Below are 144,179 nucleotides of genomic sequence, written 5' to 3'. Positions count from 1 at the left end.
AGTGGGTCTGGCGACGAATATGTAGTGAGGGCCAGCTGACTAGAGCATACATGTCGCAGTGGTGGGTGGTATAATGCGCTTTGGTTATAAAAAAAACTGATGGCGCTGTGATAGACTGCATCCAATTTGCTGAGTAGAGTATTGGAAGCTATTTTGTAGATGATATTGCCAAAGTCGAAGATCGGTAGCATAGTCAGTTTTACTAGGGTAAGTTTGGCGGCGTAAGTGAATGAGGCTTTGTTGCGAAATAGAAAGCCGATTCTTGATTGGATTTTGGATTAGAGATGTTTGATATGAGTCTGGAAGGAGAGTTTACAGTCTAGCCAGACGCCTAGGTATTTGTAGTTGTCCACGTATTCTAGGTAAGAACCGTCCAGAGTAGTGACCATCCAGAGTAGTGATACTAGTCGGGCGGGTGTGGCAGCGAACAGTTGAAAAGCATGCATTTATTTTTGCTAGTGTTTAAGAGCAGTTGGAGACCACGGAAGGAGAGTTGTATTGCATTGAAGCTCGTCTGGAGGTTAGTTAACACAGTGTCCAAAGAGGGGCCAGAAGTATACAGAATGGTGTTGTCTGCGTAGAGGTGGATCAGGGAATCACCCGCAGCAAGAGTGACATCGTTGATATATACAGAGAAAAGAGTCTGCCCAAGAATTGAACCCTGTGGTACCCCCATAGACTGCCAGAGGTCTGGACAACAGGCCCTCCGATTTTACACACTGAACTCTATCTGCAAAGTAGTTGGTGAACCAGGCAAGGCAGTTATTTGAGAAACCAAGGCTATTGAGTGTGCCAATAAGAAGTGATTGACAGAGTCGAAAGCCTTGGCAAGGTCGGTGAAGACTGCTGCACAGTACTGTCTTTTATCGATGTCAGTTATAATATCGTTTAGTACCTTGAGCGTGGCTGAGGTGCACCCGTGACCAGCTTGGAAACCGGATTGCACAGCGGAGAAGGTACAGTGGGATTCAAAATGGTCAGTGATCTGTTTATTAACTTGGCTTTGAAAGACTTTAGAAAGGCAGGAAGGATGGATATAGGTCTGTAACAGTTTGGGTCTAGAGTGTCTCCCCCTTTGAAGAGGGGGATGACCGTGGCAGCTTTCCAATCTTTAGGGATCTCGGACGAAATAAGAGGTTGAACAGACTGGTAATAGGGGTTGCAACAATGGCGGCAGATAATTATAGAGAGGGTACAAATTGTCTAGCCCAGCTGATTTGTACGGGTCCGGGTTTTGCAGCTCTTTCAGAACATCTGTGATCTGGATATGGGTGAAGGGGAAGCTGGGGAGGCTCGGGCAAGTACAGTGGGGAGAACAAGTGATACACTGCCGATTTTGCAGGTTTTCCTACTTACAAAGCATGTAGAGGTCTGTAATTTTTATCATAGGTACACTTCAAATGTGAGAGATGGAATCTAAAACAAAAATCCAGAAAATCACATTGTATGATTTTAAAGTAATTAATTTGCATTTTATTGTATGACATAAGTATTTGATCACCTACCAACCAGTAAGAATTCCGGCTCTCACAGACCTTAGTTTTTAGTTAGTTTTTTATTTAGTTTTTCTTTAAGAAGCCCTCCTGTTCTCCACTCATTACCTGTATTAACTGCACCTGTTTGAACTCATTACCTGTATAAAAGACACCTGTCCACACACTCAATCAAACAGACTCCAACCTCTCCACAATGACCAAGACCAGAGAGGGTGTAAGGAAATCTGCCATAAATTGTAGGCCTGCACAAGGCTGGGATGGGCTACAGGACAATAGGCGCAGCAGCAGCTTGGTGAGACAGCAACAACTGTTGGCACAATTATTCGAAAATGGAAGAAGTTCAAGATGATGGTCAATCACCCTCGGTCCGGGGCTCCATGCATGATCTCACCTCGTGGGGCATCAATGATCATGAGGAAGGTGAGGGATCAGCCCAGAGCTACACGACAGGACCTGGTCAATGACCTGAAGAGAGCTGGGTCCACAGTTTGAAAAATGTATGATCTCTGTAATTGCAAACACAGGTTTCTGTACCAAATATTAAGTTCTGCTTTTCTGATGTATCAAATACATATGTCATGCAATAAAATGCAAATTAATTACTTAAAAATCATACAATGTGATTTTCTGGATTTTTGATTTAGATTCCATCTCTCACAGTTGAACTGTACCTATGATTAAAAATTACAGACCTCTACATGCTTTGTAAGTTGGACAACCTGCAAAATTGGCAGTGTATCAAATACTTGTTCTCCCACTGTAGCTGCGAGGGGTGCGGTGCTGTTTGTTGGCCGGGGTTGGGGTAGCCAGGAGGAAAGCATGGCCAGCTGTAGAGAAATGCTTGAAATTTTCGATAAGCATGGATTTATTGGTGATGACATACCCTAGTCTTTGCTTACCGCCGTACACACTGCCCCCTCTCTCCAGAAACTGACAGAGCAACGCGTGCCTGTGTTCAGCCATGAGATTGTGCCGGATCACCTGCGCACCAAGCCTGATCCTGAGGTGGAGGAGCAGGAGAAACAGCTGAGTGCGGAAGCTGCCCGGATAGGACCTGAGGTGGCACAGGTAAACCGACTTGGTCTTCATCTAATCATACCGCAGTTTGAGAGGAAAGCAGCTCCCTGGTTCACATAAGGAGACCTGTATCATTTTCATACTACTGAGGGAAATTATACATCCACCTGTTGCTGAAAAGGATAATAAAATATTGAAGCCACTTCAAGCCAGCGTGACGGACGTCACTGTGTTTTTTTAGCAGGTGAGCTTCCTCCATTTTTCGCCACACTGGCCGTACTACGCCTCAGATCAGGGTCATCTGCCTCTCAAACACATGTAACTGTTTGCGAACGTTTGTGCGTACATTTCAAGCTGTGGAATGAGGTTACGGTACTATAACAGTTAGTTACATATGCCCAAATGAACACGAACTCATGTTGTGTGGTGGGAAGACACAAAGTAAAATGGTGCTTGTCATGTAATGCACCCATGTACATTGTAGTCTATCTATCCAACAACTCAAGTTGGAGTAACAAAATAATGCCTTGTTTTTCTCCCAACAGAAACAAATCCAGACACTGAACAAACTCTGTTCAAATCTACTGGAGAAACTGAACAATCCTCGCGATGACAGGGATGCAGACAGTGCAGGTACACTGATTGAACCAAGATTCCCTTTTTACCTGGGAACATTTACATATATGCTAACGTAAGAACTGTTATGGAGTTTATTGATTCTTATGTACTCAAGATGTACAGGTGGTCTAACCTAAAATCCATGGTATGTAGTTTATACCTATGCACTCTCCTCTCTGTTTTAGCTATACGGCAGAACAAACCATCTTTCAACCCTGCTGACACCAATGCTCTGGTGGCAGCGGTGGGATTTGGGAAGGGGCTTTCGAAGTGCAGGCCCCCTGGTCCTGTGGCCCCTGGACACACAGGACAAGGGCCCATGATGAGCGGAGGTCCCACCTTACAGCAGGTCACCATCGGTGGGGGTTCAGGCCAGCAGCAAGGCATGGGGCCTGGTGCTCCTCAGCAGCAAGGACAGCCAGGTATGAAGATCCTGAATGACATATAGACCTGAGTCTTGCTTTGCTACACTTAAGTGTTTTATTCACTTTAAGGCCATAACTAAAGGTTCTATAGACCTGAATAATAAGGGCAGTTGGTTTTTCAGACACAGATTATTCCTAGTCCTGGACAAAAAAATAACTTAAAATGTACCAGACCATTCAGGTATTGAGAAAAAGACTGCTCTGTAACTGATTTGTTTATTTTATTTTTCAGGGAAAATGCCATGCAACATCAAGACAAACATCAAGGCTGCCTCCTCAATGCACCCGTACAACCGATAAGATCCGCTCTCTATCCCATACTGATAGGAAGCCTACAGAGTGAGCCATGTAAAGTAATGCAAGTATTCATATGATATATGTATGCTATGTTATCTTTTGATTAAATACATACTTTTTCGAAGAAAGTATCATACTGTGAAAGTGCAGAAGTTTGTCAGATGTGCTTCCATTTGTGAACACTAGATAGCACTGTCTTTCCATTTATATTCAAGGGACAAGACAGTTTGAGAACTTGGTCATTGTTGCAGAAAAGGTCACTGGTTCGAATCCTCGAGCCGGCTAGGTGAAAATCTCTTTGTGCACTTGAGCAAGGCACTTAGCCCTAATACCTCATGTAAGTCGCTCTGGATAAGAGTGTCTGCTAAATAACAAACATGTAAACAAGTGTGCATTATGTTATGTCTTTCAGAAATGTATAATACAATTGTGGGGTTTAGTGTCAGTCAAAAGGAATATATTCAAAACCTACTTCAACTGCTTCACCATGTCTCTCCAGTTGTGTACCCTAGTACTGCCTCCTATCCCTTCACCATGTTGTTTCTCCAGTCATCTGAACCCTAGTACTGCCTCCTATCCCTTCACCATGTTGTCTCTCCAGTCATCTGAACCCTAGTACTGCCTCCTATCCCTTCACCATGTTGTCATCTGAACCCTAGTACTGCCTCCTATCCCTTCATCATATTGTTTCTCCAGTCATCTGAACCCTAGTACTGCCTCCTATCCCTTCACCATGTTGTCATCTGAACCCTAGTACTGCCTCCTATCCCTTCACCATGTTGTCATCTGAACCCTAGTACTGCCTCCTATCCCTTCACCATGTTGTCTCTCCAGTCATCTGAACCCTAGTACTGCCTCCTATCCCTTCACCATGTCGTCTCTCCAGTCATCTGAACCCTAGTACTGCCTCCTATCCCTTCACCATGTCGTCTCTCCAGTCATCTGAACCCTAGTTCTGCCTCCTATCCCTTCACCATGTTGTCTCTCCAGTCATCTGAACCCTAGTACTGCCTCCTATCCCTTCATCATGTTGTCATCTGAACCCTAGTACTGCCTCCTATCCCTTCACCATGTTGTCATCTGAACCCTAGTACTGCCTCCTATCCCTTCACCATGTCGTCTCTCCAGTCATCTGAACCCTAGTACTGCCTCCTATCCCTTCACCATGTTGTCTCTCCAGTCATCTGAACCCTAGTACTGCCTCCTATCCCTTCACCATGTTGTCATCTGAACCCTAGTACTGCCTCCTATCCCTTCACCATGTTGTCTCTCCAGTCATCTGAACCCTAGTACTGCTTCCTATCCCTTCACCATGTCGTCTCTCCAGTCATCTGAACCCTAGTACTGCCTCCTATCCCTTCACCATGTTGTCTCTCCAGTCATCTGAACCCTAGTTCTGCCTCCTATCCCTTCACCATGTTGTCTCTCCAGTCATCTGAACCCTAGTACTGCCTCCTATCCCTTCACCATGTTGTCTCTCCAGTCATCTGAACCCTAGTACTGCCTCCTATCCCTTCACCATGTTGTTTCTCCAGTCATCTGAACCCTAGTACTGCCTCCTATCCCTTCACCATGTTGTCTCTCCAGTCATCTGAACCCTAGTACTGCCTCCTATCCCTTCACCATGTTGTCTCTCCAGTCATCTGAACCCTAGTTCTGCCTCCTATCCCTTCACCATGTTGTCTCTCCAGTCATCTGAACCCTAGTACTGCCTCCTATCCCTTCACCATGTTGTCATCTGAACCCTAGTTCTGCCTCCTATCCCTTCACCATGTTGTTTCTCCAGTCATCTGAACCCTAGTACTGCCTCCTATCCCTTCACCATGTTGTCTCTCCAGTCATCTGAACCCTAGTACTGCCTCCTATCCCTTCACCATGTTGTCTCTCCAGTCATCTGAACCCTAGTACTGCCTCCTATCCCTTCACCATGTTGTCATCTGAACCCTAGTTCTGCCTCCTATCCCTTCACCATGTTGTCTCTCCAGTCATCTGAACCCTAGTACTGCCTCCTATCCCTTCACCATGTTGTCATCTGAACCCTAGTTCTGCCTCCTATCCCTTCACCATGTTGTTTCTCCAGTCATCTGAACCCTAGTACTGCCTCCTATCCCTTCACCATGTTGTCTCTCCAGTCATCTGAACCCTAGTACTGCCTCCTATCCCTTCACCATGTTGTCATCTGAACCCTAGTTCTGCCTCCTATCCCTTCACCATGTTGTCTCTCCAGTCATCTGAACCCTAGTACTGCCTCCTATCCCTTCACCATGTTGTCTCTCCAGTCATCTGAACCCTAGTACTGCCTCCTATCCCTTCACCATGTTGTCATCTGAACCCTAGTACTGCCTCCTATCCCTTCACCATGTTGTCTCTCCAGTCATCTGAACCCTAGTACTGCCTCCTATCCCTTCACCATGTTGTCATCTGAACCCTAGTTCTGCCTCCTATCCCTTCACCATGTTGTCTCTCCAGTCATCTGAACCCTAGTACTGCCTCCTATCCCTTCACCATGTTGTCATCTGAACCCTAGTACTGCCTCCTATCCCTTCACCATGTTGTTTCTCCAGTCATCTGAACCCTAGTACTGCCTCCTATCCCTTCACCATGTTGTTTCTCCAGTCATCTGAACCCTAGTACTGCCTCCTATCCCTTCACCATGTTGTTTCTCCAGTCATCTGAACCCTAGTACTGCCTCCTATCCCTTCACCATGTTGTTTCTCCAGTCATCTGAACCCTAGTACTGCCTCCTATCCCTTCACCATGTTGTCTCTCCAGTCATCTGAACCCTAGTACTGCCTCCTATCCCTTCACCATGTTGTCTCTCCAGTCATCTGAACCCTAGTTCTGCCTCCTATCCCTTCACCATGTTGTTTCTCCAGTCATCTGAACCCTAGTACTGCCTCCTATCCCTTCACCATGTTGTCTCTCCAGTCATCTGAACCCTAGTACTGCCTCCTATCCCTTCACCATGTTGTCTCTCCAGTCATCTGAACCCTAGTTCTGCCTCCTATCCCTTCACCATGTTGTCTCTCCAGTCATCTGAACCCTAGTACTGCCTCCTATCCCTTCACCATGTTGTTTCTCCAGTCATCTGAACCCTAGTACTGCCTCCTATCCCTTCACCATGTTGTCATCTGAACCCTAGTTCTGCCTCTATCCCTTCACCATGTTGTCTCTCCAGTCATCTGAACCCTAGTACTGCCTCCTATCCCTTCACCATGTTGTCTCTCCAGTCATCTGAACCCTAGTACTGCCTCCTATCCCTTCACCATGTTGTCTCTCCAGTCATCTGAACCCTAGTACTGCCTCCTATCCCTTCACCATGTTGTCTCTCCAGTCATCTGAACCCTAGTACTGCCTCCTATCCCTTCACCATGTTGTTTCTCCAGTCATCTGAACCCTAGTACTGCCTCCTATCCCTTCACCATGTTGTCATCTGAACCCTAGTACTGCCTCCTATCCCTTCACCATGTTGTCTCTCCAGTCATCTGAACCCTAGTACTGCCTCCTATCCCTTCACCATGTTGTCTCTCCAGTCATCTGAACCCTAGTACTGCCTCCTATCCCTTCACCATGTTGTCTCTCCAGTCATCTGAACCCTAGTACTGCCTCCTATCCCTTCACCATGTTGTTTCTCCAGTCATCTGAACCCTAGTACTGCCTCCTATCCCTTCACCATGTTGTCATCTGAACCCTAGTACTGCCTCCTATCCCTTCACCATGTTGTCTCTCCAGTCATCTGAACCCTAGTTCTGCCTCCTATCCCTTCACCATGTTGTCTCTCCAGTCATCTGAACCCTAGTACTGCCTCCTATCCCTTCACCATGTTGTCATCTGAACCCTAGTACTGCCTCCTATCCCTTCACCATGTTGTTTCTCCAGTCATCTGAACCCTAGTACTGCCTCCTATCCCTTCACCATGTTGTCTCTCCAGTCATCTGAACCCTAGTACTACCTCCTATCCCTTCACCATGTTGTCTCTCCAGTCATCTGAACCCTAGTACTGCCTCCTATCCCTTCACCATGTTGTTTCTCCAGTCATCTGAACCCTAGTACTGCCTCCTATCCCTTCACCATGTTGTCTCTCCAGTCATCTGAACCCTAGTACTGCCTCCTATCCCTTCACCATGTTGTCTCTCCAGTCATCTGAACCCTAGTACTGCCTCCTATCCCTTCACCATGTTGTTTCTCCAGTCATCTGAACCCTAGTACTGCCTCCTATCCCTTCACCATGTTGTCTCTCCAGTCATCTGAACCCTAGTACTGCCTCCTATCCCTTCACCATGTTGTCTCTCCAGTCATCTGAACCCTAGTACTGCCTCCTATCCCTTCACCATGTTGTCTCTCCAGTCATCTGAACCCTAGTACTGCCTCCTATCCCTTCACCATGTTGTTTCTCCAGTCATCTGAACCCTAGTACTGCCTCCTATCCCTTCACCATGTTGTCTCTCCAGTCATCTGAACCCTAGTACTGCCTCCTATCCCTTCACCATGTTGTTTCTCCAGTCATCTGAACCCTAGTACTGCCTCCTATCCCTTCACCATGTTGTTTCTCCAGTCATCTGAACCCTAGTACTGCCTCCTATCCCTTCACCATGTTGTCTCTCCAGTCATCTGAACCCTAGTACTGCCTCCTATCCCTTCACCATGTTGTCATCTGAACCCTAGTACTGCCTCCTATCCCTTCACCATGTTCTCCAGTCATCTGAACCCTAGTACTGCCTCCTATCCCTTCACCATGTTGTCTCTCCAGTCATCTGAACCCTAGTACTGCCTCCTATCCCTTCACCATGTTGTTTCTCCAGTCATCTGAACCCTAGTTCTGCCTCCTATCCCTTCACCATGTCGTCTCTCCAGTCATCTGAACCCTAGTTCTGCCTCCTATCCCTTCACCATGTTGTCTCTCCAGTCATCTGAACCCTAGTACTGCCTCCTATCCCTTCACCATGTTGTCATCTGAACCCTAGTTCTGCCTCCTATCCCTTCATCATGTTGTCTCTCCAGTCATCTGAACCCTAGTACTGCCTCCTATCCCTTCACCATGTTCCAGTCATCTGAACCTAGTTCTGCCTCCTATCCCTTCACCATGTTGTTTCTCCAGTCATCTGAACCCTAGTACTGCCTCCTATCCCTTCACCATGTTGTTTCTCCAGTCATCTGAACCCTAGTACTGCCTCCTATCCCTTCACCATGTTGTCTCTCCAGTCATCTGAACCCTAGTACTGCCTCCTATCCCTTCACCATGTTGTCATCTGAACCCTAGTACTGCCTCCTATCCCTTCACCATGTTGTCTCTCCAGTCATCTGAACCCTAGTACTGCCTCCTATCCCTTCACCATGTTGTCATCTGAACCCTAGTACTGCCTCCTATCCCTTCACCATGTTGTCTCTCCAGTCATCTGAACCCTAGTACTGCTTCCTATCCCTTCACCATGTCGTCTCCAGTCATCTGAACCCTAGTACTGCCTCCTATCCCTTCACCATGTTGTCTCTCCAGTCATCTGAACCCTAGTACTGCCTCCTATCCCTTCACCATGTTGTCATCTGAACCCTAGTACTGCCTCCTATCCCTTCACCATGTTGTCTCTCCAGTCATCTGAACCCTAGTACTGCCTCCTATCCCTTCACCATGTTGTCTCTCCAGTCATCTGAACCCTAGTACTGCCTCCTATCCCTTCACCATGTTGTCATCTGAACCCTAGTTCTGCCTCCTATCCCTTCACCATGTTGTTTCTCCAGTCATCTGAACCCTAGTACTGCCTCCTATCCCTTCACCATGTTGTTTCTCCAGTCATCTGAACCCTAGTACTGCCTCCTATCCCTTCACCATGTTGTCTCTCCAGTCATCTGAACCCTAGTACTGCCTCCTATCCCTTCACCATGTTGTCTCTCCAGTCATCTGAACCCTAGTACTGCCTCCTATCCCTTCACCATGTTGTCATCTGAACCCTAGTACTGCCTCCTATCCCTTCACCATGTTGTCATCTGAACCCTAGTACTGCCTCCTATCCCTTCACCATGTTGTCTCTCCAGTCATCTGAACCCTAGTACTGCCTCCTATCCCTTCACCATGTTGTCATCTGAACCCTAGTACTGCCTCCTATCCCTTCACCATGTTGTCATCTGAACCCTAGTACTGCCTCCTATCCCTTCACCATGTTGTCTCTCCAGTCATCTGAACCCTAGTACTGCCTCCTATCCCTTCACCATGTTGTCATCTGAACCCTAGTACTGCCTCCTATCCCTTCACCATGTTGTTTCTCCAGTCATCTGAACCCTAGTACTGCCTCCTATCCCTTCACCATGTTGTCATCTGAACCCTAGTACTGCCTCCTATCCCTTCACCATGTTGTCTCTCCAGTCATCTGAACCCTAGTACTGCCTCCTATCCCTTCACCATGTTGTCTCTCCAGTCATCTGAACCCTAGTACTGCCTCCTATCCCTTCACCATGTTGTCTCTCCAGTCATCTGAACCCTAGTACTGCCTCCTATCCCTTCACCATGTTGTCTCTCCAGTCATCTGAACCCTAGTACTGCCTCCTATCCCTTCACCATGTTGTCATCTGAACCCTAGTACTGCCTCCTATCCCTTCACCATGTTGTTTCTCCAGTCATCTGAACCCTAGTACTGCCTCCTATCCCTTCACCATGTTGTCTCTCCAGTCATCTGAACCCTAGTACTGCCTCCTATCCCTTCACCATGTTGTCTCTCCAGTCATCTGAACCCTAGTACTGCCTCCTATCCCTTCACCATGTTGTCTCTCCAGTCATCTGAACCCTAGTACTGCCTCCTATCCCTTCACCATGTTGTCATCTGAACCCTAGTACTGCCTCCTATCCCTTCACCATGTTGTTTCTCCAGTCATCTGAACCCTAGTACTGCCTCCTATCCCTTCACCATGTTGTTTCTCCAGTCATCTGAACCCTAGTACTGCCTCCTATCCCTTCACCATGTTGTCTCTCCAGTCATCTGAACCCTAGTACTGCCTCCTATCCCTTCACCATGTTGTCATCTGAACCCTAGTACTGCCTCCTATCCCTTCACCATGTTCCAGTCATCTGAACCCTAGTACTGCCTCCTATCCCTTCACCATGTTGTCATCTGAACCTAGTACTGCCTCCTATCCCTTCACCATGTTGTCATCTGAACCCTAGTACTGCCTCCTATCCCTTCACCATGTTGTTTCTCCAGTCATCTGAACCCTAGTACTGCCTCCTATCCCTTCACCATGTTGTTTCTCCAGTCATCTGAACCCTAGTACTGCCTCCTATCCCTTCACCATGTTGTCTCTCCAGTCATCTGAACCCTAGTACTGCCTCCTATCCCTTCACCATGTTGTCTCTCCAGTCATCTGAACCCTAGTACTGCCTCCTATCCCTTCACCATGTTGTCATCTGAACCCTAGTTCTGCCTCCTATCCCTTCACCATGTTGTTTCTCCAGTCATCTGAACCCTAGTACTGCCTCCTATCCCTTCACCATGTTGTCATCTGAACCCTAGTACTGCCTCCTATCCCTTCACCATGTTGTTTCTCCAGTCATCTGAACCCTAGTACTGCCTCCTATCCCTTCACCATGTTGTTTCTCCAGTCATCTGAACCCTAGTACTGCCTCCTATCCCTTCACCATGTTGTCATCTGAACCCTAGTACTGCCTCCTATCCCTTCACCATGTTGTCATCTGAACCCTAGTACTGCCTCCTATCCCTTCACCATGTTGTCTCTCCAGTCATCTGAACCCTAGTACTGCCTCCTATCCCTTCACCATGTTGTCATCTGAACCCTAGTTCTGCCTCCTATCCCTTCACCATGTTGTCTCTCCAGTCATCTGAACCCTAGTACTGCCTCCTATCCCTTCACCATGTTGTCATCTGAACCCTAGTTCTGCCTCCTATCCCTTCACCATGTTGTCTCTCCAGTCATCTGAACCCTAGTACTGCCTCCTATCCCTTCACCATGTTGTCTCTCCAGTCATCTGAACCCTAGTACTGCCTCCTATCCCTTCACCATGTTGTCTCTCCAGTCATCTGAACCCTAGTACTGCCTCCTATCCCTTCACCATGTTGTCATCTGAACCCTAGTTCTGCCTCCTATCCCTTCACCATGTCGTCTCTCCAGTCATCTGAACCCTAGTACTGCCTCCTATCCCTTCACCATGTTGTCTCTCCAGTCATCTGAACCCTAGTACTGCCTCCTATCCCTTCACCATGTTGTCTCTCCAGTCATCTGAACCCTAGTACTGCCTCCTATCCCTTCACCATGTTGTCTCTCCAGTCATCTGAACCCTAGTACTGCCTCCTATCCCTTCACCATGTTGTCATCTGAACCCTAGTTCTGCCTCCTATCCCTTCACCATGTTGTCTCTCCAGTCATCTGAACCCTAGTACTACCTCCTATCCCTTCACCATGTTGTCTCTCCAGTCATCTGAACCCTAGTACTACCTCCTATCCCTTCACCATGTTGTTTCTCCAGTCATCTGAACCCTAGTACTGCCTCCTATCCCTTCACCATGTTGTTTCTCCAGTCATCTGAACCCTAGTACTGCCTCCTATCCCTTCACCATGTTGTCTCTCCAGTCATCTGAACCCTAGTACTACCTCCTATCCCTTCACCATGTTGTCTCTCCAGTCATCTGAACCCTAGTACTGCCTCCTATCCCTTCACCATGTTGTCATCTGAACCCTAGTACTGCCTCCTATCCCTTCACCATGTTGTTTCTCCAGTCATCTGAACCCTAGTACTGCCTCTTACAGTATCCCTTCACCATTCCGGCCATTCTGAATAATGTAAGCCCGGTGAGAGTAATGCGGCTGGACATTGCACTGCCTGGCCTGATAATGTCAAAGTCGTTAAGGGAGGAAATGAGAAAGTTCATGCTGACGTGTTGGGGGCCTCTGTGCTCAGCCCCACCGTGGTCTGTCCACTCTAATCCCTATCCCACCTCCCGCTGGGCGGCCGGCACTACAGCACAGGGACAATGACCGCTGTGGCTGTCACACGATACGACACAGGTCGCTGGGTGACCTACATACACAATGTCCTCTGCCGGCCTGATGTCTCGCTGTGTCAGCCTCAATGCCCTGGTAAGAAAGGAGAGTCTGCTGAGACAGCTAGAAGATGCACAGGGTCAGACTTTCTATAGATGTCTTATAAACAGTGGACTATAGGCAGATGGACATTGTGTCCATTTGGGCTAACTGAGCGAGACTCCTGAATGGGCTGTTACTGCTTTGTTTTGACCCTACTGCAGCTACCTCTATGTGAAAGAAATGTAGGACTACAACTCTTTATACAATAAAAATCTGTTTCCCGGAGATGTGAGTCCTTTGTCAAATGACGTATTTTGTACTTTCCCTTTTTTTGTTTGTCCCAGTAGAGCATGAGAAGTGTTGTGATAATGAAGTGGGTTTGAGGGTTGGGCTGACCTCTACCCACATTCAATTAGCACGTACTGGAGGATAATATGTGGAAAGATGAATTCTCCTGTTAAATATTTCAGTAATAATGTGTATGGAACATTTGTCACAAGATTAATTGCGTGGTGCACCAGAAGTGCCTTCGTGTGGAAAATAAGCCATGAAATGGTCGTGGTGAATTTAGAGGGTGCATTGTTCTTGTCATTCTCCTATTGATTGTTTTTTAGATTCATAATTTGCTCTTGTTTCCTCAATCACATGCTCAATCTGATTCGGATTCATCCTCCAATAATTGATTCTTATCTTTTAATGATAGGGTCAAATCTGCTATTTCCATTTAAGAGAAAGTGTTTAATCTTTTCTAGGATGCAATGAGCTTCAGGATGTCATTGAATGCCACCGAACATAAAGCCATTATCTCTAGGTAGTGGCGTGTAGCATAACGGTTAATAGTGTTGGAGTATCACCGATCCGTTGTGCCCTTGAGCAAGACAGTTCATCCTAATTGCTCCTGTAAAACGCTCTGGATAAGCGCGTCTACTAAATTACTAATATGTAAATGTATGTGGCGTTGCTGGTGTGTCAGTCAGGCCATCTTCCTTTGGATTAGTCGTCATAGACATGGTGTTGAACTTTGAACTGACCATGAGGGGTCAGCAGTGTTTCACAGCTGAGTCTTTTGTGAAAATATTCCACAATCTACAGTAAATCCTTCAGTCTTTAGGATGAAAGTTCATGGTCCAAACATACACTGATATTTTAGAGATTTGTTGCCTTTTTCTCTGACAATTATCATGATACTTACATATGTTACATGATAATTACACATTTCTTCTCCCTGAGAGTTTTGGATGAATACTTAACATGACAGCTTCCTCCATATCCATGATCCTCTCTGAAAATCCCATATTCCCCCTGAAAACACCTCTGTAGATACAAAGGTCATTTTTGTGAATGTATGTAGCTAGCCCAGCAAGATAGTCTCGCAATGCTCACTTTGTTCTGGCTTTGTCTGCGAGGTGCTTGCAATGCCAGTATATCTATGTCCTTGATCATCTAGAGAGGAGAATGTTTAGCATTTCTCAGTTCGGTTTGGATTTATGTTCCAGAGAAGATTGATGGTTTTTCTTATGGGTTGGATTTGAATTTTGGCTTTGTAATAATTGATTTTGGCACAGTTTGAGGGAAATAGACTCTACATTCTTTGAAGAAGGGATAAGGTCCATATCTGGCTCATCAAGAAAGCTTTGGGCTAGCATCATAAAGCAACATTATATCCTACAGTACAACATCAAACTCCCACACCAAAAAATGGGCCAAAAGTACAAGGTTTAAGTCACATGAAAGACCATGATGACACACTGATCTGTGAAATCTGATTAAAACGCTTGCAAACATGTCTCCTTTATGAAACTTTGAGTACCAGAGGAATCAGAAAAATGTATTACAGATATGTGGGAGGCAAAGGAAAGACAAGACGCAGGCATTCCTTCAAACAACAATTAGTGCCTTTGCCAAACTGAACAGTTTCCAAAAATGAAAACTGTAGACCTACACCAATTTGAATATACAAAAACTTAGACCAGAGTTTAATCAATTTCAGTCCAGTTGGAGTTGGAAGTTTACATATACTTAGGTTGGAGTCACAAAAGTAGTTTTTCAATCATTCCACAAATTTCTTGTTAACAAACTATAGTTTTGGCAAGTTGGTTAGGATATCTACTTTGTGCATGACACAAGTAATTTTTCCAACAATTGTTTAAAGACAGATTATTTCACTTATTCACTGTATCACAATTCCAGTGGGTCAGAAGTTTACATACACTAAGTTGACTGTTCCTTTAAACAGCTTGGAAAATTCCAGAAAACCATGTCATGGCTTTAGAAGTTTCTGATAGGCTAGTTGACATAATTTGAGTCAATTCGAGGTGTACCTGTGGATGTATTTCAAGGCCTACCTTCAAACTCAGTGCCTCTTTGCTTGACATCATGGGAAAATCCAAAGAAATCAGCCAAGACCTCAGAAAAACAATTGTAGACCGCCACAAGTCTGGTTCTTCCTTGGGAGCAATTTCCAAATGCCTGAAGGTACCGCGTTCATCTGTACAAACAATAGTATGCAAGTTTAAACACCATGGGACCACGCAGCCGTCATACCACTCAGGAAGGAGACACAGTCTGTCTCCTAGAGATGAATGTACTTTGGTGCGAAAAGTGCAAATCAATCCCAGAACAGCAGCAAAGGACCTTGTGAACACACATACAAAAGTATATATATCCACAGTAAAACGAGTCCTATATCAACATAACCTGAAAGGCCGCTCAGCAAGGAAGAAGCCACTGCTCCAAAACTGACATAAAAAAGCCAGACTACGGTTTGCAACTGCACATGGAAACAAAGATCATACTTTTTGGAGAAATGTCCTCTGGTCTGATGAAACAAAAATAGAACTGTTTTGCCATAATGACCATCTTAATGTTTAGAGGAAAAAGGGGGAGGCTTGCAAGCCGAAGAACACGATCCCAACCGTGAAGCACGGGGGTGGTAGCATCATGTTGTGGGGGTGCTTTGCTTGCAGGAGGGACTAGTGCACTTCACAAAATAGATGGCATCATGAGGAGGGAAAATCATGTGGATATATTGAAGCAACATCTCAAGACATTAGTCAGGAAGTTAAAGCTTGGTCGCAAATGGGTCTTCCAAATGGACAATGACCCCAAGCATACTTCCAAAGTTTTGGCAAAATGGCTTAAGGACAGCAAAGTCAAGGTATTGGAGTGGCCATCACAAAGCCCTGACTGCAATCCTATAGAAAATGTGCGGGCAGAACTGAAAAAGCGTGTAAGGAGGCCTACAAACCTGACTCAGTAACACCAGCTTTGTCAGGAGGAATGGACCAAAATTCACCCAACTTATTGTGGGAAGCTTGTGGAAGGCTACCCGAAACGCTTGACACAAGTTAAACAATTTATAGACAATGCCACCAAATACTAATTGAGTGTATGTAAACTTCTGACCCACTGGGAATGTGATGAAATAAATAAAAGCTGAAATAAATAATTCTCTCTACTATTATTCTGACATTTCACATTCTTAAAATAAAGTGGTGATACTAACTTACCTAAAATGGAATTTTTACTAGGATTAAATGTCAGGAATTGTGAAAAACTGTGTTTAAATGTATTTGGCGAAGGTGTATGTAAACTTCTGACTTCAACTCATTCAGCAGGATAAAAAAAAAAAAAATCAGTTCATTTCTAAATTGACTGAATTAAAATGGCATTGACCCCAACCCTGGTCAACACTGCAGTATCTCCCTCACAATGATGTGTCCATCTCCAACTGCCCATCATCATATCAACTCCTTCCCAGCAGGACCCAGAGAGCGGCCCTTCCCTTACCGATCTCTTCTCCTAGAAGAGGCTCTATTATCTCCTGCCTTCCAGGACCACAACCCTTCAGCACCTCAGTCCCTGTAATCAGACCGCAGCCCCTCAGAGCTTGCCATGTCTCTGCTTCCTCAGCCATTCCCTCAGGCTTTCATTGCAGCCCTTCAAACGGTGTATTGTATTCATACAGTGTATGTCAATTGTGCGGGCAGGCATTGGTTTTGTTAACACACAATATGCACTCTGAATAACACTAACCTTGATATGAGGAGTGTGCATTGTTTATTGTTTTGCCATTGAGACAGTCAATGTGGGCATTGGCAAGGGATATTTGTGTGCATCATGCATTATACTATGTTGGAAGTATTCAGACCCCTTTTCCACATTTTGTTACGTTACAGCATTATTCTGAAATGGATTCAATAGTTTTTTTCTCCTCTTCATTCTTCCCACAATACCACATAATGACAAAGCAAAAAATGTTTGCCAATTTTACAGTTGACCGGGGCAGCTCTAGCAGGGCAGAAATTTGATGAAATGACTTGTTGGAAAGGTGGCATCCTATGATGGTGCCATGTTGAAAGTCACTGAGATCTTCAGAAAGGCCATTCTACTGCCAATGTTTGTCTATGGAGATTGCATGGCTGTATGCTCGATTTTATATACCTGTCAACAATGGGTGTGGCTGAAATAGCCGAATCCACTAGATGAATGGGTGTCCACATACGTTAGTATATATAGTGTATGTCTTCTTGAGAGTCTCACCTTCCCACACGGGTCATATTAGTGTGTATCACAAACTGTTCGGACGCTACAGACAGAAGTTGGCGGAGAGGATGTATCGACTTCAGAGGACACCATCGTGTTCATGAGAGTCTCCTCTTTCCAGAGAGGGGTCATAATTTGTAGTCCAAACCTTTTGGACACTACAGATGATTTAGTGAGAAGCCCGATTTTCGAGATGTCTCTGACATCTGTGGTCTGACAATACACAGCTCTAGCTCTGTCACCTTTCACTACAATTGCAGAAGTTTTTAGGCGGATGCGGTGGACATATCTCGAGTTTAAATTGACAGATTTTTATGGGGATTTTTATTTGTATTATGCTAGTTAATTTCAAGGGGGTGCGGACATCGACCTTAGTGGGTGCCATGTTTTGTTTTGAATTTTTAAAATTAAAAATCTACTAAAAGATACTATGTCTTTATTTTGTCCAGACGTATAAATAAAAATGCAGAATTTCGACCAACTGTAAAAAATAAAACGTGTAAAAATGGACTGTTCAACTTTTTTTTTAAATGCACCTGATACCATTCCTATTTTAAGACGCTTGATATGGTCTCCTGCTTAATTATCGTGATCTGAAAAGCAAAAATGATAATGATGATCCTTGCTCAGCACTCATAGTCTTGGATACGTTGTAAATATGGGCCCAGAAGTACTCAGTATATGAAGAGGATGGTGAATAACCCAGTTACCAGGCTAAAGACTAAAAAGGAATCCTGGAATTCCTTATTGACCATACTGCCATGTGGCTACTTATATATAAAATAAAAATATATGCAAGAAAGCTTCCCTGGTGGCGCAGAGGATAAAAGACCTGGCTTGGGACCCAAACATTGCAAATTCTAAACCCCACATGTGCAGACTCAACATATGAAGCATAAAATACAGTATATGGTTGTATTTGTGTGAGTAAATGCTGTTCAAATATCCTATAAATGAAAGTAAAATGGCATGTGTCTCGAAATCACCTACAATGCAGTCCTCAAATAAGAATTGCCATTAAATCTGGAGAGAAATAATGGGGATGTATTCCAATCTGCTTTAATTTGCTATGCTGAGAATGTTGTGGTAATATTAGGTGAAACTTAAATATATATATTTTTTAAATGTTCTGAAGACCTCCAAGACAAGGTCAAATGTATACTGCGTGAACATCAATGGAATGTTATGTTAAACCTAAAACAAATAAGCTATGAAATTGAACATCATATAAACGTACTTATTTCATTATTACAAAATTAAAGAAATGTTCGGTGCAACTTAACTTAAGCATTGCATAAAAGCCATCACAACTGAGCATATTTTGTGTTTTGGGAACCTATCTCTTCTAATGTACCCACACTGTTCCCACAACCTAAGTACATGTTCTGGTATCCTTTAAATATATTTGAATGGCTGTTCTGTAAACATTCTTGCAACATAAAAGGAATGTTTTGTGGACACTGAGACAAACATTATTTGAATGTCAGCACAACTGGACAGTTTCTGTGTTTTGCCAAAATATTTATTGTCATGTCCCCACAATGTTACCAAAACCTAATGAAACATTCTGGAAACCTTTAAAGAACAGTGTTCTGGGAACATTCCTGTAACATCAGGTGAATGTTTTTTGCACTCTAAAAGGCACATTGTAGAATCATTCGCACAACTGGACAGTTTTAGTGTTTTGGGAACATCTTTTGTGATGTCACCACAATGTTCTCACCAGACTGAGGCTCGTCACAACATCAGCTCTCTTGGTGTTGGTATAGAACATGTTTAGAGTCCTAGGCGGTGTGGAAATACTGATCATCTATTAGTGAGAAGAGAATTGCATTGGAATTACCGTTTGTCTGCCATGTCTCCTAAAGATCTGAATCAAGAGTTTGATATCAAACCATTTCTTACGTGATTATGGTACGTTTATTTGCCTTGCCATCCAGGTCTCCACTTGGTGATTATGGTACGTTTATTTGCCTTGCCATCCAGGTCTCCACTTGGTGATTATGTTACGTTTATTTGCCTTGCCATCCAGGTCTCCACTTGGTGATTATGGTACGTTTATTTGCCTTGCCATCCAGGTCTCCACTTGGTGATTATGGTACGTTTATTTGCCTTGCCATCCAGGTCTCCACTTGGTGATTATGTTACGTTTATTTGCCTTGCCATCCAGGTCTCCACTTGGTGATTATGCCATCCAGGTCTACGTTTATTTGCCTTGCCATCCAGGTCTCCACTTGGTGATTATGTTACGTTTATTTGCCTTGCCATCCAGGTCTCCACTTGGTGATTATGTTACGTTTATTTGCCTTGCCATCCAGTCCACTTGGTGATTATGTTACGTTTATTTGCCTTGCCATCCAGGTCTCCACTTGGTCATTATGTTACGTTTATTATGTTGTCATTTATATGTTTTATTTGCCTTGCCATCCAGGTTCCACTTGGTGATTATGTTACGTTTATTTGCCTTGCCATCCAGGTCTCCACTTGGTGATTATGTTACGTTTATTTGCCTTGCCATCCAGGTCTCCACTTGGTGATTATGTTACGTTTATTTGCCTTGCCATCCAGGTCTCCACTTGGTGATTATGTTACGTTTATTTGCCTTGCCATCCAGGTCTCCACTTGGTGATTATGTTACGTTTATTTGCCTTGCCATCCAGGTCTCCACTTGGTGATTATGTTACGTTTATTTGCCTTGCCATCCAGGTCTCCACTTGGTGATTATGTTACGTTTATTTGCCTTGCCATCCAGGTCTCCACTTGGTGATTATGTTACGTTTATTTGCCTTGCCATCCAGGTCTCCACTTGGTGATTATGTTACGTTTATTTGCCTTGCCATCCAGGTCTCCACTTGGTGATTATGTTACGTTTATTTGCCTTGCCATCCAGGTCTCCACTTGGTGATTTTGTACGTATGTATTAGATTTTCTGTAGCTGCTCATTGATATCAAATTATTTGAGGTTTTTTAAGTAGGTCACTGTAATTATGTCTACGGCCACCGTGAATCCTGTACGTAATGGTCAAATGGGTGGGTATTCCAACAGTTTTCAAGGTCATCTTTTTTATTTTATTATTTTTATTGTTACCTAGATTTGTATGTATATAATCCTTTATGATGATATGTACATCTGTGGTTAATTATGATTGACTATTCACAAAAGTGAATTGAATTGTTTCCACACCCACCATGGGTCATGTGCATAATGGTCATGTGAGGTGAAATGTGTATATTTTAGTCTGTTTGACCTGATTTTAGTCTGTTTGACCTGACGAAGATCTGATTCGGATCAAAACGTTGTCAGTAAAGTGGTGAATTGGGAGCTTAAACAGCCTTCCTGTTCCTCACCAGACTGTTCCCACAACCTAATGAAGCATTCTGTGAACCTTTAAAGAACAGGCAAAATGTCTTGCTGGAATGTTCTTGCAACAACAGTCAAATGTTTTATACAAACATTCTATAATCACCGCCACGAATGGAGAGTTTTTGTGTTATGAGAACATTGGCCGCGACCTAACGAATGTTCTGGGAACTTTCACAGAATCAATTTTGGTTTGCTGGGAAAATATTACTGGCACATTGTGTTATTACATTACCTGTAAACCTAATGAGATTCTTTGGGGAATGTTCTGTGGTGGTTGTTAAAAATGTTGTGCACAACATTTTAGTGAATGTCAGGAGAACATTCTAAGGATATTTAATTTAAAACATTTTTGGAAAATTATTAATTATTAATTTTGTTATCTCTGAATTGCTGTGATGGACCGTGAGGGATTCTAAATACTGGCCAGCAATTAACAGCAGACCTTTGATTTGCATTGTTCTTCTTCCTAACTTAATATGTTTCCCAGACACCAGTCCCTTGGCTGCTGACCTTCCAGAAAAACAGCCAATATGGCGGAAACAGTTTGTGTTTGAGAAGGAATTTATTCATGAAGTGCAGCTGGTAATAGCAGTATATACAGTATTGACAGAACTAGAGAAAGTACATGCTTTTTCCACTATATGTCCCTTCAGTTTGCCCATGATACCCGAACAAGCGTCTGCCACCTCAAAACCAAGTGATCTTCAAGGGGATTACGCTACTGAATATTTATAAGAAGTGTTACTCTTACTAGAATAAAGAATATTGATAAGAAATTGTAAAGGCACCCACCATATACCACCCACCACTGCGACCTGTATGCTCTAGTCGGCTGGCCCTCGCTACATATTCATCGCCAGACCCACTGGCTCCAGGTCATCTATAAGTCTATGTTAGGTAAAACTCCACCTTATCTCAGTTAACTGGTCACGATAACAACACCCACCTGTAGCACACGTTCCAGCAGATATATCTCACTGATCATCCCCAAAGCCAACACCTAATTTGGCTGCCTTTCCTTCCAGTTCTCTGCTGGCAGTGACTGGAACGAATTGCAAAAATCGCTGAAGTGGGAGACTTTTATTTCCCTCACCAACTTTAAACATCAGCTATCTGAGCAGCTAACCGATCGCTGCAGCTGTACATAGTCCATCTGTAAATAGCCCACCCAATCTACCTACCTCATCCCCATACTGTTTTTATTTTATTTTCTGCTCTTTTGCACACCAGTATTTCTACTTGCACATCATCATCTGCTCATTTATCACTCCAGTGTTAATCTGCTAAATTGTAATTATTTGCTCCTATGGCCTATTTATTGCCTACCTCCTCATGCCTTTTGCACACACTGTATATAGACTTTCTTTTTTCTACTGTGTCATTGACTTGTTTGTGTTATTAGCTTGTTTATTGTTTACTCCATGTGTAACTCTGTGTTGTTGTCTGTGTCACACTGCTTTGCTTTATCTTGGCCAGGTCGCAGTTGCAAATGAGAACTTGTTCTCAACTAGCCTACCTGGTTAAATAAAGGTGAAATAAAAAAAATTAAAACCTAGTGTTTAGAGCGTTGGGCCAGTAACCGAAAGATTACTAGATCGAATCCCTGAGCTGACAAGGTAAAAATCTGTTGTTCTGCCCCTGAACAAGGCAGTTAACCCACTGTTCCTAGGCCGTCATTGTAAATAAGAATTTGTTCTTAACTGACTTGACCAGTTAAATAAAGGAACATGTAAAAACATATATGGATGGCTTAGTACAGGTGTAAACCATTAACCAGGCTATTTGCTCATGATTCAATAGAAAGGGCAACCGATTTGCTGCTCTGTATGGGATTTATGCCTTTTCAAGAGGTTGCTGAGAACCTACAGTAATTACTTAAACTCACAATGCCTTTTAGGTTTGTAAAGCCATGGTGAATATATTAAAGCATACAGTACACGTCCAACAGTTCCTCTCTTTCATCCTGCTAACAGAGCCTAACAAGAAACCCTTTGATAGAAGCAAGGAGACATCCACATGTAATTATATTTGATCATGTTTGCATATGTCACTCCCACAGTCTCTGTCACGCTCTGCGATTTGGCTGCTCTCTCTGATCCTTTTGGAGACCCTTCCTAGCTCCTAATCCAAAAGTTGATTTCAACCCCTTTTCTCTCTCTTTCCTTTTTTCAGTATGTAGAAGAAGAAACAGATGCATTGGAAGAGTAGAATCAGACATCCTGTCTCATTTATCTGGAAGAGAGAGATAAGTGAGCACCCCGCCTCTCTCAGGGAACGCACATTAACCGTGCCTTGAAGGCTCCCTCTGCTATGTGTGGAGGGGGGAGAGAAGGGAGCGGGGGAAGGGAGTGAGTGTCTGTCTGTTGGCCGTAAGCACACAGATTTTTAGAAAACTCACTTAGAAAACGGAGAAAATGTCCCCATCGCATGCTCTCTAGCTCACCCCAGCTCTGACGCTATGTCAATAGTGAGACAACGCCTGATGCTTTACCATGTTTTTCAAGTGTGATGTGCGATGCTATCCAGAGGTGAAGGACTGACAAGTCTGAGACGTGTAAACTTGTGTCCGACAGTAACTCATGACCCTGTTACTGAAGTCTGGCGGAGATACTACACAAAAACATAATAAAAAGACAGTTCACTTTTTTCTTGGCATGTCTTACATGACTAAAATCAACCATCCTTGATTTGTTTCTCGGTTAACTGCCGCCCCACGACTTGGTTCTGCTATAAAGCTGAGGGATGGGGCTGGATAAATTAATTAAGGATTGTGCCTTTAATGTATGGACATCTTCATAGTATCTGTGTGACAAGGAAAATCAATGAGGACAATACAAAAGTATGCAGCAAAAGAAACAATTTATTTGGAATATGCATTACTAGTACAAAGAAAGAGACGATAAAAACTACACCTTGTTAGCTAATTTTTTCTCCACAGAAAAACGGGTTTAAATAGGAATTAAAAAGACAATAGTTTTGCGGTTTCCATTTTTATACCTTCTTTACATTTGTAGAGATCTTAAAAGTTCAAACCTGTCAAGTAAAAGGCTCCACGATTTCACTCTGAAATCTTTATAAAAAAATAACATTCAAAAACACTGCAGTACGGTATTTTATTAAAGAACAAAATACATGCAACAAAGAAAACATTTGATGTTGACAAAATGTTACAGTTTCTTATTTCTTTTTATAGTAATTTTTTCCTTTTATATTCAGAAACGTAAAGCATCATTACATGACGCTTTCAATAATACGGAGATATTGGACAGGCAATGTGAAAAGTAGAGTAATGTTTTTTTTTAGGGGCACTGCATCACAAAAGCTATTGTTCTGCTGGCCACATGGCTAAAATGATCAACAACTAAAAACAAACATCTGGATGGAAAGGCCAGGGAACACCACTCCAACATAGTCCACTCATAAGGTACACATGTCTGTCAACTGAAAAGATATTCTGCTTCACTCATCATAGTACACATCCACGTCTTCAAAAATGATATCAAATATAAAATGTACTGTTTCTGAAAGAAGGACTATGGTGGATTCAGCTGTGTGGTATTGTAGTTACACTGTATCATGTATATCTGTTACCATGGTATACGGATTTGGTTGGACACTAACCTTTCACATCACCCTTAATTAACAGACAGTAAACATTTTAGAAGCAAGCTTGTGTGTCAATGCTTTAGACTGAAAGTACAAAATGAATTGTGTGTGGATTATATCTGTAATGTGAGAGGACCTCTTTCCTACTATCTGTCTGTGTCTGTCAAACATGACTTTTTCATTTCATTTAACCTTTATTTAACTAGGCAAGTCAGTAAAGAACAAATTCTTATTTACAATGACGGCCTACTGTAGCTGCTTTGTTTTATAATGGATACCGTCCACATCTACTTATACTCTATAGAGCAATCTTTAGCAAATTCACATTATGCTAGCAAGACAATAAAATGTAACGTACTGTAAATCCTGTAACCACGCAAAATAAAAGCAAAACGATAAAGATAAAAATGATGACGCAAGTTATTCACAACATGAGGACATAAAAATATATCCCAACATCTTCTGTATCTGTCTGTGTGCTATCAGGGTTAGTCTTTTCCATGTCATATCTATAAACAAACACTAGTGTATTTTTGGTTTTGTAGTACAGAGAGAGTACCTGAACATTTCTATGAGATGAATACTTCAGATAATACACCATTATACAAAACAAACAAAGCTAAATTGGTTAAGCTGAATCTAATCTATAGAGATGAAGCTTCTGCAGTTATTTTTGGTATCAAGGGAATGGTAGGGTGGATATGTTGAATTGCACAAGAAGGCAATGTGTAATTGTGTGTAAGCAAATACTGTAGCTACAACAAAATGAATAAATCTAATATCACATTTAGGATTTTTTTTGCGTAATTTAGACTCAAGTCAAATGTTAGGAGAAAGCTGTAATATAAGAGTGAGTAGAGACCAACCTTGATAACCAAAATGTAAAAACAGAATGATATGACAGATGTTCAAACTCAGTGACAATAATAAATGGACAGAAATAAACTATTCAACAAAAAAAATGAAACAAACTAGAACCAATAACATGAAATTATGAGGGAAAACAGTAACTTTGAGAAAGATTTCAGAATTGTGTTTAGTTTGATTCCAGAATTGTATTCCATGACTACCACCTGGTTACACAACATCAGAATGAACATTTACATTAAAATGCCTTTTTTGCACTTACACAAGTGGTTTTGGTTACCAGCAGTATTTGGCTATTTTGATAACACTGATGTACAGTGATAATGGTAGTGTGTGTGTGTGTGTGTGTGTGTGTGTGTGTGTGTGTGTGTGTGTGTGTGTGTGTGTGTGTGTGTGTGTGTGTGTGTGTGTGTGTGTGTGTGTGTGTGTGTGTGTGTGTGTGTGTGTGTGTGTGTGTGTGTGTGTGTGTGTGTGTGTGTGTATGTATGTATGTATGTATGTATGTATGTATGTATGTATGTATGTATATATATATGTATATATGTATGTATATGTATATATGTATGTATGTATATATATGTATGTATATATGTATGTATGTATATATATGTATGTATGTATATATGTATGTATATGTATATATGTATGTATGTATATGTATGTATGTATGTATGTATATGTATATATGTATGTATGTATATGTATATATGTATGTATATGTATGTATGTATATATGTATGTATGTATATGTATATGTATATATGTATGTATATATGTATATATGTATGTATATATGTATATATGTATGTATATATGTATGTATATATGTATATATGTATGTATGTGTATGTATATGTATATATGTATGTATATATGTATATATGTATATATGTATATATGTATGTATGTATGTATATATGTATATGTATATATGTATGTATATATGTATATATGTATGTATGTATGTATGTATGTATGTATATGTATGTATGTATATATATGTATATATGTATGTATATATGTATATGTATATATGTATGTATATATATATGTATGTATGTATGTATGTGTATGTACACACACCATATGTTCAACATATGAAAATGATACAAGCATTATTAATGTGTGTTCTCTGTACTGTGTTCTTCTCTTTGACAAATACATATGTTACCCTTCATAGGGTAATCACTGGAAGTGACTGTGCTTAAAGACATTATATTGGCTTATTTTAATTGATGCTAATATACTCACTGATTAAGTGTTCCGGATACTGATACTCAGTCCACACTACAAACAATACGTCAAGTGCAGGAAATGCATTAGAATTCCAGTAGATAGAATCACCATGAAGTTAGAATCACCATGAAGTTAGAATCACCATGAAGTTAGAATCACCATGAAGTTAGAATCACCATGAAGCTAGATTCACCATGAAGCTTTAAGCTTCTTGCTCTGTTTGTAGTGTGGACTGAGTATCAGTTTAAAAAATGTATCTGGAATCACCATGAAGCTAGAATCACCATGATCCATTTCTTTATAACCTCCCAAACAATCCCTTCCATTAATTCTGGAGTATATACCGTTACTATTTTGTGTTTTGCTTATGCATTGTTGACCACTCATTCAGTATGAACAGAACACACGCCATTGTTGCAGTAAAAATGTGTCATGTTTTATTTTGACCATTGTAGAAGCTCTGAAACAGAATGCCTAAAATGAGGAGGAACATTTGAATCTCAAGGTTCTCCTTTCAAATCATCCCATTGTTAGCTACTAACAAGAAATATCATTAAGCTACGGTATGTGATGTGAATAGTCAGATGGATATGTATTCTTCCACAAGCACAATATCATATTATAAGAATTCACCTCCTGTGTTGAACTTTGGCACTATGGACAAAACAAATGTTGGGAATTAAGTAATTATATCGGGTAAAACTTGTCACAAAGGCAAAACTGTCCTCAAAACAAGCCTTGAGACAGGACAAGGGAGATTGGGAGCTGCTGTCAATGTCAGTTATTACAAAGGAAAAAAAACGATGCTTTTTTAGAAGTTGTTGTTATTTTCAATAGAGGTAGTGAGAAAAGCATTTCAATCTACAAGATACGGGCAATACTGTGTATACGTGTTGTAACTATTTGCCTACTGTGTTATAAGTCAGATCACACAGAGGCAACAAGGATATCTGGTGAAGAAAACTGTACAGACAGACAGTGAATGAGGTCGTAGATAAATGGGAGAACAGAGCCCTACACAGGCTACTGACTGATTGGTTGTAGAGACGGGACAGAAGACATGAAGAACTGTCTGTGGTGGTGATGATGGCGATTCATCCTGTAGTCCCCACCTGTAGAGAGAGGTCTCTTGCTTTGTGACCAGTCTAGTGATACCTCCAGTTCTGAAGGGGAGCTGACTGGGGGCTGGCTGATCGAGGTTGGGGGTGTCTGGATAGTGGTGGAGGGTGGAGGGATCAGTTGGACGTGTCAGAGTGAACACTTCCAGGTCCTTCTGTGGGTGATGTCACTGATGAGGGGGTGGTTGCATCCTGCCAGCCTCCGTTTGCCTGAGAGAGACCAAAGAGACAGAAGGAGAGAGGAAAGATGAGTACAGGCAAAGGACACAGGCATATACCCATAACATAGATTTTCTCTGGCTACGCGTTAAGAGAGCAATGTGTCAAGAAGCAGTGCGGCTTGGCAGGATCGTGTTTCGGGGGACACATGGCTCTCGACCTTTGCCTCTCCCGAGTCCGTAGCAGAGTTTCAGCGATGGGACAAGTTCAAAGATATAAAAAAGGTTTTCTATGCTTTTTTTCTCTCTTTTCTTTCAGAGTACATATTCATTATGCAGTTCAATAAGATTATTATATCATCTCATCTGCAGCATTGAATGCTGTATCTGTGAAGTCCTGGGGGCACATGTAGTAACAACAGTATGAGCTTTTGTCCTTATGCTAGAACAACTCCTAAACTACTCAACCTTTAATCCCCTACAGCCTCAAGCCAAATCTGCATTGGATGAACAACTAATTCACTCAAATGACAGTAAACTAGACCTCATATTTCAGAACGAAATTGTCATAACAATTGTACTTGTTTGAAGCAACTGAAAATTCTGTAATTCACAAATATCACTGTCAGATCACATACAGTGTGCTAAAATGATTAGTATGAAAACATTTAGTCTTCACTTCAAAACCAATATGATTGCAATCTTGTATAACTGGGATTGATAGAAACCCCTGCCACATTTAATGACACACAATAACAGTGACAACATCTTAAAAGGACCTTAAAACAAAAGTCACAAAACAGTCCTAAGAGGAATCAATGGTAGAAAATGATGACATTGGGGGATTGAATGAAAACACAATGAAATACTTGTAGGCCATTTCCAGTCCTGGAGACGAGCTGCTAAAGAGCATTTGGGATATGAATAGCAAATTTCATGCCATCAGAAAAAATGGAAATGGTCCTCGACAGCCTTTAATTTCAAAGCCCGTTATTTCAGGCAGAAGAAAGTCTGTAATAAAAAATTGAGCAAAATAAATGTCTTAAAATGTATGAATTTGGTGAGACTCTGTCTATTTCCTAACTGTAATTACTGCTCTAGTCTACCATAAATCACATTATGCATCTGCTCAGTCATTATCAACAGAGAGGGGAGGCTTTTCATCGTAAAACAGGTAGATAGGACATATTCCCGACCTCTCTTTCTCGTGTCTTTCTCTCTCTCTCTCTTCTCCGTCTGTAAAGCTGGACGAGCACAAAGGTCATTCACTGTTTCTAAGCTGACAGCTTTCCTGCGCTTTGCTTTGTGAATGGGTTTGATACTGAGGTAAATCTGTCATTTTTAACACAAATACTATTGAAGTATATTGCTTCAGAGAGACAAAAGAAATAAACTACATAGTAATCAAACCCACTCCAGAATACTAAAATATATAAATAATTTATTATATCTCCCCAAATCCTATATTGGATAACGAGGAACCATATTTTATGTGCTATTTTATTATCATCCAGATAAGATGATATCCTTCTCTTTACCATCCAGATAAGATGATAGATATCCTTCTCTTATCATACAGATAAGATGATATCCTTCTCTTTACCATCCAGATAAGATGATAGATATCCTTCTCTTATCATACAGATAAGATAATATTCTTCTCTTGTTATGCAGTAAGAGGCTCTTTTAAGGCTATGCACATGTGTGGAAAATAACATATTGTAACATTTTAGGATACAGTGGAGCAAGCAGGCCCCCAAGGATAACGATATCCATGAGGTCAGAGTGCTGTCTGAGAACAGCGCTTGAAAACTTTAGTACTGCTCTCTCAGGGTTATCACAGCCTGTTCTGTGGGAGGGAGACGAGCGGAGAGCGAGCCAGGGAGGGGGATTTGAATACACTACATACATGTTTTTTTTTCACAGGAGACATTTCATCTCATTATCATTCGGCCATTGAGGCACGACTAGTGAGGCTTAGGGACGGGAGAGGAAGCCAGCAGCCGAGCTGCGTGGCTGTGTGTGACTGTGACCGTCCTCTCTCGTCCTCGTCGTAGCTTTCACCACAGCACGCCGCCGCAGCTTGCTGTCAGGGCCATTAGAGTGGTGGGAACATGATCTGAGCAATTCGCTTGGATTGCTGTCCTAAGTCCACACTCCGCTCTCTTGTGTCTGTCTTATCGATTTCCCCTTTTACGACACGGCTTGTCGCTGTGAATTTCCCTGCTGTTTGCAGCCGCCAGCTAACCTCCCCCTTCTTCCCCTCCTCTTCCCCCACCCTCAACCAAACACACACACACACACACACACACACACACACACACACACACACACACACACACACACACACACACACACACACACACACTCTCCTTCCCAATCTCCTAAAAAATACAAATGAAATATAACATGATGGAAATATGCCCCCATGTTACGCCCCAGGGCTTTGTGTCGGGGTTAGCAGTTTGTTTATTTTTATTTGTGTGACTACTCTGGGGTTGTTCTGATAGGATTTTAACCGGGCCTCTGGACCTGCAGTGATAATCAGGGTCAGGTGGTCGGCGGGAGCGTTGGGGGGGAGGGGCCGCCCCGAGCCTCGCGTCGCAGGAGGTGTCACCTGCGTGTGCCGTCCCTGCACGGCTACATGGCCGTGAGTGGCTGCAGGTGCTGCGAGAGAGCTGATTGAACGTGACAGGCTCAGGCGGCTGTGCCGTGTGTGTGTGGCCAGCCCAACGCCGTTCTGCCGGCCAGCGCATGGCTCGTGGCATGACCGATACAGAAGCAATCAACTAGGTGACTGTGGTGGAGCTGAGACAAATCCAACTAAGTGTCATTCTGAGCCCTATGGCTTTGAAATAATTGGTAGGGAAGAGAGATGTTTTCTACTGACATTGATGCTCTGTTGACTGTACATCTGGCTGGCTGTGAGGCCCTCACTGTATCCGCCTGTCTGACTGATAACATGGCGAAGGGTATCCACCTGAAACACAACACAGGAACACAGACAAAGCAAGGTCAGAGCAGACCAACAGAAAGACCAGAAGGAAAGTAGTATTATAATACAGTCCAGGCAGACAAAACGCACATGAACTACATCCAGCTATTGACAAGAAAAAGCAAGATAACCGAAACATGTTATTATGTATTTAGAAGAATGTAGAAAGGATGAACTTGTGGCATATAAAAAGAGCTGCAGAGAGTATTACATTGTTTTCATCACTACACTCACTGTAAGCATGTTTTAGTAACAATGGTCGATAACAATACCTTGAAAACCCTATGTAGTGGTGGTATTAGGAGCCCAAAGTGATCCAGACACTAGAGCAGTACTGAGATTCCTGTGGTGCGATTAAGATAGATTACAAGGCCTGTTCTTCGGGAAGTGGGTCTGGGTCTGTTTCTATAGTAGTGTCTTCTGTACTGCTTAGTTATAGGGCCCTACCTGTGACTGCACGTTGGCTCCAACCTGAGCACCTTGGTACGAGTCCCCATTGAGAGACTGCACGCTCATGAACAAGTCGCCGGAGTTTGACATGTTAAAAGAGCCAGCAGAACCTGGAAGAGGAGAGAGGGAGGGAGCACTGGAATCACAGAGCAGAGTGAAAGAGGAGCAAGCAGAGCAGGATTCAGCCACTTGGCCCCGTCCAGGGTTAGACCCGGAGAAGCACTATGCAAAGAGTTAATAGAGCTAAAGCTGGAGTTGGAATATAGAGCTAGAGTTAGAATACAGAGCTAGAGTTAGAATATAGAGCTAGAGTTAAAATATAGAGCTAAAGTTAGAATATAGAGCTAGAGTTAGAATATAGAGCTAGAGTTAGAATATAGAGCTATAGTTAGAATATAGAACTAAAGTTAGAATATAGAGCTAGAGTTAGAATATAGAGCTAGAGTTAGAATATAGAACTAAAGTTGGAATATAGAGCTAGAGTTAGAATATATAACTAAAGTTAGAATATAGAGCTAGAGTTAGAAAATAGAGCTAGAGTTAGAATATAGAACTAAAGTTAGAATATAGAGCTAGTGTTAGAATATAGAGCTAGAGTTAGAATATAGAGCTAGAGTTAGAATATAGAGCTAAAGTTAGAATATAGAGTTAGGGCTAGGGCCAAAGTGAGCAGACAGATTAGAGAGTGGCAGCATAAAGCTGAGGGAAAGGTGAGTCAAGCACCGACATCAGGGGCGAGTCAAAGGTGAGTCAAGCACCGACATCAGGGGCGAGTCAAAGGTGAGTCAAGCACCGACATCAGTGGTGAGTCAAACACCGACATCAGGGGTGAGTCAAAGGTGAGTCAAACAACGACATCAGGGGCGAGTCAAAAGTGAGTCAAACACCGACATCAGGGGCGAGTCAAAGGTGAGTCAAACACCGACATCAGGGGCGAGTCAAAGGTGAGTCAAACACCGACATCGGGGGCGAGTCAAAGGTGAGTCAAGCACCGACATCAGGGGTGAGTCAAAGGTGAGTCAAGCACCGACATCAGGGGTGAGTCAAAGGTGAGTCAAACACCGACATCAGGGGTGAGTCAAAGGTGAGTCAATCACCGACATCAGGGGTGAGTCAAAGGTGAGTCAAACACCGACATCAGGGGTGAGTCAAAGGTGAGTCAAGCACCGACATCAGGGGTGAGTCAAAGGTGAGTCAAGCACCGACATCAGGGGTGAGTCAAAGGTGAGTCAAACACCGACATCAGGGGTGAGTCAAAGGTGAGTCAAGCACCGACATCAGGGGTGAGTCAAAGGTGAGTCAAACACCGACATCAGGGGCGCTTGTTGTTGTTGTGCTTATTTGTCAATATGAAAGTAGAATGATAGTATGTTTCTACAGTCAAAATGATTAGCATCATGATATGTTATGTGTTTCTGTACAAATGTTATTCATGGTCAACAAGAATAATTAATTCATTCAATTTGTAAATGAAAATGGTACAACAAAAATGTAATGTTCTGACAGTGTAAAAGAATAAGTATTGAGATAAAATAGGAGAAAAGCTGTGTTAATTGAAAGGAAAAACAACAGGGGCAGAAAGCATTGATATGGGGCCCAGGTATCCTACTCTTGGACAAAGCCTTTTTTATCCTTGTCTGATATAGAGAGTTTATTCAGAGCCTTCCAAATATTGTAGCCTATCTGTAAAAAGGGTAACCCATTGGTATTGTTCTTTACCTGCAGAATTTGGGGTGGAGGGCGAATTAGCCTGGCTTCCATGTGAGGATACGTTGGTCGCGTTGACTGCAGTTTTGGCAGCGTACATATTGGCTTCTTCCTGGAACTTTCCAATGTTTTTCTTGTATCTGATTCTTTTGTTTCCAAACCAGTTGGAAACCTGTACAAACAATGTGCAATTGTAAATTATTTTGTTACACAAATCATTTCCCACATTTCTAATGAGCAAATTGTGAGCGTGAAATAAGAATCCGAATGAGTTCCGCAGCGTGGCCTTCCACTGTCTGGCATATCATATATACTGTATATATGTAGTGGTGGACCGTCAGGGCCAGCGTGGCCTTCCACTGTCTGGCATATCATATATACTGTATATATGTAGTGGTGGACCGTCAGGGCCAGCGTGGCCTTCCACTGTCTGGCATATCATATATACTGTATATATGTAGTGGTGGGCCGTCAGGGCCAGCGTGGCCTTCCACTGTCTGGCATATCATATATACTGTATATATGTAGTGGTGGGCCGTCAGGGCCAGCGTGGCCTTCCACTGTCTGGCATATTATATATACTGTATATATGTAGTGGTGGACCGTCAGGGCCAGCGTGGCCTTCCACTGTCTGGCATATTATATATACTGTATATATGTAGTGGTGGACCGTCAGGGCCAGCGTGGCCTTCCACTGTCTGGCATATCATATATACTGTATATATGTAGTGGTGGGCCGTCAGGGCCAGCGTGGCCTTCCACTGTCTGGCATATCATATATACTGTATATATGTAGTGGTGGGCCGTCAGGGCCAGCGTGGCCTTCCACTGTCTGGCATATCATATATACTGTATATATGTAGTGGTGGGCCGTCAGGGCCAGCGTGGCCTTCCACTGTCTGGCATATCATATATACTGTATATATGTAGTGGTGGACCGTCAGGGCCAGCGTGGCCTTCCACTGTCTGGCATATCATATATACTGTATATATGTAGTGGTGGGCCGTCAGGGCCAGCGTGGCCTTCCACTGTCTGGCATATCATATATACTGTATATATGTAGTGGTGGGCCGTCAGGGCCAGCGTGGCCTTCCACTGTCTGGCATATCATATATACTATATATATGTAGTGGTGGACCGTCAGGGCCAGCGTGGCCTTCCACTGTCTGGCATATTATATATATGTAGTGGTGGACCGTCAGGGCCAGCGTGGCCTTCCACTGTCTGGCATATCATATATACTGTATATATGTAGTGGTGGGCCGTCAGGGCCAGCGTGGCCTTCCACTGTCTGGCATATCATATATATGTAGTGGTGGGCCGTCAGGGCCAGCGTGGCCTTCCACTGTCTGGCATATCATATATATGTAGTGGTGGACCGTCAGGGCCAGCGTGGCCTTCCACTGTCTGGCATATTATATATATGTAGTGGTGGGCCGTCAGGGCCAGCGTGGCCTTCCACTGTCTGGCATATCATATATATGTAGTGGTGGACCGTCAGGGCCAGCGTGGCCTTCCACTGTCTGGCATATTATATATATGTAGTGGTGGGCCGTCAGGGCCAGCGTGGCCTTCCACTGTCTGGCATATCATATATACTGTATATATGTAGTGGTGGGCCGTCAGGGCCAGCGTGGCCTTCCACTGTCTGGCATATTATATATATGTAGTGGTGGACCGTCAGGGCCAGCGTGGCCTTCCACTGTCTGGCATATTATATATATGTAGTGGTGGACCGTCAGGGCCAGCGTGGCCTTCCACTGTCTGGCATATCATATATACTGTATATATGTAGTGGTGGACCGTCAGGGCCAGCGTGGCCTTCCACTGTCTGGCATATCATATATACTGTATATATGTAGTGGTGGACCGTCAGGGCCAGCGTGGCCTTCCACTGTCTGGCATATCATATATACTGTATACATGTAGTGGTGGACCGTCAGGGCCAGCGTGGCCTTCCACTGTCTGGCATATTATATATATGTAGTGGTGGGCCGTCAGGGCCAGCGTGGCCTTCCACTGTCTGGCATATCATATATATGTAGTGGTGGGCCGTCAGGGCCAGCGTGGCCTTCCACTGTCTGGCATATTATATATATGTAGTGGTGGACCGTCAGGGCCAGCGTGGCCTTCCACTGTCTGGCATATTATATATATGTAGTGGTGGGCCGTCAGGGCCAGCGTGGCCTTCCACTGTCTGGCATATCATATATACTGTATATATGTAGTGGTGGGCTGTCAGGGCCAGCGTGGCCTTCCACTGTCTGGCATATCATATATACTGTATATATGTAGTGGTGGGCCTTCAGGGCCAGCGTGGCCTTCCACTGTCTGGCATATCATATATACTGTATATATGTAGTGGTGGGCCGTCAGGGCCAGCGTGGCCTTCCACTGTCTGGCATATCATATATACTGTATATATGTAGTGGTGGGCCGTCAGGGCCAGCGTGGCCTTCCACTGTCTGGCATATTATATATATGTAGTGGTGGACTGTCAGGGCCAGCGTGGCCTTCCACTGTCTGGCATATCATATATATGTAGTGGTGGGCCGTCAGGGCCAGCGTGGCCTTCCACTGTCTGGCATATCATATATATGTAGTGGTGGACCGTCAGGGCCAGCGTGGCCTTCCACTGTCTGGCATATCATATATACTGTATATATGTAGTGGTGGCCCGTCAGGGCCAGCGTGGCCTTCCACTGTCTGGCATATCATATATACTGTATATATGTAGTGGTGGGCCGTCAGGGCCAGCGTGGCCTTCCACTGTCTGGCATATATATATACTGTATATATGTAGTGGTGGACCGTCAGGGCCAGCGTGGCCTTCCACTGTCTGGCATATTATATATACTGTATATATGTAGTGGTGGGCCGTCAGGGCCAGCGTGGCCTTCCACTGTCTGGCATATCATATATACTGTATATATGTAGTGGTGGGCCGTCAGGGCCAGCGTGGCCTTCCACTGTCTGGCATATCATATATACTGTATACATGTAGTGGTGGACCGTCAGGGCCAGCGTGGCCTTCCACTGTCTGGCATATTATATATATGTAGTGGTGGGCCGTCAGGGCCAGCGTGGCCTTCCACTGTCTGGCATATCATATATATGTAGTGGTGGACCGTCAGGGCCAGCGTGGCCTTCCACTGTCTGGCATATTATATATATGTAGTGGTGGGCCGTCAGGGCCAGCGTGGCCTTCCACTGTCTGGCATATCATATATACTGTATATATGTAGTGGTGGGCCGTCAGGGCCAGCGTGGCCTTCCACTGTCTGGCATATTATATATATGTAGTGGTGGACCGTCAGGGCCAGCGTGGCCTTCCACTGTCTGGCATATTATATATATGTAGTGGTGGACCGTCAGGGCCAGCGTGGCCTTCCACTGTCTGGCATATCATATATACTGTATATATGTAGTGGTGGACCGTCAGGGCCAGCGTGGCCTTCCATTGTCTGGCATATCATATATACTGTATATATGTAGTGGTGGACCGTCAGGGCCAGCGTGGCCTTCCACTGTCTGGCATATGATATATATGTAGTGGTGGACCGTCAGGGCCAGCGTGGCCTTCCACTGTCTGGCATATCATATAGATGTAGTGGTGGGCCGTCAGGGCCAGCGTGGCCTTCCACTGTCTGGCATATCATATATATGTAGTGGTGGGCCGTCAGGGCCAGCGTGGCCTTCCACTGTCTGGCATATTATATATATGTAGTGGTGGACCGTCAGGGCCAGCGTGGCCTTCCACTGTCTGGCATATCATATATATGTAGTGGTGGGCCGTCAGGGCCAGCGTGGCCTTCCACTGTCTGGCATATCATATATACTGTATATATGTAGTGGTGGGCCGTCAGGGCCAGCGTGGCCTTCCACTGTCTGGCATATCATATATACTGTATATATGTAGTGGTGGGCCTTCAGGGCCAGCGTGGCCTTCCACTGTCTGGCATATCATATATACTGTATATATGTAGTGGTGGGCCGTCAGGGCCAGCGTGGCCTTCCACTGTCTGGCATATTATATATATGTAGTGGTGGACCGTCAGGGCCAGCGTGGCCTTCCACTGTCTGGCATATTATATATATGTAGTGGTGGACTGTCAGGGCCAGCGTGGCCTTCCACTGTCTGGCATAACATATATATGTAGTGGTGGGCCGTCAGGGCCAGCGTGGCCTTCCACTGTCTGGCATATCATATATTTGTAGTGGTGGGCCGTCAGGGCCAGCGTGGCCTTCCACTGTCTGGCATATGATATATATGTAGTGGTGGACCGTCAGGGCCAGCGTGGCCTTCCACTGTCTGGCATATCATATATATGTAGTGGTGGGCCGTCAGGGCCAGCGTGGCCTTCCACTGTCTGGCATATCATATATATGTAGTGGTGGGTCGTCAGGGCCAGCGTGGCCTTCCACTGTCTGGCATATCATATATACTGTATATATGTAGTGGTGGACCGTCAGGGCCAGCGTGGCCTTCCACTGTCTGGCATATCATATATACTGTATATATGTAGTGGTGGACCGTCAGGGCCAGCGTGGCCTTCCACTGTCTGGCATATCATATATACTGTATATATGTAGTGGTGGGCCGTCAGGGCCAGCGTGGCCTTCCACTGTCTGGCATATCATATATACTGTATATATGTAGTGGTGGGCCGTCAGGGCCAGCGTGGCCTTCCACTGTCTGGCATATTATATATACATATATATGTAGTGGTGGACCGTCAGGGCCAGCGTGGCCTTCCACTGTCTGGCATATTATATATACTGTATATATGTAGTGGTGGACCGTCAGGGCCAGCGTGGCCTTCCACTGTCTGGCATATCATATATACTGTATATATGTAGTGGTGGGCCGTCAGGGCCAGCGTGGCCTTCCACTGTCTGGCATATCATATATACTGTATATATGTAGTGGTGGGCCGTCAGGGCCAGCGTGGCCTTCCACTGTCTGGCATATCATATATACTGTATATATGTAGTGGTGGGCCGTCAGGGCCAGCGTGGCCTTCCACTGTCTGGCATATCATATATACTGTATATATGTAGTGGTGGACCGTCAGGGCCAGCGTGGCCTTCCACTGTCTGGCATATTATATATATGTAGTGGTGGGCCGTCAGGGCCAGCGTGGCCTTCCACTGTCTGGCATATATATATATATATATGTAGTGGTGGGCCGTCAGGGCCAGCGTGGCCTTCCACTGTCTGGCATATTATATATACTGTATATATGTAGTGGTGGACCGTCAGGGCCAGCGTGGCCTTCCACTGTCTGGCATATTATATATACTGTATATATGTAGTGGTGGGCCGTCAGGGCCAGCGTGGCCTTCCACTGTCTGGCATATCATATATACTGTATATATGTAGTGGTGGGCCGTCAGGGCCAGCGTGGCCTTCCACTGTCTGGCATATTATATATACTGTATATATGTAGTGGTGGGCCGTCAGGGCCAGCGTGGCCTTCCACTGTCTGGCATATCATATATACTGTATATATGTAGTGGTGGGCCGTCAGGGCCAGCGTGGCCTTCCACTGTCTGGCATATCATATATACTGTATATATGTAGTGGTGGGCCGTCAGGGCCAGCGTGGCCTTCCACTGTCTGGCATATCATATATACTGTATATATGTAGTGGTGGACCGTCAGGGCCAGCGTGGCCTTCCACTGTCTGGCATATCATATATACTGTATATATGTAGTGGTGGACCGTCAGGGCCAGCGTGGCCTTCCACTGTCTGGCATATATACTGTATATATGTAGTGGTGGGCCGTCAGGGCCAGCGTGGCCTTCCACTGTCTGGCATATCATATATATGTATGTGGTGGACCGTCAGGGCCAGCGTGGCCTTCCACTGTCTGGCATATTATATATATGTAGTGGTGGGACCGTCAGGGCCAGCGTGGCCTTCCACTGTCTGGCATATCATATATTTGTAGTGGTGGGCCGTCAGGGCCAGCGTGGCCTTCCACTGTCTGGCATATGATATATATGTAGTGGTGGACCGTCAGGGCCAGCGTGGCCTTCCACTGTCTGGCATATTATATATATGTAGTGGTGGACCGTCAGGGCCAGCGTGGCCTTCCACTGTCTGGCATATATCTCATATATATATGTAGTGGTGGACCGTCAGGGCCAGCGTGGCCTTCCACTGTCTGGCATATCATATATACTGTATATATGTAGTGGTGGACCGTCAGGGCCAGCGTGGCCTTCCACTGTCTGGCATATCATATATATGTAGTGGTGGACCGTCAGGGCCAGCGTGGCCTTCCACTGTCTGGCATATTATATATATGTAGTGGTGGGCCGTCAGGGCCAGCGTGGCCTTCCACTGTCTGGCATATCATATATATGTAGTGGTGGGCCGTCAGGGCCAGCGTGGCCTTCCACTGTCTGGCATATCATATATATGTAGTGGTGGGCCGTCAGGGCCAGCGTGGCCTTCCACTGTCTGGCATATCATATATATGTAGTGGTGGGCCGTCAGGGCCAGCGTGGCCTTCCACTGTCTGGCATATCATATATACTGTATATATGTAGTGGTGGGCCGTCAGGGCCAGCGTGGCCTTCCACTGTCTGGCATATCATATATACTGTATATATGTAGTGGTGGGCCGTCAGGGCCAGCGTGGCCTTCCACTGTCTGGCATATTATATATATGTAGTGGTGGCCGTCAGGGCCAGCGTGGCCTTCCACTGTCTGGCATATCATATATACTGTATATATGTAGTGGTGGACCGTCAGGGCCAGCGTGGCCTTCCACTGTCTGGCATATTATATATATGTAGTGGTGGACCGTCAGGGCCAGCGTGGCCTTCCACTGTCTGGCATATTATATATATGTAGTGGTGGACCGTCAGGGCCAGCGTGGCCTTCCACTGTCTGGCATATTATATATATGTAGTGGTGGGCCGTCAGGGCCAGCGTGGCCTTCCACTGTCTGGCATATTATATATATGTAGTGGTGGACCGTCAGGGCCAGCGTGGCCTTCCACTGTCTGGCATATCATATATATGTAGTGGTGGACCGTCAGGGCCAGCGTGGCCTTCCACTGTCTGGCATATCATATATATGTAGTGGTGGACCGTCAGGGCCAGCGTGGCCTTCCACTGTCTGGCATATCATATATATGTAGTGGTGGACCGTCAGGGCCAGCGTGGCCTTCCACTGTCTGGCATATCATATATATGTAGTGGTGGACCGTCAGGGCCAGCGTGGCCTTCCACTGTCTGGCATATCATATAGATGTAGTGGTGGACCGTCAGGGCCAGCGTGGCCTTCCACTGTCTGGCATATCATATATATGTAGTGGTGGACCGTCAGGGCCAGCGTGGCCTTCCACTGTCTGGCATATCATATATATGTAGTGGTGGACCGTCAGGGCCAGCGTGACCTTCCACTGTCTGGCATATTATATATATGTAGTGGTGGGCCGTCAGGGCCAGCGTGGCCTTCCACTGTCTGGCATATCATATATACTGTATGTAGTGGTGGACCGTCAGGGCCAGCGTGGCCTTCCACTGTCTGGCATATCATATATATATATATGTAGTGGTGGACCGTCAGGGCCAGCGTGGCCTTCCACTGTCTGGCATATCATATACTGTATATATGTAGTGGTGGGCCGTCAGGGCCAGCGTGGCCTTCCACTGTCTGGCATATTATATATATGTAGTGGTGGACCGTCAGGGCCAGCGTGGCCTTCCACTGTCTGGCATATCATATATATGTAGTGGTGGACCGTCAGGGCCAGCGTGGCCTTCCACTGTCTGGCATATATATATATGTAGTGGTGGACCGTCAGGGCCAGCGTGGCCTTCCACTGTCTGGCATATCATATATATGTAGTGGTGGACCGTCAGGGCCAGCGTGGCCTTCCACTGTCTGGCATATATATATATATGTAGTGGTGGACCGTCAGGGCCAGCGTGGCCTTCCACTGTCTGGCATATATATATATGTAGTGGTGGACCGTCAGGGCCAGCGTGGCCTTCCACTGTCTGGCATATATATATATGTAGTGGTGGACCGTCAGGGCCAGCGTGGCCTTCCACTGTCTGGCATATCATATATACTGTATATATGTAGTGGTGGGCCGTCAGGGCCAGCGTGGCCTTCCACTGTCTGGCATATATATATATGTAGTGGTGGCCGTCAGGGCCAGCGTGGCCTTCCACTGTCTGGCATATTATATATATGTAGTGGTGGACCGTCAGGGCCAGCGTGGCCTTCCACTGTCTGGCATATTATATATATGTAGTGGTGGACCGTCAGGGCCAGCGTGGCCTTCCACTGTCTGGCATATCATATATATGTAGTGGTGGCCGTCAGGGCCAGCGTGGCCTTCCACTGTCTGGCATATTATATACTGTATATATGTAGTGGTGGACCGTCAGGGCCAGCGTGGCCTTCCACTGTCTGGCATATCCCGTCAGGGCCATATATATATGTAGTGGTGGACCGTCAGGGCCAGCGTGGCCTTCCACTGTCTGGCATATTATATATATGTAGTGGTGGACCGTCAGGGCCAGCGTGGCCTTCCACTGTCTGGCATATTATATATATGTAGTGGTGGACCGTCAGGGCCAGCGTGGCCTTCCACTGTCTGGCATATTATATATATGTAGTGGTGGACCGTCAGGGCCAGCGTGGCCTTCCACTGTCTGGCATATTATATATATGTAGTGGTGGACCGTCAGGGCCAGCGTGGCCTTCCACTGTCTGGCATATCATATATACTGTATATATGTAGTGGTGGACCGTCAGGGCCAGCGTGGCCTTCCACTGTCTGGCATATCATATATATGTAGTGGTGGACCGTCAGGGCCAGCGTGGCCTTCCACTGTCTGGCATATATATATATATGTAGTGGTGGACCGTCAGGGCCAGCGTGGCCTTCCACTGTCTGGCATATATGTAGTGGTATATATATGTAGTGGTGGACCGTCAGGGCCAGCGTGGCCTTCCACTGTCTGGCATATTATATATACTGTATATATGTAGTGGTGGACCGTCAGGGCCAGCGTGGCCTTCCACTGTCTGGCATATCATATATACTGTATATATGTAGTGGTGGACCGTCAGGGCCAGCGTGGCCTTCCACTGTCTGGCATATCATATATACTGTATATATGTAGTGGTGGACCGTCAGGGCCAGCGTGGCCTTCCACTGTGGCATATATATATATATGTAGTGGGCATATCATATCCATACTGGCATATATATGTAGTGGTGGACCGTCAGGGCCAGCGTGGCCTTCCACTGTCTGGGCATATATACTGTATATATGTAGTGGTGGACCGTCAGGGCCAGCGTGGCCTTCCACTGTCTGGCATATCATATATACTGTATATATGTAGTGGTGGACCGTCAGGGCCAGCGTGGCCTTCCACTGTCTGGCATATATATATACTGTATATATGTAGTGGTGGACCGTCAGGGCCAGCGTGGCCTTCCACTGTCTGGCATATATATATATATGTAGTGGTGGACCGTCAGGGCCAGCGTGGCCTTCCACTGTCTGGCATATCATATATACTGTATATATGTAGTGGTGGGCCGTCAGGGCCAGCGTGGCCTTCCACTGTCTGGCATATCATATATACTGTATATATGTAGTGGTGGACCGTCAGGGCCAGCGTGGCCTTCCACTGTCTGGCATATCATATATACTGTATATATGTAGTGGTGGACCGTCAGGGCCAGCGTGGCCTTCCACTGTCTGGCATATCATATATACTGTATATATGTAGTGGTGGACCGTCAGGGCCAGCGTGGCCTTCCACTGTCTGGCATATCATATATACTGTATATATGTAGTGGTGGACCGTCAGGGCCAGCGTGGCCTTCCACTGTCTGGCATATTATATATATGTAGTGGTGGGCCGTCAGGGCCAGCGTGGCCTTCCACTGTCTGGCATATTATATATATGTAGTGGTGGACCGTCAGGGCCAGCGTGGCCTTCCACTGTCTGGCATATTATATATATGTAGTGGTGGACCGTCAGGGCCAGCGTGGCCTTCCACTGTCTGGCATATTATATATACTGTATATATGTAGTGGTGGACCGTCAGGGCCAGCGTGGCCTTCCACTGTCTGGCATATTATATATATGTAGTGGTGGACCGTCAGGGCCAGCGTGGCCTTCCACTGTCTGGCATATTATATATATGTAGTGGTGGACCGTCAGGGCCAGCGTGGCCTTCCACTGTCTGGCATATCATATATACTGTATATATGTAGTGGTGGACCGTCAGGGCCAGCGTGGCCTTCCACTGTCTGGCATATCATATATACTGTATATATGTAGTGGTGGACCGTCAGGGCCAGCGTGGCCTTCCACTGTCTGGCATATCATATATACTGTATATATGTAGTGGTGGGCCGTCAGGGCCAGCGTGGCCTTCCACTGTCTGGCATATCATATATACTGTATATATGTAGTGGTGGGACCGTCAGGGCCAGCGTGGCCTTCCACTGTCTGGCATATCATATATACTGTATATATGTAGTGGTGGACCGTCAGGGCCAGCGTGGCCTTCCACTGTCTGGCATATCATATATACTGTATATATGTAGTGGTGGACCGTCAGGGCCAGCGTGGCCTTCCACTGTCTGGCATATCATATATACTGTATATATGTAGTGGTGGGCCGTCAGGGCCAGCGTGGCCTTCCACTGTCTGGCATATCATATATACTGTATATATGTAGTGGTGGACCGTCAGGGCCAGCGTGGCCTTCCACTGTCTGGCATATTATATATATGTAGTGGTGGACCGTCAGGGCCAGCGTGGCCTTCCACTGTCTGGCATATCATATATATGTAGTGGTGGACCGTCAGGGCCAGCGTGGCCTTCCACTGTCTGGCATATTATATATACTGTATATATGTAGTGGTGGACCGTCAGGGCCAGCGTGGCCTTCCACTGTCTGGCATATCATATATATGTAGTGGTGGGCCGTCAGGGCCAGCGTGGCCTTCCACTGTCTGGCATATCATATATACTGTATATATGTAGTGGTGGACCGTCAGGGCCAGCGTGGCCTTCCACTGTCTGGCATATCATATATACTGTATATATGTAGTGGTGGACCGTCAGGGCCAGCGTGGCCTTCCACTGTCTGGCATATTATATATATGTAGTGGTGGGCCGTCAGGGCCAGCGTGGCCTTCCACTGTCTGGCATATCATATATACTGTATATATGTAGTGGTGGACCGTCAGGGCCAGCGTGGCCTTCCACTGTCTGGCATATCATATATATGACAGTGGTGGACCGTCAGGGCCAGCATGGCCTTCCACTGTCTGGCATATCATATATATGACAGTGAAGGAAGACTTTTCCTGCATCCCAAATTAGCCCTGGTCAAAGGTAGTGCAGTATAAAGGGAAAAGGGTGCCATTTAGGACAGCCTTTGAGGTAGTAGTGAGTGCTCCCGCTGGCTACATAGACCAGTGCTGTGAATCCACATTAGTGGCAGAAGGGAATGATTGCCAATAACAGTCTAATTATGTCAGTATGACTGCAGCTATAATCAGAGCTCACGCTAGCACCAATCAGTCAACACCCGCTAGCTAACACCCATTACAGCTAATGGACTCCCCGATGAAGCTACCGGGATAAGCCAGCTAGCGCTAATGATAAACAACATTAAAATGAAAAAAAAATAATCAATCCTGTTGCAAAGTTTGAAACGAACGCAGACAGAAGGTAGGTTATTTTATTACAGACCCAGGAACACAGAGGTTGTGTCCCAAATGGTCCCCTATTCTCTATGGGCATTGGTCAAAAAGGGCTCTGGTCAAAAGCAGTGCATTATAGGGAATAGGGTGCAATTTGGGGCACAGACAAAAGCTCAACTAATCATTCAGACCCTGAAGCACGTTGTTTTCATCAAACGATGCCCAGATGCATCCTCAAAATAATTTTGCATAAACTTAATGAAACCGTTTGAGGAGATTACCCATTTCCGAATGATGGATGAAAAACACAGAACATTACTGCTGTTTACCTTGGTATTGTTAGTGCAATCTTAATAATATTATCAATCATCATATTACACTATCAATGTAGTCTCTGCGATGTATCCTTTGAATGAATAAAACAATAATAAATAACCCACTACTATCTCTAGTCCTGTTCTAGGTGTAGTGTGGTGTTCCTGCAGACAGGTGGTGCTGTACTGTACTGTACCTGTGAAACTGTGATGGAGCACTTCTTGGCCAGCTCTTCCTTGGCCTCCTCACTAGGGTAGGGGTTAGACAGGTGGGAGTAGAAGTACTCATTCAGGATCTCTGTCGCCTGCTTGTTGAAGTTCCGCCTTTTCCGTCTGCAAGGAGAATGATAGAGATTGGTTAGTTAGGACCAGAAGAAACACCATGCACAATACATACCGTTCATAGAGTCGATCTAGCGCATGCAAACATGAAATACGTAAAAGCCACTTGCGGTAAAAAGCTAAATTGGTGCACCCCATACAGTAACAATACAACTGCCACCCAATTCAATACAATACATTCAATACAGCTGCCTAAGCTGGTATGAAAGATGTTCTCAGAGGTTCACAAATAGAAATGAACACTGCCTGCAAATTCCGATAAATCCACTATAATTGAGAATTTCAATAAGTTTTTCTCTTCGGCTGGCCATGCTTTCCACCAGGCTACCCCTACCCCGGTCAACTGCCCGGCACCCTACACAGCAACCCGCCTACGCCCCCACCATTTCACCCAAATCCAGATAGCTGATGTTCTGAAAGAGCTGCAGAATCTGGACCCCTACAAATCAGTCGGGCTAGACAATCTGGACCCTCTCTTTCTAAAATGATCTGCCGAAATTGTTGCAACACCTATTACTAGCATGTTTAACCTCTCTTTCGTATCGTCTGAGATTCCCAAAGATTGGAAAGCTGCCGCGGTCATCCCCCTCTTCAAAGAGGGTGATACTCTAGACCCAAACTGCTACAGACCTATATCTATCCTACCCTGTCTTTCTAAGGTCTTCGAAAGCCAAGTTAACAAACAGATCACCGACCATTTCGAATCCCACCGTATCTTCTCCGCTATGCAACCTGGTTTCAGGGCTGATCATGGTACACCTCAGCCACGCTCAAGGTCCTAAATGACATCATAACCACCATTGATAAGAGACATTACTGTGCAGCCGTATTCATCGACCTTGCCAAGGCTTTCGACTCTGTCAATCACAACATTATTATTGGCAGACTCGACAGCCTTGGTTTCTCAAATGATTGCCTCGCCTGGTTTACCAACTACTTCTCTGATAGAGTTCAGTGTGTCAAATCGGAGGGACTGTTGTCCGGACCTCTGACAGTCTCCATGGGTGTGCCACAGGGTTCAATTCTCGGACCGACTCTCTTTTCTGTATATATCAATGATGTTGCTCTTGCTGCTGGTGATTCTCTGATCCACCTCTACACAGACGACACCATTCAGTATACCTCTGGCCCCTCTTTGGAGACTGTGTTAACTAACCTCCAGACAAGCTTCAATGCCATACAACTCTCCTTCCGTGGCCTCTAACTGCTCTTAAACGCAAGTAAAACTAAATGCATGCTTTTCAATCGATCACTGCCCGCACCTGCCCGCCCGTCCAGCATCACTACTCTGGACAGCTCTGACTTAGAATACGTGGACAACGACAAATACCTGGGTATCTGGTTAGACTGTAAACTCCCCTTACAGACTCACATTAAGCATCTCCAATCCAAAATGCCATCTAGAATCGGCTTCCTATTTCGCAACAAAGCATCCTTCACTCATGCTGCCAAACATACCCTCGTAAAACTGACCATCCTACCGATCCTCGACTTCGGTGATGTCATCTATAAAATAGCCTCCAACACTCTACTCAACAAACTCGATGCAGTCTATCACAGTGCCATCCGTTTTGTCACCAAAGCCCCATACACTACCCACCATTGCGACCTGTATGCTCTCGTTGATTGGCCCTCGCTTCATACTCGTCACCAAACCCACTGGCTCCAGGTCATCTACAAGTCTCTGCTAGGTAAAGCCCCGCCTTATCTCAGCTCACTGGTCACCATAGCAGCACCCACCCGTAGCACGCGCTCCAGCAGGTATATCTCACTGGTCACCCCCAAAGCCAATACCTCCTTTGGTTGTCTTTGATTCCAGTTCTCTGCTGCCCATGACTGGAACGAACTGCAAAAATCTCTGAAGCTGGAGACTCTTACCTCCCTCACTAGCTTTAAGCACCAGCTGTCAGAGCAGCTCACAGATCACTGCACCTGTACACAGCCCATCTATCTACCTACCTCATCCCCATACTGTATTTATTTATTTATCTTGCTCTTTTGCACCCCAGTATCTCTACTTGCACATTCAATTTCTGCCGATCTACCATTCCAGTGTTTAATTTCTATATTGTAATTACTTCGCCACCATGGCCTATTTATTTCCTTAACTTACCTCATTTGCACTCACTGTATATAGACTTTTTGTTTTCTTTTGTTTTACTGTATCATTGACTGTATGTTTTGTTTATTCCATGTGTAACTCTGTGTTGTTGTATGTGTTGAATTGCTACGCTTTATCTTGGCCAGGTCGCAGTTGCAAATGAGAACTTGTTCTCAACTAGCCTACCTGGTTAAATAAAGGTGAAATAAAAAAATAAAAAAATCCTGACAAACAACACAACACTTCCTTATTTAAAGATAGACAATGTGCTGTAAACATGACCTGTTCAGCTCACTGACTCCTCCATCTCTTTCTCCATCTCCACCCTCTATTAGGTTATGCATGTGCCACATCTCATGAGAGTTTTACATAAGCTGGGAAGGGAACCTTGTAAAATGTTTGACTCAGTGCATCGAATCAACTGACTGGTTAGAGAGATTTGTGCTGAAATCTTCACCCTGCACTCCAAAAGCCTGCATGAGAATATGTAAATGTGCACAGCATGGTGTTAGGGCAGGCTGCAGATTAATCAGTAGAGCTGAGACTGGTAGAGCAGTCCCCCCCCTCTCTCTTGTTGACTCTCTCCCTCTGTCTCTCTCTCGCTCTCTCTCACCCTCTCACTTAAAGCCCTTCCCTTGCCTCCCTCCCTGCACCAGCACCACAGCCACAATCATTTACAAAATAATAGTTACGGATTTTTGTGAGAAGAGCAAAAGCCTCATTTAAATGTTATGCCTCTGACTCCGACTCTGAGTTAGATGTATCCTTGGAGAAATGTATGCAAATCCATAACATGCATTAAAAGAAAAAAAAGGAAACATTTAGCATTATGGAGCCTTGAGAGAGGAGAGGATTGTCACTGTCCAAGCAGCAACCTCGTATGTGCTGGTCCAAATGGCTCCCAGAAATGTACTGTCGGTAGGCTCAAAGGCTTGGAAGATTTTGGAAAATCAGTTGTGATGTTGTATAGAGTGGTGGTAAGCTGTAGAATAACCTGCAGTGGACATTACTTGATTTCTGTATGCTACTATAAAAGCTACGCAAGTGTCACGATCATGTGGAGAGACAGACCAAGTGAAACTTAAAACAAACCAAGAAACAAACAACGACCGTGCAGTACTGTGGTGCAACATGCACTCTCTCAAAAACAATATCCCACAAAGCAGGTGGGAACAGGGAACCCTTAAGTATGATCCCCAATTAGAGACAATGAACATATACTTCCTGTTTGGCCCTGTCCGGGGGTGTCCTCGAATGGGGCCACAGTGTCTCCTGAACCCTCCTGTCTCAGCCTCCAGTATTTATGCTGCAGTAGTTTGTGTCGGGGGGCTAGGGTCAGTTTGTTATATCTGGAGTACTTCTCCTGTCCTATTCGGTGTCCTGTGTGAATCTAAGTGTGCGTTCTCTAATTCTCTCCTTCTTTCTTTCTCTCTCTCGGAGGACCTGAGCCCTAGGACCATGCCCCAGGACTGCCTGACATGATGGCTCCTCGCTGTCCCCAGTCCACCTGGCCATGCTGCTGCTCCAGTTTCAACTGACCTGAGCCCTAGGACCATGCCCCAGGACTACCTGACATGATGACTCCTTGCTGTCCCCAGTCCACCTGGCCATGCTGCTGCTCCAGTTTCAACTGTCTGTTCTGCCTTACTATTATTTGACCATGCTGGTCATTTATGAACATTTGAACATCTTGGCCATGTTCTGTTATAATCTCCACCCGGCACAGCCAGAAGAGGACTGGCCACCCCACATATGCTCTCTCTAATTCTCTCTTTCTTTCTCTCTCTCTCTCTGAGGACCTGAGCCCAAGGACCGTGCCCCAGGACGACCTGACATGATGACTCCTTGCTGTCCCCAGTCCACCTGACTGTGCTGCTGCTCCAGTTTCAACTGTTCTGCCTTGTTATTATTCAACCATGCTGGTAATTTATGAACATTTGAACATCTTGGCCATGTTCTGTTATAATCTCCACCCTGCACAGCCAAAAGAGGACTGGCCACCCCACATAGCCTGGTTCCTCTCTAGGTTTCTTCCTAGGTTTTGGCCTTTCTAGGGAGTTTTTCCTAGCCACCGTGCTTCTACACCTGCATTGCTTGCTGTTTGGGGTTTTAGGCTGGGTTTCTGTACAGCACTTTGAGATATCAGCTGATGTACGAAGGGCTATATAAATACATTTGATTTGATTGATTGACATCAGCTGCCTCTAATCGAGAACCATACCAAGAGTACCAACATAGAAATATATAACCTCGAACACCCCCTAGTCACGCCCTGACCTACTACACCATAGAGAACCAAGGGCTCTCTATGGTCAGGGCGTGACAGCAAGTCAACAAAACATTGCAGTGGTACAGTGACTTTGTATGTGGTCATTTGTACAGCTGTAAGCACACACACACACAGACACACACCTGGCATCGAGGAAGCGTGAGCGCAGGATCATGACGGCTTCGCAGGTGCTCTGTTTGAGCTGCATCTGGATGGAGCTGAACTTGCGGTGGATGATCCCCACCATGCGCTCGATCTCCTTGGGAGAGATGGGCCGAGTGCGACTCTGCTCCCTCAGCAGGTTCATCACATGGGTTGTGAACTCGTTACAAGCCTGCAGAGGGGGGGAAAGAGAAAAACCGAGAGAAAAGGTGAACAGATAAATGGTCATTTAGTCAATTAGCAGACACTGTTATCCAGCGTGACTTCAGTTTATTCTATCGAGACAGTCAAAATGAATGTTGTTGGTGAGAGTGCCCATAGCAGCCTCACCATGGTGGAGAAATACTGCATGGCTGTTGTAAGACCTTGCCATATATTTTACTGTTATACTAAAGCCAGTGTCTGCATGCAGAATGAAATGAAATTCTAAATTAATCAATGTCTTGCACATAGACAGAAAATAAAAATGAGATGGAAATCAAGCAGTGTTTAATGCATGCTGTTCTGAGGAAGGCTTCCACGTTGGGAATATAAGTGGTGACATTTTTCATATTAAACAGAAGTGGCGATGGCAACTGTAAGTGTAGTCTTTTTAAAAAAGGAGGCGTTGGGAACTGACAGCTGCTAGTCCCCGCTGACGAGCAGCACACCTTCTCTTCTCATCGCAGCCGAGTCGCAGCCGAGAGGCTTGAGAGATGAACAGGCCATGATGTTATACTCATCCTCCTGTGTGGCACCAGGCGTGAACCTGACATGATACTACAGTATACCTCTGTCTCTCTCCCTCTTTCGGTCCCTGTATTTTTCTCTTTCTCTCTAACTCTCTCTCCTTGTCTCTCTCATTCTCCTGCTTTTAATCGCTCTCTTTTAATCGCTCTCTCCTTTCTCTCTGTCCCCGTCACTGTGCAATATGTCTGTCATTTTACACATCTCAACGGTCTTTATTGACAAGAAAGCAATAGTTATAAACACAGCAGGGATGTGAATGAAGAGAGGCAATAAACACAAAAATGACTGTACAATGAATGTAAATGACAGTGAATAGGTGGTTATGATTTGAGAGGTAAGGTGCAGAGTGGTCATGGTGTCATAAAGTGATGTATGGGGATGACAGTGAAGCCATCTGGCACAGCCCCAGATAGATTTAAGGTATTATAACTAGGTATTCTTTAAGGAATACCTAGGATAGGATAAAGTAATCCTTCTCACCCCCCTTAAAAGATTTAGATGCACTATTGTAAAGTGGCTGTTCCACTGGATGTCATAAGGTGAATGCACCAATTTGTAAGTCGCTCTGGATAAGAGCGTCTGCTAAATGACTTAAATGTAAATGTAATTAGAGACATACAGTGCCTTCAGAAAGTATCCACACCCCTTTTTCTCCACACTTTGTTGTGTTACAAAGTGGGATTCAATTAAATCAATTGTCATTTTTTTTGTCAATGATCGACACATAATACTGTGGAAGAAAAATTATAACATTTGTCAAATAAAACAATAATATATGTTGATTAGATAAGTATTCAACCCCCGAGTCAATACATGTTAGAATCACCCTTGGCAGTGATGACAGCTGTGAGTTTTTGGGGGTAAGTCTCTAAGAGCAGACTGAACCACATTTTCTCTAGGATTTTCCCTGTGCTTAGCACCATTCTGTTTCTTTTTTATCCTGAAAACTCCCCAGTCCTCAACTATTACAAACATACCCATAACATGATGCAGCCACCACTACTGTATGCTGGTACTCAGTAATGTGTTGTATTAGATTTGCCCCAAACATAACATGTATTCTGGACAAAAAGTAAATTTCTTTGAGACATTTTTTTGCAGTATTACTTTATTGCCTTGTTGCAAACAGGATGCATGTTTTGGAATATTTGTATTCTGTACAGGCTTCCTTATTTTCACTCTTTCAATTGGGTTAGTATTGTGGAGTAACTACAATTTTGTTGATCCATCCTCAGTTTTCTCCTATCACACCATTAAACTCTGTAACTGTTTTAAAGTCACCATTGGCCTCATGGTGAAATCCCTGAGCAGTTTCCTTCCTCTCCGGCAACTGAGTTAGGAAGGATGCCTGTATCCTTGTAGTGACTGGTTGTATTGATACACCATCCAGTGTAATTAATAACTTCACCATGCTCAAAGGGATATTCAATGTCTGCTTTTTTTTACCCATCTACCAATAGGTGCCCTTCTTTGAGAAGCAATGGAAAATCTCCCTGGTATTTGTAGTTGAGTCTGTGTTTGAAATTCACTGCTCGATTGAAGGACTGTACAGATAATTGTATGTGTGGAGTAGAGAGATGAGGTAGTCATTCAAAAATCACGTTAAACACTATTACTGCACACATGAGTCTATGCAACTTATTATGTGAAATTGTACTCCTTAACTTATTTAGGCTTGCCACAATAAAGGGGTTGAATACTTATTGACTCAAGACATTTCAGCTTTTTTCATTTTTTTGTAAAAATGTAAAAAAACATAAATCCACTTTGACATTATGGGGTATTGTGTGTAGGCCAGGCTGTAGGCCAGGCTGTAGGCCAGGCTGTAGAACAGGCTGTAGGCCAGGCTGTAGGCCAGGCTGTAACACAACAAAATGTGGAAAAAGTCAAGTGGTGTGAATACTTTCACGATAACAACATTGGTTAACACACACGCAGACCTAGCACAGAAACGTATATGGTTCATCTGTACAGTATGTGGGCCTTATCTGAAACAAAACGCATGCAATCATGGTTGAGGTAGTACAATGTTCTGCTTGGGCTTCTACTGGAAGTATTAAAAGCTTGCAGACATTTTCTGTCCCCTAACGGCCTGTCGTATTACATAAATTACAAATAAACTTATTGGGGGGAAAAATGGAAAATAAATCAATAAATAAAACCCTGGTAAAGCTGTTAGCAAAGCTACTAATAAATTGTGGTAATAAATCATGAGTGAGTTATAGTATTTTTTTCTCCCTAAGCAACACTACTACTTTACAAGACTGGGTTGCCATCCAGTTCTAATCCTGACCCTGACAGTGGGAGTCTGTTCGCTATCGCTGAGATTGCAAGGGGAGGGAAGTGTGGTATAAAGTGCTGGTTTTGAAAGCTCTGGGTTGTAAATAAAATCACAGGAGCCAAGTTCACATTGGATTCTGAATAGATTCAGTTACTACTAATCCAGCTTTATTAAAACTAGCCAGATGTGAAAAAAATGTACTTGACTCAAGACATCCTGAATAAAATTAGTCTATTTGGTAAGCAACCTAACCAAAGTAAAGAATAATAATGTTAAATTAATGATATTATGACTATAAAATATAGTATATCTCTTTCGTGTATGGGAGGGCAGTGGTCTGCAGTGGAGGAGTACCTTGTTTCCGTTGCCATGACTCCCTGTGTAACTCTCCCCCCTCCATCCGCCATGGGATACCATCTTAAATACAGTATATTACATATATATTACATATGGTATATTATTATATAGTACATTGTCAGCATGTGATGGTGGCATAGTCACAGGACTGTTTCCCACACTACTCCCGACTGCTACAGCCCTGCCTATTGTATGTGGCTCCAGGGTGAAGTTTCCCCTAGGTACAGATCTAGGATCCGCTTCCCTTTCCCCAATTCTAACCTTAACGAATAGTGGGGAAAATTTCAAATTGACCCAAGATCAGCATCTAGAGGGAACTTCACCCTACTCCACTGTATGTATGCTTCAGGATGGCAACCCTGTCTATAGACTAGACTAACATCACAACACTCTGGCCTTGCTTTTTAATATGAATGAAAATGTAAGCAGTGTCTAGGGCTATATGGAAAATACATCTGCATTTCATCTAACAGGGCATGCATTCATTCCAGCCAGCCTTCATGTTTGACTGTGTGCATGTTGGTTTGGAAAGTAGAAATAACACTATGCAGTAAAATCCACTCTGATTTATTGGCATGGTACATAATGACATGGAGGAGAAGAGAAGGAAACTGCACATCACATGGGGATTCAATGGGGATGAGAGAAAATCTGTCAAATATATCTTTAGATGGATGCCATAAATGTAGAAAGTCTCCTAATTTGTTATGTAAATATCAGAAATGAAGTTGCTTTTCTATTGTTTCTGACTGGTGAGGTGTCATCAACATGAATGGACACGAGTCAGTGGGTTTACAACCCTGTTACAGTGGGGTTAGCAGGGCTTGGATGGGTTTAAATGGATCATTAGCCTGAAGTAGTAATGTGGATGGTAGGTAGTCATAGGTTAATAAATAATCACTGTGATGGGAATGATGATGGAGGAGCTGGTGTGTTCGGGTTACAGGGTTAGAGTATGTGATTATGGTAAAAGGAACCAAAGAAGTAGTTCTCTGATGGGTGAGTGTATCCTGTCCACTCTCACCTGCTCGTATTTCTCCAGTTCTGTGTGGTAGATCTGTCTGATCTGAGAGAGCTTGGCTCTGTAGTCTGAGTGTTCCGCTGAGTTATCCGCTCCTGCCCCGCCTCCTGAGGCTGCAGCTGCAGCCGCAGCCGCTGCAGAACCACCCCCCTTCTCCGGTCCAGACACGCCCTCCGCCAGCAACATGTTGTCCAATCGCATGAGCTGGGCATCTGGAGGCTCCTCCTCCTGGGCGCCACGGATACTCAGCACTACGAACGACAGGAAGGGGTCAGAGGTTAGAGGTCAGTCATGCAGGTCACCAATCACAGCAGCGTAACACCGTAACAAGCTGTCGGCTGTAGCGCTCCATGCCCTGCCTGATTCCACACCTGTCACACACACATACCATGCCTAACACGCCTAACACACACCACGCCTAACACATCCTCCTCCTCTGGCCTGAAGAGCAATGGTGCAGCAGAATTGTTTTCTTTTCACCACAGTAACACCTGGTGGTGCATCCATGTGGACTGTAAAAGCCAGCAGTAATGTGTGGCAACGAGTAAAGAGCAGGCTCAGACTGAGACTACTGAAGTACAGTGTGTAGTGTAGCTTGCAGTAGAGGTACGTAGTGTAGCTGAAGTGTAGCTGGCAGAAGGACTTCGCTGTCTGGACGCTGTTCATCCAGTTGATAAATCACCTGCCTCTTTATGGCTCATCTCTCTGCCAGAACAAAGGCTACATAGCTAAAGACTCTGGCAAGACTGCAAATAATAAAACTCAATTTATATCATTTCATTAACTTAAAATGCAACTTCAATAATAAATACAAGAGCAGAGGCCAACACTGTTTGATATTCAATAAAGTATGTAATAAAACTATTTGTGAAATTGGAGGAATAAATAAACCAATACTATAATTGGGGGTTATCCTCTGAGAATGAATGAGGCATCTTCTCTGAGGACTCAGATAGCATCCCAAATGGCACCCCATTCATTTTATAGTGCACTACTTTTGGTTAGGACCCATAAGGTTCTAGGGCACCGATGGCTGCTGAGGGGAAGACAGCTCATACTAATGGTGAATGGAATGGTATTAAACAAATGGAAACCACATGATTGATGTGTTTGATAACATTTAATGTATTCTGTTCCACCCATCACTACGAGACCGTCCCTCCAATTAAGGTACCACCAGCCGCCTGTGGAATAGGGTGCCATGTGGGACACACACTCTGTGTCGGTGACATCATTGGTATCGTAGACACCATGTGTCAGTATTGGGACACAATGAACTGTGGGTAATGGTGGTTTTGTACTTGATTTCAAGTTCAGTCTGTAAATTTAACGTTGCAAACACACACTAATTGATGATCTTACAGTGGTGGTAGGTTACTATGCTTACAATACCGTAACAGTGATGTTGTGTAAGGATCTGGGCAACAGCTGAAGCCTGTCATTGAGGGGTAGTGGACAGTGTGAGGTCAGAAACAGAGCGCTGGACTTGGCAGTGTGTGTGAAGTAGCAGAGCCAAGGTATATTCATGCTGTTCCCTTTCCTTCCTCTAGAGGTCTCCCTTGCTGTTCTTTAGGTTATTCATGACCAACCTTCCATGTTCACAAATGACACAGATGCTACGTCCTCCTACTATTCAAGAGCCATGAGTCTATCCATTCCAATTACAAACACCTACTCTCACTGTCCATTAATTCAAATGGTTAACAGGGAAGACAAGTGCATTAAAAGCAGCAAACACAATGTCATTACTTCCAAGGCTACAGCCACTTATGCAGTGTGTGTATATGACTTACTGACTTTAAGGCCAATGTGTGTCGATTGCCCTTTAAAATGTAACACTCCTTACATGTCTCATTGTCTCTGAATGAAAGGGGACAGGCAGGGAACACTTCATTAATCCAGAGACAATGGGAGTAGCCTGGTGCATTAACTCCAGACTAGACCGCTGCCCAGCCCTGGGATGGGCTGGCTAGCTGACTGGCTGGCTGGGCTGTGTGGGGTGTCAGCGGGATGAGAAAGAGGCCGGCTGTACAGCCAGAGGGAGGGTACCCCCACCGCTGTCCCATACACCCCCCCCCACCCTCCACCCACTAGACTGGAAATGCAAATGCTGTGATAGTTGATGAGTGGGAGAGAGAAGAAGAGGTCATGGGTTCAGGCCGTGGGCCCAGCGGGAGGTAGATTGAGTCGCGTTGCCTAGTAGATTAAGTATATGGGGGGAGCATTGGGAAGCGTTGGTCTAGGGACTGGGGGAGGGGAATCTGGAATGGGAAACCCCTGGTTGTGTGAATCTGGAATGGGAAACCCCTGGTTGTGTGCATCTGGAATGGGAAACCCCTAGTTGTGTGCATCTGGAATTGGAAACCCCTGGTTGTGTGAATCTGGAATGGGAAACCCCTGGTTGTGTGAATCTGGAATGGGAAACCCCTGGTTGTGTGAATCTGGAATGGGAAACCCTGGTTGTGTGGAATGGGAAACCCTGGTTGTGTGAATCTGGAATGGGAAACCCCTGGTTGTGTGAATCTGGAATGGGAAACCCCTGGTTGTGTGCATCTGGAATGGGAAACCCCTGGTTGTGTGCATCTGGAATGGGAAACCCCTGGTTGTGTGAATCTGGAATGGGAAACCCCTGGTTGTGTGCATCTGGAATGGGAAACCCCTGGTTGTGTGCATCTGGAATGGGAAACCCCTAGTTGTGTGCATCTGGAATGGGAAACCCCTGGTTGTGTGCATCTGGAATGGGAAACCCCTGGTTGTGTGAATCTGGAATGGGAAACCCCTGGTTGTGTGCATCTGGAATGGGAAACCCCTGGTTGTGTGCATCTGGAATGGGAAACCCCTGGTTGTGTGCATCTGGAATGGGAAACCTCTGGTTGTGTGCATCTGGAATGGCACCATATTGCCCTGGTCAAACGGAGTGCACTATACAGGGAATAGCGTACCATTTCAGACCCTGTCTGGTGCATTTCTAAACCCAAATGATGTGATCCAGAACTTTAGTAGGCATGTCCATACTAGTTCATATATACAGTGAGGGAAAAAAGTATTGAATCAACTGCTGATTTTGTACGTTTGCCCACTGACAAAGAAATGATCAGTCTATAATTGTAATGGTAGGTTTATTTGAACAGTGAGAGACAGAAAAACAAAACAAAAATCCAGAAAAATGCATGTCCAAAATGTTAGAAATTGATTTGCATTTTAATGAGGGAAATAAGTATTTGACCCCTCTGCAAAACATGACTTAGTACTTGGTGGAAAAACCCTTATTGGCAATCACAGAGGTCAGATGTTTCTTGTAGTTGGCTACCAGGTTTGCACACCTCTCAGGAGGGATTTTGTCCCACTGCTCTTTGCAGATCTTCTCCAAGTCATTAAGGTTTCGAGGCTGACGTTTGGCAACTCGAACCTTCAGCTCCCTCCACAGATTTTCTATGGGTTTAAGGTCTGGAGACTGGCTAGGCCACTCCAGGACCTAAATGTGTTTCTTCTTGAGCCACTCCTTTGTTGCCTTGGCCGTGTGTTTTGGGTCATTGTCATGCTGCAATACCCATCCACGACCCATTTTCAATTCCCTGGCTGAGGGAAAGAGGTTCTCACCCAAGATTTGACGGTACATGGCCCCGTCCATCGTTCCTTTGATGTGGCGAAGTTGTCCTGTCCCCTTAGCAGAAAAACACCGCCAAAGCATAATGTTTCCACCTCCATGTTTGACGGTGGGGATGGTGTTCTTGGGGTCATAGGCAGCATTCCTCCTCCTCCAAACACAGTGAGTTGAGTTGATGCCAAAGAGCTCCATTTTGGTCTCATCTGACCACAACACATTCACCCAGTTGTGCTCTGAATCATTCAGATGTTCATTGGCAAACTTCAGACGGGCATGTATATGTGCTTTCTTGAGCAGGGGGACCTTGCGGGCGCTGCAGGATTTCAGTCCTTCACGGTGTAGTGTGTTACCAATTATTTTCTTGGTGACTATGGTCCCAGCTGCCTTGAGATCATTGACAAGATCCTCCCGTGTAGTTCTGGGCTAATTCCTCACCGTTATCAAGATAACTTCACGAGGTGAAATCTTGCATGGAGCCCCAGGCCGAGGGAGATTGACAGTTCTTATGTGTTTCTTCCATTTGCGAATGATCGCACCAACTGTTGTCACCTTCTCAACAAGCTGCTTGGCGATGGTCTTGTAGCCCATTCCAGCCTTGTGCAGTACAATATTGTCCCTGACATCCTTGGAGAGCTCTTTGGTCTTGGCCATGGTGGAGAGTTTGGAATCTGATTGATTGATTGCTTCTGTGGACAAGTGTCTTTAATACAGGTAACAAACTGAGATTAGGAGCACCCCCTTTAAGAGTGTGCTCCTAATCTCAGCTCGTTACCTGTATAAAAGACACATGGGAGCCAGAAATCTTTCTGATTGAGAAGGGGTCAAATAATTATTTCCCTCATTAAAATGCAAATCAATTTATAACATTTTTGACATGAGTTTTTCTGGATTTTGTTGTTGTTATTCTGTCTCTCACTGTTCAAATAAACCTTCCGTTAAAATTATAAACGGATCATTTCTTTGTCATTGTGCAAACGTACAGGGGATCAGATACTTTTTGCCCTCACTGTATGTAGAAGCCCTGTTCCCCTACCACAAGACCTGCTCCCCTACCACAGTACCTGCTCCCCTACCACAAGACCTGCTCCCCTACCACAAGACCTGCTCCCCTACCACAGTACCTGCTCCCCTACCACAAGACCTGCTCCCCTACCACAGTACCTGCTCCCCTACCACAGTACCTTCTCCCCTACCACAATACATGCTCCCCTACCACAGTACCTGCTCCCCTACCACAGTACCTGCTCCCCTACCACAACACCTGCTCCCCTACCACAGTACCTGCTCCCCTACCACAAGACCTGCTCCCCTACCACAAGACATGCTCCCCTACCACAATACATGCTCCCCTACCACAGTACCTGCTCCCCTACCACAAGACCTGCTCCCCTACCACAATACCTGCTCCCCTACCACAATACATGCTCCCCTACCACAGTACCTGCTCCCCTACCACAAGACCTGCTCCCCTACCACAATACATGCTCCCCTACCACAGCACCTGCTCCCCTACCACAATACCTGCTCCCCTACCACAATACATGCTCCCCTACCACAGTACCTGCTCCCCTACCACAAGACCTGCTCCCCTACCACAATACATGCTCCCCTACCACAGTACCTGCTCCCCTACCACAGTACCTGCTCCCCTACCACAACACCTGCTCCCCTACCACAGTACCTGCTCCCCTACCACAGTACCTGCTCCCCTACCACAAGACATACTCCCCTACCACAGTACCTGCTCCCCTACCACAGTACCTGCTCCCCTACCACAAGACATGCTCCCCTACCACAGTACCTGCTCCCCTACCACAGTACCTGCTCCCCTACCACAAGACATGCTCCCCTACCACAGGTCCTACTCCCCTACAACAAGACCTGCTCCCCTACCACAAGACATGCTCCCCTACCACAGTACCTGCTCCCCTACCACAGTACCTGCTCCCCTACCACAAGACATGCTCCCCTACCACAGTACGTGCTCCCCTACCACAGTACCTGCTCCCCTACCACAAGACATGCTCCCCTACCACAAGACATGCTCCCCTACCACCCGGTCTAAAAATGTGTAGTACCATATCGTCACCTATACTGTACATAGGTACATGTACATACTGTTCATAGGATCATAGCACAGGAATACATTTGTGGAATAGTGGGAAGGATTTAGAGAACAGATAGATACGTTACTACTTACTATGTGCAAGGTAAAGTACATTTTGGAATATGAGTAAACCCGGATGACTAAACCAAGTATTTTGTTTACTGCAAGTTCACATGATCTTTCCTGTCCCTTGGTTAAAGGACAGGGATAAAGAGTTCACACTAAATCACACATTTAACAGCATTTTGGGACTCAAAGAGCACACAAAATCTAGGGAGGATCCTCTTTTCCTTGCCACTTCTCAGATGTTTGCAGCTGAAAACTAAGGCTCACGGATTTCTTCCCAAAGTCATAAAATGTCTAGACTGTCAACTGAAAATGGAACATAAAGAGTGTGTCCCAAATGGAACCCTATTCACTTTATACTGCACTACTTTTGACCAGAACATGTAGTGTACTATATAGGGAATAGGGGGCTATTTGGGACATACACAAAGAATTCCCTCCTACGTTCATGCAATGTTTCGATTCTCATCTGCCAAGTCTCGAGCTTAACATTCACCGTGTTTATTTTACTTGGCCTGAAGTACCTCCCCCATCAGTCTTGTAAGATAGCAACCGTTTCACTGCAGGTCAGAGCTTCTAAGATCTTGCTTGTAGAAAAAAAGAGAGGGAAATACTTTCACATTCACATTTATAGAGTGAACTAAGAAAAACGGCCAGCAACAAAACGCACCAGAAAAATGTAAGATGCAGTTGATACTGTAGTAGAAAGTATTTATTTGTGGAAAGTTATAAGCTAGGGAGACATGAATAATAATATTTTTGTATGAATAAATACAAAATGTGAAATTTAGTTAGCATAATCTGAACATTCCTTTAGCTACAGAGACATAATTGTTTTTTGAGCGATACAATAGCTACAAGAAACTGTCACTGTTCCACCCCTTAATTCCCCCTTAATATCTGTCTCCTGGTTTCACCTTGGAGTTATTTTGCCATTTGGTTAACACAGCCAGGATCCCCAGAGGAGCATTATCAGGCAGTATGATAGACAGAACCAAAGGACCTGCTGCAGTGTGTGTCTGCCTCAAAGGATATTGGAATATATTTAGGTATGTGTAATATAATTTACAATATTGGAGTTATTTGGGTATTTGGTTTCCATAGACAGGAAGCCCATAGGAGCAGCAGGCAGAACCAGGGAACTGGGACCTGCCTTGTTGTGTCTGGCTGCATCTGTCTGGTCTGAAGAGGATGCTGCCCTGATGGAGGCAAATTGTGATTTATTTATTCCGCCCTGAACCTAAAGCACATAATTAAAACCAGGGAATGGATTCTCTTAAACAAATAAAATTAATAAAGAAAAGAAAGGAGGGGGAACAACATGCTTCTGTAAAACCGTCTTTGCTGTGGGTTATAATTACACAAGTCAATGAGAGCCACTTTATTGGCTAATGGCAGGCTAATTGATTCACCCTAATGTTTCCCAGCCATGGGTCTGTTCTGCTCTGCTTCAGACCTGCTCTGCTTCAGACCTGCTCTGCTTCTGTCTGTCTGTCTGTCTGTCTGTCTGTCTGTCTGTCTGTCTGTCTGACTGTCTGTCTGTCTGTCTGTCTGTCTGTCTGTCTGTCTGTCTGTCTGTCTGTCTGTCTGTCTGTCTGTCTGTCTGTCTGTCTGTCTGTCTGTCTGTCTGTCTGTCTGTCTGTCTGTCTGTCTGTCTGTCTGTCTGTCTGTCTGTCTGTCTGTCTGTCTGTCTGTCTGTCTGTCTGTCTGTCTGTCTGTCTGTCTGTCTGTCTGTCTGTCTGTCTGTCTGTCTGTCTGTCTGTCTGTCTGTCTGTCTGTCTGTCTGTCTGTCTATCTATCTATCTATCTATCTATCTATCTATCTATCTATCTATCTATCTATCTATCTATCTATCTATCTATCTATCTATCTATCTATCTATCTATCTATCTATCTATCTATCTATCTATCTATCTATCTATCTATCTATCTATCTATCTATCTATCTATCTATCTATCTATCGCACGCTTTCTCAATGTCCATTCAATTCAATTCAAGGGGCTTTATTGGCATGGGAAACATATGTTAACATTGCCACGGCAAGTGAGGTAGATAATATACAAAAGTGAAATAAACAATAAAAATGAACAGAAAACATTACACTTACAGAAGTTCCAAAAGAATAAAGACATTACAAATGTCATATTATGTATATACACAGTGTTGCAACGATGTACAAATGGTTAAGGGTACACAAGGGAAAATAAATAAGCATAAATATGGGTTGTATTTACAATGGTGTTTGTTCTTCACTGGTTGCCCTTTTCTTGTGGCAACAGGTCACAAATCTTGCTGTTGTGATGGCACACTGTGGTATTTCACCCAGTAGATATGGGAGTTTATCAAAATTGGGTTTGTTTTCAAATTCTTTGTGGATCTGTGTAATCTGAGGGAAATATGTGTCTCTAATATGGTCATACATTGGACAGGAGGTTAGGAAGTGCAGCTCAGTTTCCACCTCATTTTGTGGGCAGTGTGCACATAGCCTGTATTCTCTTGAGAGCCATGTCTGCCTATGGCGGCCTTTCTCAATAGCAAGGCTATGCTCACTGAGTCTGTACATAGTCAAAGCTTTCCTTAAGTTTGGGTCAGTCTATCTATCTCTCTATCTATTTTTGGAGAGATAGAGGAAAAGGAAAAGTGTCAGTGAAAACAGTGTTCAGGTCTACAGTGTTCAGGTCTACAGTGTTCAGGTCTACAGTGTTCAGGTCTACAGTGTTCAGGTCTACAGTGTTCAGGTCTACAATGTTCAGGTCTACAGTGTTCAGGTCTACAGTGTTCAGGTCTACAGTGTTCAGGTCTACAGTGTTCAGGTCTACAGTGTTCAGGTCTACAATGTTCAGGTCTACAGTGTTCAGGTCTACAGTGTTCAGGTCTACAGTGTTCAGGTCTACAATGTTCAGGTCTACAGTGTTCAGGTCTACAGTGTTCAGGTCTACAGTGTTCAGGTCTACAGTGTTCAGGTCTACAGTGTTCAGGTCTACAGTGTTCAGGTCTACAATGTTCAGGTCTACAGTGTTCAGGTCTACAGTGTTCAGGTCTACAATGTTCAGGTCTACAGTGTTCAGGTCTACAGTGTTCAGGTCTACAGTGTTCAGGTCTACAGTGTTCAGGTCTACAGTGTTTAGGTCTACAGTGTTCAGGTCTACAGTGTTTAGGTCTACAGTGTTTAGGTCTGCAGTGTTTAGGTCTACAGTGTTTAGGTCTGCACTGTTTAGGTCTACAGTGTTTAGGTCTACAGTGTCATGTCTACAGTGTTTAGGTCTACAGTGTTTAGGTCTACAGTGTCAGGTCTACAGTGTTTAGGTCTGCACAGTGTTTAGGTCTACAGTGTTTAGGTCTACAGTGTCAGGTCTACAGTGTTTAGGTCTGCACTGTTTAGGTCTGCACTGTTTAGGTCTGCACTGTTTAGGTCTACAGTGTCAGGTCTACAGTGTTTAGGTCTAATCAATTCCCTCTTGACAGATAGTCTCTGTGTTTTCCTATATAGACAGTGAGCAGGCAGGCATCAGCGTGGATGGATGCATTCTGTTCGCAGTGGAGGATCAATAGATCAAGCCACAGGAAGGCCAGAATGACGACAACCATCGGTCGGTTTTGTCGTCACTGCAAATGTCACCCATTGAAAATAAATTAAACTGAACTAAAACTAAACAGATGGGAGACGATGACATTTATTCAACCCCTCTGAGCATCTGGCCCTTTACAAATCAAATTGATAAAATAAAATAAAAAACCTCAGGGCACTTGGCTTAAATTACAAATGTCATATTATGTATATATACCGTGTTGTAACGATGTACAAATGGTTAAGGGTACACAAGGGAAAATAAATAAGCATAAATATGGGTTGTATTTACAATGGTGTTTGTGCTTCACTGGTTGAACTTTTCTTGTGGCAACAGGTCAAAAATCTTGCTGCGGTGATGGCACACTGTGGGATTTCACCCAGTAGATATGGGAGTTTATCAAAATCGGGTTTGTTTTCTAATTCTTTGTGGATCTGTGTAATCTGAGGGAAATATGTGTTTCTAATATGGTCATACATTGGGCAGGAGGTTAGGAAGTACAGCTCAGTTTCCACCTCATTTTGTGGGCAGTGTGCATATGGCCTGTCTTCTCTTGAAAGCCAGGTCTGCCTACGGCAGCCTTACTCAATTGGGTCTAATTGTGTTGCTGCCCTGGGGCACTGTGGGGTGTGTTTGTGTTTGTGAACAGAGCCCCAGGACCAACTTGCTTAGGGGGCTCTTCTCCAGGTTAATTTCTCAGTGATGGCTTTGTTATGGAAGGTTTGGGAATCGCTTCCTTTTAGGTGGTTGTAGAATTTAACGTCTCTTTTCTGTATTTTGATAAATAGCGGGTATCGGCTCAATTTCTGTCTCTCTCTCTCATCCTTGTTTTGAACTGTAGGACGTGTAACACTTTCTCCATGTCCCTGTATTTTCCATGAATAAATGACCCAGGTGCAGACTGGCTAGTGGCTTTCTGTGATGACACCATCGTTGGATGTTGAAATATAAATTGAAGTGCTAGAATGGAGGGGTAGATCATTTCAGCTTAACCCTGAGTCTGGGGCCAGCCTTAATTGAACAAGGACAAGGAACACATCTCACTCCTCTTTCTGAGAGACTGAAGCATGTATAACCAGGCAGCTAGTACAGTAAGAGAAATATTCACTTGACTCTATAGGCCACTGTATGTGTAATTGACAAAATAAATATCCTTAACATGTTTTATCACAGTTACAACAGTTAATAGATATCAAAATAGGGGGAATATAATACATATGAATATTAGAGGATATAACTTCTATCCTCTAAAAATATACTAGCTTTGTCTGTCAGTTTTTGGACAATATTTGGGAGTTTATCAAAGCATTCTGGAAGGGGGATTAAGCTCTAGCTAGCTATGTTCCAGGACAGTGCCTGCCTGCCTGCCTGTCTGCCTGCCTGCCTGCCTGCCTGCCTGCCTGCCTGCCTGCCTGCCTGCCTGCCTGCCTGCCTGCCTGTCTACCTGTCTGCCTGTCTGCCTACTTGCTTGCCTGCCTGGCTGCTTGCCTACAGTCCTTTTCCAACTGATTCAGCTCTTTTTATATGGCATAACAATACCAGGCCCTGGTAGTTACAGCACAATACACCCTGTATCAACCGCCATCCGCGGTCCAGATTTCGTATCCATCGGATTAGGGGAGGGAGGCAAACCAACACCAATGACAGCGAGCTGGGCTGTCAAAAGCTATTACCATATGTAATCCCATTCTAGATTTATCCGACATGTTAACAGGGAAGGTTGACGTGGAAGCCTGCCATGGCAGTCTGATGATATGGGAAACGTTGATGTTAAATTAATGATGTTGGGTTGTTCAGTCACTGTTAGAGTGATGCATGGTCAAGCTGAGGGTGTGTGTGAGTGACAGAGGGCCCCCCCTGGACCACGGTGCCTCTGTTAACAGAGGTGATGAGTCGCTATGTGGCGGTCTCAATCTGCATGAGCTAGCAGACAAACTGACAGACACCTTTGGAGCTTCTCCATTTTACATAAAGATACTGTAACATGATATGCATGTTACTTCAGGGTCGGCAGCATGGGAAGCCGGCCAGAACTGACACCCAACACCAGTCAGGTGACCGTCGGCTGGCCAGTCCAGATACGCCCCGTACTAGTCACCATGCACTGGACACACCCACACCCCCATATACAGTATGTATACTCATCTGGTTTGGCCTTAACACTGACTATGCTCTGCTCTGCCACTCACACTGAATAATGATTATGGCACATTACAGTTAGCATACATAGAGCTGAGGATAGCATTATGAGAACAGGGTGAGGATGTGTTAAGAAGCAGGTCATGTTCACTAGAGTAAATACAATTAATTTCTACACATTAGTGATACTGTACTGCATATGCAAATTATTTTGAGTAAATATTTTTTCCATCTGATAATATTAATTGTTTAAAAGAGATAAGATCAAAAAATATATAAAATATATTTAAAAGGTCAGCATAATTTAAAAAAAGCATATGTAGGATCAGATAAAAAAAATGTTTTATTGACAGGCATAATGTGTATGTTTCCTAATATCGCTCCCCCTCCTGAAGACAACTCATAAAAATATCACTGTTTCATTAAGTATAAAAAAAAAACCACAACATGGTTGTCTTTTGCATAATTAAGCCTTTGTGGTGTGGTGGGCCTGTGGTGTGGTGGGCCTGTGGTGTGGTGGGCCTGTGGTGTGGTGGGCCTGTGGTGTGGTGGGCCTGTGGTGTGGTGGGCCTGTGGTGTGGTGGGCCTGTGGTGTGGTGGGCCTGTGGTGTGGTGGGCCTGTGGTGTGGTGGGCCTGTGGTGTGGTGGGCCTGTGGTGTGGTGGGCCTGTGGTGTGGTGGGCCTGTGGTGTGGTGGGCCTGTGGTGTGGTGGGCCTGTGGTGTGGTGGGCCTTTGGTGTGGTGGGCCTGTGGTGTGGTGGGCCTGTGGTGTGGTGGGCCTAGTGAGCCTGTGGTGGTGGGCCTGTGGTGTGGTGGGCCTGTGGTGTGGTGGGCCTGGTGGGTGGTGTGGTGGGCCTGTGGTGTGGTGGGCCTGTGGTGTGGTGGGCCTGTGGTGTGGTGGGCCTGGTTGGGGGCCTGTGGTGTAGTGAGCCTGTGGTGTGGTGGGCCTGTGGTGTGGTCGGCCTGTGGTGTGGTTGGCCTGTGGTGTGGTCGGCCTGTGATGTGGTGGGCCTGTAGTGTGGTTGGCCTGTGGTGTGGTTGGCCTGTGAAGTGGTGGGCCTGTGGTGTGGTTGGCCTGTGGTGTGGGGGCCTGTGGTGTGGTTGGCCTGTGAAGTGGTGGGCCTGTGGTGTGGTTGGCCTGTGGTGTGGGGGGCCTGTGGTGTGGTCGGCCTGTGGTGTGGTGGGCCTGTAGTGTGGTTGGCCTGTGAAGTGGTGGGCCTGTGGTGTGGTTGGCCTGTGGTGTGGGGGGCCTGTGGTGTGGTCGGCCTGTGGTGTGGTCGGCCTGTGGTGTGGTCGGCCTGTGATGTGGTGGGCCTGTAGTGTGGTTGGCCTGTGAAGTGGTGGGCCTGTGGTGTGGTTGGCGTGTGGTCTGGTCGGCCTGTGGTGTGGTCGGCCTGTGGTGTGGTGAGCCTGTCTAGATTCATTGACAGTGACAACATTGTGCCCTATGTGTTTGCATTGGTGATTCAGTGGGCACACTTCATTGTGGCTTTAACAGTTAATAAATCCCAGCAGCCCCCCCTCTCTCCCGACGCCAGCGAGGAGTGGGTGTTATGGTGGGCCTGTCACGAGGCAGCAGAGCTGAAGCGACAGCTACATGCTAATTCAACATCGGCATAATTCATTATACAGTCATGAGGGTAGTGGAACGGAAAGGGAACCAACACACACCGGGAGGACAACGACAGGCCTGTTATGACCAGGCCAACCCTTTAGTAGTGTGGTCTGTTCCCTCTCTGTGCCTTTATCAAAGCTGAAGCATGTAAACTGAGCCAGTTATCAGAGGTGAGGCTGCAGCTCATGGGTGATGCAGATAATAGTTTATAAAACATTAATCGACAGTATAATTTAGTCAGAATACATCCATGAAAAATACAAATACACAGACATATAAAACACTTCTATTTATGATCGTGATCAATTATGTTAAGTCAATAGCATTTGTTTTACAGAGTACCACATTTGATTTAAAATTCATAAAGGCCTACCTTTTATTAAATTGTAAATACTGTAAAGTAGGCCTAACGTAACAGCAGTGAGAGAAAGAGCCTACTCATGCCACTTCAATGCCCATTAGTCACATCCAGGAAGATGTTAGATCAGACACACGAAAGGTGTTGAACTAACGGTGATATTTATCATAAGATAAAGGCTCAATTACAAGAATAATCCCTTGTGCTCTTCAGAAGGTGACAGGAGGCAGCAGAGGAGGCGACAGGCGTCGCATTAACCATTAACTTTGATGCCTTCTTGTCCTTTAGTGCAGTCCCACAGGTTTGTGACCAGCAGTTCCAAAGTGAGTGGATCGCAGCGAGCACCAGCTACACTTTGAGAGTGTCCCAAATGGCACCCTATTCCCTACATAGAGCACTTATTTTGACCAAGGTCATGCACTATATAGGGAATAGAGTGCCATTTGGGATGCATTCCTACACTTTGTTAAGGGCGACCACTCCCTCTCTCCTTTCCTTATAGCCCAGCCATCTCTAATAATGGTAATTATAATCAGTACAAGCCATAGCCGTAGCCAGGCCTAAGGGAGGGTAGTAATGATGCAGTCCCTGCTGCAGTGGAGAGACACTTTGCCCACCGCTCCTATGAGCAGGGATCTTAAGTGAAAGGCATTCATAACAAAAATGGTGTTCATTATTCAAAGGAGAGACAATATATTTGGCCTTGGGCCAAATAGATTTCTTCTGTCTACCCCCTCTTCCTTTTATGAAGAAGCTTTCAATATATGATTTAGGATGCTTGATCTGATCTGATTGAGTTAATGGTGTAGGCTACCATTAATGTAATAATAAGAAGCCTGAGGCTTCATGGAGAGTCCTGCTATGTTAACATCTATGGAGCAATGTTTAAGAGTGACAACGTTGTCCAGGAAACAAGGGAGTCACTATCTATTCTATCCATCTGATCAGTCCTGTTAGCTGGTTTTGAGTGAGAAGCAATTAAAGGCTGATCAGTACACTTTAATAAGGGCTGTTCAAAACATCAAGAAAATATTCGTCATAAAAGCTGATATTGACGGTTGGTCGACTGTTCAGCGGCCAAACGATGATGATGACAGATTATATAATACAACAAATATCTTCTACATGTCAACATATCCCAGTTGACAGTCAATAGAGGAGCCAGTCAATCAACTCTCTGTAGTGTTGTCCACGTTAGCATCCAGGGAGCATGCACCAGACTGGGGCGCCTGCCCTGATCTAAGGGCCTGAGGGGGTGTGTTGACTAGGACTGGGGAATGTCACTGGGCCATGTCATTCATGTTGGTCTCCCCACCCCTCCCTAACCGCCACCCCTTATTAAAGCCATTCCTTGAGGAGATCAGACGAGCATGTCACTGTCACTGTCACTGATGCCCCAAACCAGGCCAGAGAGCTAAAGGTGACCGTGCACACTGCCACCATGAGCAAAGAGACCAAGCAGAGAGATCAGCACTCAGCCAATGTTTGGCCTCTACCAGATCTCTGTGATCCTCTTGTCAGTGTGAGTTAATGGAGCTCAAGTGGTTCTTTCTCCTCCCTGAGTGAGTGTGAGTGGACGGTTGCAAAACCTTGCACTGTATACGTCTCTTTGAACCTGGGCACCCAAAATGACAGAGACTGAAGGATCAGCATTCTTTAGGAATACTAGGAAGGACACCATAGATGGTTTGAAGGCAACTAATGATATAGAATAATTACCAATATATTACAGACTGACAGTGCTGCTGGACAAGGTAAGGGGGTTCTTATAAAGTCTACAAGGGTATCCTCAGTGTGTGGAGTAGGGTATTTTAGATGTCACACGAGTGTGAGGGGAGTGATCATGGGTAAAGTGGAAACAAGACGCCGTCCTCTCTCTGAAACGCCGAAACGCCGAAGCAGGGCTGCCTCTCCTCCATATGTTCCAGACCATTCCATATATCTGACTGTGAATAGGTCCCAAATGGCACCCTATTCCTGTTACATAGTACACATTTTTTTGCCAGATGTCTATGGGCCCTTCTCAAAAGTACTGCACTATAAAGGGAATAGGGTGCCATTTGGGATGCTGACTGTGTACACTTGGGTGGCATTTCTCATTCAGCACAGCTCTCTTACTGCCAACCAGTTTATGTAAAAGTGATTAACAGTAATTAATCCTTAATCACCATGATTAGCCAAGTCGCAGTAAATTAGTCCACATCTGGAGCAGATGAGGGCCTGTGAGTGAAAGAGAGTGAGAGAGACCAGAGGCAGGCTGGAATGCTGTCTGAGTCTGAGAGTAGAGGCAGGCTGGTATGCTGACTGAGTCTGAGAGTAGAGGCAGGCTGGGATGCTGACTGAGTCTGAGAGTAGAGGCAGGCAGGGATACTGTCTGAGTCCGAGAGTAGTGACAGGCTGGGATGCTGACTGAATCCAAGTGAAGAGGCAGGCTGGGATGCTGTCTGAGTCTGAGAGTAGAGGCAGACTGGGATGCTGTCTGAGTCAGAGAGTAGAGGTAGGCTGGGACGCTGTCTGAGTCCAAGAGTAGAGGGAGACTAAGGTGCTGTCTGAGTCCGGGCTAGCCTGCAGCCTTTACTGAAATTAAGCCTATCGGGAACTGGAAGTGTTGCTGCATATTGATGAACTATCGTGCATATACTGTATATGCACAAATACAATCAGACACACATTGATTTTGGCATTAGGTAATCCCATTGTCTTGCTAGTTATATATAGGCTATACACTAAATCAAATCACATTTTATTTGTCACATGCACTGGATACAGCAGGTGTCGACCTTACCGTGAAATGCTTATTTACTACAAGCCTTAACCAACAATGCAGTTTTAAGAAAAATATCAGGACTAACTTATTCCTTGACACCCCATTCTGAAACGAGCTGCAGCTCTTTGTTAAGTGTTGCAGTAATTTCAGTTGCTGTAGTAGCTGATGTGTATAGTGTTGAGTCATCCGCATACATAGACACTGTGTGTGTCATTAGTGTCATGTCATTAGTAAAGATTGAAAAAAGTAAGGGGCCTAGACAGCTGCCTTGGGGAATTCCTGATTAGACCTGGATTATGTTGAACACCCTCTGTGTTCTGTTAGACAGGTAACTCTTTATCCACAATACAGCAGGGGGTGGAAAGCCATAACACATAAATTATTCCAACAGCATGATCGATATTGTCAAAAGCTGCACTGAAGTATAACAAAATAGCCCCCACAATCTTTTTATCATCAATTTCTCTCAGCCAATCATCAGTCATTTGTGTAAGTGCTGTGCTGTTTTATGTCATTCCCTATCAGTGTGCTGTCTGTTGTCAATTGATTACTGTAAAATAGCATTGTATCTGGTCAAACACAATCTTTTCCAAACCTTTACTAACAGGTTGATTGGTCGGCTATTTGAGCCAATTAAGGGGGTTTACCATTCTTAGGTAGAGGAATGACTTTTGCTTCCCTCCTGGCACCTATAGTAGTTTGTGCCAGGCACACCAGGTTGCTGTGTGTATCAAGAATGGTCCACCACCCAAAGGACATCCAGCCAACTTGACACAACTGTGGGAAGCATCGGAGTCAACATGGGCCAGCATCCCTGTGGGATGCTTTCGACACCTTGTAGAGTCCATGTCTGACGAATTGAGGCTGTCCTGAGAGCAAAACGGGGTGCAACTCAATATTAGGAAGATGTTTCTGATGTTTTGTACACTCAGAGTACATACATAACATGTTGTAATTGTGTGTCCCAAGAGAGCATATCTCTAGAGATTCCAAAGTGAGAAAACATCAGAGATCCCATTTTCTTAACCCAACTACTTTTAAATCCATATCCACATTATAAATTATATACTGACCTTCAGCATGCAAACAGACACAGCAAAGCATGTTCCCCCACATTCATTATTGAACAAGGACACACACACATACACGTGCACGTGCACATGCATGCATTCACACACACAGACTTTCAAACACACCCCTCGCTCTCTGCACTGTCGTGCCCATGCTGCATTCTTGATTGTCTGTGATGCCTGAAGATGTCTCTGTTTATGCTGCACCTGAGTCCCCTTAAGAGTGACTATGTAAATGTGCACAGCATGGTGCTTGGGCAACTGCAGACTAATCAGTAGATCTGAGACTGGTAGAGCTCCACCTGTTCCTCCCCCTCCTCCCCCTGTTATTTGTATTTAAATTTACATTGAATTCAATTTAAAGGGCTTTATTGGAATGAGATAACATTGCCAAAGCAAGTGAAGTAGATAATAAAAAAAGTAAAATAAAGAATAAAAATGAACAGTAAATATTACAGTCACAGAAGTTCCATAATAATAAAGACATTTTAAATGTCATATTATGTCTATTTACAATGCTGTAGCGATTAGGAGTTCGATTAGGAGTTCCATAGTGTGGCGCACACTTCCCCCAGGTTTGGCCGGGGTAGGCCGTCATTGTAAATAAGAATTTGTTCTTAACTGACTTGCCTAGTTAAATAAATAAAAACAAAAAGTTACCTGTGGCTCTGATGTTCAGGAAGAGGTATTTAATAGTTTTTTTGTGTGCTCTACGGCAACGGTGTCTAGATGGAGTTTGTATTTGTGGCCCTGGCAACTGGACATTTTTTGGAACACCATTATTTTGGTCTTACTGAAATTTACTGTCAGGGCCCAGGTCTGACAGAATATGTGCAGAAGATCTAGGTGCTGCTGTAGGCCCTTATTGGTAGGTGATAGAAGCACCTGATCATCAGCAAACAGTAGACATTTGACTTTAGATTCTAGTAGGGTGAGACTGGGTGCTGCAAACTGTTCTAGTGCCCTCGCGAATTCGTTGATATATATGTTAAAGAAGGTGGGGCTTAAGCTGCATCCCTGTCTCACCCCACGGCAATGTGGAAAGAAATGTTGTTTTTTTGTTGCCTATTTTAACCGCACACTTGTTGCTTGTGGACATGTATTTTATAATGTCGTATCTTTTCCCCCAACACCACTTTCCATCAATTTGTATAGCCGACCCTCATGCCAACTTGAGTCAAAGGCTTTTTTTTTGGTTTGCTTGTTTTTCAATTTGGGTGTGCAGGGTGAAGGCTCATATCCCACATTAGTAATTGGGGTCAAATTTGTATCCACAAATTATGATAAACTACTGCCAAGTTTACACATTCACTATTACAGTGGAACGTTTTGTTCAGGAAGTTGTCTAAAAGGAAATTAATTTATTGTTGCATAATTGTTTTTGGTAGGTTTCCATACTAGATTCCTTCAGGGGTACGAGCAATGCCGTTGGGGGTACGCCAAATAAAAATGTGATTCACTTTTTAAAAAATCTATATATCTTTTTTTTTTAATTAAGAAATTCTTCACATTTTCAAACAGTCCATTTATATTTTACAACGGGGCTATACATTTGGGTGAGTTTTTTTCTCACCTGAGTAGCCTTGTTTTACTGCCAAAAAATACAATTAAACAATCTATTGTTCAGCAAAATAACAACACAATGTCAAATACAGGTAGCCTAGTCATATAATTAACATCCAATTACATGAACCGTTACTCTCTCGCAGGAATTCCACTAACGGTCTGTATGTAGCCAAACGTAGCTGCTGCTCATGTTGGTATCTGTACTGATGGCGCAAAAGCCATGACAGGGAGACATAGTGGAGTGGTAACGCACGTGCAAGCAGTTCCTCCCGATGCCACTTGGGTACACTGCAGCATCCACCGAGAGGCTATTGCTGCCAAGGGAATGCCTGACAGCTTGAAAGATGTTTTGGACACTACAATGAAAATGGTTAACTTTGTTAAAGCAAGGCCCCTGAACTCTCATGTATTTTCTGCACTATGCAATGATATGGGCTGTCACGTTCTGACCTTAGTTATTTTGTTATGTCTTTGTTTTAGTATGGTCAGGGCGTGAGTTGGGTGGGTTGTCTATGTTCCTTATTCTATGTGGTGTTTTTGTGTTTGGCCTGGTATGGTTCTCAATCAGAGGCAGGTGTCGTTATTTGTCTCTGATTGAGAATCATACTTAGGTAGCCTTTTCCCACCTGTGTGGTGTGGGTGATTATTTTCTGTTCTGTGTTTTGTGTATTCACTGTACAGGACTGTTTTGTTTTGTTCGTTGTGGCTTTATTGTTTTCTGTTGAGTGTTCATTTATGCAATTAAATCAATATGGACAATTACCACGCTGTGCATTGGTCCTCCGATCCTTGCTACGCCTCCTCAGAAGAGGGGAGGAAGACGACCGTTACATGGGCAGCGACCATGTAACGCTTTTCTTTACTGACCATCATTTTTACTTGTCTGACTGCTTGCATGATGATGTGATTCTTCCACGACTGGCCTAACTGGGTGATGTTTTTCTCACCCGAATGAACGTAATCTAGGATTACAGGGACTTTCCGCAACTATATTTAATGTGCGGGCAAAACTGAGGCTATGATTATGATTAAGAATTCTATATTGGCCTCCCGGGTGGCACAGTGGTTAAGGGCGCTGTACTGCAGCGCCAGTTGTGCCATCAGAGTCCCTGGGTTCGCGCCCAGGGACTCACCCGGGTTAGGGAGGGCTTGGTCGGTAGGGGTGTCCAAAGTCTCATCGCGCACCAGCGACTCCTGTGGCGGGCTGGGCGCAGTGTGCGCTAACCAAGGTGGTCGGGTGCACGGTGTTTCCTCCGGCGCATTGGTGCGGCTGGCTTCCGGGTTGGATGCACGCTGTGTTAAGAAGCAGTGCGGCTTGGTTGGGTTGTGTATCGGAGGACGCATGACTTTCAACCTTCGTCTCTCCCGAGACCGTACGGGAGTTGTAGCGATGAGACAAGATAGAAGATACTACAACAATTGGATACCATGAAAAAGGGGTAAAAAAAATTTTGGGAAATGAACTCAAGCTTATGGACAATGTCAAATGTGATATAGCGAAGCACCTGAGTGAGTTGGATGCCCAATTACGCAGGTACTTTCCTGAAACGGATGACACAAACAACTGGATTCGTTATCCCTTTTATGCCCTGCCTCCAGTCCACTTACCGATATCTGAACAAGAGCCTCATTGAAATTGCAACATGCGGTTCTGTGAAAATTGAATTTAATCAGAAGCCACTGCCAGATTTCTGGATTGAGCTGTGTTCAGAGTATCCTGCCTTGGCAAATCGCGCTGTTAAGACACTGCTGCCCTTTGCAACCACATACCTATGTGAGAGTGGATTCTCAGCCCTCAGGCACAGACTGTGTGGGGAAATGATTTAATGGTGAGTCTCTCGCAAATACAACCCAACACTGCAGAGTTATGAGCATCCTTTCAAGCACACCCTTCTCATTAACCTGTGGTGAGTTATTCACCATTTTCAATTAACAAATAAGGGGCTATATGTAAGATGGTTAAATAAAGAGCAAAATTATTGATTATTATTATATTATTATTTGTGCCCTGGTCCTATAAGAGCACTTTGTCACTTCCCATTAGCCGGGTTGTGACAAAAACTCTCATTCTTCTGTTTAATAAATGTATCGTATAGTGTGTGTGTGGCAGGCTTACAATGATGGCAAAAAAACAACATTTAAGAGTGCGCTGTCCCTGGTGCTAGAGTGGATACACAGCTGGAGGTTGAATGTTTGAAGGAGTACGGGACTATAAAAAGTTTGGGAACCACTGATCTACAGTATTTCTTAATTTTATTCAGTTCCTTTGGCTTTGATGCTTCATGATTGAGTATTGCTCTGTTTAAATAGACTGCGACTTTGCTGTGATCTGATAGGGGTGCAGTGGGCTGACTGTGAATGCTCTGAGAGACTCAGTAATACTGCCAAGAGATGAGCTATAGGTGTACCTACCATAGGAGTCCCTTCGAAGCCTACCATTGATAATGTACATACCCAGGGTACGACAAAGCTGCAGGAGTTGTGACCCGTTTTTGTTGGTTATGTTGTCGTAGTTGTGCCTAGGAGGCCACATGCTGTCACCTCCAGGCAGGTGTTTGTGCCTCTGTGTGCTGAGGGTGTCAGGTTCTTGTCTAGTTCTGGCATTTAGGTCGCCACAGACTAGTACATGTCCCAGGACCTATTTTCCGTCTCCCCTGGTGTGCTTCCCTGCCTGTGCCTCCTCCTCCCCGATAGGCCCCAGTCTCTCCCTGTTACACAGCTCCTGTCTCCTCCCTGTGCCTCCTCCTCCTCCCGATAGGCCCCAGTCTCTCCCTGTTACACAGCTCCTGTCTCCTCCCTGTTTCTCCTCCTCCTCCCCGATAGGCCCCAGTCTCTCCCTGTTTACACAGCTCCTGTCTCCCCCCTGTGCCTCCTCGTCCTCCCCGATAGGCCCCAGTCTCTCCCTGTTACACAGCTCCTGTCTCCTCCCTGTTTCTCCTCCTCCTCCCCGATAGGCCCCAGTCTCTCCCTGTTACACAGCTCCTGTCTCCCCCCTGTGCCTCCTCGTCCTCCCCGATAGGCCCCAGTCTCTTCCTGTTACACAGCTCCTGTCTCCTCCCTGTTTCTCCTCCTCCTCCCCGATAGGCCCCAGTCTCTCCCTGTTACACAGCTCCTGTCTCCCCCCTGTGCCTCCTCGTCCTCCCCGATAGGCCCCAGTCTCTTCCTGTTACACAGCTCCTGTCTCCTCCCTTGTGCATCCCCCTCCTCCCTCTCTTGCACCCTTGGAGAGCACAGCTCAAGCTCCCTCCCTGCTTCTCCCCTGGTGCGCCCCAGTCTCTCCTTGTTACACAGCCACGGATTAATTACGCACTTTAATGAGCTGCATTATTAATGGGTCTCTTATTTTGCATTGGAAAAAATGAAAAGTCAGTGTTGAGCATCACATCGCTACGGCAGCAGGGCCTTCCAGGCAGCTCTCTATCTTTCTTTCTCTCTTTCTCTCTTTCTCTCTCATTAAAACATCACACATCAACACAACACAATGCTGCTGGGACATCTGCATGTTGTTAAGCCACATCACAGTGAAGTGCGTACATCATAAACTGGGTGTTTCGATCCCTGAATGCTGATTGGCTGACAGCCGTGGTATCTGACCATATACCACAGGTTTGACAAAAAATGTAATTTTACAGCTCTAATTGCGTTTGTAACGAGTTTATAATAGCTATAAGGTACCTTGGGGGTTTGTGATATATGGCCAATATACCACGGGTAAGGGCTGTGTTCAGGCACTCCGCATTGCAATGTGCCTAAGAACAGCCCTTAGCCGTGGTATATTGGCCATATATCACACCCCCTCGGGCCTTATTTTAAAGCATATAAGCTGTACTAGATCCAACACAGTCCCCTGCAGGAAACTCAGCAAAGGATTGTTCATGACAGGGCCAGCATCCCAAATGGCACCCTATTCCCTATATAGTGAACTATTTCTGACCAAATACATGTATATATAGGGAATAAGGTGCCATTTGGGATGCAGACAATGTCATTATGATTGCAGGCCCATGCAGCCATGGATAATGAAAGAGAGTTCAGTGCAGCCATGGATAATGAAAGAGAGTTCAGTGCAGCCATGGATAATGAAAGAGAGTTCAGTGCAGCCATGGATAATGAAAGAGAGTTCAGTGCAGCCATGGATAATGAAAGAGAGTTCAGTGCAGCCATGGATAATGAAAGAGAGTTCAGTGCAGCCATGGATAATGAAAGAGAGTTCAGTGCAGCCATGGATAATGAAAGAGTTCAGTGCAGCCATGGATAATGAAAGAGTTCAGTGCAGCCATGGATAATGAAAGAGAGTTCAGTGCAGCCATGGATCATGAAAGAGAGTTCAGTGCAGCCATGGATAATGAAAGAGAGTTCAGTGCAGCCATGGATAATGAAAGAGTTCAGTGCAGCCATGGATAATGAAAGAGTTCAGTGCAGCCATGGATAATGAAAGAGAGTTCAGTGCAGCCATTGATAATGAAAGAGAGTTCAGTGCAGCCATGGATAATGAAAGAGTTCAGTGCAGCCATGGATAATGAAAGAGAGTTCAGTGCAGCCATGGATAATGAAAGAGTTCAGTGCAGCCATGGATAATGAAAGAGAGTTCAGTGCAGCCATGGATAATGAAAGAGAGTTCAGTGCAGCCATGGATAATGAAAGAGAGTTCAGTGCAGCCATGGATAATGAAAGAGAGTTCAGTGCAGCCATGGATAATGAAAGAGAGTTCAGTGCAGCCATGGATAATGAAAGAGAGTTCAGTGCAGCCATGGATAATGAAAGAGAGTTCAGTGCAGCCATGGATAATGAAAGAGTTCAGTGCAGCCATGGATAATGAAAGAGAGTTCAGTGCAGCCATGGATAATGAAAGAGAGTTCAGTGCAGCCATGGATAATGAAAGAGAGTTCAGTGCAGCCATGGATAATGAAAGAGTTCAGTGCAGCCATGGATAATGAAAGAGAGTTCAGTGCAGCCATGGATAATGAAAGAGAGTTCAGTGCAGCCATGGATAATGAAAGAGAGTTCAGTGCAGCCATGGATAATGAAAGAGAGTTCAGTGCAGCCATGGATAATGAAAGAGAGTTCAGTGCAGCCATGGATAATGAAAGAGAGTTCAGTGCAGCCATGGATAATGAAAGAGAGTTCAGTGCAGCCATGGAAACGTTCCCCTGTTGATTGTTCAGAGTAGATAGGAACGAACAGAGTCTGAAATGAAATGGAGTGAACTACAGAGTGGATGAATGAAAAGAAACAATCATTTCAAGGATAATGTGGTCCATTCCTTTCCCCTTTAAATAGTTTCAGTGTAACAGTTTGACTTCATACAGCACTGTTTGACTCAGTTACCGTGTATTATTCAAGTTTGTGACAAAGCAGCAGAAATCCCTTTTAAAAGTAAATTGTAGTGCACAGGTAATGTCTGAATGTGTTTGAGTCCCAGCTTAAGTATATTCTACAACCCAATATGCAAAATGGCTCCTGAGTGGCGCAGCAGTCTAAGGCACTGCATCTCAGTGCTAAAGGTTTCACTACAGACCCTGGTTCGATTCAAGGCTGTATCACAACCGGCCGTGATTGGGAGTCATATAGGGCGGCGCACAATTAGTCCAGTGTCTTCCTGGTTAGGGTTTGGCCGAGATAGGCCGTCATTGTAAATAAGAATTTGTTCTTAACTGACTTGTCTAGTTTAATAAATATTAAACCTTTTGATGTAACATCCATAGGAGTGCAATACCAAAGGATTTAAGTGTGAGATATATTTCCTTCAGACAAACATCATCACTACTGTACCACTCCTCTTAACTAAGGAGCATCTTTATTGGGGAACTATTCCTCACATTAATGCTGTTATAATTGTGTCAACTCTGGTGGGTGTGACAGCTGCTGCTGGCTCCACTAAAACTAACTGCATGTCTGAGCTGAGGCACAAACAGAGACAGAGAGAGAGAGGAGTGTATGTCTCATCCTGGAATATACAAGGTCTGAGGTCATCTGCCAGCGGCCTAAAGAGCAGGAACCCAGACTTCATCAAATAAATTTGAAATACAGACATTGTCATCCTACAAGAAACATGGTATAGAGGAGACGGCCCACTGGTTCCCCTCTAGGTTACAGAGAGCTGGTGGACCCATCCACCAAACGACCGGGTGTGAAACAGCGAAGAGACTCAGGAGGTATGCTAATTTGGGTATAGAGCAGACTTAACCCACTCTATTAAATTAGTCAAAACAGAAACCTTTACATCTCGCTAGAAAATAATAAGGAAATCATCTCAGATAAAAATGTCGAAAAAAAATATCCCGATACTTTTATTTATTTAAAATATTTTTTTACCCCTTTTTCTCCAATTGGTAGTTACAGTCTGGTCCCATCGCTGGAAATCCCATACAGACACGGGAGAGGCAAAGGTCGAGAGCCATGCGTCCTCCTAAACACGACCCTGCCAAGCCGCACTGCTTCTTGACAGACTGCTCGCTTAACCCGGAAGCCAGCTGCACCAATGTGTCAGAGGAAACACCGTACAACTGGCGACCATGTCAGCATGCATGCGCCCGGCCCGCCACAGGAGTCGCTAGAGCGCAATGGGACAAGGACATCCCTGCCGGCCAAACCCTTCCCTAACCCAGACAACGCTGGGACAATTGTGAGAACCCGAATCTGTAGTGATACCTCAAGCACTACAATACCTTAGACCGCTACACCACTTGGGAAGCCTTGACTCCCCATTGTTACACTCTCCCTGCCTCCTCTGTGTTTGTGCTTTTATTTGCAGATCGGGGACAGGTGGAGCTGATTGGGTCATTATTAAGGTGACAAGTTGTACCTGGGTTTGGGATCAACGAGGGGATAAAAGTGCCTGGTGCCCAGTCCAGCCTCTCTCTCTCCACAAGCACCATTTTGTTTTGTGATCTGGTTGATGATGTTTTTTGATTAGGTGCACCCTTCAACGCCTACACACATTTTACCTTTATCCATTACACCCCTCACTTTCACAGGTTAGTTTTCCTTTCTAGATTTGTACTTTGTTAGTTAACTGCCAACATGTGGACTCCCTTGCTTGTCACCATCTAAGAGCCAGGTTGTGACACCAGGTGTGACACAGAGAAGAGACAGCTTCTCCATCCTAGAGGGGGAGATAAACTATTTCCAGGCCCAGGAACATGTAGAAGTCTGTGGTGACCTAAATGCCATAACTGGACAAAAATCTGACACTCACCTACCTACAGATGACAGTATACACTCCCAAATATGCTCCCCTAGACACAACTATGGGGGGAAAAAAGCTCTGTCGCACGCTGGGTCTGTACATAGTCAATGGTAGGCTTCGAGGAGACTCCTATGGTAGGTACACCTACAGCTCATTCCTTGGCAGTAGTACTGTAGATGACTTTATCACTGACCTCAACCCATCTCCGGTTGTTGCCTAAATTTACTGAAAAGGATCCTGATCTATTTTTTACATTGTCAATGGTAGGCTTCGAGGAGGAAAGCACAATTAAGGAAAGCTTTGACTATACAGAGTCAGTGACCATAGCCTTGCTATTGAGAGAGGACGCCGTAGGCAGACCTGGCTCTCAAGAGAAGACGGGATATGTGCACACTGCCCAACCAGTGAAGAACAAACACCATTGTTTATTTATTAACTATTTGCACATCGTTATACCACTGTACATATCCATAAAATTACATTTTAAATGTCTCTATTCCTCTGAAACGTTTGTGCATATAATGTTTACTGTAAATTTTGGATGGTTTATTTCACTTTTGTGTTTTTCCCTTCCTTTGGCAATGTAAACACGTTTCCCATACCAGTAAAGCCCATTGAATTAAATTGAGAGAGTGAGAGGCGAGAGCCTGTCTGTTAACAGTGAGATCTCATGGGAGCCCTCCTCTCCTCCATTTGTGTACAAGATGCTGACTTTGTTCCAGGCATTCTGCAGGGAAACAACAGAAGGCATCAAACACACTAAGATGCCATTACAGACCTGTCTCTCTGTACCACCACATTCTGACTGGATTATTTCTCAAGAATGGACATTTTACCTGCACAGTTTTCTGCCAGATATTCACAAAACCAAATGATGACAATAGCAACATTGTCACGCCCTGACCTTAGTTATCTTTGTTTTCTTTATTATTTTGGTTAGGTCGGGGTGTGACGAGGGTGGTGTTAGTTTTTGTATTAAGTCTAGGTTTATGTAGGTCTATGGTGGCCTGAATTGGTTCCCAATCAGAGGCAGCTGTTTATCGTTGTCTCTGATTGGGGACCATATTTAGGTAGCCATATTCCTTGGGTAGTTTGTGGGTTCATATTCTATGTTTAGTTGCCTGTCTGCACTACTCAGATTAGCGTCACAGTTTGTTAAGTGTTCTTTCTTAATAAATTAAGAACGTACGCTTGCCACGCCGTGCCTTGGTTTCCTCCTTATGACGACCGTGACAAACATTTTATACACTTGAAAACTAGGGGACATTGTTACTGACAAGCATGACTAAACAGGTCCAGGTCTCCTTTGGGAAATAGGTAGTTTGACCTCAGTGTTGTACCACTGAGGTCAAAATACCTATTTTCCAAGGGAGACCTGGACCTGTAAAATAAGGTTTAAATAAAAAAAAATGTTTTAAAGGATAATAGTGCTGAGGCGAAGCCGTGGTATGGGGGATTAGTATACCAGGAGGAAACGCTTTATCCATAGTTGTAATGAATTTCCTCCTCTTCTTCCGAAGAGGAGAGGCGAAACGGATCAGAGGACCAATACGCGGTGTGGTAATTGTCCATGGTACTTTTTAATGCGTAAAGGTACACATGAACAAACTAACAAAAAAAACAAGAAATGTGAAAACTCAAAACAGTCCTATCTGGTGCACACACAGAGACAGGAACAATCACCCACAAACACACAGTGAAACCCAGGCCACCTAAGTATGATTCTCAATCAGAGACAACTAATGACACCTGCCTCTGATTGAGAACCATACTAGGCCGAAACATAGAAATAACCAAAACATAGAAAAACAAACATAGACTGCCCACCCAACTCACGCCCTGACCATACTAACTAAATACAAAACACAGGAAATAAAGGTCAGAACGTGACAATAGTGCCTAGCAGCCCAGAGTAGAAACAAAAATATGAAATAAATATTATGATAGTCTCTTTGTAAAAATAAAAACACGTTTTGTCACATAATGGACACCGGATAGGTGCAGTAAAATGGGTTGTTTTACAGGGTCAGTCATATACTCTTAAAAAAAAGGTTCCAAAAGGGTGCTTTGGCTGCCCCCATAGGAGAAACCTTTTTGGTTCCAGGTAGAATCCTTTTGGATTCTACGTAGAACCCCTCCGTGGAAAGGGTTTTACATGGAACTCACACACACTACGGCTGGGAACCCATCTCTCTGTCCCAAAGTCCCAGACAGAAGGCCCTGGGGACACTAATACTAATAGTACCCATCCCAGCTCTAAGACCCCCTCCCAGGCCCCGCCTGTATCAAATGAAATATTAGAATAGAATATGAAGTAGTGAAGATTCACTGTGAATGGCCGAGTGGACTGATTCAATACATGAGGGGAGAGGACAAAACAACACTATCTGGTTCACAGAGCAAATGAACATGTAGGTCAAGACGAACCCCTGTTGTCAATCAAGAGACAAAAAGAAAGGGGTGAATGAGAGCTGGGGTGGGGGGTTGAGGAAGTTAGATAGCGAGGGATGGAGGGGGTAAGTTAGAGAGAGATAAAGACAGAGGGGAAGGAGGGATGGGTTAAGGGGAGAGAAATAGAGGGAGAGAGAAAGACTCCCTGGTGAGAGATCAGACTTGCTGCACATCACAGCATCACAGCCCGCCCGTCCATCCCTGATGAGAGGGGTACTCAATAATATTCAATAATAAAGCCGGGTGAGAAGTGGGCTGGGAGGGGGACTGGCAGGGGGGTAAGAGGGGGACTGGTAGGAGGGAGAGATGAGGGGGAGGGGGGACTGGGAGGGAAGGGGACTGACTGGGAGGGGGGTGAGAGGGGGGCTGGAAGGGAAAGAGAGGGGGAGGAGGGATGGGTTAAGAGGAGAGAGAAAGCGAGAGGGAGGGAGAGAAAGACTCCCTGGTGAGAGGGTGAGAGATCAGACCTGCTGCACATCACAGCATCGCAGCCTTCCCATCCCTGATGAGAGAGGTACTAAAGAATATTAAATAATAAAGCAGAGTGAGAGGGGGACTGGGAGAGGGACTGGCAGGGGGTGAGATGGGGGACTGGGAGAGGGACTGGCAGGGGGTGAGATGGGGGACTGGGAGAGGGACTGGCAGGGGGTGAGATGAGGGACTGGCAGGGGGTGAGATGGGGGACTGGGAGAGGGACTGGCAGGGGGTGAGATGGGGGACTGGGAGAGGGACTGGCAGGGGGTGAGATGGGGGACTGGGAGAGGGACTGGCAGGGGGGTGAGATGGGGGACTGGGAGAGGGACTGGCAGGGGGGTGAGATGGGGGACTGGGAGAGGGACTCGCAGGGGGGTGAGATGGGGGACTTGGAGGGGATGAGAAGGGGCCTGGGAGAGGGGTGAAAGGGGGTGAGGGTTGCATATGTTTAGCAGTTCAGCATTTGTAGCCAATTCAAACTATTCACCAACTTCCAAGTATTTACTGAAGTCCTGCTGCTGTAAAAGTCTTTGCCCCCTTAGTCCTCCCATTCCTGATAATCCTGCTCACACTGTGCTCCAATGCAGAGGGAACTGCTAAAGGCTTGACACTTGTCTCAATAATGGTATGTTAATGCTTCAGGCTACCTGTATTTACCCCTAAGTGCAGAAAGCACTCTGTTGATTGCGGGAAAGCAATTTTCCTGAAAGAGGGAGAGAGAGAAGGAGAAAGTAGGCACAAAAGAGCGATTGAACGAGAAAGGGAAGATCTTTAAGCTACAGGAAAAGTACAGGCAATTTATAAAGGATGACAATTTTCCTTCCCTGCCTCTGAAAGGAGAGCTTTATAAATGTGCTGAGGCAGAGCTGTCGTGACTGGGATGGGGGGCATACCAGGCAGATACGCTTTACCCATAATGCCTAGCAGCCTCAGATGGGGTAGAGTTGGGTTTGGGGGGCATACCAGGCAGATACGCTTTACCCATAATGCCTAGCAGCCTCAGATGGGGTAGAGTTGGGTTTGGGGGGCATACCAGGCAGATACGCTTTACCCATAATGCCTAGCAGCCTCAGATGGAGTAGAGTTGGGTTTGGGGGGCATACCAGGCAGATACGCTTTACCCATAATGCCTAGCAGCCTCAGATGGAGTAGAAACACAAAGACTCTGAAACTAAATCAATAGTTTGATAGTTAACTTTAACTCCACTGCATCCAGTGCTGTAAAGTATACATACTAAAGTATACAAAGTATACATACTTTCAAGTACTACTTAAGTCGTTTTTTGTTGTATCTGTACTTAACTATTTATATTTTCGACAACTTTTACTTTTACTTCTCTACATTCCTAAAGAAAATAATGTACTTTTTACTCCATACATTTTCCCTGACTCCCAAAAGTACTCGTTCCACTTGCTTAGTAGGACAGGACAATTGTCTAATTCACGCACTTATCTAATTCACGCGCTTAGCAAGGGAACATCCTCGGTCATCCCTACTGCTTCTGATCTGGTGGACTCACTAAACACAAGCTTAGTTTGTAAATAAGAAAATGGTGACTGCATTTCACAAGTTTTATCTTGCCAAGTAAGTATTAATAAGTCACATACCTTAAAGGCATACTAAATACGGCAAAGTAAACATTTTATTGTTCTTCACTGCCAGTATTATATCATCTCCAACTTCCTAGTCTTTAGTTTCAGACAAACCTGTACTGCTGCACTCCCACCATTCATTATTTACCAACCTGTAAACAAAAGCCCCAATGACAAATGAGGACATGTTCCTTTTAATTTGTCCGTCTGCTGGTCTCCATGTTGCTTCCAAAGGCAGGTGTAGAAATGGATTGCTCTTTCTGCCAGTGTGTGTGTTAGGGAAGGGGAGACAGGGGTTCTAAAAAGAACTGTGCAGCAAAACCGCGGAGGGTGTGTGTGCGGTGCCAAATTGTGACTTGGTTCTGTGTTGTACTCTGCCTCTAACCTGCTCGTCTCGCTCTGCCTCTGCTTTTATCTGGCCGTATGATAAAGCTGCTAACAGGCTTTATCGAGGAGCTGAGGGGAAATATGCTGCTGCCAGATTAGGCCCCAGACTCTGCCAAGGTTATAAACAGCCTGTTATCCCAGGCCCTAACACAGTAATCCATGCTCTATCAGCAGCCAAACATATGGGCCACACAGAGCACAGATAGCCCTCTGACGGACACACACACTGACACGCAAGCATGCGCACACACACACACACACACACACACACACACACACACACACACACACACACACACACACACACACACACACACACACACACACACACACACACACACACACACACACACACACACACACACACACACACACACACACACACACACACACAGCACACAGCACACCACAGTACAGTACAGGTAGCCTCTGACGGAAACTTCCCTTTAATTGCAAGGAGAGCCACCAGAGCAGAGCATCCTGGGTAAAAAAAAAGAAAAACACTCCACAAAGAAGAGAGGCATTGCAGCCCTGGTTCAAAACAGCCCAGCCTCACAACACTCAGAGACACCTACCTTGACCTCTCTGGTGTACTGCACCTGTTCTTCCTAGATATCATGACTGAGCAGAGCAGGACCACTTCAATGTCACACCTCCAATTACAGTACCATGTGTTATTTGGCTTTTGTCAGCATTGGGTATTTTCTTTTCATCCGGTTTCAGTTTAATGTGTTTGTTGTGTTACCGGCATGGTGAATTAGATGAGGAGGACACCTATGAGTATGAAGGGATTACTTTAGGCTGGCGATGACGTGATGGGATATGTTTGGCTGTAGGCAGACAGATGGCTCTTACTCAGATGCTTCACTTCTCAGAAACGACAGCTAAGATTCTCTCTCAGCCACTCTCTCTCTGTCTCACTAATCAATACCAAGCTGTAACATCCACAGAGCCATGCTTGGTAAACAACAGTAACTCAGACACACTCTCAAAAGAAAAACTTTGGGTTTTTCAGACAGAAGCACGAGATGTATTTCTGAAGTGAGAGGAGGTAGACAGCTCGAGAGGTACAGGGATCACAGAAGGTGAACAGGTTCAGATCTTCAGCATAAACAATGTCTACGAAGCATAGCAGGTGAGTTGACAACACTCCCAATGCTGAACTTAGCAAAGAGGCACACAACTATGTTCTCAAGATGTACAGTATTAATTAATGTAAGGTCTGCAATATACCAAACATCTGTACAATTACTTGGAGAAAATGAATCTGTTATTCACATATGGGAGATGCTTCAGTGAACAAACACACAAAGTGCATCTAGTTGAAAACCTATTTCCGACCCTGTGAAAACACTGTGGAGATTTACTTTAAAAAAAAACTTGATCAAAGATGCCTTTGACAGAACTTGAGGTGAGAGTGGTGAGAGTGGCTGCGATTGCTGCTGCCCTGCACTAGGCTCTGGGCTTAAATAGGATCCTGTAAAAAATATCTCCCCAAAGATGAATGAGCATGGGGCAAACCACTCACTGCTCTACCTGAGGACAGTACATGAGACACACAAGACTAGAGGTCAGCCACACACACATTTAATACACTTTGACAGTGAGACAGTCAAGTTTAAACATTATCATTCAGGTTTCTAAAATGGTAAAATAATGATCCTGTGTTATGTATCATATTCCACATCAATCAAATCCAATTTTATTTGTCACATATACATGGTCAGCAGATGTTAATGCGAGTGTTGGAAATGCTTGTGCTTCTCGTTCCGACCGTGCAGTAATATCTAACAAGTAATCTAACAATTTCACAACAACTACCTTATACACACAAGTGTAAATGAATGAATAAGAATATGTAACTAAAAATATATGAATGAGTGATGGCCGAACGGCATAGGCAAGATGCAGTAGATGGTATAGAGTACTGTATATGCATATGAAATGAGTAATGTAGGGTATGTAAACATTATACACTGCTCAAAAAAATAAAGGGAACATTAAAACAACTCAATGTAACTCCAAGTCAATCACACTTCTGTGAAATCAAACTGTCCACTTAGGAAGCAACACTGATTGACAATACATTTCACATGCTGTTGTGCAAATGGAATAGACAACAGGTGGAAATTATAGTCAATTAGCAAGACACCCCCAATAAAGGAGTGGTTCTGCAGGTGATAACCACAGACCACTTCTCAGTTCCTATGCTTCCTGGCTGATGTTTTGGTCACTTGAATGCTGGCGGTGATTTCACTCTAGTGGTAGCATGAGACGGAGTCTCATCCAGGATGGCACATCAATGTGAGCTGTGGCAAGAAGGTTTGCTGTGTCTGTCAGCGTAGTGTCCAGAGCATGGGCGCTACCAGGAGACAGGCCAGTACATCAGGAGACGTGGAGGAGGCAGTAGGAGGGCAACTACCCAGCAGCAGGACCGCTACCTCCGCCTTTGTGCAAGGAGGAGCAGGAGGAGCACTGCCAGAGCCCTGCAAAATGATCTCCAGGAGGCCACAAATGTGCATGTCTCTGCTCAAATGGTCAGAAACAGACTCCATGAGGGTGGTATGAGGGCCCGACGTCCACAGGTGGGGGTTGTGCTTACAGCCCAACACCGTGCAGGACGTTTGGCATTTGCCAGAGAACACCAAGATTCGCAAATTCGCCACTGGCGCCCTGTGCTCTTCACAGATGAAAGCAGGTTCACACTGAGCACATGTGACAGACGTGACAGAGTCTGGAGACGCTGTGGAGAACGTTCTGCTGCCTGCAACATCCTCCAGCATGACCGGTTTGGCGGTGGGTCAGTCATGGTGTGGGGTGGCATTTCTTTGGGGGGGCCGCACAGCCCCCCATGTACTCGCCAGAGGTAGCCTGACTGCCATTAGGTACCGAGATGAGATCCTCAGACCCCTTGTGAGACCATATGCTGGTGCGGTTGGCCCTGGGTTCCTCCAAATGCAAGACAATGCTAGACCTCATGTGGCTGGAGTGTGTCAGCAGTTCCTGCAAGAGGAAGGCATTGATGCTATGGACTGGCCCGCCCATTCCCCAGACCTGAATCCAATTGAGCACGTCTGGAACATCATGTCTCGCTCCATCCACCAACACCACGTTGCACCACAGACTGTCCATGAGTTGGCGGATGCTTTAGTCCAGGTTTGGGAGAAGATCCCTCAGGAGACCATACGCCACCTCATCAGGAGCATGCCCAGGCGTTGTAGGGAGGTCATACAGGCACGTGGAGGCCACACACACTACTGAGCCTCATTTTGACTTGTTTTAAGGACATTACATCAAAGTTGGATCAGCCTGTAGTGTGGTTTTCCACTTCCAATTTTGAGTGTGACTCCAAATCCAGACCTCCATGGGTTGATGAATTTGATTTCCATTGATCATTTTTGTGTGATTTTGTTGTCAGCACATTCTACTTTGTAAAGAAAAACGTATTTAATAAGAATATTTAATTCATTTAGATCTAGGATGTGTTATTTTAGTGTTCCCTTTATTTTTTTGAGCAGTGTAAAAGTGGCATTGTATAAAGTGGCTAGAGATACATTTATTTCCATAAATTTTTCCATCTTAAAGTGGCTAGAGTTGAGTCAGTATGTTGGCAGAAGCCACTCAATGTTAGTGATGGCTGTTTAACAGTCTGATGGCCTTGAGATAGAAGCTGTTTTTCAGTCTCTCGGTCCCCGCTTTGATGCACCTGTACTGACCTCGCCTTCTGGATGATAGCGGGGTGAACAGGCAGTGGCTCGGGTTGTTGTTGCCCTTGATGTTCCTTTTGGCCTTCCTGTGACATCGGGTGGTGTAGCTATCCTTGAGGGCAGGTAGTTTGCCCCCGGTGATGCGTTGTGCAGACCTCACAACCCTCTGGTGAGCCTTATGGTTATGGGCGGAGCAGTTGACGTATCAGGCGGTGATACAACCCGGCAGGCTGCTCTCGATTGTACATCAGCCTACCACTGTAGTGTTGTCTGCAAACTTGTCTGCAAACTTGATGATTGAGTTGGAGGCGTGCATGGCCACACAGTCGTGGGTGAACAGGGAGTACAGGAGAGTGCTGAGAACGCACCTTTGTGGGGACCCAGTGTTGAAGATCAGCGGGTTGGAGATGTTGTTTACCCTCACCACCTGGGGGCGGCCCGTCAGGAAGTCCAGGACCCAGTTGCACAGGGCGGGGTCGAAACCCAGAGTCTCGAGCTTAATGACGAGTTTGGAGGGTACTATGGTGTTAAATAATGAACTGTAGTCGATGAACAGCATTCTTACATAGGTATTCCTCTTGTCCAGATGGGTTAGGGCAGTGTGCAGTGTGATTGCGATGGTCCTTAACTAGTCTCTCAAAGCACTTCATGGTGACGAGTGAGTGAGTGCTACGGGGCGGTAGTCATTTAGCTCAGTTACCTTAGATTTCTTGGGAACAGGAACAATGGTGGCCTTCTTGAAGCATGTGGGAATAGCAGACTGGGATAGGGATTGATTGAATATGTCCATAAACACACCAGCTAGCTGGTCTGCGCATGCTCTGAGGACTCGGCTGGGGATGCCGTCTGGGCCTGCAGCCTTGCAAGGGTTAACACGTTTAAATGTTTTACTCAAGTTGGCTGCAGTGAAGGAGAGCCCGCAGGTTTTGGTAGCGGGCCGTGTCAGTTGCACTGTATTGTCCTCAAAGCGAGCGAAGAAGTTGTTTAGTCTGTCTGGGAGCAAGACATCGTGGTCCGCGACGGGGCTGTTTTTTATTTTGTAGTCCATACATTTACATTACATTTAAGTCATTTAGCAGACGCTCTTATCCAGAGCGACTTACAAATTGGTGAGTCCATGACTGAATGTAGACCCTGCCACATACCTCTCGTATCTGAGCCTTTGAATTGCGACTTTACTTTGTCTCTATACTGATGCTTAGCTTGTTTGATTAACTTGCGGAGGGAATAGCTACACTGTTTGTATTTGGTCATATTTCCGGTCACCTTGCCCTGATTAAAAGCAGCGGTTCGCTGCTTTTCAGTTTTGCGCGAATGCTGCCATCTATCCACGGTTTCTGGTTGGGGAATGTTTTAATAAGTAGCGTGTGTAGTGAGATGTATGGTTGTATTTCAACATACTCTCCTGACTATATTTGCAATCTGCAGGTTTTTGCTAACCGTCAGAAATCTATCAAGATATCATCTAAAATTCACACGAATCCAAGACGAGTTTGGCAGTAGAAAGGGACTGGTACGTTACTGAGTCCTGAGGTAAATCTGATGTAGGTGTATGCCCTCTCCCACTCTGCTCTCAGGCTGCTCTCTCTCTCTCTCACTCTCTCTCTTTCTTTCTGTCAGCATAGCTGTGATCTGAAAATCTTTGCTGGCATAAAAGATTTTGACCAGAGTAAAGCAGAGTAGAGCAGAGTAAAGGAGAGTAGAGTGAAGCAGAGTAAAGCAGAGTAGAGTAGAGCAGAGTGAAGTAGAGCCGGCAGAGTAAAGCAGAATAGAGTAGAGCAGAGTATAGCAGAGTAGAGTGAAGCACAGTAGAGCAGAGCAGAATAGAGTAGAGCAGAGTAGAGTGAAGCAGAGTAGAGCAGAGCAGAGTAGAGCAGACCATATACCCAGTCCTTTTACATTCTCCTTTGATCGTGGCTGAGGAAGGATGCAGACGTGCCTCAGGAACACACAGCTGTCTTAGCAAAGGGCTTCTATAACTGCTCCAGTCCTCACAGCTACCAGCACTATATGCGCTTAATAACTAGGACTTTTGTATGTATCACCAGAGCCACCAAAATATGAAATGCAGTAGATTTGATTTTTAAAATGTTGAATACTACAGTACATATGACATGTTCCATGATAGTAAATCACACAGGACGTTTTAAAAACTGAAGAGGCTAGCCAATTATAAAATAGTTATAATCAGACATCTTGATAGTCACCAGTAGTTTATTATCAAGGCCTTGTTGTGTTTTTGGAAATTTACTAGAGGATATCAATCAGCTGTTTGCCACTTAGAGGGGTCGATCAGGAGATGATTGGCATTGTAAAATACCAAGCAACATCTGTGGTGCTAAATATTGATACTGTATATCATGTTTCAGCAGCTGTCTGAGAAATACTATTCATATTTACAGCCTGTAGTTCTGAATGAATTACTCATTGGAACATTAGATAGACACACTTACTGGGGATTCATCCAAAATGACACCCTATCCCATATTTAGTGCACTACCCTATTGGCCCTGGTCAAAAGTAATTCACTACGTAGGGAATAGGTTACCACCACCATGCAGTCTACACACACAGGGCACAAAACCTAATAAACGCCTAATTTTCTATACTTTCTCCAGAAGTCCTGTCCAATAAAGTTTTAAATGTAACAGAGGGGTTATAACATAGACAGCATAAACCTGTGGCTGGAAAACCATACTACGCACTGTCAACTGTCCTTTCTCCTTTTACCCAATAAAGTTTTATATCTTTGAATCAACTATAAAATGGTTTGAAAATGTTCAACTGGGGAATAATTGAGGTTGTTTTACTGTTATGGTTATAGGTCCTGGGAGACTGTTCTCTATGCTCCGATCTGGCTCAGAGTCAGTCACCTTCAGAGAAACCACAAAGTTGTAGTATGTCCTTGTCTTAATATGATTCCTTATTATCAATGATATCTATTTATTCCTCTTAATCTACAATGAAGTATAGACTTTGGACACTTGGCACATACAGTATATTGTAGTTTTCAATGTTGATCATTATTACAGTCGTTATTACAGCCCAGAAAAGTCTGTTTTTCTGTCATGATCAAATCATGACAGAAATGTTGAATAAAAAGGTCTGCCATGGTTATCCTTGATCTCTCTGCCCACGATTTCCATGTTGCGACACTCTGGTGGAACAAAACAAAGCAGACCAGCCTCTCTAAGGCGCTGCATTTCATACTTGGGTAGAGGCAGAGGACGGCCCTTTAATGACACACAGTCCCCCCAGTCACCTACTGTAGAATGAGGCGCAGCGCTGGAAATAGACCGGAAACTCTGACATCCTCCACACTGCCTCCTTTGCCTGCCAGCATGTCTGACCTCCAGCCTGTCTGACTACCTGCCTATCTGTCTGTCTGTCTGTCTGCCAGCCTGCCTGCCTGCCTGCCTGCATGTCTGTCTGACTACCTGCCTATCTGTCTGTCTGTCTGCCAGCCTGCCTGCCTGCCTGCCTGCCTGCCTGCCTGCCTGCCTGCCTGCCTGCCTGCCTGTCTGTCTGTCTGTCTGTCTGTCTGTCTGTCTGTCTGTCTGCCAGCCTGTCTCTGCCAGCCTGCCCCTCACAAAGGCATGAAAGAGGATACATGTTATGTTCTGATGAGCGCAAAGAGGACGGTGTTTGGCTTTGTTGGCCTGGAATACATGACATATATTAAGGAGGTAACATCCCTACAATGTTCTATTTGAGCTATTTGACCAAGAAGGAGAGTGATGGAGTGCTGCATCAGATGACCTGGCCTCCACAATCACCTGACCTCAACCCAACTGAGATGGTTTGGGATGAGTTGGAATGCAGAGTAAAGGAAAAGCAGCCAACAAGTGCTCAGCATATGTGGGAACTCCTTCAAGCCTGTTGAAAAAGCATTCCTCATGAAGCTGGTTGAGAGAATGCCAAGAGTGTGCAAATCTGTCAAATAGGCAAGGGGTGCCTACTTTGGTGAATCTAAAATCTAATATATATTTTGATTTGTTAAACACTTTTTTGGTTACTTCATGATTCCATATGTGCTAATTCATCGTTTTGATGTCTTTACTATTATTCTACAATGTAGAAATCAAGTAAAAATCAAGAAAAACCCTTGAATGAGTAGGTGTGTCCATACTTTTGACTGGCACTGTATATTGTAATAATTGTTGGTTCACTAATGTTTTATTACCACTATGTACCACCCTCCCACAGATGTGGGCAATTTTAATTATCACCTATGCACCTGTATATAAAAACAATGGCTTTGGCACATCTCTTGATGCTCTGATCAAGGCATAACTGCCCAAATATTTTAGCCTGTCCGGCCGAATATAAAAAGGTGAAATGAGGTGACGACTTTTTGCAAAATAAAGTTTTCAGAGTGTTTCTTGAATGTTTCTTGAACTTGGGATATGTATGTACTCTATGTAAGTGATCCCTGAAGGAATTGAACTTACAACCTTGGTGTTGCGAGCACCACACGCTTGCCGACTGAGCCACAGACAACCACAGTCCTTCCAGTCTATGGTTGTGTCCCAAACGGTACTCTATTCCCTACAGAGTGCACTATATAGGAACAGGGTACTAATTTGGAAAAATCTTCAATCGCCTCCCTTTTTCCCACAGGGTTGCAGTGACAAAGGAAGCAGGAGGAAGGATGGTCGGGCACGGCTGGGGTTAAGTCCCCAGTATCTAATGAGCTCCTCTGTTCCAGTAGGTTACATAAGCCCATTACCTCCCGGCACATTACGTCATTCATTTCTTATATGTGGATGGCTTCCCTTCTCCCAGGAGTATGGTGGCAAGGAATCTTCAAGACACGGCTCACGGTAAACACACACAGGCACACACACACATGTAAACTGAAACACACGCACATACACAGGGGCAGGCACAAACACACCTCCCTTCCCCTTTAGTTGTTCTATGCATTGCAGTTAACACTCCGACAGTAAGAGTCTATAATGTTTCTGTTCCACAAAGCCATTGAGTCGGCCCTGAGATATCAGGCGAAGATGAAAAAAATAAAAAACACCACCCTGGCTGCTGCCGGGAGATATACTGTATAATTCAGAGATAAGCAGAGAGAGCAAGAGGGGGGCGAGAGAACGAGAGAGAGGGGCGGGGTGTGGGGGGTGACAGAGAAAAATAGAAGAAAAAGACTGAAGCCTCTCCTTTTGAGCAAAGAATTCCCTCAGAAATTCCTTCATACATTTTAGCATGCAGCCACTGACTGTCAATGCCCCATGTGGCTGATGTTTACACATTCTTGAGGATCGCACAAGCCGAGTTCTACTGCAACAACAATACATTCAGCAAAGAGAATAGCCATTCTCATAAAACTAGTTGACAGACTATCAACAAGGCAAGACAGATTGAGAATACTGGACTCACAGACAGCACATAGAATCTCTTTCCACCAGAATTCCAAAACTCTAGAACTAGGGATGCACGATATATCGGTGAACATATCGGAATCGGACGATATTAGCTAAAAATGCCAACATCCGCAGATGTTTAGTTTAATGCCGATGTTAAAAACCGATGTCAAAGCTGCCGTGCATAACTATATAACGTAGGCACATGACATAATGACGTCACGTAAAATGTTGCGCTACACATGCAACACAGCATTCCTAACCTAGTCCACAATGTCTGCTGTGTGGATCAAGCAGTCAACAAGTCCAGCAGTCATTGGATAGACTACGGAAATTTCAGCGAGACAACTCAAAGGCGAAATCCATTAACGCAAAGATAATGGAAATCATTGCCCTTGACAATCAACCGTTCTCTGTCACGGGTGATGTTGGATTTCGCCGACTGGTCGAGCACCGGTACGCACTACCAAGTGCGCTATTTTTCAGATGTTGCCCTACCGGAGTTACACAGTAATAGCGTCACTGCTATTAGCTTCACGACTGACATTTAGACCAGTGATATGAGCTCCATGAGCATGCTGAGTCTGATAGCACAGTGGGTTGACGAGTATTTCGTACTGAGGAAAGCCATATTGCATGCTTAAGAATGTGCTGGTTCTCATACTGCTGCTGCCATTTCAATGGCATTTGACAACATGTTTGAAACTTGTAAACATGAACACACTTCTAGCTCCATTCGAACAACTGACTGGAGAAATAAGCTCTTCACCTATGTCTGCAGCAGACGTGATACCCTCTGTCATGGCATTGAAACGCCTGCTCAACAAGACTGCCGACAGGCTGTGAACAAGCGATTCGGTGGCATTCTGTCTTTACTGTGTCGCCACCATGCTCGATGCTAGGTACAAGGACCGCTACGTCGATACAGACAAGAAATAGGGCTTACGTGACATGTTACAGACACAGCTGGACAAGATGGAAACAGACACAGTGACAGTGCGCACCGAGGAAGAGAGGCCATGAACAGACAGAGCTGAAACTGCTTGACATGTATGATGAAATCCTGGTTGAGACTGAAATGACTGAACAAATGAACAACCAAACAGCACAGCAAGTAAGTGAAAGATATAGGTTTTGTTATGTTTTGCTGGTAATGGGAACGTACGGAAATGCCAACAAAATAACTTTTTGGTCAGTTTGGTGTGTGTGTGTGCAACCTTTATTTAACTAGGCAAGTCAGTTAAGAACAAATTCTTATTTATAATGATGGCCTACCCCGGATGACACTGGGCCAATTATGCGCCGCTCTATGGGACTCAGTGCAGGATGTGATACAGCCTGGACTCTAACCAGGGACTGTAGTGACTCCTCTAGCACTGAGATGCAGTGCCTTAGACTGCTGTGTCCATGTGTGTGTGTTAACTATTTAACTATTTAACTGTACTAGAATGCTTCAAAGGCCGCTAAAACGTTTGATATCGGATATCGGTATCGGTCAAAGATGTGATATTGGTGCATCACTATCTAGAGCAGTGTAGCCTAGTGGTTAGTGTTTTTTAATTTTTAAAAATGATGACAGCCATGTGGATTCTGTATTACATTCAAAGACGTATGTTTCTTTCAAACAACAAAACCACTTCAGAGTTCTGTGTTGATTGATTGTGGATGAAGCTGAATAAATCTAACTGTGTCTGTTTATCAACTATGCACTGCTAATCCATCTGTATGTCTTCTGTCTGAACACTTTCACTGAACTGAACTGAACAATTGTTTCCATTACACGTCTCCAAACATCAACATATACTGTATGTTAGCTCTACTTACAGAATGATCTATTCAATTTTATTGACAGCATTGAAGGAATTTTCATTTCAATTTGGCGTTTGAACACTTCTGTTTGTCACTGTAAATCACTGAAGCCCAAGTCAAGAGACAACAATGGTCCTATTATTCAAGCTAATAGCTGCTCAGTCGTTCCTGACTCCAGTTCAGCGTACATCCCAAATGGCACTCTATTTCCTATATCATGCACTACTTTTGACCAGAGCCCTATGGGCTAACCTTGATCTCAGGTCAAAACTAGTGCACTATGTAGGGAATAGGGTCCCATTTGGGAGGCAAACTCAGTGTGACGGCTTTGATTCTGAATAAACTGCTCAATAGGGGACGTGTGTTTACATGGACATCAATATTTAATTGCAGTTTTGAGACAGCATCAATTCAGACAGACAATGGATGGAGTTTATAATAATTTTGCCTAGAGCCAGAAGAGTTTTTCTGTCGGTTTCCTTCAGTATTTTAATGAAAAAGTAAACACACATCACATCAAATCAAATCGAGAGGAATTCTTCCCCCTAAGGCTCTAACACCGAAGATATACTGTAACTGAATCCTCCTCATATTACAAATTATAACCGGAATAATGTGGAATCCTTTCTCATGATTTCTTTGTTTATTGTTAATTTCTCTCATTTTTCTCACTACCATAGACTGTATCCCAAATGGCACCCTATTCCCTATATAACTACTTATGGGGCTCAGGTCAAAAGTAGTGCACTCAAGAGGGAATAGGGTGCCATTTGGGACATAGCCCCAAAGACTGAAGTACGGAAGATACAATGACGTCTGTTAGTGTTGGTGTTTGTCAGAGCCAACTCAATAACAAAATGTTTCAATCACGACCATTTGGACTTCATTAGGGTTGAAACCACAGCCCTCACACATCAATCACAGAAAACATCATGACCAAATGTGTCCCTGGTATAATTGTTTGCATACAGCCCTTTTTTCTCTGACATCCAGTGACAGTGCATGCAGTGATGGAAAACTCTAACACAACCCACAATACATCATTCTGTTTGAACAGGGAAACGTCTGAAATATGAAATCCATATGAATGTTTCAAAACCCGTTCCAAGTTTCCAACAAAAATATGATCTCCTTATACACAGAAACAGAGGGAATGGAAAATTGTCACCATCTCTCTCTTTGTCTTTTCCCTCGGGGTCTGGGGAGAGAGGAATATAACTGATGCTTGGCTGGAGCTACTGTCCTATGCATGTGTCTCCTTTCTCCTCTGTCCTCTGTTCCAGGGATAAGTTAAAACAGAGCGTCAGAACCCAGGCTTTCTTGAATAATTGAGGGAGTGACTGCAGCAGAGAGCAGAACAGGGTACTCTGCTTAGGCCCTGCTGATGTGATGTGGAGGGAACATTTAAAAGATGCATGGATGTTTCCCTGGGGAGATGTGTAGAGGGCTGCACAAAGCTCAGAGCTAAGGCTCTGCTCTGTACACTTGAAGATTATGTGTGGCTCCTCTAAAGGAAGATGACCTGAAAAAGTCTCTAAAGATAATTATTTACCACAGAGACGGGTTGTTATTTACCACAGAGACGGGTTGAGTTATTTACCACAGAGACATGTTGAGTTATTTACCACGGAGACGGGTTGAGATATTTACCACAGAGATGGGTTGAGTTATTTACCACAGAGACGGGTTGAGATATTTACCACAGAGACGGGTTGTTATTTACCACAGAGACATGTTGAGTTATTTACCACAGAGACATGTTGAGTTATTTACCACAGAGACGGGTTGAGTTATTTACCACAGAGACATGTTGAGTTATTTACCACAGAGACGGGTTGAGTTATTTACCACAGAGACATGTTGAGTTATTTACCACAGAGACGGGTTGAGATATTTACCACAGAGATGGGTTGAGTTATTTACCACAGAGACGGGTTGAGATATTTACCACAGAGATGGGTTGAGTTATTTACCACAGAGATGGGTTGAGATATTTACCACAGAGACGGGTTGAGATATTTACCACAGAGACGGGTTGAGATATTTACCACAGAGACATGTTGAGTTATTTACCACTGAGACGGGTTGAGTTATTTACTACAGAGATGGGTTGAGTAATTTACCACAGAGACAGGTTGAGTTATTTACCACAGAGACGGGTTGAGTTATTTACCACAGAGATGGGTTGAGTTATTTACCACAGAGACAGGTTGAGTTATTTACCACAGAGACGGGTTGAGATATTTACCACAGAGATGGGTTGAGTTATTTACCACAGAGATGGGTTGAGATATTTACCACAGAGACGGGTTGAGATATTTACCACAGAGATGGGTTGAGTTATTTACCACAGAGATGGGTTGAGATATTTACCACAGAGACGGGTTGAGATATTTACCACAGAGACGGGTTGAGATATTTACCACAGAGACATGTTGAGTTATTTACCACTGAGACGGGTTGAGTTATTTACTACAGAGATGGGTTGAGTAATTTACCACAGAGACAGGTTGAGTTATTTACCACAGAGACGGGTTGAGATATTTACCACAGAGATGGGTTGAGTTATTTACCACAGAGATGGGTTGAGATATTTACCACAGAGACGGGTTGAGATATTTACCACAGAGATGGGTTGAGTAATTTACCACAGAGACAGGTTGAGTTATTTACCACATAGACCGGTTGAGTTGGATATGATCATGTTCATATACAGTCAATGTTACTGTTCCATAATCAACTACATTTACTTTTAATGCAAATGACTTGGCTGCATGATGCTCCTATTCATAGTGACTTCCAATACCTCCATAGCCTTGTGTAATGTACTGAGTGCAGGCCTGTACGGGAAAACACAGTCAGACTCTTCCTTTGCAGTTAACTATCCTTCCAGCTGCCCACTAGTGTTTCACTTGATCTTGGTTGCAAGGCTGTGCCTTCAAAATGTAATCTCTGACTCAGATGTATCGGTCTCTCTTCACCCCACCATTAAGGCCTAGGCCTAAATTATTGATCCCCCGCCTTATCAGCATAGCAGTCACGTCCGAGCAGAGGGAGCAGAGTGAGCACTAAGGATCCAGATCCCCCCCTCACACACACACACACACACACACACACACACACACACACACACACACACACACACACACACACACACACACACACACACACACACACACATACACACACACGCACAGACACACACAAAAACACACACACATGGACGCATGCACAGACACACAAACACAAATACACACATGCACACGCACACGTACACACTGCTCCAGACACTAATATAATTAGGAGCGATTCTCATTAAGGGGAAATGAAAGGTTCAGATAGAGAGAAGCGGGAGCATAGCCCTGGGGCCTTTCGGGTGTTTAATGTCTTCCCCAGGACCACAGGATCATTCTGATCAAATCCTGAGGCTGGGTCTAAAGCCCACAGGCCTTACAGACTGTGGAAACACACACACAGCAAGGCACAAATAATATATGAAGACAGCAAGAAAGAGGGAGGGAGAGAAAGAGTCACAGAGAAAGGGAGATAAAAAGAGGGCGAGAGAGAGAGAGATGAGGGAGAGAGAGAGAGAGAGAGAGAGAGAGAGAGAGAGAGAGAGAGAGAGAGAGAGAGAGAGAGAGAGAGAGAGAGAGAGGTGAGGGAGAGAGAGATGGAGAGAAGGAGGGAGAGGGAGGGAGAGAGTGAAAGAGGGGAGAGAGAGAGAGAGAGAAGAGGGAGAGAGAGATGGAGAGAAGGAGGGAGAGAGAGGTAAAGAGAGAGAGAGAGAGAGGGAGGGAGGGAGGGAGGGAGGGAGGGAGGGAGGGAGGGAGGGAGGGAGGGAGGGGAGAGGAGAGAGAGAGAGAGAGAGAGAGAGAGAGAGAGAGAGAGAGAGAGAGAGAGAGAGAGAGAGAGAGGAGAGAGAGAGAGAGAGAGAGAGAGAGAGAGAGAGAGAGAAAGAAAGAAAGAAAGAAAGAAAGAAAGAAAGAAAGAAAGAAAGAAAGAAAGAAAGAAAGAAAGAAAGAAAGAAAGAAAGAAAGAAAGAAAGAAAGAAAGGAATGAACAATGCATAAATAAAGATGTAGCTCGGCTCCAGCAGATTAATAAAGTTTGGGAAGGTGAAGGTTGGGATCAATAATATCAGCACATAAGCTCCAACAGTATTAATACGATGGGAGAAAGAAAAGGAGCTCATCATAGCAACATTAATTAGAGCATTCCCCTCTCAACTTCCTTTTATTTCTGCTAGGCATGCACCCACAGAGTCCCAGGGTGATACCAGTCAGATGAACGATGCTTTGTGGATTTATCCGATGGATCAGATATATACCTGGAATTCACCAGAGGTGATTATTGAAGAGAAATATCACTGCAGCACCATGGGAGCTATAATTATTAATATGCATGTGTGTATTTATGTCTTCCTCAATGTTTCTCTGTTTCTCTCTCTCTCTCAGTTGTCTTGGTAAGATATTGGAAGGGTGAGGTGTTTCATGCTCTGTATGGATGGTATCACCTGAAACAGGCCAAAACACGCTACAGCTGTGTAGTACATTACCCCCATTCATTTCACAATAATTAGTGCATCATGCATCTTGTTTGTCACATTGTGATTCCTCTCTATCCTCCTCTATTCTCGCCTCATGCTGCGATGAGACTCCTCAGCATCCTGATGAGCTCGTTGCTGCTGTTGAGGCCACACCCCTCGTTAGTGGGGAGGGTTCATTATGCAAATGATCCTGCTGGAGCGGTATCAACAAGGCACACGCTCTGTTATCATGTTCTGCCGCCGGGGCTCTTCCTCTCCCCGATCGCTCATACGGAATCATGGCCTAATAGCAATCTATTAACATAATTGCTAGCACAACTAGTGTTCCGTGTCTCAGAGCCACTCCGCTGCTCCACCAGGCAAAAAAGAGACAGGAAAGAGGGAAGGGGAGATGAGGAGAGAGAGGGGATGGGGGATGAGAAAATTTAATTAAGCCAAAGAAAGGTGAGAGACCCTCCCACCTCCTGTAAATGTGCCTTTTTTTTCTTCATTCGGAGTGGGAGAGAGTGAGAGGGAGATAGTGTGAGAGAGTGAGAGGGGAAAGAGCGGGAGTGAGAGGGGAAAGAGCGGGAGTGAGAGGGGAAAGAGCGGGAGTGAGAGGGGAAAGAGCGGGAGAGAGAGAGAGAGAGAGAGAGAGAGAGAGAGAGAGAGAGAGAGAGAGAGAGAGAGAGAGAGGCAAAGCATTTTGTTTTTAGGGAGACCTTGAGATACTCCCTCAGCTCCTGTCAAAGCCAAGCAGCAAGCATTAAGCAGAAAGCCACGGTGCTCAATATTCCTCTAACAGCAGACACCAGGCAGCATCCCCATCTACAGTATAGCTGTACGCACCCAGCCCAGACTGCCAGCCAGGCAAACTGAAATCCCCATCATTTTTTAATTAATCCTTAATTAAAATGTATTACACTGCCGATTCCGCAAATCTCTCTTAATGTGCAAATGCAGTCCATTGAAGGATATTTACAGATCTTTAATTAAGGCAGTGCATTCTTTCAGTCTAACGAGCCGTGGGGCAGATGGGATGGCCAAGGTGATCCACCACGCCAATGTACTCTGGGTAATTTGATGAGGGGACCGCTAGGGAGGGATGTCAGACACCCACACCTACTGGAGCCTCATTCTGGAAAACTCAAGAAATGTGTAGCCAATGGGTTCTTCTGGTTGGTACTATTTACTGTGCTTCTTGAATATCAACTGTTGTTAACTTACTCACAGACAGTCCACAAGAGGAAAACATAATGCTATGTCATCTAAGCTCCAGTGTTTGTCCGTCCTCAAAGACATGTTCAGATCAGATACAACTGCTGCAGTCATAACAGTTGATCACAATCAAAACTATGCAATAAATCACTCTAAATAATTATCACTTGTCATGGGAAAATAGTTATTTCCCCAGTCCCACATGTATCATCAGTCTTAGAGGATGGATTGGTTATTGAGGTTGTATTTGGAGTTGTCTTCCCATGGCCTAGCCTGCAGGCCAGGCAGTTTGTATCTGCACCTCCTATGACCCCCTCCACACAGCACAGAAACATCCCAGTAGAGACAGAGCCATGCTCCTCTGTTGAACTGATTGACACCATTGTCCATCGGCCGGTACTGTCAGAGAACAAACACACACAGGGAGGCCTCCTCCCCCTCAGATGGCAGTAGCGGTAATTTCTGATGGGTACTAACTCAGTCCTCTGGGAAATGCACAGACTTCACAGAGCTAGCCTGGGAAATGCACAGACTTCACAGAGTTAACCTGGGAAATGCACAGACTTCACAGAGCTAGCCTGGGAAATGCACAGACTTCACAGAGCTAGCCTGGGAAATGCACAGACTTCACGGAGCTAACCTGGGAAATGCACAGACTTCACAGAGTTAACCTGGGAAATGCACAGACTTCACAGAGCTAGCCTTGGAAATGCACAGACTTCACAGAGCTAGCCTTGGAAATGCACAGACTTCACAGAGCTAGCCTGGGAAATGCACAGACTTCACGGAGCTAACCTGGGAAATGCACAGACTTCACGGAGCTAACCTGGGAAATGCACAGACTTCACAGAGTTAACCTGGGAAATGCACAGACTTCACAGAGCTAGCCTTGGAAATGCACAGACTTCACAGAGCTAGCCTGGGAAATGCACAGACTTCACAGAGTTAACCTGGGAAATGCACAGACTTCACAGAGCTAACCTGGGAAATGCACAGACTTCACAGAGCTAGCCTGGGAAATGTACAGACTTCACAGAGCTAGCCTGGGAAATGCACAGACTTCACAGAGCTAACCTGGGAAATGCACAGACTTCACGGAGCTAACCTGGGAAATGCACAGACTTCACAGAGCTAGCCTGGGAAATGTACAGACTTCACAGAGCTAGCCTGGGAAATGCACAGACTTCACAGAGCTAACCTGGGAAATGTACAGACTTCACGGAGCTAACCTGGGAAATGCACAGACTTCACAGAGCTAGCCTGGGAAATGCACAGACTTCACAGAGCTAGCCTGGGAAATGCACAGACTTCACAGAGCTAACCTGGGAAATGCACAGACTTCACAGAGCTAGCCTGGTAAATGCACAGACTTCACAGAGCTAGCCTGGGAAATGCACAGACTTCACAGAGCTAACCTGGGAAATGCACAGACTTCACAGAGCTGGCCTGGGAAATGCACGGACTTCACAGAGTTAACCTGGGAAATGCACAGACTTCACAGAGCTAGCCTTGGAAATGCACAGACTTCACAGAGCTAGCCTGGGAAATGCACAGACTTCACAGAGCTAACCTGGGAAATGCACAGAATTCACAGAGCTGGCCTGGGAAATGCACAGACTTCACAGAGCTAGCCTGGGAAATGCACAGACTTCACAGAGCTAGCCTTGGAAATGCACAGACTTCACAGAGCTAGCCTGGGAAATGCACAGACTTCACAGAGTTAACCTGGGAAATGCACAGACTTCACAGAGCTAACCTGGGAAATGCACGGACTTCACAGAGCTAGCCTTGGAAATGCACAGACTTCACAGAGCTAGCCTGGGAAATGCACAGACTTCACAGAGTTAACCTGGGAAATGCACAGACTTCACAGAGTTAACCTGGGAAATGCACAGACTTCACAGAGCTAGCCTGGGAAATGCACAGACTTCACAGAGCTAGCCTTGGAAATGCACAGACTTCACAGAGCTAGCCTCACTTATTTGTAGCTACAACAAGCAGTCAGATGTGTTTATAGGGTAACAAAAATCCTGTCTGTTTGTGCTAACACACGACTCCTTGTCAAGCCATGTTTGGCATGACAAAGAGTGGAATGATATCTTAACAGACTGGTACCCAGGTTAGCCTCTTCCCTCCTGATTCCAATCGGGATTTATAGAAAACCTGTGGGAAAGTTACTAGAATTGTGCAACTTGAACGATTGATATCATGAATTGCAAGCGCTACCTGGTATTATAACAATAGCAACCCCTATCCAAACAGACTATTTAAAAATATATATATATATTTATTTAACCAGGTAGGCCAGTTGAGAACAAGTTCTCATTTACAACTGCTAACTGGACAAGATAAAGCAAAGCAGTGCAACACAAACAACAACACAGAGTTACACATGGAATAAACAAACGTACAGTCAATAACACAATAGAAAAAAGAATAAAGTCTATATACAGTGTGTACGAATGGCATGAGGAGGTAAAGCCATAAATAGGCCATAGTGGGCAAGAAATTACAATTTAGCAAATTAACACTGTACTTACAGTGTGGAGAACAAATATTTGAAACACTGCCGATTTTGCAGGTTTTCCTACTTACAAAGCATGTAGAGGTCTGTAATTTTTTATCATAGCTACACTTCAACTGTGAGAGACAGAATCGAGAAAAAAATCCAGAAAATCACATTGTATGATTTTAAAGTAATTCATTTGGATTTTATTGCATGACATAAGTATTTGATCACCTACCAACCAGTAAGAATTCCGACTCTCACAGACATGTTAGTTTTTCTTTAAGAAGCCCCCCTGTTCTCCACTCATTACCTGTATTAACTGCACCTGTTTGAACTCGTTACCTGAATAAAAGACACCTGTCCACACACTCAATCAAACAGACTCCAACCTCTCCACAATGACCAAGACCAGAGAGCTGTGTAAGGACATCAGTGATACAATTGTAGACCTGCACAAGGCTGGGATGGGCTACAGGACAATAGGCAAGCAGCTTGGTGAGAAGGCAACAACTGTTGGCGCAATTATTAGAAAATGGAAGAAGTTCAAGATGATGGTCCATCACCCTCGGTCTCGGGCTCCATGCAAGATCTCACCTCGTGGGGCATCAATGATCATGAGGAAGGTGAGGGATCAGCCCAGAACTACACTGCAGGACCTGGTCAATGACCCGAAGAGAGCTGGGACCACAGTCTCAAAGAAAACCATTAATAACACACTACGCCGTCATGGATTAAAATCCTGCAGCGCACGCAAGGTCCCCCTGCTCAAGCCAGCGCATGTCCAGGCCCGTCTGAAGTTTGCCAAGGAGGAATGGGAGAAGGTCATGTGGTCTGAGACAAAAATAGAGCTTTTTGGTCTAAACTCCACTCGCTGTGTTTGGAGGAAGAAGAAGGATGAGTACAACCCCAAGAACACCATCGCAACCGTGAAGCATGGAGGTGGAAACATCATTCTTTGGGGATGCTTTTCTGCAAAGGGGACAGGACAGGACGACTGCACCGTATTGAGGGGAGGATGGATGGGGCCATGTTTCGTGAGATCTTGGCCAACAACCTCCTTCCCTAAGTAAGTGCATTGAATCGTGGCTGGGTCTTCCAGCATGACAACGACCCGAAACACACAGCCAGGGCAACTAAGGAGTGGCTCCGTAAGAAGCATCTCAAGGTCCTGGAGTGGCCTAGCCAGTCTCCAGACCTGAACCCAATAGACAATCTTTGGAGGGAGCTGAAAGTCCGTATTGCCCAGCAACAGCCCCAAAGCCTGAAGGATCTGGAGAAAGTCTGTATGGAGGAGTGGGACAAAGTCCTTGAGGATTGTGCAAACCTGGTCAAAAACTACAGGAACTGTATGATCTCTGTAATTGCAAACAAAGGTTTCTGTACCAAATATTAAGTTCTGGTTTTCTGATGTATCAAATACTGATATAGCAAATTAATTACTTAAAAATCATACAATGTGATTTTCTGGATTTTTGTTTTAGATACCGTCTCTCACAGTTGAAGTGTAACTATGATAAAACATTACAGACCTCTACATGCTTTGTAAGTAGTAAAACCTGCAAAATCGGCAGTGTATCAAATACTTGTTCTCCCCACTGTATGTACTGTACAAAGCACTAGCAACCTTCCAATAAGTAACACTATTCTGTAGTAGGTGGTCCCAGCCAGAGGAACCGCCTGTCGCAGGCAGCTCACAGCTCAATAACACACATCTGCCCTCGTTACGCTTATCACAATGACATCTAAATAACCATAATTAAGACGCTGTCGATGCTTATGATTTAATCTATGGGATTTTCTGAGAGATACAGCTGTTGGTTGCAACTCCCTGCTTTCATCATCATAAAACTGATGGTAAGCACACAGGGCATAATTAAAGGGAACGTTAATACAGGTTGTCAACCGGCTGTGATTGGGAGTCCCGTAGGGCGGTGCACAATTGGCCCAGCGTCGTCCGGGTTTGGCCGACGTAGGCCATCAATGAAAATAAGAATTTGTTCTTAACTGACATCTCTCGTTAAATAAAAGATTAAAACAATACATAAATAATCTGAAGCGGCACAATTTTATGGCAGGAGCCTCTGACAACAGACTCATGCTTTTCAGTTCAGCTGAAAATATGTTTTTCTTTGTCCAAGTACACAGCCATAATCTTTCATTTTAGGTGTATTCTGACCACTGCACACACATACAGTCGTGGCCAAAAGTTTTGAGAATGACACAAATATTAATTTTCACAAAGTCTGCTGCCTCAGAGTCTTTAGATATTTTTGTTACTATGGAATACTGAAGTATAATTACAAGCATTTCATAAGTGTCAAAGGCTTTTATTGACAATTACATGAAGTTGATGCAAAGAGTCAATATTTGCAGTGTTGACTCTTCTTTTTCAAGACCTCTGCAGTCTGCCCTGACATGCTGTCAATTAACTTCTGGGCCACATCCTGACTGATGGCAGCCCATTCTTGCATAATCAATGCTTGGAGTTTGTCAGAATTTGTGGGTTTTTGTTTGTCTACCCGCCTCTTGAGGATTGACCACAAGTTCTCAATGGGATTAAGGTCTGGGGAGTTTCCTGGCCATGGACCTAAAATATCGGTTTTGTTCCCCGAGTCACTTAGTTATCACTTTTGCCTTATGGCAAGCTGCTCCATCATGCTGGAAAAGGCATTGGGAGAAGTTGCTGTCAGAGGATGTGTTGGTACGATTCTTTATTCATGGCTGTGTTCTTAGGCAAAATTGTGATTGAGCCCACTTCCTTGGCTGAGAAGCAACCCCACACATGAATGGTCTCAGGATGCTTTGCTGTTGGCATGACACAGGACTGATGGTAGCGCTCACCTTGTCTTCTCTGGGCAAGCTTTTTTCCAGATGCCCAAAACAACCAGAAAGGGGATTCATCAGAGAAAATGACTTTACCCCAGTCCTCAGCAGTCCAATCCCTGTACCCTTTGCAGAATATCAGTCCGTCCCTGATGTTTTTCCTGGAGAGAAGTGGCTTCTTTGCTGCCCTTCTTGACACCAGGCCATCCTCCAAAAGTCTTCGCCTCACTGTGCGTGCAGATGCACTCACTGCCTGCTGCCATTCCTAAGCAAGCTCTGTACTGGTGGTGCCCCGATCCCACAGCTGAATCAACTTTAGGAGACGGTTCGGGCGCTTGCTGGACTTTCTTGGGTGCCCTGAAGCCTTCTTCACAACAATTGCATCGCTCTCCTTGAAGTTCTTGATGATCCGATAAATGGTTGATTTAAGTACAATCTTACTGGCAGCGATATCCTTTCCTGTGAAGCCCTTTTTGTGCAAAGCAATGATGACGGCACGTGTTTCCTTGCAGGTAACCATGGCTGACAGAGGAAGAACAATGATTCCAAGCACCACCCTCCTTTTGAAGCTTCCAGTCTGTTATTCGAACTCAATTAGCATGACAGAGTGATCTTCAGCCTTGTCCTCGTCAACACTCACACCTGTGTTAAAGTGAGACTCACTGACATGATGTCAGCCGGCTCCTTTTGTGGCAGGGCTGAAATGCAGTGGAAATGTTTTTTGGGGATTCAGTTCATTTGGATGGCAAAGAGGGACTTCATAACATTGTGGAGTATATGCAAATTGCCATCATACAAACTGAGGCAGCAGACTTTGTGAAAATTAATATTTGTATCATTCTCAAAACTTTTGGCCACAACTGTATTATGCAGGGTGATGTTTATTGTCATGAGTTTTGTTCTGGAGGCATAACTGAGCGATTAACCCTTAGATAGGCCAGCTGCAAAGTCAAAATGGCTATATTGTAAAAATGTATGAAAACAAAAATGTGCTTTTTGGTCTTGATTTAAGGTTAGGGTTAGGCAGTAGTGTTAGCAGTATGGTTAAGGTTAGGTTTAAAATCAGATTTTATGACTTTGTGGCTGTGTCAGCTTGTGACAACTCTGCAGATCTGCCTCCAGAACAAGATTCATGACAAAAAATAACAGAAAACAACCTGCATATGTTGTCTCTGACTGTTCCAGCCTCCCAGGCATGTGACGAAGACTGAGACATTTGAAAAAAAAAAAAGAAGATGAATATGCTGCATATATGTATATCCTCTGTCACTCCCACCAACTTACTGGTCAACAGGCTGTAGCCATTCATTCTATTCATCCAAATCCTAACCCCTGGAACGGCTTGGTTCAACCATTTTTGGTGTATACACAAATGTGAACACACAGACACACACACACTACTCTCTCTCTCTCTCTCTCTCTCTCGCTCTCTCTTTTCCCAGGCTGTTTTAATTTGACACCTTGAGCCGGGGTAACTAGTTGGGGGGTGGAATTCATTAGGCCAGCCACTGCAGAGACCCTGATCCTCCGCTCCCTCCCTGCTCCTCTTCAAACCCTGCTCCTCCTCACTCCTCCTCCTCCTACCCTGCTCCTCTTTGCTCCCAGCGTTAATGACATGGGAGGATAGGGAAAGGAGACAGCCCAGGCAGACGCAGGATGAAATAAACATGAGGTCTGTCAGCCTCTGACAGCAGCAGCTAAAGGGGACAGAGTCATGTGAGCTGAAGACCTTCAGACCATCAGTCCCAAAGATCACGGCAGACGGTTGAAGTACCCAAACAATACATTCTTGGATATTTTTTCTCTTCGTATTTCAGGCCCTTAAATATGTACCGATAGTGGTGTGTGTGTGTGTGTTCGCGTGTGCGTGTGTGTGTGTCTTGTGTGTATGTGTTGACATGCGCAGTCATTGATCCACTCAGTCTTCGTTCTTCATTTAAATAATAACAAATATCCATCACTTTGCACTCCAGCAGCATTCAGATACACGGCTGCAATTAAATCATGAATGTCCAGTAACCCCACTATTCAACTGACAGATCTCAACATGCCTGCCTGGTCAAAGAAATTAAATATACAGTAGAGCAAGCTTTGTCTGGCTTCACCAAAGATCAATTCAAATGATTCCAAAAATAATAGGTGGAGAGGTAAGAGGACCACTAGCCACAGAATAAGAAAATGTGAGTGTATGGCTGCGGCCTAAACGGCACCCTATTCCCTATATCAGGGGTAGGCAACCCTGTTCCTGGAGTGCCGCAGGTATTGCAGCATTTTGTCCCAACTAGGTACCACACTGAGCTACTTAGCTAATTGATCAGTTCAGCGATTGCCTAAATTCAACACACCTGGTCTTCCAGGTCGGTTAAATCAAAAACATGAAGTGCCTGTGGAGGGGGTTGAGGTGGTGAATAGCATTATTCATTTTGGCTTTCACTATTTCATGTCACCTCTTTGAATAAAGGTGTCAGGTACTGGCAGGCAGAGCTGGGGGGGGGATGTGGATGAAATTGCTTCTAAAATGATGGACCCTTTTTGGGGTGTTTTTTTTCCTCACAAAAAGGTAGGTTGTTGAAAAGTGAAATTAAATTAAATAAAAAATCTCCATCCAGCCACTAGGTCAGGCAGTTCATCTGCGTCATTCACTGTCTTCTGAGCCTTCAATGGCATCCGTTGACTCTTCCCAACAGTGCTGCTCTCCTCTGACAGTGTCTGTGTCTGGGAGAAGAAAACAATTTCAGAGTGCTTTCGGACTGGAAGAGAGAGCACTTCTCTCATCTCCAAGACACACTGTTATCTTCCTATTTGACATAAGCAAGTCCCACACAATGATGGAACTCTGGCATCTTCTGATATGGCGTACTCCATGGAACATCGACAGAGATGACGCTTTCTTTCCTAGTAGCTCAGCTTCAAATGGTGTGGCAGTATTGTTGTGGCAGGGAAGGCATCTGGCTGGACCAGAGGGGTGTCGAGTGTGGCAGTTGGGGGGGACAAGCCTGCTGACACCTGTCTCTCCTGGGACGAGTCCTCCTTTGCAACGTGTGGGGCAGGAGAGGAGGGCTGGGGGCCTACTGGCTATTGGAACAGACCTGAGGCAGATATGACAGTGCCACTGAAAGGGTCCAGGTTGTGTGCTGAGAAGGGAAGCTAGGACACTGCAGTCCAAGAGAAACACTGAGATGTATGAAATATTTTCCTTCTTCTGCGTTGTCTAGCTTCAAACTGCCGAACACTGTGCTGAAAACTACTTGTTCTTCTGACTTTGTTGGCTGAACATTAGATAGTTAGCTTCAAACTGTGCAGCTTGATGGCCTTGCTCTGAGTGTTGCTTATGGACTAAATTAGCCAATGACTGTGATCACAACATTTGTATCCCTTTGAATACCTAATCTCAGAACCCAGAACCAAATCTTGCCTTTGCTAGCCAGCTACTCAATTTAAGAATTTATACAAATAACTAGCTAGCATCCCATTCATCTATATTTCAATGTCAAGTCCCTATCCCTCTGTGTACTCCACCCCCCTCCAGAGAGTTTAAATTGGATTCCGAGTGGGGTTCCTTGCATCTCAGCTGGTTGTGTTTCCCTTCCTCCCACCGTACTCTTGTGGGATAGCTGGTTCCATTTTGACATCCCTGACGTGGCAGACATATTTCACAGTGCCATCTCTGTGTGACCCTGGCTGCGGACGGCTACTAATTGTTATCAGGTACATGTTGAGATGAGTCAACGATAGGCACTGATGATAACTATCCTTATTGATTTGACTGCTGTGGTATGCACAGTAGTTTACCACTTCAGAAAACAGCATGTAGGCTGTATCACATCCGGCTGTGATTGGGAGTCCCCAGGGCAGCACACAATTGGCCCAGCGTCGTCTGAGTTTGGCCGGGGTAGGCCGATATTGTAAATAAGAATTTGTTCTTAACTGACTTGCCTTGTTAAATAATGGTTAAATACACACTACCATTGAAACGTTGGGGGTCACTTAGAAATGTCCTTGTTTTAGAAAAAAAAGCACATGTTTTGTACATTAAAATAACATCAAATTTATCAGACATTGTTAATTTTATAAATGACTATTGTAGCTGGAAACAGCTGATTTTTAAAGGAATATCTACATAGGTGTACAGAGGCCCATTATCAGCAACCATCACTGCTGTGTTCCAATGGCACATTGTGTTAGCTAATTCAAGTTTTTCAAACTTCTAATTCAAATCATTTTAAAAGGCGAATTGATCATTAGAAAACCATTTTGCAATTATCTTAGCATAAATGAAAACGGTTGTGCTGATTAAAGAAGCAATAAAACTGGCCTTCTTTAGACTTGTTGAGTATCTGGAGCATCAGCATTTGTGGGTTCGATTACAGGCTCAAAATGGCCAGAAACAAAGACCTTTCTTCTGAAACTCGTCAGTCTATTCTTGTTCTGAGAAATGAAGGCTATTCCATGTGAGAAATTGCCAAGAAACTGAAGATCTCGTACAACGCTGTGTACTACTCCCTTCACAGAACAGCGCAAACTGGCCTTAACCAGAATAGAAAGAGGAGTGGGAGACCCCGGTGCACAACTGAGCAAGAGGACAAGTACATTAGAGTGTCTAGTTTGAGAAATAGACACCTCACAAGTCCTCAACTGGCAGCTTCATTAAATAGTACCCGCAAAACACCAGTCTCAATGTCAACAGTGAAGAGGCGACTCCGGGATGCTGGATCCTCTGTCCAGTGTTCTTTTGCCCATCTTAATCTTTTCTTTTAATTGGCCAGTCTGAGATATGGCTTTTTCTTTGCAACTCTGCCTAGAAGGCCAGGTCATCTGATGCATCACTCTCCTTATTGGTCAAATAGCCCTTACACAGACTGGAGGTGTGTTGGGTCATTGTCCTGTTGAAAAACAAATGACAGTTCCACTAAGCGCAAACCAGATGGGATGGCGTATTCCTGCAGAATGCTGTGGTACCCAGGCTGGTTAAGTGTGCCTTGAATTCTAAATAAATCACTGACAGTGTCACCAGCAAAGCACCCCCACACCATCACACCTCCTCCTCCATGCTTCACGGTTTGAACCACACACCCAGAGATCATCCGTTCACCTACTGTGCGTCTCACAAAGACACGGTGGTTGGAACCAAAAATCTCAAATTTGAACTCATCAGACCAAAGGACAGATTTCCACTGGTCTAATGTCCATTGCTTGTGTTTCTGCTTCTTAAAGTCTCTTCTTCTTATTGGTTTCCTTCAGTAATAGTTTCTTTGCAGCAATTCTACCATGAAGGCCTGATTCTCCTCTGAACAGTTGATGTTGAGATGTGTCTGTTACTTGAACTCTGTGAAGCATTTATTTGGGCTGCAATCTGAGGTACCTCTAATGAACTTGTCCTCCTTCACTCTGAGTCTTCCTTTCCTGTGGCAGTCCTCATGAGAGCCAGTTTCATCATAGCGCTTGATGGATTTTTTTTTTTTTACCTTTATTTAACAAGGTAAGTCAGTTAAGAACAAATTCGTATTTTCAATGACGGCCTAGGAACAGTGGGTTAACTGCATGTTCAGGGGCAGAACGACAGCTCGGGGATTTGAACTTGCAACCTTCCGGTTACTAGTCCAACACTCTAACCACTAGGCTACCCTGGTTGACAGAATACTAAGAGCGTGCAAAGCTGTCATCAAGGCAAAGGGTGGCTACTAAGTAAATATAAAATATATTTTGATTTGTTTAACACTTTTTTGGTTTCTACATGATTCCATATGTGTTAATTCATAGTTTTGATGTCTTCCATATTATTCTACAATGTAGAAAATAATACAAATAAAGAAAAACTCTGGAATGAGTAGTTGTGTCCAAACTTTGGACTGGTACTGTACTCATGTGTTTTTCCCATGATTAGTGTAAGTGCTATGCTATGCTATGCTATGGTCTCATATGACCTAGCCACATTTCTCCAGTGATGCATAACAAAGCTAATCAAATCACACGCTATAATGACGCTGCAGCCCTAGAAAATGTTGTGTCTGTGATTACTGTCAAATAATAAATAAAGCCAATAAACAGAGGAATGAATTAACGAGGTGTATCCTCCTCTCTTATCTGGACGTGTGGACGGGTCTTCCTCTCTCTCTTCTCTGCTAATGATGATGTGTAGCATAGGTAGCTGTGAGGAATCTATGACAAATTAAAAGGACAACTCTTCCTGTGACTCTGTGAGGCGGGTCAGAGAGCGAGACATGTTGCACTGCCTCCCCTTCGCACCGCGCTGCCGATATCTACGCCACCCAAACATATGCCCTATGTTGTGCACTACTTTTGAAAAAGTATACAGCAGTACTGTGTGTCTAAGCAAATTTCCCCTTGGGGACATTAAAGTTCATCCTATCATCCCCATTGCAATATTGTGTCCCATGGTCATATGTCTTCTGACATCTTGGGCTTAAAGGGTCACTTCTCTAGCCATGCAATCCATTCAGGCATCAACTAACTACAGACATTGGAGTGACTAAATAAATCATGCCATTTTTACAGCACAAACACAACTGATTACCAAGCATTCAAGCATCAAGCATTATTATGAATTTTTAAACACACATTGGCTAAAAACCAAACCTCATTCCTTTTCCTCCTTAAAACACATCAATGAAAAACCGAATGAATGTCATTACATCTTAATGTATTGACAAAATCTACATCGCTATATCACCTCCATCCATATAACTCTATGGGGATAGAGTCATCAACTCTATGGGGATAGAGTTATATGGATGGAGGTGATATAGCGATGTAGATTTTGTCAATACACAACCTCTCTGTCTGTCTTTGCGATATTATGCTACATTTGAATTGAAATGATACATTCATAGCACCCTCTGATATGGCCATATAAGCCATCAGACTGATACAGATATGCACTGCTGGCAACACAAGTCATTGCTCTGTTCCAGTCTTTCTCTCTATTATAGCAGAGCAGCCTCAGAACAAAGCTGTACTCCTGTCTAGGTATGTGTCCCAAATGCAACCTTACTCCCTATTAGAGGTCGACTAATTATGATTTTTCAATACCGATAGCGATTATTGGAGGACCAAAAAAGCCGATACCGATTAATCGGACGATTAATATATTTATTTATTTGTAAAAATGACAATTACAACAATACTGAATGAACACTTATTTTAACTTAATATAATACATCAATAAAATCAATTCAGCCTCAAATAAATAATTAAAAATGTTCAATTTGGTTATAATAATATAATAATGCAAAAACAAAGTGTTGGAGAAGAAAGTAATATGTGCCAATATGCAATATGTGCCATGTATGTGCCATGTAAAAATATGTGCCATGTAAAATATGTACCATGTAAAATATGTGCCATGTAAAAATATGTGCCATGTAAAATATGTGCCATGTAAAAACGCTAACATTTAAGTTCCTTGCTCAGAACATGAGAACCTATGAAAGTTGGGGGTTCCTTTTAACATGAGACTTCAATATTCCAAGGTAAGAGGTTTTAGGTTGTAGTTAATATAGTATTTATAGGACTATTTCTCTCTATACCATTTGTATTTCATATACCTTTGACTATTGGATGTTCTTATAGGCACTTTAGTATTGCCAGTGTAGCAGTATAGCTTCTGTCCCTCCCCTCGCCCCTACCTGGGCTCGAACCAGGAACACGTCGACAACAGCCCCACTCGAAGCAGCGTTACCCATCGCTCCACAAAAGCCGCGGCCCTTGCAGCGCAAGGGGAATAACTACTCCAAATCTAAAAGCGAGTGACGTTTGAAACGGTATTAGCGCACACCCAGCTAACTAGCTAGCCATTTCACATTGGTTACACCAGCCATTAGGCTGATAGGCCTGAAGTCATAAACAGCGCTGTGCTTGTGAAGAGCTGCTGTCAAAACGCACAAAAGTGCTGTTTGAATGAATGATTACAGGCCTGCTGCTGCTCAGTCAGACTGCTCTATCAAATCAGACTTAATTATAACATAATAACACATAGAAATACGAGCCTTTGGTCATTAATATGGTCGAATCCGGAAACTATCATTTCGAGAAAAAAATAACGTTTTTTCTTTCAGTGAAATCGAAACCGAATCGACCTTACGGTATTTTATCTAATGGGTGGCATCCCTAAGTCTAAATATTCTTGTTACATTGCACAACCTTCAATGTAATGTCATCATTACGTAAAATTCTGGCAAATTAGTTCGCAATGAGCCAGGCAGCCCAAACTGTTGCATATACCCTGACTCTGCGTGCAATGAACGCAAGAGAAATTACACAATTTCACCTTGTTAATATTGCCTGCTAAACTGGATTTGTAGTTATGACTAGTGATTATGATTGATTGTTTTTTATAAGATAAGTTTAATGCTAGCTAGCAACTTACCTTGGCTTCTACTGCATTTGCGTCACAGTCAGGCTCCTCGTGGAGTGCAATGGTTAGAGAGTTGGACTAGTTAACTGTACGGATGCAAGATTGGGTCCCCTGAGCTGACAAGTTGACCATCTATCGTTCTGCCCCTGAACAGGCAGTTAACCCACCGTTCCTAGGCCATCATTGAAAATAAGAATGTGTTCTTAACTGACTTGTCTAGTTAAATAAAGGTATTAAAAAATAATAATAAAAAAAATTTAAAAACGGAAATCGGAGCCCAACAATACCTTGAAAAAAAACTTGAAATCGGCCCTAATTAATCGGCCATTCCGATTAATCGGTCGACCTCTACTCCCTACATAGTACACTATTTTCTGAATAGGGTGCTATTTGGGACGGATATAGGATTTGGGAATCCCTTCATTTGATTGACAGCTCTGTTTTTACAGAAGGCCACCATCCAACAAAGCAGCAGAGTCACACACAGAGGCCATCCCCTCGACCCGCCCACAGGGCCAATGTGCTGGAAGGCCAGTCATGAACCAGAGATAAAATAGAGACGCTGAATCAATCATCTTAGCTTGAGCAGATAAATCTATAAAAGTCCGACCTCTCTCACAGACACCTATTCCCTATAGTGCCCATAGGGCCCTCAGAGCTCTGGTCAAAAGTAGTGCACTATATCAATAGGGCTTGTGTGAATAGGGTGTCATTTGGGATTTAGACTCAGCTTAAACTGAAGCTCAGTACAATACAATTCCTGAAACATCCACGAGCATCGAGCACCATCACAGTACTTTATATTGTGTAATATCTTCCTCCTTATAGATTTGTTGCCTATTATGCGTTCACAACTTTTAATTGGGCCCATATATTTGTTTATAATGGCTATTAAAGGTTATGTGTATCATAATATGTCGAATCCCATCTGTTCAACAGTATCACACCATGGAGACGTTTTAACAACTACCAGCCACACGTTTCTAAAACAGTGTAGTCTTATCCTTTCTCACAAAAGCATAAATACAGAGATAATTAAACTCCCAATAAGTCGCTCTGGATAAGAGCGTCTGCTAAATGACTTAAATGTAAATGTAAATAAACACGTATCCTAAATCACAAATGGCCACAAATATAATTCTTCACAAAAAATACAGTTTTATATCTTTATGTTTGAAGCCTGAAATGTGGCAAAAGGTCGCAAAGTTCAAGGGGGCTGAATACTTTCGCAAGGCACTGTATATACAGCTGAAGTCAGAAGTTTACATACACCTTAGCCAAATACATTTAAACTCAGTTTTTCACAATTCCTGACATTTAATCCAAGTAAAAACTCCTTGTTTTAGGTTAGTTAGGATCACCACTTGATATTAAGAATGTGAAATGTCAGAATAATAGTAGAGAGAATGATTTATTTCAGCTTTCAATTCGTTCATCACATTCTCAGTTGATCAGAAGTTTGCATGCACTCAATTAGTATTTGATAGCATTGCCTTAAAATTGTTGAAACTTGGGTCAAACGTTTCGGGAAGCCTTTCACAAGCTTCCCACAATACATTTTGTGGAAGTTTTGTGAAATGCACCAGTCCCTCCTGCAGCAAAGCACCCCCACTACATGATGCTACCACCCCCGTGCTTCACGGTTGGGATGTTGTTCTTCGGCTTGCAAGCCTCACCCTTTTTCCTCTAAACATAACGATGGTCATTATGGCCAAACAGTTCTATTTTTGTTTCATCAGACCAGAGGACATTTCTCCGAAAAGTATGATTTTTGTTCCCATGTGCAGTTGCAAACCGTAGTCTGGCTTTTTTATGGCGGTTTTGGAGCAGTGGCTTCTTCCTTGCTGAGCGGCCTTTCAGGTTATGTCGATATAGGACTTGTTGTACTGTGGATATAGATACTTTTGCACCTGTTTCCTCCAGTATCTTCTCAGGTCCTTTCCTGTTGTTCTGCGATTGATTTGCACTTTTCGCACCAAAGTACGTTCATCTCTAGGAGACAGAACGCGTCTCCTTCCTGAGCGGTATGGCGGCTGCGTGGTCGCATGGTGTTTATACTTGCGTACTATTGTTTGTACAGATGAATGTGGTACCTTCAGGCGTTTGGAAATTGCTCCCAAGGATGAACCAGACTTGTGAAGGTCTATAATTTTTATTTTTATTTTCCCATGATGTCAAGCAAAGGGTTTGAAGGTAGGCCTTGAAATACATCCACAGGTACACCTCCAATTGATTCAAATTATGTCAATTAGCCTATCAGAAGCTTCTAAAGCCATTACATAATTTTCTTGAATTTTCCAAGCTGGTTAAAGGCACATTCATCTTAGTGTATGTAAACTTTTGACCCACTGGAATTGTGATACAGTGAATTATAAGTGAAATAATCTGTCTGTAAACAATTGTTGGAATAATTACTTGTGTCATGCACAAACTAGATGTCTTAAAAAACCTGTTGGGGATAGGGCTGTTTACTGCCCCCTCTGGAGTAATTGCGTGCCCATAGTAAACAGAATTTGTTTTTGTCAAAAGTTGCTAATATATGCAAATAAAAAATATTATTGAATAGAAAACACTCTAAAGCTTCTAAAACCGTTTAAATTATGTCTGTATGTAAAGCAGAACTCTCAGGGCAGTCATTCTCCCAAACTCTCTCTTGTCATCAGAAAAGTTGGCCCAACTTTGACGTCATCGCCCCCACCCTTCCCAAGCACTTACAGGTCTGGGAACAGTCTCTTTGTCTTCAGCGCGATGTCTGCTTCCAATGGGGCTTCTCATTGTGAGAATCGCGCGCTCACGAGAGTTTTGGCGGGCCGAAACCTTTCGGGCACGCGAAAAAACAGGTTACTCTCATGCGCGCTCTGCTCCGGTCCTGTCTTTTTTCAAATCAAATCATCAAATCAAATTTTATTTGTCACATACACATGGTTAGCAGATGTTAATGTGAGTGTAGCGAAATGCTTGTGCTTCTAGTTCCGACAATGCAGTGATAAGCAACAAGTAATCTAACTAACAATTCCAAAACTACTGTCTTATACACAGTGTAAGGGGATAAAGAATATGTACATAAGGATATATGAATGAGTGATGGTACAGAGCAGCATACAGTAGATGGTATCGAGTACAGTATATACATATGAGATGAGTATGTAGACAAAGTAAACAAAGTGGCATAGTTAAAGTGGCAAGATCGATTAAACAATGCGTGTGTTTCTGTTCGTCCTCACGATTGCTGTACACCTTTATAACATGTTAAAGCTTTATTATGAACATAGTTTGACAAGTTTAGTCGACATATAATATGTAATTTCGACGTTTTGGTGCGCATCCACTTGACTTTTGGCTGCATTTCAACCGAAATGTGTCGTGTTTGAGAACCGAAAGACACAGACTGCAAAACTAAACGCTGTTTTTGGTAAGTATAATTCCTTCCAGGTCTTCTGATGGAAGAACAGCAAAGGTAAGGGAATATTTATGTGGTAAATTTGGGTTTATGTGGACTCCAAGATAGAGGAGCCATAATGCTACTTTTTGAGCGCCGACTCATAGTATAGCCTAGTGAACGAAACCTGTAACGTTAAAAATAAATGTAACACAGCGATTGCATTCAGAAGAAGTGTATCTTCCTATATATATGTAGAACATGCATATTTAGTCAAAGTTTATGATGTGTATTCCTTGTTAGCTGACGTTATCTGCCGGAGCTATCGTCATTTCTCAGGACATTTGAGTAGCATTTTTTGAATGATGCATCATTGTAAACAGAGATTTATGGATATATATAGCATATTATTGAAAAGAACATAAATGTACTGTGTAACATGTTATATTACTGTCATCTGATGAAGATTTCAAAAGGTTAGTGAAATTATTTTTCTTTTAATCCTGCGTTTGTTGATTGCATATTTTTTTCAACTTGGCTATGCAAATTAGCTGTGTCTTCGGTGGTGGTTTGACATAAATATGTGCTATGTTTTCGCCGTAAAACATTTTAGAAATCTGACTTGCTGGGTAGATAAACAAGGTGTTTATCTTTCATTTGAGCCATTGGACTTGTTAATGTGTGGAGGTTAAATATTTTTAGGAATATTTTTGCGTTCCATGCGCCACCTTCCAGCTGAACGTGGGGGGGGGGGTTCCCAAATGGGAACCATAACCCCCTTCTGGTTAACCAAGAAATGTGTGTAGTGGTTGAACAACAAGTTTTAATGACTCCAACCTAAGTGTATGTTAACTTCTGACTTCAACTGTATATATATATATATTGTTTATGTTCATCAGATGGGTGTAAATAGAAGTGATGAAATATGGAGTATAACTGGAGAATATACAGCATTAGTTGTCTCTTTGTCCAACTGCTAACTAACTGCATGACAAAGGACAAGCTAACGCATTCCAATGTGTTGATCAAGCTTATTACAGTTCAGAAGCGTTGGAATCTTTTCACCAAGGAGGAGCAGCTGCTGCTTTCGCTAATGGGGATCCAAATAAAATGCTCAAATACTAAACAGCTAAGCTGAAGTGAGTCCACATTTTGATGAATAGATAACATATAATGTCTTACCACTGAATGGATACAATGTAGAAGAAAACAATGGACTCATATATAGCCAGTATCAAAACAGATGAACACACAAATAACTGTGCCACAGCTTGTGCTGACACAGTTTTTTAAAAATGTAAGTGGCAACGTACAATCATCTACATGCTGTTAATATTTTATGAGTAGCTCCTCTGAACCTGTGCAGTACATCGCTAATTTGTATAGCAAGGCAAAGTAGGAGAGAAAAAGATGGGGAGCATCGAGGAGAGATGGAAAGACAGAGTGATGGGGGAAGAGAAGACCGGACCATGGGAATGAGAGAGAGAGGGAGATAAAGGAGAAAGGAGAGAGTGAAGGGGTAGGAGAGAGATATGGAGATAAAGGATATAGTGAAGGGGTAGGAGAGAGAGAGGGGGATAAAGGATAAAGGAGAGAGTGAAGGGGTAGGAGAGAGAGAGGGAGATAAAGGATAAAGGAGAGAGTGAAGGGGTAGGAGAGAGAGAGGGAGATAAAGGATAAAGGAGAGAGTGAAGGGGTAGGAGAGAGAGAGGGAGATAAATGATAAAGGAGAGAGTGAAGGAGTAGGAGAGAGAGTGAGAGAGGAAAAACATGAGTATGCACTGGATTGCATGGTGGTATATTTGGAAGTCAGCATGGTACACAGAACACTTGAAATTGCCCGTTTTACAGCACTGTACTGTACTTCCCATCCTCTCCCATCCCACAGGTCATTTGCATAATTCATAACGGATGACGACAGATGGAGATGAACGTTTTATCAAGGTTATCCTATCCTCCAAACTCCTAAAACCCTCTTTATCTCGCCTCTGTTGACAGAATATTAGGCTATCAACACAATTGCTACATAGAGGAGGGAAATATGAAAACACTGGAGTGGTGATGTGAATGTCAGAGGAGCAGGCGACCAATGACAATGTTGTCAATGGACACTTTCATTTATTTCAGTGAAACAATATTAATACAAACAGCACAGGGCCTTTTTAAAAAACATTTTATTATATTTTATTTCACTTTTTCTTCACTGTTTTGTTGTTAACAAACAACAAAAAACGTACCTAGACAAAAAAACGATAAACAACTTAACGTTTACATACCTTTTCACAAACATGAATGACATCACATTTGCTCAGACCCACATGTTCCCATGGTATCCACACTCAATGTTGTTTCTAATGCTTGTAGGACTCTGCCCCATATGACTTTCAATTGTGTTATGTTGTTTCTGTCTGTAGACAGATTTTTTTCAATATTTAAATCATAAAGCATTTAATTCTTCCATTCTCTTAACGTTTGAGTATGATTTGACTTCCAGTATTTAAGTAATAGCTTCTTCAATATAAGTGACAAAAATAATATTGTCCAACCCATTGGGAATCTCACCACACTCACACATGCCATGTCTTGACATATGCAGGGGTGATGAAATTCCAATGATCCATCCATCTGAACTCTAACAACAGAATCCACATTATGACATACAATACCAACAAAAAAGTCTACCTCCCTGACCAGCTCTCTAGTTCACATGTATGTAGAATGAAATGTGGCATAGAGTACAGTTGCATACAGTACAGTACATAGACAGTCCACACTGTCCCCAGGGACAGAGAGCAGTATTATCCTTTGTCTGTATGATTAGTCCTTTGGCCATCATTGTTATAGCTATAGAACTACACTTCCTCCATTTCAGACCCTCAGTCTGACTCCCTGTACCTTCAGTGGCAACCTCATGTATTCCCTATGGGCCGTGGTCAAAAGTAGTGCACTATTTAGGGAATAGGGAGCCATTTGGGATGCTCCCTGTACCTTCAGTGGCAACCTACTGTATTCCCTATGGGCCGTGGTCAAAAGTAGTGCACTATATAGGGAATAGGGTAACATTTGGGATGCTGCCTCAATTCTAACAGGAATCACACGCTCAAGGCCACATGTCCAGGGAAAAGAGGTGAGGCCGCAGTGGTTGCAATTTGTAGACGTGCCAACTGACAGTCTCCAAATATGACACACCCTCCCAACCATTCCCATAAGGAAGTCTGAGACTGCGTCCCAAATGGCACCCTATTCCCTACAGTGCACTACTTTTGTCCAGGGCCTTTGGTTTAAAGTTGTGCACTATAAAGGGAATAGGGTGCATTTGGGACGAACACGGAATGTGACTTCAGTCATCAATCAAATCATACATCCGCATTTTTCTTTCTCCTTCCGGACCAAAGGTGCTGGTGTGTATTAATGCACAGCATCACAGAAAGGAAACAATGGCCATTTATAGAACACAAAGAGGACTTCAGTAAAACTAACTATTCATAATACTGTACAAGGCCCTCCGTGTGTGGATAACAAAGACCTGTCAAATCATTTAATAGGGCCTTTGCTTGTAATGAATCAATGGCCACCTGGACTATTTACATTGACCCCCCTTACCGTAAGGTAATAACATGTGATTTGATTTGATTTCCTAAAATCTCATGTTCAGCAAAATGCAATAAGACAACAGCTTTCTAGACAAAGCAGAGCTTACACCAAGCCTAATCACAGCCCTGAGTAAAAATGTAAAATTCCACATTGCAGAAATGAATTTGAGGTTTTGTCATTAAATGTATTGGGCCTCTGACATAACATTCAATGCCTGTTAAACAAGCAAATATTACTCCTCAGCACTGGGAGAAATCTATAAAGCTACAGTAAACATAGCAGAGGTTATAATGTACAGTATACATAGCTCATGTAAGAGTCTCTTAAAAGGCCTCTGAGGCTTATATAAGGCTACAAGTTCACAGTCAAAATCTTAAGGATACAATCCACAATCAGAAATGTAGTACAATTCTGTATGTTGGTATACACTTGCATGACATGCATACTTATTAAAAATAAAATTGGTCAGCCTAAAATGCCCAAAATGCCTCCCCTGGTCAGTGAGCTTTATTATTACATTATTATAATATTATTATTACATTATTATCACATTATGATTACATGAGCTACATATCCTCAAACACACTTTTCAGAAACCTCCTTTACCATATTATCCAGTCCTCCACTGAGCCCCACCCCCCATCCTCCTCCCCCTCTTCCAGTTCTAAAAGTTACCCGCAATGTCACTTGTGTCTGTGGTCTGTGCACAGGGAAGCCATCCAAAACCACCATGGCGCGGCGTTTCTGCAGCGGAGGATCAACATGCTCCTTCTACTTTTCTACACACACAAAACACACATAAACGTCTTGCCTGCTAGGAGGCCATGCCATGAAGCCTGCTGATCTATTCTGGGTGCCCAGATTGGCACCTGAGATAGTGTCCGTCCCAGATGGAACCCTATTCTCTATATAGTACACTACTTTTGACCAGGGCTATCATCAAAAGTAGTGCACTATATATCGAATAGGGTACCATTTGGGACATATCCATAGAGAAGCGTTTGGTTGGTGTCGCTTCAAGTATCCCAACTGGTGGCACAACAATGAGTATGGTTGTATTCAATCATATCACTACAGCTGAGAGTGTGTATGGTGCAGTGTTGATGGACTATAGAAATGATAGATACCAGCAGCACACTACCGGAAACATGGAAACAATCCTAAACAGAGGCTCATATACAAAAATGTACACTGAACAAAAATATAAACGCAGCATGTAAAGTTTTGGCCCATGTTTCATGAGCTGATATCCATACGCACAAAAAGCGTATTTTACTCAAATTAGTTTACATCCCTGTTAGTGAGCATTTCTCCTTTGCAAAGATAATCCATCCGCCTGACAGGTGTGGCATATCAAGAAGCTGATTAAACAGCATGATCATTATACAGGTGCACCTTGTGCTGGGGACAATAAAATGCATCTCTAAAATGGGAGCTTACAATTGGCATACTGACTGCGGGGATGTCCACCAGAGCTGTTGCCAGAGAATTAAATGTTAATTTCTTTACTATAAGCCACCTACAACGTTGTTTTAGAGCATTTGGCAGGAGGTCCAACCGGCCTCACAACCGCAGACCATGTGTAACCATCCCAGCCCAGGACCTCCAGATCCGGCTTCTTCACCTGCGGGACCATCTGAGATCAGCCACCCGGATAACTGATGAAACTGTGGGTTTCCACTAGTGAAGAATCTACGCACCACCTGTCAGAAACCGTCTCAGGGAAGCATCTGCGTGTCTGTCCATCTGTCCTCACCAGGGTCTTGACCTGACTGCAGCTCGTCGTTGTAACAGAATTCAGTGGGGAAATTCTCAACTTCGGTGGCCACTGGCATGCTGGAGAAGTGTGCTTTTCACGGATGAATCCTGGTTTCAGCTGTACCGGGCAGATGACAGACAGTGTGTATGGTGTAGGGTGGGTGAGCGGTTTGCTGATGTCAAAGTTGTTAACAGAGTGCCCCATGGTGGGTTGGGGTTATGATTTGGGCAGGCATAAGATACAGACAACAAACACAATTTAATTTTATGGATGGCAATTTGAACAGAGATATCGTGGCCCATTATCTGCCTGCCATCCTGTACTACTAACTCAAAAGAGTTCTGGGACACTGTAAAGTCCATGGAGAATAAGAGCACCTCCTCTCAGCTGCCCACTGCTCTGAGGCTAGGAAACACTGTCACCACCGATAAATCCACTATAATTGAGAATTTCAATAAGCATTTCTCTACGGCTGGCCATGCTTTCCACATGGCTACAACTATCCCGCTCAACTGCCCGGCACCCTCCACAGCAACCCGCCAAAGCCCCCACCATTTCTCCTTTACCCAAATCCAGATAGCTGATGTTCTGAAAGAGCTGCAAAATCTGGACCCCTACAAATCAGCAGGACTAGACAATCTGGACCCTCTCTTTCTAAAATTATCTGCAGAAATTGTTGCAACCCCTATTACCAGCCTGTTCAAACTCTCTGAGATTCCCAAAGATTGGAAAGCTGCCGCGGTCATCCCCCTCTTCAAAGGGGGTGATACTCTAGACCCAAACTGCTACAGACCTAAATCTATCCTACCCTGTCTTTCTAAGGTCTTTGAAAGCCAAGTTAACAAACATATTACTGACCATTTCGAATCCCACCATACCTTCTCCGCTATGCAATCTGGTTTCAGAGCTGGTCATGGGTGCACCTCAGCCACGCTCAAGGTTCTAAACGACATCATAACCGCCATCGCTAAGAGACATTACTGTGCAGCCGCATTCATCGACCTGGCTAAGGCTTTCGACTCTGTCAATCACCACATTCTTATTGGCAGACTCAACAGCCTTGGTTTCTCAAATGATTGCCTCGCCTGGTTTACCAACTACTTCTCTGATAGAGTTCAGTGTGTCAAGTCGGAGGGCCTGTTGTCCGGACCTCTGACAGTCTCTATGGGTGTGCCACAGGGTTCAATTCTCGGGCCGACTCTCTTTTCTGTATACATCAATGATGTCGCTCTTGCTGCTGGTGATTCTCTGATCCACCTCTACGCAGATGGCACTATTCTGTATACTTCTGGCCCCTACTTGGACACTGTGATAACTAACCTCCAGACGAGCTTCAATGCCATACAACTCTCCTTCTGTGGCCTCCAACTGCTCTTAAACGCAAGTAAAACTAAATGCATGCTATTCAATCGATCACTGCCCGCACCTGCTCGCCCGTCCAGCATCACTACTCTGGACGGCTCTGACTTAGAATACGTGGACAACTACAAATACCTGGGTGTCTGGTTAGACTGTAAACTCTCCTTCCAGACTCACATTAAGCATCTCCAATACAAAATTAAATCTAGAATCGGCTTCCTATTTCGCAACAAAGCATCCTTCATTCATTCTGCCAAACATACCCTCGTAAAACTGACCATCCTACCGATCCTCAACTTCGGTGATGTCATCTATATAATAGCCTCCAACACTCTACTCAACAAACTGGATGCAGTCTATCACAGTGCCATCCGTTTTGTCACCAAATCCTTTTGTCACACTACCCACCATTGCGACCTGTACGCTCTCGTTGGTTGGCCCTTGCTTCATACTCGTCGCCAAACCCACTGGCTCCAAGCCATCTACAAGTCTCTGCTAGGTAAAGCCCCGCCATATCTCAGCTCACTGGTCACCATAGCAGCACCCACTCGTAGCACGCGCTCCAGCAGGTATATCTCGCTGGTCACCCCCAAAGCCAATTCTTCCTTTGGTCATCTTTCCTTCCAGTTCTCTGCTGCCCATGACTGGAACAAATTGCAAAAATCTCTGAAGCTGGAGACATCTCCCTCACTAGCTTTGAGCACCAGCTGTCAGAGCAGCTTACAGATCACTGCACCTGTACATAGCCCATCTGTAAACAGCCCATCTATCTACCTACCTCATCCCCATACTGGTATTTATTTATTTATTTTGCTCCTTTGCACCCCAGTATCTCTACCTGCACATTCATCTTCTGCCGATCTACCATTCCAGTGTCTAATTTCTATATTGTAATTACTTCGCCACTATGGCCTATTTATTTCCTTAACTTACCTCATTTGCACTCACTGTATATATACTTTTTGTTTTCTTTTGTTTTACTGTATCATTGACTGTATGTTTTGTTTATTCCATGTGTACCTCTGTGTTGTTGTATGTGTTGAATTGCTACGCTTTATCTTGGCCAGGTCGCAGTTGCAAATGAGAACTTGTTCTCAACTAGCCTACCTGGTTAAATAAAGGTGAAATAAAATAAATAAATAAAATCACCTCATGTTTCAGCATGATAATGCACAGCCCCATGACGTGAGGATCTGTACACAATTCCTGCAAGCTGAAAATGTCCCAGTTCTTCTATGGCCTGCATACTCACCAGGCATGTCACCCATTGAGCACGTTTGGGATACTCTGCATCAATGTGTACGACAGCATGTTCCAGTTTTCACCAATATCCAGAAACTTCACACAGCCATTGAATGGGAGTGGGGACAATATTCCACAGAGAGCCTGATCAACTCCATGCGAACTCGCTGCATGAGGCACATGGTGGTCACACCAGAAACGGACTGGTTTTCGGATCCATGCCCCTACCTTTTTATTAAGTACTGTATCTGTGACCAACAAACAGTATGCATATCTGTATTCCCAGTAATGTGAAATCCATTTTCTTTCTCATGACATGTTGCATGTTGCATTTATATATTTGTTCACTGTCATTTTCTTAGAGAAACATATTTTATTGTCAAAGAATGTGTAAGAAAATAAAATGACATTCAGGTGTACTATCAGCCTTAATTCATTAGGATTCCTTTCTGTTTTATAGCAAATGCAGCATATTTAGAGACAAAAATGTTCCTCCAGCATATTTAGAGACTCAAATGTTCCTCCAGCATTTTTAGAGACTCAAATGTTCCTCCAGAATATTTAGAGACAAAAATGTTCCTCCAGCATATTTAGAGATAAAAAATGTTCCTCCAGCATGAGACTACAATTCTGCTCCAGCCTAATTAGAGACTCAAATGTTCCTCAAGCGTATTCAGAGACTAAAATTCTCCTCCAGCGTATTTAGAAACTCAAAAGTTCCTCCAGCATATTTAGAGACTCAAATACCCTCCAGGATATTTGTAGACTGAATTGATCCTCCAGCATATTTAGAGACTCAAATGACCCTCCAGCATATTTAGAGACTCAAATGACCCCCCAGCATATTTAGAGACAGAGATGTTCCTCCAGCATATTTAGAGACTGAAATCATCCTCCAGCATATTTAGAAACTCAAATGTTCCTCCAGCATATTTAGAAACTCAAATTACCCTCCAGCATATTTAGAAACTCAAATGTTCCTCCAGCATATTTACCCTCCAGCATATTTAGAAACTCAAATGTTCCTCCAGCATATTTAGAGACTCAAATAACCCTCCAGCATATTTACCCTCCAGCATCTTTAGAAACTCAAATGTTCCTCCAGCATATTTAGAAACTCAAATGTTCCTCCAGCATATTTACCCCCCAGCATCCTTAGAAACTCAAATGATCCTCCAGCATATTTAGAGACTGAAATGATCCCCCAGCATATTTAGAGACTGAAAATACCCTCCGGCATATTTTGAGACTCAAATGTTCCTCCAGCATATTTACAGACTGAAATGTAGAGATAAAATGTTCCTTGTGAGAATGCTTCCCAGTGACACAGTGGGAGTCGAGGAAGATATAATGAGCAACAGAACCTGATTACCGCCATATATTAGACTGTATAATTATGAGATTTGCATAAAGTTAGACGGGTGGGTTCTTCCAAGGAGGAGATTTAGGCGGAATCTCTTCATCTTTGCTCCACATTAACACAGATGAAACAGTAACAATTGTAACGGCTGTCGTGGGTTGAAGAAGGTGAGGACCAAGGTGCAGCGTGGTACGTGTTCATCTTTATTTATGAATTGAACACTGAATGAAAAAACAACAAAAGAGAATGAACGAAACCGAAACAGTTCTGTCTGGTACAGAATACAAAAACAGAAAACAACTACCCACAAACACAGGTGGGAACAGGCTACCTAAGTATGGTTCTCAATCAGAGACAACGATAGACCACTGCCTCTGATTGGGAACCATACCAGGCCAAACACATAGAAATACAACACACAGAACAAAACATAGAATGAAAAACATAGAATGCCCACCCCAACTTACGCCCTGACAAAAACAAAATAGAGACATAAAAAAAGAACTAAAGGTCAGGACGTGAAAACAATATTATCTGTACAATCATTCATTCTACAGGTGATGTGAGAGGCAGTCTGGTTGTGGTTAACCTAATGAATGCTAAAATAATCAATAATCTTTCAATAATTCCAGTTTAGTCAAACACGGTCAGATCTTTGGTCTAGGTCTACATACATGTACAATATGTAGTACAACACAATAGTGTCAACACTACAATAAAAGTTAGCATCATAATCTGATGAACTTCACAGAAATGTATAATATATAATGTTTCTTTGAAATGAGGACAAAAATATACAATGTTAATTGCAATGTCTTTCCCCCTGAAGGAAATACAAGCCTATTGGGAGAGAAAGAGCTCAGTCTCCTAGTAATGTGCCACACACATACATAATTCTGTTTTCAGGAAAACCCACTCACATATGTACATAATGCATTCACACAACACATATCTTGTTAGTGATAATGCAATAGCAGATTGAGAACAGATAATGCCCACACACATAAAAATATACACACCGTACACACCATACGCAGACCACATGCAGCTCCTGTACTGTAAAGTGCCAGAGCAACTGCTGTAGTGTTAAATATCAGATGCAAATGAAAAGAGAAAATCTATCATGACTGTAATGTGTCCTGATGGGAGTGGGCTCTCCCCTGTGAGGATCCAGGCCGGAAAGAGGCAGGGAGGGAGGAGGGAGCAGGGTGATGTATGGAGGAGCTGGATGGGAGGTGAAAAGCGTAGCGAGACAGGCGGGGGAGGCGAGGGGAAGAGAGAGGGGGAGGAGGAGGGGGGTAACACAGTCCTGCCGCCCGCCAGAATCCTGAGGGCCCAGGGCAAAAGGGGAATAAATGTTGATTAGTGTTGATTTTATCCAACGAGCACCCGGCAACTGACAGTGGGACTAAGCTGAAAGGCAACCATTAATCTTAGTCTGGTTTAAGTAGTGTATATTAATTTGTGTCATTTCCACTGTGCGGAGGCCTCTCCCTCTCTGTCTACCTCTCTCCCGCGCTCTCTTTTCCCTCTCTCCTGCTCTCTTTCTCTCTCTCTGTTTTCTTTTTCTCCCCCTCTCGTTCCCGCTCTCCCTCTTTCCCTCCCTCTCTCCATCTCTCTTGATAAAAGCTCTAGCGTTTGAAGGCTGTGTCGGTGGAGCGGTGCTCTATCAGCGGTACAGTGGTAGCCTGGAGGTAGCGCCTGCTCGGAGCAGCTCTTAGCAGCAGGGGAGTGTGTAGGAAATGAGATTCAGAGCCCTGCATTAAGGAAAATGAACTCCTGGGGGGTTGGTATGGCAACCACATTTGAAAGTGCCGTTGCATGTTCAATTTAATGTACATAACAAATTTGGGGATTTGAATAAATATTAGAAGCTAGCAGCACACAAAAAAGAGCCAAGGCAGACCACATCTTTACAGAGATCATTATTGAAAAAAAGGAGTAAAAAAAGCCAGATGTACACCACCATATCCCATCTTACAGCAGTGGATGCTGTGGTCTGTTAATTCTGTCTGGTGAGGCATGAGGACTAAATCCAACCAGTTATTCATTTTATACATTTCATTCACCCCAATGACTGGGATATGCTTTATTTTGGAGACCACAAGCGCATAATCTTCATTTTTAATGAATAGCATTTAACATTTCCCTGATGCCGTAACAGGAAAAATGACAGTAATTTTAGTAGCTAGCTCACCAGCCTATGAAAGAGGAATTTGACTTACATGGGTCTTTCCTCTTGTGTTTCTTATTTCTCAGTCCTCGCTGTCTTTCAGTCTTACTCGCTTTCACACGCAACATAGACGCTTGCTCCCTGTCATCATCACTGGGATAACATCACAGGAAAACATTGAGGAGGAGAAACAACACCTCAACGTGAAACCTCTAGATCAATTTCACGGTCACCACCATCAGGATTTTTTTCATTTTTTCAGCAGTGGCTGCAAGGGTATGGGGGGATGATTAAACAGAGAGATATTTGGATGATTAAACAGAGAGATACGAGGGAAACAGCTGTGGAGAACACACACACACAGACAGACAGACACACATACATACACACACAGAGACACACATATGCACACGCACACGCACACGCACACACACAGACACAGACAGACACACATACATACACACACAGAGACACACATATGCACACGCACACGCACACGCACACACACAGACACAGACAGACACACATACATACACACACAGAGACACACACACACACACACACACACACACACACACACACACACACACACACACACACACACACACACACACACACACACACACACACACACACACACACACACACACACACACACACACACACACACACACATTTTCCCTCTGAATACTGCTGTGTCAGCATTGAGGAGCAGGCTGGATAAAAGACAAAAGCTGTTGCATATATTAACATCAACACTCCCAGTCAGTGCACTAACAGACAAGGACAGGAGGGGGATGCATATCACTGCAACACAACATTCTATATCTGAGTAGACGTCCTCCTGTTTTGATTGAATGGAAATAAGCTGTTTACGCTCAGCTCCCGAGTGGCGCAGTGGCCTAAGACACTGCATCCCAGTGCAAGAGGTGTCACTGCAGTACCTGGTGATTGGGTGTCCCATAGAGTGGCACACAATTGCCCCAGCATCGTCTGGGTTTAGCCAGGGTAGGCCGTCATTGTAAAAAATAATTTGTTCTTAACTGACTTGCCTAGTTAAATAAAGGATAAATAAAATGAATAGTTTACATTAGCTCTGAACAGGCCCCAGCCAAGCCTATGCTTGTGTCCCAAATGGCACCCTATTCCCTTGATAGTGCACTATTTTGACCAGGGCCCATAGGGACCATAGTGCACTGTATAGTAAATGTTCCCTGCTACTTACAAAAAGCATACTACTAAAGTGACACCAGAGGGATTTAGATAGAGAGCGAACTGATATGTCAATATTAGCCTTTTGACTACCAGCAGTTTGGCATTGGCAATGCACTCTCAAAATACACTCATCTGCTAATCTAAAAAAAGGATATATATACTGTATATACAGTCAAACTGTAAATCCCTATGGGTTTCTATACCACATTGGGGTTCAAAGCTAAAAACGGGTTTGCTTCTGCGGATAATGACGGCTAACATAAATTGTTTATATTACGATGGTGTGCTGTGGTTTGTAGGATTCTGACTGGACTCTGGGGAATGGAGGCACTTTCTAGAGTCAAAATATGCAGATTCAAGCCATCTGAATGGACTGACAACTCAATGTAGTGTAGTGTACTGTATCTCTCTGACTGCATCCCAATACACTTCTCTGACTACGTCCCAAATGGCACCCTATTCCCTGTGCAGTGCAATACTTTTGACCAGAGGCCATATGGTTCTGGTCAAAAGTAATGCACTATATAGGGAATAGGTTGTCGTTTGAGACATATCCTCTGTAATCAGATCTCTGGCTAATTTCACCCGTGTTAAATATTACTCCGCTGCCCTCTGAGAAAAACTACATTTCACCATTCAAAAAATAACATGACATCACTCCGCTAGTCATTTTTATAAATGGAGCATCCCCCAGGCGTGAAACCGTACACTATTCAAACAAGGCCACCAGAAAACTGGCCTTTTGTTGAGGTTGAGAGAAGAAGAAAAAACAGCTAGTCAGAGCAGCAGGAATGTGTTCCAAATAGCACCCTATTCCCTATATAGTGCACTACTTTTGATCAGGGCACATAGGCCTCTGGTCAAAAGTAACGCACTATATAGGGAATAGGGTGTCATTTGGGACACAACTACATTTACTGAGCAAGTGTCTCCGTGTCGCAGAGAGGTTATGTTTGACACTGTTGGAGATTTATGACGTTGACGAGGTGTTTATAGAAGTCAATTCATTTTAGCTAATTTTCTTAAGCACCATTTTGGATGATGTCAACAGTTTTCTCATCAAAAGGAGAAGCAAGGTCCTTTAGACCAGTTCCAAAAACCACCTGTGGAAATGTTTTTAAAAGCATGATTAAAACATATATTTTTTTACAATCCTTTACATTTAGTTTTATAATGTTGTGTTGAAGACATGGTTAGGGTTTAATTACACTTATCTCCCATTTTGCCACATTCATCTCATGATTAATAAAGTTAGAAATATTTTTATAAACATGATGTAAGATTGAGTTGTGTCACATTCGTATATTCTATAATGCATTGAGTTTGCAGAAGGTTAAGGTTTCATGGCGCAGTAGCATTGGAGTCAAATTATTTGGATGTATTTTTGGAAAGCACCCTGTGCCAATACCTCTTATAACGTGGCTCAGGGTGGATACTTTGTAGCCTACTGTCACAGACAAGACCTTTAACACTTTAACAACTTCTCTTTCTTATTCTTCTCACAGTGAACACTAATCCACTAATCCAACAGTAACCTTAGGAGTGTGTGTCAAAATCTAACTGTAAATCTCTTTTTATCAAGTATTGTATACACACACACACACACACACACACACACACACACACACACACACACACCGCCTCTGAGTGAAAAGTAACATTCCTTTAAGTCGAGAAAGAAAACCAAAATATGATCGGGATGAAACTAAGCAGTCAAGGATGGAAAAAAGAGACCAGTGTCTGAAAGAAGAAAAGAAAAGAAAGATGCCTACCCTGGGTGGAAATAAAGTGTTCCTTCTCCTTTCCTCCGGGGTGCGAGCAGTACACAGCAGTGTGCTTGTTTATAGTGAGTAGTCATTCTGCTGGGCACCGATCGCTCACCACACCACAGTATCCCAGTACAAACACACAGAGTGGGTCAGGAGTTCAGGAGTTACTCAACGCTGGCTACCTGTCCTGCCTGCCTGAGTATGGCATTATATTCTTTCCTGACGCCCGCAGGTGATGTCAGTTTTTCTAGTACTGGGGACAGTCAGAGACGTAAAGTGCGTAGTGGAGATGGAGGGGAGAGATAATCCTGTTTACTAAAACCAAATTCAAAAAGAAATATATATATATTTATAAAAACAAAAAACTGTAAATTAAGGTTTTGAAATAAAAGCTACTTAATTCAATAAAAATAATACTACTAATAAAATATATATATATTTGAATGTAATATATGCAGTTATTATATCAATTCACAGCTCTCAAATGTTGCTATGACAAAATTCTACAAATAAATAAAAATGGCAAATGATAGTCTTGTCAGAAAGAAAAACATATATGTTACAATAAGCCATTAACAACACAGTTATCCTCAGTGAATATCATGTGGTGTAAAACAAAACACTCTAGAAATAGCCTTAATGTCTCTGGTGCATTCAGACATATTTAATGGTGAAAAACAAGACAGATTCCAGAGCAGTAGCAGCAGCAGAGGTATGTGCAGTCAGTGAGTTCTGCTCTGAGCTTTATTTACTTTAAGACCTAACAGAAACCGTGCTCAACTCAACACAGCTTCACTGGGGCTAGTCTGTAGTCTGTACTGTGGCAGGCAGAGTTGTAATAATGTTTCAAAAACAGGTGTGTTTTTTTACTGAGAGAATCATAGGGTTTTTAATACTTTGGCACCCAGACGAGAGGACCCAGTCGAGGTTTACTTAACAGAGATGTGCTCTAGGCTTCAGCAGCGGACCCTTTTCAAAAATATTTTCAAAACTACTTCTGACAAGTTAATTCTAACACCTTATACAGCAACACTAGAGGGCGGATGAAACAATGTCTCATACAGTACATGAAAGGGTAGAGATGTTCAGAACCATGTGCTATATATACAGTAGTATATCATACATCTATATTCAATTGATATAATAAACTTAATTTCCTTCAAACACTGCAGGTATGTGTAACTAAACCTCCTCTGAGAAGAGGTGTTCAGACTCAGAGACACTTTCCTTCAGGAGAAACAGAAACCTGGGCTATTGTGATGGTCGGGTCGTAGACAGCTGAGAGAGATGAGAGAGAAAGCACAGCACTCCCAGACAGGACCAGATCCAAGTGACTTTGTACTCCATGTGGAGACAAACTTTGGATGAACTCTGAAAAACGCCAGGGAGTAAACCTCTATGCATAACTGTGTCACTCACTCCCCCTCCAAAACCCTACCAAGACAACAGAGAAAGGAAAGAGAGCCAGCAGGCCTCAAAAGGCCCCCTGCTCCCCTTAGACACTGGCCCAATTGAGGGTGCGCTACATGGGGTAGGAGGACTGGGTCGTTGGGGAGTGGAGGTGGAGGGTGGCGGGGGGTTGAACTTCATTGAAAATGAAAACATCATGTAAAAGTAGAATTACATACACACAGGGAATAAAATATACAACACAACCCATCACCTCCACACACAGCTCCACAGCAGTGAAGCGTGATGTATGGACCAAGTGAGAGCGGAGAGATAATAAAAATGATTTCTCTTTTATCCTCTATCTATCCCATTTGATTTCATGCACTAATGACTGTGAAACACAGTGGAGTCGCTTCCACATCAAACCCAGACTGCGATAGCATCTCAATATCTCACAAGTACAAATTTAAAGGAGTCCTCATTTCACGCCATATCTTAGAAGGGGAAAATAACAGAGGAGATATATACACACTATCGCTCCTGAGCAGCTCTGAATTCTATCTGTGCCAATTTCAGAGATGTCAAAGGGAACAGGGGTTTGTATTCTGGAAAGAGGAGGCATGTTCTGCCTCTCCCTAAGTCTGATGTCACTACATCTGCTCTTAGTGAAATTATTCTGGCGACAAGGTCTCTCACAACAGCACAGACAAATGGAGAGACACACACAAGTGAATGAAATGAGACACACAGCAGAGAGACTTGACAGCTAGCACACAAGGGGGAAACATTATGATGAAGACGGTCATTTAGCTTTCAACACTTTCCATCATCAACACCATCAAACCTTTAGATGTTTGACACTATAATTGGAAAAGATTTTCAATGAAGTAGCACTGACTGTAGGGCTGTGTAATAGCACAAAATGGATTGCACTCCCAAAACATGTGCAAATTGTAAAAACACAGGTCTGAAAAATAGGCCAATTTGTATTTCTCTTCTCAGATAAGAATGTAATTGAAAGCACATTGAAAAACATGCCTGCCCTGGCTGCAACAAGTTCATCTATGTGAATGGCTGTGAATTGAAGGCAAAGCGCGCTTTCTCTGGAAATATTAATGAGTCCTACACAGAGCGCATACAATGTCCCCTTTACGTGGGCTTCTGTAGCCGAAGAAGAAGGCACTTTTAGTTTTTCTAAGTGGTTAGTAGGCCTATAGTTTTCCGTTCAAATTGTGTATGTCTGTATTTGACGTGCATTCAATAGCCCAGTAGATAACTTTAGAAACCGCATTGGTCCTACCTGTTTTCTCTTTGATTTCACACAAGACGTTGAAGAGAGCAGGCTTCATCCTGTGGCAATTCAGGGCATGTTTCCTATAAAACAAAATAAAGTAACTTCAACAAATCACATCAATCCTAAAAGCGTTGGCCATATAACATAGTTAGACTGGTTTTATTGAAGCATGTAGCCTATGACGCAAATTATGTAGACAGGCAAATATGTGATGCAAATGTTGCGGATCACGTCAACCTTTTATTGCTAACCTGCTGTATTTGTATATGCGTGCTTAAGATAGTATATGTAATATTTAAAATGTCATGTTAATATTTATATTATTATTATTTTTAGAAGCAAGTAAAGAAAGTTAACTGGAATATATAGATACTTGTTACTATCTAAAAATGTAATGCGACACATTTTTATGTTCTGGACTGATTGAGAAACAATACCAACAATAATTTATAAGCAATTTTGAAGATGTATTTTGTTGTTTAGAATGGTTAATATTATCAACAATTATTAAATGTCTTGTTTGTTGATGAATTTGTATAAATTACAGTCATGTTCATCGCAGTGCAACACAGGACAGTGGAAAAAGATTGTCCAACGAGTTTCATTGTATTTTGAAAGATTCCTCTCAGCTGCTCGCCCTCCACCGTGAAGACACGCACCGCGCCTCAAAGCACTTCGCTTTAGCTTCTGAGTCAACTGAATATCTAATAACTGAATGTAAATGATTTATCTTCAATTACTATGAATGGCCCATTGTATATCCCATGTAAATAACAAATTATAGCCTATAATACTGTATTATTGACTGTATGTTTTGTTCTTTCCATGTGTAACTCTGTGTCGTTGTATGTGTCGAACTGCTTCGCTTTATCTTGGCCAGGTCGCAGTTGCAAATGAGAACTTTTTCTCAACTCGCCTACCTGGTTAAATAAAGGTGAAATAAAACATAGAAAAAAAATAAATAGCGTATTCTAGATTTCTATTAAATTTAGGCTATGCCTTATCATTTGTTGAATTTTGACTGGAGTGACAGAGAGAGCGAGAGAGAGAGAGAGAGCTGAGAGAGAGAGCTGTGCTTGCACAAAAGTTAATCGAAATTATGATGTTGTCAATCAATGTGATGCTGGTTATTGTTATGACAAATCGCATCTATAAACTTGAGATGTCAGATTTGTACGTCGTTGTGGATTTGTCAGAAGTGTGAAAACACTTTGAATCTACGTTATATGTTATACTGCTGCAATATTATACCATTTTGGGAAATTCAGGAACAATTTATACGTCCACTGTACTAATAATATGATAACTTCAAAGTTTAAATGTAGACTGCTGCACTGTGGGTGTTATTATTTCTCCAAATGCGCGCTCGCCCGTTTATAATTATGGGCTGATGGGCTCGAATGCGTAATTCTTCTCCATTTCATCAATATAATATTTTTCACTAGAAATCTGACTGACTTCAAATGTCTTATTATCGATCGTAATTGAATGCATACAGTAGTTTGCCACACATTCCGTGTCCATGTTGACAAGGTAGGCTACTGCGCACAGCTGGCCCCTTACCTGGCTTGAGCTTCGTCCAGACTCTGATCTGTGATGGTCATTATTTGCTGTAAAATGTCTCCAATGTCCTGTTTTCTCCCATCGCCTTCCGTTCCTCCCGTGCCTTCCATGTGTTGCGACAGGCCGGGGTGCCCTGCCATCCCTACTCCCGCATGAGAGTGCATCAACCGCGGCTGCTCGTCCATTTCTTCCGATCTATTTATAAACTCTCACCTTCGCGTCAATCTCGCAAAAGAGAATCCTTGACCAAATTCCTTCCCACCCGGGTTCGGGGGTTCCACGTTCTGGTTCGCACTCTCGCGCTCCGGAGTTCTCCAAGACACAGAGTCAGAGGGGAAGCCCTCTTTCTCGCTCTCTCTCTGCTCTTCCAGCTGGTCTGAAGTGAATCTGAAATCTGATCTGAAATGCTGCCTTGTGCAGATCAGACTGCGTGTAAAAGATAAGCAGACTTCAACTACAACTATGAATCTGGACGCTTCTTCCTTTCATGTGTCAGAGCCTGAGTCTTCCCGAAACACAATCCCGTTTTCTCCGAGAGACAGCACCGTATCTAAGGTGAGTTATGGAAACCTGAATTTCAAGGCTATTTCGATTTATTCCATCCGCTTGCTTTTGTTGCATACAGTACGGAACGGCAGTCACTGGAAGGCAGCACATAGCGAGAGTATACAAGTCAGACTCCGCCTACGCGACATGATTGGGAATAGAGACCATTTAGCCCCACCTTGAGGTGCCTCTCGTGAAACGTCAATCATAGCGCTGTGTGAAGGAGCAAAGCTTGGAGATGTGGCCAGCTGTAAGCACTGTGACAGTTCAGAGTGGCAACCCTGTGATGGATAGAACCTGAACTACAAATAAATAATAGTGGGTTGACACAAGAGGTCTGCGGTAGTTTTCCCCTCTGACCACACAAGCATCAACACTTCCTCTCCACACCAGTCCATTTAATCCTCTGCCTGTTGCCAAGAAGCAGACTTATTCCACTGCAGTAGCCTACACTAATCAAAACAATCGACCATCTCCTTCATTTAAGGAAAAGTATCCTACTGAACACAAATATAAATGCAACATGCAACAATTAAAAATATTTTACTGAGTTAGAGTTCATCAATCAGTTAGAGTTCATCAATCAGTAAATTGAAATAAATTCATGAGGCCCTAATCTATGGATTTCACATGACTGGGAATACAGATATGCATCTGTTGGTCACAGATACCTTTAAAAAAGTTAAGGGTGTGGATCAGAAAACCAGTCAGTATCTGGTGTGACCACCATTTGCCTCATGCAGCGCGACACATCTCCTTCACATAGAGTTGATCAAGCTGTTGATTGTGGCCTGTGGAATGTTGTCCCACTCCTCTTCAATGGCTGTGAGAAGTTGCTTGATATTGGCGGGAACTGAAACACGCTGTCGTACACGTCGATCCAGAGTATCCCAAACATGCTCAATGAGTGACATGTCTGGTGAGTATGCAGGCTCTTGAAGAACTTGAACATTTTCAGCTTCCAGGAATTGTGTACAGATCCTTATGACATGGGGCCGTGCACTATCATGCTGAAACATGAGGTGATGGAGGCAGATGAATGGCACGACAATGGGCCTCAGGATCTCTTCACAGTATCTCTGTGCATTTCTGTTCAATGTCCGTAGAGAAATAAGCTTTTGCGCTATGGAACATTCCTGGGATCTTTTATTTCAGCTCATGAAACATAGGAACAACACTTTACATGTTGTGTTTATATTTTTGTTCAGTGTAGATAGATAAGGTACTTATTTAAAAATGTATGCCAGAGAAGAAGAATCCACTTACTAAAGTAGAATGATCACACTGAAATACATTAGGCAAAAATTGCATAACAACATTATTACAATAATAGGCTATTCATATTTAGTTTGATACAATGTAACATTTGATTAGAGTAGCCTATAACCATGCCTATTTCAGTGGATATTTACACTTGAGTTGTGGTGCATTGAGAATGCACACTGCCCTCACATTGTTTATGTTATTTCAGGTAGGTAGGCCAAGATGTTGTTTGTATGTTGGAGGGCTGCGCATGGCTGGGTTTGGCTGGGCGCTCCTAATGTAAGCCGGTGACCCATGGTGCGCAGCCAAGCAGTAAGGCCCATGTGTGTCTGGCCAGGCTGAAAAGTGCCCTTCAGGCCCAGGCAGCACAGCACAGGGCTGTGTGCCAAATGGCACGCTATTTCCTTTATAGGGCACGACTTTTAACCAGAGCCCTATGGGGAACAGTTTGCCATTTGGAACACAGCCGGAATCACAGCCCTCAGTCAATAGTACCACTGTTCCTGTTGCTTTAGTGGGCGTACACAGCTAGGGGAGGGGAGGGAGCAGCCAGGTCTCTCCAGATCCAAGGCCATATTCAATGTTTGCCCAGGTTCACAGAACGTCGGAAGATGCCTTCAAAACCATCCACTAGAACCAATGGTGAGCGCTATTACCATCAAGAAGGCTTATGGCTTTCTAGGGTGTTGTGGATGGAGATGGAGGAAGGGCTTAACCCTGCCAGCTCCAACGGCTGTATGTTCAATCCCAGTGCTAGGCACTCGTTTTTATTTTTTATTTTTTTAACCCTATCCTAAACCTTAACCTTTAACTTTACTATTTTGGAATTAATGCCTAAACATAACTGTCGAAATGTGATGTTTACCCCCCTCCCCCCCCAAAAATACCTTTGAATTCTGAAGTCAAACAGTTTCACACTGTGAGATCTTGTTGGAGGAAGAGCCCAGGCTCTGTTAAGTATGAACAATGCTGTACTATTCAGGAAGCTAGATTTGCACTCAGATTTTAAAAAAGAGATTTGTTGGTATGGAATATAGGTGAAAATTGTCTGGAGTAGCAATGCACTTCCATTTTTTATCAAATCATATATGTTCCCAAAAACCCAACAGTGTTCTAAGATGAATGTGCTTTATCATATATATTCTTTTCTATAATCACGCCAAGTGTTTTATTTTTATAACAAGAATAACAAAAAAATATACACATGACCTGCGCCCATTGGAATACAGCTATTTAGCATATTGAGTTTGAGCTGTACTGACAGTGACATGTCAGACTCTTTCTCCCACAGTCCCTGGTGAAGCCAGCAAGCTGCAGAGCTGTGTCCTAGCTCTTCCTGTCTGCACACACACACACACACACACACACACACGCACACGCACACGCACACGCACACGCACACACACACACACACGCACACACACACACACACACACACACACACACACACACACACACGCACACACACACACACACGCATGCACACACGCACACACACACGCATACACACACACACCTACACACCTACACACACTGAAAATACCTGAGGGGGATTGTGTGTTTCAGCACCAGACATTTACACTGAGTAACATCTGCTGAGCTCTCTTATCAGCCAAGACATTTAGCTATCTAAACATGTGCTGATGCTATTTTATGTTATTCAATTCTATTCATGGCCACCAAACACATAAACCAACAAGAGATTAATATTGAATCAAATGAATGATTTAAAGTATGTTATACGGATTACCTATTAATCCGCCATATAGTTAAAACCACAGTCTTGAAAGACCACATGATCGTACATGCTGCACAAACCAACTGGAATACAATAGAAAATGCTAATAACCCAATTAGCTACATTATTTGCAATAGTGATCAGTTGTACAATATAAATTGCCATGGCAATGCATTTGTTAATTTCATATGAGACAATATTGCCCTGACTAACACGATTCTCTGTAATATAATTCCAGTTATTAAAAGTAATGACAGCAGCAGCCTCTAACAGTCCTGTCAAATATCACACCATGGTGGGGGCAGAGCAGCAGGCCTAACCCCACACAACTCCTTTTAGAACCATAAAACATAGAGCATCGGATGGGAACTGTTGATCGAGAACGTTCTCTCTAAGGATAGAATACGCCCTATTTCAGTAAAGTGAAGAGGGGCTTTTGCTCTGCTTCTTATCAAGCGAAGCCAGTTCTGACAGGAAACCAGAGTGTTTGCATCAGCTGATAGCAATAGCTGATATTGCACCAATTAGATTCATCACCCTACATTAATACTTCAGTGGACTAAATCAGGGTCACACAGAGTGTTCCTTTGTAGTCTTAAACAAAACTTTGAAACAAAAGTATACACCTTATACACATGGTTAATAAGGGCTTAAAAATACTAATATACATGTACCTGTAACATGTCGGATAAATAGAGTTGAAATATATCATATTTTGTGTTTGCATTGCAATGTTGCATTTTATATACACTGAGTAGAGAAAACATTATGAACACCTGCTTATTCCATGACATATACTGTCCAGGTGCATGCAGGTGAAAGCTATGATCCCCTATTGATGCCAACTTGTTAAATCTACGTCAGTCGTTGTAGATGAAGGGGAGGAGACAGGTTAAAGAAGGATTTTTAAGCCTTGAGACAATTGAGGCATGGATTGTGTGTGTGGCATTCAAAGGGTTAATGGGTAAGACAAAAGATTGAAGTGCCTTTGAACAGGGTATGGTAGTATAGTAGGTGCCAGGCGCACCAGTTTGTGTCAAGAATGGCAAAGCTGCTGGGTTTTTCACTCTCAACAGTTTCACGTGTGTATCAAAAATGATCCACCACCCAAAGGACATCCAGCCAACTTTACACAACTGTGGGAAGCATTGGAGTCAACATGGGCCAGCATCCATGTGGAACGTTTTTGACACCATGTAGAGTCCATGCCCCAATGAATTGAGGCTGTTCTGAGGGCAAAAATGGGTGTGGGTTCATCTCAATATTAGGAAGTCGTTCTAAATGTTTTGAGAATCAGAGAAGACTGAAATATAACAAAAACTGTTGACATAAAATCACCGGATTTTCAGTGGGTTTTTTAAATAATGTTTATTAAATATGAAAAAATGAAAAATCTGAACAACATTCCACCCATGAGGCCACTAGATGACGATTTGGTCATTTGACTGCAGGAAATGGCTGTATTACCATTACGGTCTATTTAGATGACCAGTTCTGCACACACACATCGTCTGATGGCCGCACAAGCTATGCGCTTGTGTTTCTTTGTGACATGTTCCTGTTTTCCGACCACCCACGCCAGTCTCCACCTGTTTGGGATCTGATTTTGTTTTACTCAGGGGGATTGGTACAGCTATACCGCACACACTGCCTGTAGTATATTATTATGGTCATTATTTAGCTATGTAAGTAATTTTTCTGTGTACATTCTTAGTTTTTCTTTTGTTCTTGTTGAGTGTCATGTAGAATACTGTAAGATTAAAAAAAGGGAAAGGATTGAGATCTCACCCAAAATATGTAAGAAACATCTAATCAGGCAGCGTGGAAGAACAGTCACTGTATTACTTGGTCCTTTTAATGACATGGGATGGGAGAGAGAGAGAGTCCATGTGACAGTGTGAGCGTGGGAATGAGGCCTCAGCTGTTCATTGCTTTTATGTTTCCTGAGACGACTGACTTAATGCTGCTGACTCTCAAAGACATATTCTGTCAGACTTGTGACTTTCCTTCTCTGGAATTGTGTACAGCAAAACATAATATGATATTATGACATACCACTGCTCTGATTTCTAATGACTGCACAGTACCTTCACACTGTAAAGCATAAATATTATATCCATTTCATCAACACTAATATAAAAATGAACATTGCAGTATAGACACAGTGGTGCAGTAGGCTACATTTCAGATACTGTCCCTATTTCTCAAAACAATAGATGGTATGAGATGAACACATTGATGTCTGCCCTTCCCTAACCCTCCCCTGAGGCAGTAGCAGATATATATTGGTACATGATACATTATTTTACATGACAGAGGCGGGGCTGAGCGTATCAATCCATCAGCCAATGAAGATAGTAATTCATCCATCAATGATAACAAGAAATAGAAACAGTGTCATCTCCAGTCAGTATGAAGGAGACAGATCTAAATCCCTGCAGCTACTGGAACTGTGTTGAACATAGAACTATAGCTATTGGACTAATCCCGGAACGGAGTACAAATCTAACAGTCTGTCACCAGAGACTAATAGAACCAAATCTAACAGTCTGTCACCAGAGACTAATAGAACCAAATCTAACAGTCTGTCACCAGAGACTAATAGAACCAAATCTAACAGTCTGTCACCAGAGACTAATAGAACCAAATCTAACAGTCTGTCACCAGAGACTAATAGAACCAAATCTAACAGTCTGTCACCAGAGACTAATAGAACTAAATCTAAGTCTGTCACCAGAGACTAATAGAACCAAATCTAACAGTCTTTCACCAGAGACTAATAGAACCAAATCTAACAGTCTGTCACCAGAGACTAATAGAACTAAATCTAAGTCTGTCACCAGAGACTAATAGAACCAAATCTAACAGTCTGTCACCAGAGACTAATAGAACCAAATCTAACAGTCTGTCACCAGAGACTAATAGAACCAAATCTAACAGTCTGTCACCAGAGACTAATAGAACCAAATCTAACAGTCTGTCACCAGAGACTAATAGAACCAAATCTAACAGTCTGTCACCAGAG

The 144,179-nt window shown here is 43.9% G+C and overlaps 2 protein-coding genes and 2 long non-coding RNA genes across 16 annotated transcripts in view; 2 read left to right on the top strand and 2 right to left on the bottom strand.

Moving 5' to 3' along the window:
• LOC118378251 (mediator of RNA polymerase II transcription subunit 8-like) overlaps positions 1–4,002 on the top strand; it is a 6,015-nt gene extending 2,013 nt beyond the window's left edge. For both annotated transcript variants that reach the window (XM_035765224.2, XM_035765222.2), the window contains 4 exons: positions 2,424–2,564; positions 3,059–3,146; positions 3,317–3,553; positions 3,789–4,002. In XM_035765224.2, coding sequence (XP_035621117.1) covers positions 2,424–2,564; positions 3,059–3,146; positions 3,317–3,553; positions 3,789–3,856 — 534 coding nt within the window. In that variant the 3' untranslated portion in view covers positions 3,857–4,002. The remainder of the gene's footprint in view (positions 1–2,423; positions 2,565–3,058; positions 3,147–3,316; positions 3,554–3,788) is intronic.
• Positions 4,003–4,532: 530 nt separating this feature from the next.
• LOC127907192 (uncharacterized) lies at positions 4,533–14,338 on the bottom strand. 7 transcript variants are annotated; one of them, XR_008063632.1, is made up of 4 exons: positions 12,293–14,328; positions 10,960–11,263; positions 8,911–9,109; positions 4,533–4,940 (listed from the first exon to the last, which is right to left on the bottom strand). It is a non-coding gene; the product is annotated as an uncharacterized LOC127907192 (long non-coding RNA). The 7 variants fall into 7 exon arrangements; XR_008063643.1 differs by having other exon boundaries at positions 4,545–4,940; positions 8,911–9,066; positions 12,293–14,329; XR_008063672.1 differs by having other exon boundaries at positions 4,545–4,940; positions 10,960–11,168; positions 12,449–12,558.
• Positions 14,339–19,341: 5,003 nt separating this feature from the next.
• LOC127907144 (uncharacterized) lies at positions 19,342–24,404 on the top strand. Of its 3 annotated transcripts, XR_008063444.1 has the most exons (4): positions 19,342–19,457; positions 19,550–19,595; positions 19,652–19,697; positions 19,902–24,404. It is a non-coding gene; the product is annotated as an uncharacterized LOC127907144 (long non-coding RNA). The 3 variants fall into 3 exon arrangements; XR_008063456.1 differs by lacking the exon at positions 19,550–19,595; XR_008063446.1 differs by lacking the exon at positions 19,550–19,595 and having other exon boundaries at positions 19,361–19,503.
• Positions 24,405–26,285: 1,881 nt separating this feature from the next.
• On the bottom strand, positions 26,286–137,804 carry LOC118372991 (pre-B-cell leukemia transcription factor 1). Of its 4 annotated transcripts, XM_052460877.1 has the most exons (10): positions 137,608–137,804; positions 136,051–136,124; positions 54,216–54,463; positions 53,189–53,251; positions 49,806–49,996; positions 45,148–45,283; positions 32,939–33,098; positions 31,217–31,329; positions 30,665–30,754; positions 26,286–27,826 (listed from the first exon to the last, which is right to left on the bottom strand). In XM_052460877.1, exons 1-10 carry the CDS (start codon positions 137,790–137,792, stop codon positions 27,734–27,736), a joined length of 1,353 nt encoding a protein of 450 aa, XP_052316837.1. In that variant the 5' UTR covers positions 137,793–137,804; the 3' UTR covers positions 26,286–27,733. The 4 variants fall into 4 exon arrangements, with proteins under 4 accessions (XP_052316837.1, XP_052316859.1, XP_052316848.1 ...); XM_052460899.1 differs by lacking the exon at positions 31,217–31,329; XM_052460888.1 differs by lacking the exon at positions 53,189–53,251.
• Positions 137,805–144,179: the final 6,375 nt, after the last annotated feature.

Source organism: Oncorhynchus keta, chromosome 1 (assembly GCF_023373465.1).
Source record: "Oncorhynchus keta strain PuntledgeMale-10-30-2019 chromosome 1, Oket_V2, whole genome shotgun sequence".
Taxonomy (NCBI): Eukaryota; Metazoa; Chordata; class Actinopteri; order Salmoniformes; family Salmonidae; genus Oncorhynchus; species Oncorhynchus keta.
The sequence above is the reverse complement of the archived record's forward strand: the minus strand, read 5'-3'. Positions and strand labels throughout refer to the sequence as shown.

Excerpts from the sequence above, each read along its gene's own strand:
- LOC118372991 (XM_052460877.1), bottom strand. The coding sequence starts at position 137,792 with ATGGACGAGCAGCCGCGGTTGATGCACTCTCATGCGGGAGTAGGGATG. Across the intron at positions 45,284-49,805 it reads TCACGCTTCCTCGATGCCAG|ACGGAAAAGGCGGAACTTCA; the intron begins GTGTGTGTCTGT and ends TTCTCCTTGCAG. Across the intron at positions 27,827-30,664 it reads ACAGTCAACAGAGCATCAAT|GCAAACGGAGGCTGGCAGGA; the intron begins GTCAGTAGAAAA and ends GGTCTCTCTCAG.